Raw genomic sequence first — 144,179 nt, 5'->3', positions numbered from 1 at the left:
GGAAATTAAATGGTCTTTAACCTGCCAGCTTCCCCAATAAGTAGTTCGTTTAATGTGAGCAGATGTGTGGATACAGCAGGTAATTGTCCAGACCATCTGCAGCAAGTGAGTGGGCATGTTGCCTCATATCTTCTGCTTGCCTCAGTTGTCAGTATTTTGTTTTTCCATTTTTGCATTTGTGTATGTCCTTGAACATTTAGTTTGTGGTATTGACGCATAAACAGTCACCATTACGGAAGAGCTATCTTTGGCCTTAACCTATCCAAGTATTATGTATTTATATTGAACTGTGTGCTACATGTGTGAAAGGGAACGTCCAGACAATGACTGGCCCTGATCGTCTGAAGTTCATATGTGGAAACATCTTTATGTATAGTTCTGACTCTTCTGACACCAGTGGAGTCGCCCCCTGCTGGCCTTTAGAGAGAATCCGGGTTAAAGGCATTTCTACATAGCTTCACTTTGGAAACCAAGAGGCTACGTCACTACTAGATATACAATATATGGTTTGATACTGAGAGTTGATCTGCTTGTTCGAGACGGGTCTGTTTATCTTGCAGGATGACATCATTGATGATGTCGACAGTTTTGTGGCAGCAGCAGAAACGCTGAAGGAAAGAGGAGCCTACAAGATCTTCGTCATGGCAACTCATGGCATCCTTTCCTCGGATGCTCCTAGGTTCATAGAGGAGTCGGCTATTGATGAGGCGAGTGGGCACCTTGACACCTTTTCTTCAAAATTAACAGTATTCTGGTGCCATACTTACATCTTATATTTATCTCCACCCCCCAACCAGGTGGTGGTGACAAACACAATACCCCACGAGCTCCAAAAGCTCCAGTGTCCAAAGATCAAAACAGTGGACATCAGCATGATCCTGTCGGAAGCCATCCGCCGCATCCACAACGGAGAGTCCATGTCCTACCTGTTCCGCAACATAGGAGTAGATGACTGACAATACACACACACAAACACACACACACACACTCCCCATTTGCCTTTACAGATTTGATAAGGGTGAATGTTAATCACTGAAATTGCTACACACACACAATTTTCCATTTCTTTCATACAAGTGTATAAATGCTGACCGTTCCTTTGAGTGCAGCTTAACATAGACGATGACTGAACACACACACACACACGTGCACATAAATGACTTCCACTGACTAGTCATGTTCCATAGCTGTTACTGAACACACTGGTCTGAGTCCTCAATGGACTTAGTAGACTTCAGTCTCTCCAATGGCTGCCGTCTCCTGCTGTCAAACATAACTCAGTTTTATTATGTCTTCATCTTTCTTTCTGTCTCTCCATCTTGTCTGTATACACTGTTCTACTTATGTTTCCTTAGAAAGTAGTGTTGGTGTTTAATCTTAATGTTAGAACATGACATGTTTTAGCATTGAATGTCTCTTGAAGTACATTCTCCCTTCCCCGTATTTACACAGCAGCACGCCTCGGAGTCTGAAGCTCAAATGCTGTTATAATTCATACAAGATGTAAAAAACGTAGGCAGTCTGACCACTTGATATAATTTTATGTTGTTTATGTTTCTCGACTGATCTGTAACTGAACACAATGATTAATATCAATCATATCGGGACGTATTTCAAGTTAAAACAACACATTTAATAAACCATTAGCTACAGTTAGACACTTGCTAATGTTAGCGTTCAACCACTTCCTGGCTAAAATTACTGTTAACTATGTATTTACATCCTTCCTATCATGTTGTGTAACAATTTCAAACTGTAATGTTAGCTAGGAAGTGACTAAAAGCTGTGTTTGCCCTTTTCTGATGGAAGCTAATGGGTTATTAATTATGTATTTGTAGCAGTTTGACATTATCGTTCTTGTAACAGTATGTGTTTTCCGACCTGAGCCTGCCGTGTGAATATGGTGAATTACTTGTCGTATCAGAGTGCCAGTGCCTTCTACAGGACATGCTACACACAGGCCTTCAATGCTCCAATACACAACAGAGTCTCAGCTAACATAGCTGATTCATAACGCTCCTGTTTTGTGCAAAAATATGCAGGTTTCCAGCTAATTATTTCACGTAGATTATCGGAGTGCATGTTTAACCCTCCGTCAGTTTTTTATGTGATGTCTGAAAGACCTACTTATATAAGTAGTTTAGACTCCCACCAGGTAGCCATATGTGTGGTTGCTGTAGTATTTAGATGCTAATCAGGTGTCAAAACTAGTAATTGCTTAAGATGAACTGGAAATTTGTTCTCAGACTAGTTAAATGGGCAATACAAACATTTTATGGCAGTGCACTCATGAAATGTGTATTCATGAGTCATCCATGTAACATTGTGTGCCATTGTTCAATGCCTGCTCATATTTTATATTTATTCATGCCACAGATCCGATGTTTCCTTCCGGCCGGAGGGCTCTGCATTGAGGAAACTCCCAAATAAACCATTGCCGAATAAGCATTTCAACATTTCAGTGCAGTTTTACTCCCCGGTTGGAGGGGGACAGTTGTTCTTTATCACTTAAAAATGGGTAAATTCATTCTTATTCATTAGGTCATTATGAGAGAGACTGAAGGTTGCTTACACATTCTACCTGAGTTTCATAAAAAGTTCAAAACTGCAGCTGAAGCTGAAAAAGTAATGTGAAACTTTTTCTGATAAGCAAAACTTGACTGAAGCGGGTCTTTGTCACTTTACCAGATGTGTCCCAAAACTGTTTTGTATTTATTTTCAGCACTTAAAATGAATAAATATGACCTATGAAAGTGAAAATTGTCTCTTCCTAATGTCTTTTTGCTTGATGTTTTTAGTTTTCACAAGAATGCTAACAAACTGATAATAACCATGTTAACGTGCAGATGTTTCAGTCGGTAAATGTTTATCGTGTTCACCATCTTAGTTAAAGAGGGGGTATTATGCTGTTTCACATTTTAAGACTTATATAACGTTACAATGTTGAATGTCCATACTAAACGTGGGTGACGTTTTAAATCTATAGGTAAACTATGTTGGGAGTAATCCCCAGTCTTCTCAGCTCAGTCTGCAGGCTGCTGTGAACACCAGGTTTCAAACTGTTTCTACACGCTGCACTCATCTCATGATGAACATATAAGGACAAGGGAAGGCTGCAGCGTATCATCTGCTCTGGAGAGAGAGTGATCTCTCCAGGACCCTGAGGCGTGCGGGTAAGATTATGGCCGACCCTTTTCACCCTGAAAACAGATTCTTTGAGACCCTTCCCTCAGGCAGAAGACTGCGGTCCATCAGGACCAAAGCCTCCAGACACAGGAAAAGTTTCTTCCTCTCTGCTGCCAGCCTCATCAACAGTGTAAGATCTTGATGAACGTATAATTCAAGTTGAAAATCTTTACTGATGTACATTGTATAATTTGTTGAGAACAAAATGATGTAACAACAGTCAATGGAAACCAAAATCATCAGCCCACTGAGGCTTGGATTCAAAATCACACCCAAAATCAGAGTACAAAATTGAAATCACAGGCTGATCCAACTTACGTGAATGTCATCATGGCAACTCATGATGTGACTCAGTTGTGTGTCCCAACAACATCTGGGCATGCTCCTGATGAGTTGGCGGATGGTGTCTGGGGGGTTTCCTCCCAGACCTGGATCAGGGCTCCTGGACAGTCTGTGGCGGTACTTGGCGGTGTCTGATGCACCAATACATAATGTCCCATAGGTGCTCAATTGGTCAGGTAAACGAGAGGGCCAGTCAATGGCATCAATGCCTTCGTCATCCAGGAACTGCCTACACACTCTGGCCACATGAGGCTGGGCATTGTCCTGCACCAGGAGGAACCCAGGGCCCACTGCACCACCATAAGGTCTAACAATTGCTTGGAGGATTTCATCCCGGTACCTAACAGCAGTCAGGGTACCATTGGCTATGACATGGAGGTCTTTGCGGCCCTCCAAGGAAATGCCGCCCCAGACCATCACTGACCCACCGACAAACCGGTCATGCTGGATGATGTTACAGGCAGCATAACGTTCACCACGGCATCTCCAGACTCTTTCACGTCTGTCACATGTGCTCAGTGTGAACCTGCTCTCATCTGTGAAGAGAACGGGGCGCCAATGGCGGACCTGCCAATTCTGGTGTTCTCTGGCGAAGGCTAATGGAGCTGCACGGTGCTGGGCTGTGAGCACAGGTCCCATTAGAGGATGTCGGGCCCTCATGCCACCCTGATAGTCTGTTACATGAGTTACAAGGACACTAGCAAAACACAAAACTAAAGAAGAATCAGACAGAAAGTATCAGGAGAGGGCATCTGTCTGTGGCCACCACATGCAAAACCATTCCCTTTTGGGGGATGTCTTGCTTTTGCCTCTCCATTGCACCTGTTGTCTCTTTAATTTGCACCACTGCAGGTGAAATTGATTCACAATCACTTGTGCTTCCTAAATGGACAGATTGATATCCCTGAAGTTTAACTGACTTGGTGTTAAAATATGACGATTATACGTAGAATAGGAAAGCCGAGAGGAGATTTAAACTTTTATCGTTCCGTTTTTGTGTTTTTCGAACTGACAAAATGAGTTGTTCTGCAGTAGACTGTTCTAACCGACCTGAACCCAGCGGATCTTTGCAGTTTTTTCGGTAAGTTAGATGTGTGTTCTGTGTGCTCATCAATGGTTTAAAGTAATGAGCTAGCTAAAGTTAGCTACCGTTATGTGTTAAATAGTAGGTTACTGATGGCTAGCAGTTTATTAGAAAACAATGAAGGCAAAACCTAATAAACTTACTTGCTATGTTTCATGATATTATTGTTACTGTGCATGAACTTGAATTAAAATATCCATAACCGTACAATTCAGCTACCAGGTCCGCATCACTGACTACACAAGGTCCAATAGACTATTTACTAAGTACAGTCAATTATACAGTCTAATAATTGTCATCCAGCCTGCCTTATTATTATCGTTTACATTTTAGCAGTATGATTAGTGAGCGTTATACATTAAGAGTCATACAGTTCAACAGGCTCGACTTTCTTCCGCTACCCGTGCTGGGCTGAAATGCAAATGGATTATCTGGAAGAAGGAGGAATATTAACATATTAACATTAACTGCTAATGATGATTTCAAACGTACCTATAATATTGGTTTCAAACGCTACCAGGGATCACTTTAATCGTTTCAAGATGTTCATATTGTAAGTTTTAGTTAAGCTAATCCATGATTTTTTGGCTGATATGCTCGAAATTGAGGAACCAAACCAATGGAGATGTTGCAGACAATAAACACATTTGTTGAAATAACATTATTTTAAAGTATCTATTTTCTTCCTATTTTTAAGCAAGTCTAGTACATTTCGGTAAATATTTTGCTTTCAGGAATGATATTTATAGCGTTAGCTGTTCTGATTATTTTCCAGTAATAAATGTATTTTACCAAATAAGGAGTAATGTTATAGATCAGAAACAAAAAGGAATATCATTAAGGATAATATATTGATAACATCTGAATGCTATCCCTATGTATAGCACTTTACAATTATATATAAGAGCAAGCAGAGGTTTTACATTTAATTGGATTTACTGGTTAAACACACCGTTCACATAGGAAATACTGATAAAATCACATTGCCAGATTCCTTTGCCAGGGACAACGCTATACACGAAAACTAGTGTCTGTTAAACTTCTTTTCTCTTTTTTGAAACCTAGAGGTTCTAAAATTAAATGGAACATCCATAACTCCTTATATTAACAAGCTGAAACAAACTGTTATAAACATTTTTACAGCAGCAACTGTTTTGATACTAGGTATTTAGAGTTTTACTTTAAAACCCTCTTGTAACAAAGCAGTCAGAATTACTTTTTTAAACTTTTTATTTCGCATAGCATACATCCTTTGACAAATCACATGAAGCAGTATTATTGGATTTTCTTCCTTTAGGTGACCATGATGCAGCCAGACTGAGGCAGTGGGTAGTGAACATGAGACGGAAGGACTGGAGACCTGGACCATCATCTCGTCTTTGCAGCACCCATTTTGAAGATCATGCCTTTACCAAGGACGTAAAGGTAAAATAATTTCTGGGATAATTGACAGTGATTTTTATTACATTTGCCATCAGCAACATGTTTTTAGACATGTGAAAGTAACAATTTAGTAACAATTTATATTCTTTATTGGAAATAAAGGAAGAATGGCAAAATATTTTAACAGCCTCTAGAGGACGATAGTGCAAGAAATTTTAGTTCAATTTTAATTTTTTTCTTTATTTCTTTAGGGGAAACGGTGCCTAAAGACAACAGCGGTCCCAACTGTGCTTCCAAGTGGTCTGGTGAGGTCCTTTCTGACAGGGGTTAAACGCAAGATTTTGGTATCTAGAGAAACAGAGGTAAGTCGCCCATCATTTTTATCAGACAGGGAAACAGACAACATCAATCTGACATCTGCTGCCGATTACAAAAATGCCATTGTGACTGATAATGCAAATGGGATTATCCCACCAAGCATTGACATCTGTCAGGCTGACATTGCTGTAACAGTGGATAAAACTAAAAAAGATGACAGTTATTCAGCATCAACTTCTACACATTCAATACCTGTCTGCATTCAAGAGGATCACTGTTACAACCTGGAGTCCCCAAGGTCCCTGAAAAAGAAGAAACAGGCCACAGAAGACATCCTAAAAAAATACAGGAGAAAGCTGAGAGGGCAATGCCAAAAGTCCAGGCGTTTGAAGAAAAAAATCAGCACCTTAAAGGAAGCCACCAAAGAACTCAAGAAGAAGCTAATGATATCAAGTCAATGTGCATCTTTGCTTGAGTCAATTGATGAAGTACCAAAACACATCATGCGGAAGATACTACAGGGGAAAAAGTCAGCCAAGTACTCAGAGGAGCTGAAGCAGTTTGCCACCACACTGCACTTTTACTCCCCAAAGGCATATGAATATGTGCGTGACAACTTTCAAAAAGCTCTACCACACAGTCACACCATCCACACTTGGTACAGCAGCATCTCAGCCGATCCTGGATTTACTGTTGCATCTTTTACTGCGCTAAAAAGTCATTTAGAGGGCAACAGAGAGAATGGAAAAGAAACTATCTGTGCTCTCATGATGGATGAAATATACATCCATAAGATGACAGAATTTTCAGGGGACCAGTTCCATGGCTATGTGGACATAGGCACTGGTGAAATTGACAACACTCGCCACCCAGGCCTTGGTCCTCATGGTTGTGGCTGTCAATGAGTCATGGAAAATTCCCATTGCATACTTTCTCATCACAGGTATGGATGGATCAGAGAAGGCAAACGTTGTTAGGGAGAGCCTTAGCAGGCTTCATGAAGTTGGTGTTAGAGTTGTTTCACTTACTTGTGATGCACCAACAAGCAACTTGGCCATGATAAGGGAACTTGGCGCTGACCTAAATATCAACAACATGAAGCCATACTTTTTGCATCCTCAGGAAAACACACAAAAAGTACATGTTTTCCTGGATCCATGCCACATGCTAAAGCTTCTTTGTAATGCCTTTGCATCTTCCTTGGAATTTGAGACAGAAGATGGAAGTAAGATCAAGTGGAAGTACTTCGAAGCTCTCAATAAACTCCAAGAGAAAGAAGGTCTGCGACTTGGCAACAGACTAAGAATGGCTCATATACAGTGGAGAAAACAAAAAATGAAAGTCCATCTGGCAGCACAGCTCTTCAGCAGCAGTGTGGCAGATGTATGGAGTACTGTGAGCAAAGCTTGAAGTTGGAAGAGTTTAAGGGTTGCACTGCAACTGTGCATTTTGTGCACTCTGTAGATGCAGCTTTTGATGTGCTTAACAGCCGAAATCCCCCCGGAAAAGGTTTCAAAGCCCCGATCAAGCCAACAACTAAAGATCGTGCTGAGTCCATCTTGAAGCAGGCAGAAACTTTGCTCCGTGGGTTGAAGGTCCAGCAGTCCAACAAGATGGTGCCACTTCAAACCACAAAAAAGAAGACTGCCATATATGGCTTCATTGGCAATAAACTTAATTCTGATTCTGACATAACACAGCGTTGCACCTTGTCAGTAAGTCAGCATCAGTGCAGACTTGCTGGTGGAGAGTTTAACATCCCACTCCACACTCATACCCCTTTTTGACTGAGAAACTTTCAGGGCCGGTTTGGAGCCAGTTGTTTGTTGTGTTTTAACAGCGATAGATCAGGCTCTCGGCCAGGAAAACTGGTTCTGGTCCAGAACCAAGAGCCGCTTACGTCAGGGGCGATGGGCAGGGGGCGAGGTTGCCGTGACCAAAAAGACAAACCAAAACATAGTGTCCGCCATTTTTCTACTGTTTAAGGAATTTTAAAAAACGATATTCATCTTGAGTGTGAAGTAAATCATGTAACCTGAGTGAAGATAATATATATTCTGTGTGAAAAGCATGTATTCTGGTAACTGTGTGTTTAAAATCATATGCTTTAAAGCTTAGAATGATTTCTTTTTACTATTTTTTGAAAATCTGTTCTGCCCTATAGTAAGCCTTAACTGTATCGGACTCCTGGGCCCTGTTTCAGGAAGCAGGTTTAGTGAAAACTCAGACTTAGTCGTGTCAGAGTTGAAGGGAACGAGTTCAGCTTAACTCTGAGTCAGTTCAACATACTCTGTGAATCTAACCTGCTCGCTGGCAGGTTAGCGTCTGAGTTTCTGCTCTTCTTTAGCTGAAGTCAGCAGACTGAAGGAAGTGTGCGAGTCCTTTTCTCCAAGAGCCAGTTGACGTCGAAGCGCAAATACTCCACAGAAATCTCCGTCGGGAGAGGGTGATCAGACCACACTTTTATCATTCCCTGATGATTATCTGTTTGAACATTACTGTTTTTCTGCACAATTATCATTTATTTATACAATATTCTCAGTCCTCATATTGCTTATATGACACATTGTGGACATGCTCTTCGTTCTGAACAAATTCTTTGTGTTGCATTTAATTTTTTTTCTTTGTCATTTTGACTTCCAGCATTGCTCTGTTAGAGGAAAAGAAGGTGCAAATTTTATTATGGTAAAAAACTATCAGCAATGTTACTTTGAAGGTGTAAACCTCAATAGGCCTCTCTGGATCGTCCCTCTGTGTGGCAGCTGACAAGTTGTCTTCATCATTTTCCTGTAATGAGAACAATTTTGTGCTCGACATCTAGCCCATTATGGAGGTCTGTTATGGCACAAGGCTCCACCAGACAGATTACACCATCAGCAAGTGGTAGAAGATGAAGATTACACTGTTAAATTATAACTTCACCCAGAAAGGTGCCCCACCCAATTTGAATTTAATGTTTGCAACGGTGTTCAGGCCACATCATAATTTTTCATATATTTAACTCTGAGTCACCTTTACAATAGAATATGATATCTGAAGGACAACTACGAATCTGAAAAAGTAACAGCAGTCAACAAGAAAAATTGCACCACTAGAAGAAAATCAGTGTGCCAGATTGTGTCTAAGATGGATGGGTGAGGGTTACTGAGTCAACACTGGCAAAATGATGAATTTACATACATAATTCATTCTGTTAAATTCAGTTCAGCTAATTAATTTGAAATACTTACCTCTCATGTAGGCGACTGTGTCCTGGGCCGGACCGGGTGGTTGGGTCAGATGAGCTTCCCCAAGAGATGCCCTCAGCAACAGGTCGTCCACTGATCTGACTGAGGGCCATCTCTTCAGCATCTGTGAGTGGTGGTGGTGGTGGACCCCCAGGGCCCTGGATAGGCAGTCCTAACAGTGTCAGACTCCTGAGTGGGAACCAGCCACAAGCAGCTGGGTGTGTCTCTATTAGGGTCCAAAAGAAAAAGAAAAAAACATCCCACTTCTGCCCGCTTCTGACACACTTCTCATTTCTCTATTTTGTGCCTCCTCATCTCCTCGGTCCTCCTGCCTGTGACCCGAAAATTGATCTCAGCGCGCCATCTTGAAGGATGTCTCAATTCCAATTCCATGCATCTCTAGGAGAGAGGATCGAGGAGGCTTGCCAGAGGAGCCATGAGCGAGAAGTTTCTTCGGCAACCATATAAAAGAGACGTGAAACACAGCTGGAATAAACAAACCATGGCGGGAGCAGGACTAAACAAATGTAAGTGTTGCTTTTGTATTCATAAGTTGTCTGAGTTATTAATATGGAGCCTGTAATGTTAGACATTTCTGCAGCAGTCTATCGTTATCACAGTCACCAAAGTGGTTAGCTAGCACCTTCTAATATGCTATATCACTCTGTAGTGGTAAACAAAAACCCAAAAATACATAACTTCAAAATAAAACATTTGGCACACTGGCAGTGTTCTAAAAACAAAAATATTTACATCTGCCAATTCTGGACATCAGCTACCATGTGTGCAGTAGGGCAGTATCCCATAGATATTTTCCCTTCTGCGTGTGCAGACCGTACAAAGTAATACTTTATATCTACGTGTTTGCTTCTCTGTCTGCATACTGCGTTCTTAGATAAAGCTATCGCCCCCTGGTTGTCCTCATATATCTTGACTGGTACATGCTGGTTACTAGCTTCGCAAGTGGATAGTGCCGCCGTTGGCTGTTTCCTACTCTTCCACGATATAACTGGACCATTGTCAGTTAAGCTGAAACAGTATCCAGTTGTGCTCCTCCTATCATTTTTATCGGCTGCCCAATCAGCATCACTATATCCCTCAAGCTGTAGGCTTTCCTCACATTTCTGGTAGTGTAGTTCTTGATCTATAGTACCCTTTAAGTACCTCAGTTGGTGTTTGTTGTCTGTTGCTTTGGCTCTGCTAGGTGTTAGTTTACTAACAACCCAGCTCAGGTCAGGTCTAATACATGTCATAATGTATATCAAACTACCTACTATCTCTCTATATCCTGTTGAGTCAATAACTTCTCCCTCACTTTCAAAGTTTAGCTTTTGCTCACATGGGGTGGATCTCGGTTTGCATTCGAACATTCCAAATTTCAGTAACATCTCTATGTGTCTCTCTTGAGTCATTTTGACCTCACCCTCACTCTGTTTAAAGTCGATACCCCGGAAGCGTTTAAGTGGACCCATATCCTTCATCTTAAACCTTCTCTTCAACATCTTTTTTACATCACTGATTAAGGTGTTGTTACTCGCCGCTATGATTAAGTAATCTACCCATACTAACAGAATCACTTTCTTATTCTCAGATTCTCTGCTGTAGGCACAATGATCAGCATCATTTTGTACAAAACCATTCTCTGAAAGGTGATCATGCAGTAACATGTTCCAGTTATGCCCGGACTGTTTTAAACCATACAATGACTTATTTAGTTTACACACTAAGTTCTCTCCTGCTCTTGACTTGATCTCAAAACCTTCCGGTTGTTCCATATATACCTCACAGTCCATCGGAGCATGGAGGTAAGCAGTCTTCACATCCATTTGGTGTAGGGTAAGACCCTCCTGTACAGCCACTTGCATTAATGCTCGGACAGAGGTCATGTTGACTGTCGGTGAAAAGGTCTTAGGTACATCATAAGCCACTCCGAAGAAATAATCTACATTTTCACTTTCGTCATTATTACACTCAGCTTTACACTGGTACTCCTTTAAGTATTCTGGAGCCTCTCTCTGTCTCGTAGGATACCTCCTTTCTCCCTGTTCTCTCTGAGTATTATCTGTCTGGGTCGGACCTGCCTCAGCAGTTTAGTCAACACTGGACTCTTTACTCTCCTTAGGCTGTCCCTGATCCTGGTTGTCTATCTTCTGTGGTGTATCTCCATAACTCTCCATGACGTCACCCATGTCACAATCTGTCTGAGTCTGGCTATCTGCGCTACCTTTGGTAATGAATTTTACCAGCCCATGTTTTAGGACTTTTCCTGTCTCAGGATAATACACGTTATATGATGGACTATATTTATTATATCCTACAAAGATCCCCTTTTCACACCTAGAATCCAGCTTCTTTTTATCCTGCTTTTATACGTAGCATTCAGAGCCAAATATCTTCATGTTAGATAGGTTAGGTGTTTTTCCTGTGAAAACACGGTAAGGTGTCTGCTCTAGCCGCTTACTGTAGCACCTGTTGCAGATTTGAGCTGCTGTCTGTACAGCGTATGTCCATAATTGCTTTGGGAGGTTACTCTCCAATAGCATGCATCGTGACATCTCGAATAAGGTTCTCCAACCTCTTTCGGCAGTTCCGTTCTGATGAGGTGAGTAGGGTGCACTCGTCTCGTGCCTTATCCCGTTACTCCTAAGTAAAGACTGGAACTCCTGCCCGGTAAACTCTGTTCCGTTATCAGACCTTATGCACTTATATTTCCATATGGAGCTACGTCTGCTATGAATTTTTCTGTAGCTTTTGTCGTGTCACTCTTTGCTTTGATAAAGTATGGAAAAATCATCCAAATGTAATCATCAGTAAATGCTATCGCATACCTGTATCCATCTTTATCTGCTGGTTCTATAGGACCGCATAGGTCTGTGTGTACTAGCTCTAGTACGGTTATAGCTTTGGCGTCTGCTTTGTGTAAACTTGCCCTGTGTGCATATTTCACAGTTTTGATTGGACTTATCATGTTTCCCTTTTATCGACATCCCTTCAACCACCTTTTCTAATTTTGTAGCATCATCAAAATTACAATGACCAAGTATCCTATGCCACGTTTGAATGTCATGACAACCATACATTTTCATCTTCTACTGTGCTAAGGTAATACAGCCTACCATACACATCCATTTTGAACTTACCTTCCTTGTGGACCAGCCAGTTATCACCGTCCCTGAAGCGGACCTCGGCTCCATTGGCTGTCGCTGATTTTACTGAAAAGATAATTTGTGGAAACGATGGGATGTAGAGTGCTTGCTTGAGCCTCGTTTTCACTTGTCGTCCCTCGCTGTCCAGCAAGTAGACTTGCCTCATCTTCGCCATCCCACTCACCTTGGTCCGGTCGGCAAGCTCGATCTTGTGGTCCTCGGGTCTGAAGCTCTTGTCCACTGTTTTGAACTTTGTGGCGTTGTTGATCATGTGTGTTGTGGTGGCGCCGCAGTCGACCATGAGACCCTTCTTGTTTCCTCTTTGTGTAGGGCAGTCACTCAACTTGAAGAAACAGAAAGATGTAGGCTCTGCCTCCGTCTCTCCATCAGCTTTCTTCACATGGTCACGGCCTCGTCCCATTTTCGTTCCTCTCTTCTTGTCTGGTATTCTTCAGGACATGTCCTGGCCATGTGTCCCTTTTTAGTGGATGCGTAACACTCGACAATCAGCCAGGTCCATTTACTTTCCTCTTTCTCTTCCTTGTGACCATGTTGCCCCGCTAGTCTTCATCACGTTGTCTTCTTCTACATTCACGTCACTCTTCCCATATTTTTCAGTACTCTCATAACTTCGCAGTTTTGTTTTAAACTCGCCGAACGTTACAATGTCATTTGTCTGGGTGATGTGCACAACGAATGGCTTGTATGAATCAGGTAGCCCCTTCACTACCATGTCTATCTGAAGCCCATCACTAATATGCTCGTCTGCTCTTCTCAATGACGTGAATATAGTCTCTGCTCGAATAATATAGTCAGTTTCATTGCTAGCCTTATGGAGCGAAGAAATTTCACAATACAAACTCACGACGCGGGGTTTGTCCTTTCCCGCATAGTGTTCGCGAAGAATCTCCAGTGCTCTTCTTCCATCACGTTTCGCGTCCCTCATTACTGTTACGACCCTGGCTCAGGGGAAGCAACATAGAGGAGTCAGAGGCTTTAAATCGATCACAATAATCTTTATTGTACAAAAAAACTATCTTTAAACAAAGGAAAAGGTGGCTGGGGCCATTGTCTGGTCCTGGCTGCTGGTTGAGAGAGGGAGAGGGAGGAGCTTGCTCAGGCCTTTTATAGACAGCTCTCAGGTGCAGGTGATCAGACGTTGATTGTATGGAGACCAGGCAGTGCCACACAGCAACACACAGAAGTATGGAGGTCAGGGAATGCCTCAGACAAATCAAAAAAGTGTTAGTTGGATACATAACATTAGCAATGACAAACTCTTGTTGTCTAGACATTGCACTAGCTCTGCATATGCCTCTCCGTTCTTTGCCTCATCTTCTGCGAGAGCTTCTTCGTCTTCGTCAGATATCTGCGGGTCCTCCAAGATAACTTCTCTGAGGCTACACAACTCCATGTGCGCGAGAAACCTTGTTTCCCAGAGTTCACCAAAGTGGTTAGCTAGCACCTTCTAATATGCTAATATTCACGGGAGAAAATATGACAGACTGCCATCGTCTCTTTGGTCTGGGAACTCACTGACCGTTTATTCTGCGCATGCTCACAATAGCATTCCAGTGCACGCAGGCACACACGTTCTAATATGACATCACTGAGTAGGCTATTTCACATGGCTTTGCCACTCATACTATCAAATATGCTTAACAGAGCCCCTGGGTGGTCACATAAAAATAAAAAATCTAGTTTGTGTGCTCGTTTGACTAAATCGCAAGCATGTTTTACTCATTATGTTTGCTCACTCTAATCAATTCAATTTCATATGATACTATTCAGATTCACTTTTTAATGCATTAAAGTTAAATAATACAAAATCAAATAAACATGATTCAAATTTAGTTTCAAGTGAAACATATTTCTGCCCTGTCCTGGTTTAATGAAACTTTGGGTAGTAAGTAGCCTGTGCGTGCAATTTAAGTAGTTCATACTTGCAAATGTTCAAATGAGCAAACATAAAGAGTTAAACGAGCGCACAAATTTAAAAAAAATAATGATGTGACAACGAGGCTCCATAAAGATGATCAAATGCGTGATCAAACTTTGTGCTCTTTGCGCATTAGTTTAGCGCCGCTGTTCTAAACCGCATTCCTCTTTACCATTTCACCTTCATATCATTGATATTATGTTTTTATCGTTGCATGTAGGCTGCACCCAATTCAACTGCTAACGTCAGATTATATCAACAAGAACATTCTTGTGCATTTAGCACTAATTTGCCGTGTTTCATGTTGTCATAGGACTTGCCAATTATCTGCAAATGTCATTCCAAAAGTAGTATAGTCCTGTGACGAATTTGTGTGTGTGTGTGTGTGTGTGTGTGTGTTAAATAAAAAATAAACATGAATGACATCCGTATATTCTTGTCACATTATGCCACGTTGTGAATCGAATTAAAAGTGAAGTAAGTTGCCATAAACACTGTTCTGCTCATCTGACAGAGATCATAAAAACAGCAGTAGGCTGTAACAACACAGATTATGCAGCTGTGCCACATGTCATATTTAATTGACGTTGCTTTTAAATGACGCCTCTGAAGCGAGGATGTCTCGTGTTGTTAAATGTCTGTTGCCTCGACTCCAAGAGGTGTAACAGAGTGGTAGAAAGCTACCACAGAAAGGGGGGGACACCAGAGCTGCTCCACCTTATGGAGAAAGCAGATAAGCAGGAGGAGAGGTTCCTTCAGTAGAGTCAGGACATGAATGCCTCTCTGATGCAGAGGATGGACAGGATGGAGACTGAGATGCATGCCTTCCTTGGGCTAATGGGCCGCATGGTGGCGGTGATGGAAGCCCAAGGCAGGCCAACATGATTGCCACGGTTAAAATCCATGTTCCATATAAAGCTTGTACATATATATAAAAGTTAGTTTCTAAATAAAAATGGAACAAGAGACCTATCTGTGATTCAGTGCATATTTAATCAATAGAGAAACAAATAATGACAATATTGATTGCTTTAACACAAAGAGAACAGGTTTGCAAAAGTGTGTAGCTTTGAGAAAGAAAAAATGTCACTCGTCCCTTCTGTTGAAGTATGTCATTAATGCAGCTCGGATGTCCGTCCACTCTGGAGCATCATGCTCAGGTCATGCCTGAACAGGAGGCTGAATGTTCACATGCTTGTCTGGGTGCTCCTCGCTGAAGTTATCGCCATGTTCCTACAAATGTTGTGAAGTACACAGCAGGCCAGTGGCATTTACTTGCTGAGCTGCAGCTTGCAGTCATTTCTTTTTAAGAGGCACCACCATCGTCCCTTTTGCCTCCCAAAAGCCATCTCCACGACTGATCTTGCGCTGCTCAGCCTGTAGTTGTAGGTGAGTTGTAGGGGTCAGTCTGTCAGTGTCTGAAACATGAGCCAATCTTACATTGGGTACATTGGGTACATTGGGTCACCGATCAGGTAATGTCCAATGTCACAGCCAGAGATGGTCACTTTGTTTTGCCCCAGCAACTCTCTGTCACTGAGGTCATCCCAAATATGAGAGTGTTTAAGAACTCTGGCGTTGTGTACACTCCCTGGAAAGCCAACACACGTCACAGAACATTCCCTTGCCATCCACAACAGCCTGTAGAACGACAGAATGTCAGCCTTTCTGGTTGTAATAGTCCCTGGGATACTCCTGGTGCTATTATTGGGATTTGGCTTCCAACTATTGCACCAACACTCTTTGGTACTCTCCAACGGTGAATAAAGAAAGTGGCCATCTCCACCAATTTCTCTGCATCAGGAAGTTTAATGTGTACAGGAAGTAGCACTCTGATGACTGTGTTGCAAAATTTCTGGACACAGTTGAACATAGTACTCAGGCCTACCCTAAAAAGATGGCTGATGGTCCGGTACTCACTGCCTGTGGCCAGCTTCCAAATGGCCATCCCAACCCGTTTGGGCACACAAACGGTAATTTGTGTTTCTTCTCCCCATGCCACTCCTGACCCGATCACAGATGTAATTGAAACACAATTGTGTCCAACCAGTGGTGAGATTGTGAATTTGCCCAGACAACAGGCAACCTCCTTGCCATCAGCATCAAGACTATCTATCCAGCCCTGAACTAGAACCTGGTTCGTGTTGGTGGAAAAGGGGTATAGTTGGAGTTAGTAGGTGCATATGTTGGGATTTCAGTGCCTGAGACATTAGTTCCTCAAAAAGTACAAGCAACCTTTGCTGCCTTCCAGCACACAATGACACCTCTCTCTACCAGGGCCTTTTGGCACAAGTACTAGAGAGTCATTTCTCAAAATACTATCGCTCCTGACTCTAGCTGTTGCACTTGGTTCTGGGATACCAGCAACTTGCTCTCCCTTACTTCAGAAAACACAGCAGATATCTCCAGCATAGTACCCCAAAACAGGTAGGAAGAGGCCCCTGTTTCCGTCCAGCCATTCTTCGCAGGGGCCTTACCATAGCAACCACAGTAGCTGGAGTTAGTAGGTGCATGTGTTACTGGGATTCCAGTGCCGAATGCTTTTCTTCCTCAAAATGTACCAAGCAACCTTTGCCGCTTTCCAGCACACAATGATACCTCTCATTACCAGGGCCTTTTTGCACAGGTACTAAAGAGTCTTTTCTCAAGACACCTTAGCTCTTGACTCTAGCCTAATGATTTACTTCCTGAAAAAGTACCAGGGACCTTTGCCATTGTCTGTCTCTATGTCTGTCTGTTTGTCTATGTGTCTGTCTGTTTGTCTATATGCCTGTCTATATGTCTGTCTGACTATATGTCTGTCTATCTGTCTGTCTGTGTGTCTGTATGTCTGTCTGTCTAAATGTCTGTCTTTATATATGTCTGTCTTTCTGTCTGTTGGTTTGCCAATATGTTTTTTTTAACCAAAGTTATCTCGAGACACTTTACAAAAAGAGCAGGTCTAGACCGTACTCTTTGTTATGCCATTTAAAGAGAGGCCCAACATGAATCACCATGAGTAGCACTTAGCAACATTTGGCACATTGGCAAGGAAAAACTTCCTTTTAACAGGCAGAAACCTCGAGCAGAACCAGACTCATGTTGAACAGCCATCTGCCTCGACTGGATGGGCCGAAATATGGGATACAAGGAGATGCAGGATAGAGACAGGCAAAGAGAGCAACAACAACATATGTCCTACATCAACAACAGGTAATACATACTTATGGTTACAATACCAACAATAGTGGTAGGTTAAAGATTAGCAAATAATAAATTAGCAAGAGAAGCATAGTAATGATAACAGGCTTATAATAATGAATTAGCAAGAACAGCATAGTGATGATAAAGGCCGTAGTAATAGTAATTGTAACAGTTGGAGTCAACAGGTCTACTATTAGCATTAGCAGCAACAATAATGATACTATGGGGGAGACTGATGTGAGTAGTTGTTGCAGTCGAGCAGGTCCACAGCTGCAGGTAGTCTGCAGCAACGATCCCCAGGAACCTACAAGACAGGAGAGCACAAGAACTCCCGGGAAGATATATGGTTAGTAACGTTAATGGGACAAGAAGATACAGAGTTAATGAGCTGCATTAATATAAATGAGAGAGAGAAAGAGAGAGAGAGAGGGAGAGAGACACACACAGAGAGACAGAGAGAGAGAGAGGAGCTCGGTGTGCCAGATCCCCCTTGCAGCCTACACCTATAGCAGCATAACTGAGATGGTCCAAGCCTGAGCCAGCCCTAACTATAAACTTTATCAAAGAGGAAGGTTTTAAGTCTACTCTTAAAAGAAGAGAGGATGTCTGCCTCCCGGACCTTGACTGGTTGATTGTTCCAGAGGAGGGGGGCCTGATAATTGAATGCTCTACCTCTCACACTACACTTGGAGACTTTAGGTACCACAAGCAGGCCTGCATCCTAGGAGCGCAATGTTCAAGAGGGGTAATATGGCACTATGAGCTCTTTAAGATATGATGGTGCCTGACCATTAAGAGCTTTGTAATTAAGAAGAAGGATTTTAAATTATATTCTAGATTTTACAGGAAGCCAGTGCAGAGAGGCTAATACAGGAGAGATGTGATCTCTCTTCCTAATTCTTGTCAGCACACATGCTGCAGCATTTTGTACCAGCTGAAGAGTTTTTAGTGACTTATTAGGGCAGCCTGATAATAACAAATTACAATAATCCAGCCTGGAATAACGAATAAATGTACTAGTTTTTCTGCATAATTTTGAGACAAGATGTGTCTGATTTTAGCTATGTTGCGGATGTGAAAGAAGGCTGTCCTTGATATTTGTTTTATGTGGGAGATGAAGGACATATCCTGAACAAATAGAACTCCCAGATTCCTAACAGTAGTTCTGGATGCTAGGCTGATGCCATCTAGGGCAGCTAAATCTTTAGAGAATGAATCTCTAAGGTGTTTGGAGCCCATCACAATAACTTCAGTTTTGTCTAAATCAATGACTCTATACATAGATGGACGACATGACAGCTCCCTGAAAGTGAAGCCAAAACATTTCGAGCGTCCCCTGCTGACTGGCAGCAGTATAGGTCATAAAGCCCGCCTGCTCCAAGGTAACAGGTGGGACATGGGTCAAACTATAAAATGAAAATACACGCCAAAAATGTTTTTCTCAAACATGATTTCTGTCATTATAGTTAGTTCTTATCATGCTGATTTACGTCCAAGTGTTCATTTTTCTGACAAGTTTAGTTTAAATGATGATTCACAGCTCTGGTGACAAATACGGCTCCTGCAGCCAATCAGTTCCGGGTGAGCAGAGTGGAGGACGAACGGCGATAGGAAACGTAACTAAAACAATCACTACAGTCATTGAAGTCTCTATACCTGTGAACGTCGACCTCAGACCAACACAAAGAAGCTGTTCTGCTGTTAAATACGCTGGCAAGTGGGATCCTTGCAGTTTTTCCGGTAAGTTAAGTGTGTGTTTTGGTTAGCGCAAGTGGCTACGGCGGCGCCACCCGCTGATCTCTACTGTGCAGACTCTGGCTCCATATGACATCACCATCGCAAGCTGGCAGCGCCTATCATGGGGGGTATTTTGGCATCCATTTCGTACAATGGGAGCAGATGGAGACGCATCGTCCATCTATGTATACAGTCTTTGGTCTAATTTAAGTAGCAGAAAGTTTCTAGTCATCCAGATCTTAATGTCCTTAAGGCATGCTTCTAGTTTAGATACCTGATTGGTTTCATCTGGCTTCATTGATAGATATAATTGAGTCTCATCTGCAGAACAATGAAAATTAATGGAGTGTTTCCTCATGATATCACCCAGAGGAAGCATATATAAAGTGAAAAGAATCGGTCCGAGCACAGAACCCTGTGGAACTCCATGGCTAACTTGGTGTGCAAAGAGGACACATCATGAACATGAACAAACTGAGATCAATGTGATAAATAAGATTTAAACCAACTTAATGCAGATCCTGTAATGCCAATTAAATGTTCTAGTCTCTGTAACAGGATGTGATGGTCTATCGTGTTGAAAGCAGCACTAAGATCTTACAGGACGAGTACAGAGATAAGTCTGTCTGTCTGTCTGAATCAATAAGTAGATCATTCGAAACTTGCACAAGGGCTGTCTCAGTGCTATGGTGGAATCTAAATCCTGACTGAAAGTCCTTAAATAAACTGTTGTTATGAAGAAAGTCACATAATTGATTAGCAACTGCTTTCTCGAGGATCTTTGAAATAAAAGGAAGGTTATATATAGGTCTATACTTATAGATAGTTATAGTTATATTATGTCTGTCTGTTTATATGTCTCTACTTTTGTCTTTCTGTGTGGTTGTCCATATGTCTATCTATATGTCTGTTTCTCTGTTTGTCTATATGTCTGTCTCCATATCTGTCTGTTTGTCTATGTGTCTGTCTATATGTCTGTGTTTCTGTCTGTCTGGTTGTCAATATGTTTGTCTATAAGTCTGCCTATATGTCTATATGTCTGTCTGTCTGTCTGTCTGTCAATATGTTTGTCTATATGCCTATCTATATGTCTGTCTCTCTGTTTGTCTCAATGTCTGTCTGGTTGTCATAATGTTTGTCTATATGTCTATCTATATGTCTGTTTCTCTGTTTGTCTATATGTCTGTCTGTCTGTCTGTCTGTTTCTCTGTTTGTCTATATGTCTGTCTATATGTCTGTGTTTCTGTCTGTCTGGTTGTCAATATGTTTGTCTACAAGTCTGCCTATATGTCTGTCTGTCTGGTTGTCAATATGTTTGTCTATATGTCTATCTATATGTCTGTCTGTCTCTCTGTCTGTCTACATGTCTGTCAGTCTGTTTGTCAATATGTTTGTCTATATGGGAAACATTCTACTTTCTATATGTCTGTTTGCATGTCTGTACGTTTGTCTATATGTCTGTCTTTCAACATGTCTGTTTTCCTATATGTCTCTGTTTATGTCTCTCTGTCCATATGTCTTTTTGCCTGTCTATTTGTATTTGTTTGACTTTCTATACGTCTGTCTGTTTTTCTATATGTGTGTCTATATGTGTGTCTATATATCTGTATGGTTGTCAATATGTTTATCTACATGTCTGTATCTCTGTTTTCTATATGTCTGTCTTTCTATACGTCTGTATGTCTGTATATCTGTCTGTATCTCTATCTGCCTGTCTATATGTTTGTCCATATGTCTGTCTGTATCTCTATCTGCCTGTCTATATGTTTGTCAATATGTCTGTCTTTATATATGTCTGTCTGTCTATATCCCAGCTAGCAGGGAACGTTCCCATAACATTGGCTGACATTGCCTACAAGTTCTAATTATGTTTGTAGGAAAATGTTTTAATCTAGTATTCAAAAAACGTTTCAAGGATGTTTATCATTTTAAATAATGTTCTCTCTGTCTATATGTTTGTCTGTTTTTGTAAATGTCTGTTTATAAGTCTGTTTGTTTTTGTACATGTCTCTCTATATATCTGTTTGCATGTCTGTACGTTTGTCTATATGTCTATCATTCTACATGTCTGTCTACTGTGTGTTTTTGTATGTGTCTCTGTTTTACTATATGTCTGTCTTTCTACATGTCTGTTTTTGTATATGTCTCTCTTGTCTGTTTTTCTATATGTCTCTCTGTCTATATGTCTGTCTGTTTTTGTACATGTCTGTCTATATATTTGTTTGTGTGTTTGTACGTTTGTCTATATGGTTGTCTTTCTACATGTCTGTTTTTCTATATGTCTCTCTGTCTATATATCTGTTTGCATGTCTGTACTTTTGTCTATATGTCTGTCTTTCTACATGTCTGTTTTCCTATATGTCTCTCTGTCTATATGTCTGTCTGTTTTTGTATATGTCTGTCTACTGTCTGTTTATGTATATGTCTTTCTATATGTCTGTTTGCATGTCTGTACGTTTGTCTATATGTCTGTCTTTCTACATGTCTGTTTTTCTATATGTCTCTCTGTCTATATGTCTCTGTTTTACTATATGTCTGTCTTTCTACATGTCTGTTTTTGTATATGTCTCTCTGTCTGTATGTCTGTCTGTTTGTTTTTGTATATGTCTCTCTGTCTATATGTCTGTCTGTTTTTTAATATTTCTGTCTATATGTCTGTACATTTGTCTATATGTCTGTCTTTCTACATGTCTGTTTTTCTATATGTCTCTCTGTCTATATGTCTGTCTGTTTTTGTATATGTCTGTCTATATGTCTGGTTGCATGTCTGTACGTTTGTCTATATGTTTGTCTTCCTGCATGTCTCTGTTTTTCTATATGTCTCTCTGTCTATGTGTCTGTCTGTTTTTCTATATGTCTCTCTGTCTACAGGTCTTTCTGTTTTTCTATATGTCTGATATGTCTGTCTGCATGTCTGTATGTTTGTCCATATGTCTGTCTTCCTACATGTCTGTTTTCTATATGTCTTTTAGTATCTGACCCCAGATGTGATTTACTTACAAGTGACTCCGGAATAATTTTGTGCAGGAATAGTAAAACAAATGGTATACGCCCCGTCTAAAATGGTGCATATGGTACTATAAACATGCCAATGAGAAGAGGACCATATCTAATGTGTTGATGAGTTAGGAGCCTTTTGGGTTGAAAGAAAAGGGGTCTTCGTCCTAATGTGAACCACTTGGTAAGAGAAACAAACACACACCCCGATCATATATAAGTGCATGTAGAAATGTGCTTCAGGGAGACACTATTTGGCTGAGGGTGTTCTCCCAGGTATTCATGAAGCCTGACTGATGCTGATTTTTTGTAAAAAACCTATGCTTATACAAACAAGTTGGTGTCAATGGAAGTTCTTTTCATCATCTGCGCATCATCGATGTCTGAGAAACAACAAGAAATGTATTTCCCCCCCTTCCAGACTACACAGAGTCGCTTATTGGTGTTCTAAATGACGGATAAGCCCTTGCTCCACCCCTCAAAATTTTAGCAAGGACTCCCAGTTTATACTGGCCATCGGAGGGTGAACATCCGGCCCAGACTCCCCTCAGAGTCAAAGATAAAGCACGCACACAAAGGCCCTTGCAGTATCCTCTCAAATCAACAAGCAAAATAAGTTTATCCTCTAGCAACCTAAATCTTCTCCTTCATTTTGAATAAGACTTTATGCTCTTTGAACAGGTTTTTTATCAGATTTATAAACGTCCTCTATTCGGCTCATAGGTTTTTTTATCAGATTTATAAACGTCCTCTATAAGGCTCATAGGTTTTTTTTATCAGATTTATAAACGTCCTTATAAGGCTCATAGGTTTTTTATCAGATTTATAAACGTCCTTATGAGGCTCATAGGTTTTTATCACTGAAGAGGCAAAAATGTCTCTCCTTATTAATTACTAAATCTCCTTTAACTCATCGTAACTTATATATGACTATATACTTGATAAGATGTCTATTCTATTTATCAATTACACAATAAGCAAATACATTACACAGCCTTCTCTCCCATCTTTTACAATGACATTCCACTCACACACACATACATTCACATTAGGACGAAGACCCCTTTTCTTTCAACCCAAAAGGCTCCTAACTCATCAACACATAAGATATGGTCCTCTTCTCATTGGCATTGTTTATAGTACCACATACATCATTTAGGACAGGGCATATACCATTTGTTTTACTACTCCTGCACAAAAACATTCCAGAGTCACTTGTAAGTAACTCACATCTCAGGTCAGATACTACATATGTCTATATGTCTGTTTGCATGTCTGTACGTTTTTCTATATGGCTGTCTTTCGACATGTCTGTTTTTCTATATGTCTGTTTGTCTATATGTCTGTCTGTTTTTCTATATGTCTCTCTGCCTGGTTGTCAATATGTTTATCTATATGTCTGTCTCTCTGTCTATATGTCTGTCTTTCTATATGTCTCTCTGTCTATATGTCGGTCTGTCTCTCTATATATCTGTTTGCATGTCTGTACGTTTGTCTATATGTCTGTCTTTCTACATGTCTGTCTACTGTGTGTTTTTGTAGATGTCTGTCTATATTTCTGTCTGCATATCTGTTTTTCTATATGTCTCTCTGCCTGTATGTCTGTCTGTTTTTGTATATGTCTGTCTATATATCTGTTTGTGTGTTTGTACGTTTGTCTATATGGCTGTCTTTCTACATGTCTGTTTTTCTATATGTCTCTCTTTCTATATATCTGTTTGCATGTCTGTATGTTTGTCTATATGTCTATCTTTCTACATTTCTGTTTTCCTATATGTCTCTCTGTCTATATGTCTGTCTGTTTTTGTATATGTCTGTGTGTTTATACGTCTGTCTGTTTTTCTATAGGTCTCTCTGTCTATATGTCTGTCTGTTTTTCTATATGTTTGTCGATATGTGTCTATATGTCTGTCTATCTGTCTGTCTGTCTATATGTCTGTATGTCTATATATCTGTCTTTCTATATGTTTGTCTGTTTTTCTCTAGGTCTCTCTGTCTATATGTCTGTTTTTCTATATGTCTCTCTGTCTATATGTCTGTCTGTTTTTCTTTATGTCTGTCTATATGTCTGTTTGCATGTCTGTACGTTTGTCTATATGTCTGTCTTTCTACATGTCTGTTTTTCTGTATGTCTCTCTGTCTATACCGGTATATCTGTCTGGTTGTCAATATGTCTATCTTTTTGTCTGTCTGTCTCCCTGTTTGTCTATATGTCTGTAAATATGTTTGTTTATATGTCTCTCTGTCTATACGTCTGTCTGTTTTTGTATATGTCTGTCTTTCTATGTGTGTCTGTCTGTTTATCTGTCCTTGTGTCTATATGTCTGTCTGTTTGACTATATGTCTGCCTGTCTATATGTCTGTATACATGTCTATATGTCTGTCTATATGTCTGTCTGCATGTCTGTCTGTTTGTCTATAAGTCTGTCTTTCTATATGTCTGTCTTTATGTCTGTCTATGCGTCTATATGTGTGGCCATGTGTCTGTCTGTTTGTCTATATGTCTCTCTGTCTATATGTCTGTCTGTTTTTTAATATTTCTGTCTATATGTCTGTACGTTTGTCTATATGGCTGTCTTTCGACATGTCTGTTTTTCTATATGTCTCTCTGTCTATATGTCTGTCTGTTTTTGTATATGTCTGTCTATATGTCTGGTTGCATGTTTATACGTTTGTCTATATGTCTGTCTTCCTACATGTCTCTGTTTTTCTATATGTCTCTCTGTCTATGTGTCTGTCTGTTTTTCTATATGTCTCTCTGTCTACATGTCTTTCTGTTTTTCTATATGTCTGATATGTCTGTCTGCATGTCTGTATGTTTGTCCATATGTCTGTCTTCCTACATGTCTGTTTTTCTATATGTCTTTTAGTATCTGACCCGAGATGTGATTTACTTACAAGTGACTCCGGAATGTTTTTGTGCAGGAATAGTAAAACAAATGGTATACGCCCCGTCTAAAATGATGCATATGGTACTATAAACATGCCAATGAGAAGAGGACCATATCTAATGTGTTGATGAGTTAGGAGCCTTTTGGGTTGAAAGAAAAGGGGTCTTCGTCCTAATGTGAACCACTTGGTAAGAGAAACAAACACACACCCCGATCATATATAAGTGCATGTAGAAATGTGCTTCGGGGAGACACTATTTGGCTGAGGGTGTTCTCCCAGGTATTCATGAAGCCTGACTGATGCTGATTTTTTGTAAAAAACCTATGCTTATACAAACAAGTTGGTGTCAATGGAAGTTCTTTTCATCATCTGCGCATCATCGATGTCTGAGAAACAACAAGAAATGTATTTCCCCCCCTTCGAGACTACACAGAGTCGCTTATTGGTGTTCTAAATGACAGATCAGCCCTTGCTCCGCCCCTCAAAATTTTAGCAAGGACTCCCAGTTTATACTGGCCATCGGAGGGTGAACATCCGGCCCAGACTCCCCTCAGAGTCAAAGATAAAGCACGCACACAAAGGCCCTTGCAGTATCCTCTCAAATCAACAAGCAAAATAAGTTTATCCTCTAGCAAACTAAATCTTCTCCTTCATTTTGAATAAGACTTTATGCTCTTTGAACAGACAAATTCTCTTCAAAATGCAGCCACACACATACACACAGGCAGAAAGAAAAAGAGAAAGAGAAAGAGAGAGATCATACACCAATCAATCAATCTGCTTATCTTATCAGAATTTGTTTTCCAGCTCTGATGGTGTTTAGCAGGAGATTTTAATTTAATTTTTAATGATCAAATTTATAAAACGTCCTCTATTAGGCTCATAGGTTTTTTTATCAGATTTATAAACGTCCTCTATTCGGCTCATAGGTTTTTTTATCAGATTTATAAACGTCCTCTATAAGGCTCATAGGTTTTTTATCAGATTTATAAACGTCCTTATAAGGCTCATAGGTTTTTTATCAGATTTATAAACGTCCTTATGAGGCTCATAGGTTTTTATCACTGAAGAGGCAAAAATGTCTCTCCTTATTAATTACTAAATCTCCTTTAACTCATCGTAACTTATATATGACTACTTGATAAGATGTCTATTCTATTTATCAATTACACAATAAGCAAATACATTACACAGCCTTCTCTCCCATCTTTTACAATGACATTCCACTCACACACACATACATTCACAGTAGGACGAAGACCCCTTTTCTTTCAACCCAAAAGGCTCCTAACTCATCAACACATAAGATATGGTCTTCTTCTCATTGGCATTGTTTATAGTACCACATACATCATTTAGGACAGGGCATATACCATTTGTTTTACTACTCCTGCACAAAAACATTCCAGAGTCACTTGTAAGTAACTTGTAGTAAAATATGTCTATATGTCTGTTTGCATGTCTATACGTTTGTCTATATGTCTGTCTTTCTACATGTCTGTTTTTCTATTTGTCTCTCTATCTATATGTCTGTCTGTTTTTCTATATGTCTCTCTGCCTGGTTGTCAATATGTTTATCTATACGTCTGTCTCTCTGTCTATATGTCTGTCTTTCTATATGTCTCTCTGTCTATATGTCGGTCTGTCTCTCTATATATCTGTTTGCATGTCTGTACGTTTGTCTATATGTCTGTCTTTCTACATGTCTGTCTACTGTCTGTTTTTGTATATGTCTGTCTATATTTCTGTCTGCATATCTGTTTTTCTATATGTCTCTCTGCCTGTATGTCTGTCTGTTTTTGTATATGTCTGTCTATATATCTATTTGTGTGTTTGTACGTTTGTCTATATGGCTGTCTTTCTACATGTCTGTTTTTCTATATGTCTCTCTTTCTATATATCTGTTTGCATGTCTGTATGTTTGTCTATATGTCTATCTTTCTACATTTCTGTTTTCCTATATGTCTCTCTGTCTATATGTCTGTCTGTTTTTGTATATGTCTGTATGTTTATACGTCTGTCTGTTTTTCTATAGGTCTCTCTGTCTATATGTCTGTCTGTTTTTCTATATGTTTGTCGATATGTGTCTATATGTCTGTCTATCTGTCTGTCTTTCTATATGTCTGTCTGTTTTTCTCTAGGTCTCTCTGTCTATATGTCTGTTTTTCTCTATGTCTCTCTGTCTATATGTCTGTCTGTTTTTCTTTATGTCTGTCTATATGTCTGTTTGCATGTCTGTACGTTTGTCTATATGTCTGTCTTTCTACATGTCTGTTTTTCTGTATGTCTCTCTGTCTATACCGGTATGTCTGTCTGGTTGTAAATATGTCTATCTTTTTGTCTGTCTGTCTCCCTGTTTGTCTATATGTTTGTTTATATGTCTCTCTGTCTATACGTCTGTCTGTTTTTGTATATGTCTGTCTTTCTATGTGTGTCTGTCTGTTTATCTGTCCTTGTGTCTATATGTCTGTCTGTTTGACTATATGTCTGCCTGTCTATATGTCTGTATACATGTCTATATGTCTGTCTATATGTCTGTCTGCATGTCTGTCTGTTTGTCTATAAGTCTGTCTTTATGTCTGTCTATGCGTCTATATGTGTGGCCATGTGTCTGTCTGTTTGTCTATATGTCTCTCTGTCTACATGTCTTTCTGTTTTTCTATATGTCTGATATGTCTGTCTGCATGTCTGTATGTTTGTCCATATGTCTGTCTTCCTACATGTCTGTTTTTCTATATGTCTTTTAGTATCTGACCCGAGATGTGATTTACTTACAAGTGACTCCGGAATGTTTTTGTGCAGGAATAGTAAAACAAATGGTATACGCCCCGTCTAAAATGATGCATATGGTACTATAAACATGCCAATGAGAAGAGGACCATATCTAATGTGTTGATGAGTTAGGAGCCTTTTGGGTTGAAAGAAAAGGGGTCTTCGTCCTAATGTGAACCACTTGGTAAGAGAAACAAACACACACCCCGATCATATATAAGTGCATGTAGAAATGTGCTTCGGGGAGACACTATTTGGCTGAGGGTGTTCTCCCAGGTATTCATGAAGCCTGACTGATGCTGATTTTTTGTAAAAAACCTATGCTTATACAAACAAGTTGGTGTCAATGGAAGTTCTTTTCATCATCTGCGCATCATCGATGTCTGAGAAACAACAAGAAATGTATTTCCCCCCCTTCCAGACTACACAGAGTCGCTTATTGGTGTTCTAAATGACGGATCAGCCCTTACTCCGCCCCTCAAAATTTTAGCAAGGACTCCCAGTTTATACTGGCCATCGGAGGGTGAACATCCGGCCCAGACTCCCCTCAGAGTCAAAGATAAAGCACGCACACAAAGGCCCTTGCAGTATCCTCTCAATCAACAAGCAAAATAAGTTTATCCTCTAGCAAACTAAATCTTCTCCTTCATTTTGAATAAGACTTTATGCTCTTTGAACAGACAAATTCTCTTCAAAATGCAGCCACACACATACACACAGGCAGAAAGAAAAAGAGAAAGAGAAAGAGAGAGACCATACACCAATCAATCAATCTGCTTATCTTATCAGAATTTGTTTTCCAGCTCTGATGGTGTTTAGCAGGAGATTTTAATTTAATTTTTAATGATCAAATTTATCAAACGTCCTCTATTAGGCTCATAGGTTTTTTATCAGATTTATAAACGTCCTCTATTCAGCTCATAGGTTTTTTATCAGATTTATAAACGTCCTCTATAAGGCTCATAGGTTTTTTATCAGATTTATAAACGTCCTTATAAGGCTCATAGGTTTTTTATCAGATTTATAAACGTCCTTATAAGGCTCATAGGTTTTTTATCAGATTTATAAAGGTCCTCTATTAGGCTCATAGGTTTTTTATCAGATTTATAAACGTCCTCTATTCGGCTCATAGGTTTTTTATCAGATTTATAAACGTCCTCTATTCGGCTCATAGGTTTTTTTATCAGATTTATAAACGTCCTCTATAAGGCTCATAGGTTTTTTATCAGATTTATAAACGTCCTTATGAGGCTCATAGGTTTTTATCACTGAAGAGGCAAAAATGTCTCTCCTTATTAATTACTAAATCTCCTTTAACTCATCGTAACTTATATATGACTACTTGATAAGATGTCTATTCTATTTATCAATTACACAATAAGCAAATACATTACACAGCCTTCTCTCCCATCTTTTACAATGACATTCCACTCACACACACATACATTCACATTAGGACGAAGACCCCTTTTCTTTCAACCCAAAAGGCTCCTAACTCATCAACACATAAGATATGGTCCTCTTCTCATTGGCATTGTTTATAGTACCACATACATCATTTAGGACAGGGCAAATACCATTTGTTTTACTACTCCTGCACAAAAACATTCCAGAGTCACTTGTAAGTAACTCACATCTCAGGTCAGATACTACATATGTCTATATGTCTGTTTGCATGTCTATACGTTTGTCTATATGTCTGTCTTTCTACATGTCTGTTTTTCTATTTGTCTCTCTATCTATATGTCTGTCTGTTTTTCTATATGTCTCTCTGCCTGGTTGTCAATATGTTTATCTATATGTCTGTCTCTCTGTCTATATGTCTGTCTTTCTATATGTCTCTCTGTCTATATGTCGGTCTGTCTCTCTATATATCTGTTTGCATGTCTGTACGTTTGTCTATTTGTCTGTCTTTCTACATGTCTGTTTTTCTGTATGTCTCTCTGTCTATACCGGTATGTCTGTCTGGTTGTCAATATGTCTATCTTTTTGTCTGTCTGTCTCCCTGTTTGTCTATATGTCTGTAAATATGTTTGTTTATATGTCTCTCTGTCTATACGTCTGTCTGTTTTTGTATATGTCTGTCTTTCTATGTGTGTCTGTCTGTTTATCTGTCCTTGTGTCTATATGTCTGTCTGTTTGACTATATGTATGTCTGTATGCATGCACCGATCATAAAACACACTTTTTCACCTACCTTTCCATAAAAATTAAAATAAATAATCGTTGTGCGGAGTTGTGCGCGCTGCCACTGCTGTATCCATCATGTACGCTCAACCCTGGGTCAGTTGGCTAAATCATGCGCAATTAAATTAAGTTTTCCAAAATAGTGACAAACAAATATGTGCTGACTGCAAACTACTTGCTGATATTTGGTTACTTTTCCAATGTATTGGTTGAAAATCATGCACTGTTCACGGTAGGACGCATGCAATAAAGCACTCATCTCCTTTCTTTAAATAAAACTACATCGCAAACCCGATGTTTATACTGTATGTCTCTCTATATGTCTGTCTGTCTATACTGTATGTCTCTCTATATGTCTGTTTGTCTATATTTCTGTCTGTTTGTCTCGGTCTGTCTATATGTCTTCCTGTCTGTTTGTCCGTCTTTCTTTGTCTGTCTATATTTCTGTCTTTCTATGTGTTTCTGTCTGTTTGTCTACATGGCTATATGTCTGTTTGTTTGTTTGTCTATATGTCTCTCTGTTTGTCTTTCTGTTTCTCTATAGACTTAGACTTAGACTCAACTTTATTGATCCCTTTGGGATGACTCCCTCTGGGAAATTCAGTCTCCAGCAGCTTATACAGTACAATACAATAGGAAAGAATCAGCACACAGAGGGTAAAAAATAAAGATCAAAATATATATATCTATCAATATATATATATATATATATATATATATATATATAAAAAAGTACAAAATTAGATAACAAAATATATAAAATATGCACTCTTAGAAAATGTACAAGTAAACAGTGGGTAATAGTTCAATTAAACTAAATTAGGTTATTGCACTGTGGTATTAGGTTATTGCACTGTGGTGAGAGATTATTGCACATTGACAGATTTTTATTGCACATATGACCCTTTGAGAAATAAATAAATATTACTATTGAATAAAAGAAGTTAACTACTATTAACTTTGTGAGGTGAATTAGTGGCTACCGCTTGTGAGAGAGTCTGTCCCTGTTACCTCCTCCCCCTAAGTGAGGAGTTGTACAGCCTGATGGCATGAGGGACAAAGGAGTTCTTCAGTCGGTTAGTCCTGCACTTTGGAAGGAGCAGTCTCTCACTGAACAGGCTCCTCTGGTTGCTGATGACGGTGTGCAGAGGGTGGCTGGCATTGTCCATAATGTCCAACAGTTTGTTTAGTGTCCTTGTCTCTGCCACCGTCACCAGAGGGTCCAGCTTCATGCCGATCACAGAGCCGGCTCGCCTGATCAGTTTATCCAGTCTGGATGTGTCCTTCTTGGATGTGCTGCCTCCCCAGCACACTACAGTGTAAAAGAGGACACTGGCAACCACAGACTGGTAAAACATCCGCAGCAGTTTGCTGCAGATGTTAAAAGACCGCAGTCTCCTTAGGAAGTACATCCTGCCTTGTGTCTTCCCGTACAGGTGGCTGGTGTGTGTTGACCAGTCCAGTTTGTTGTCCAGACACAGCCCGAGGTATTTGTAGGAGTCCACACTCTCCACCTCAGCTCCCTCTAGTAGGACTGGTCTCGGCTTCGGTCTGGACCTCCCAAAGTCTATGACCAGCTCCTTTGTCTTAGAGGTGTTGAGCTCTAGGTGGTTTGTGCGGCACCAAGCAGCAAAGTCCCCCACCAGACTCCGATACTCCTCCTCTCTGTCGTCCCTGATGCATCCAACGATGGCTGTGTCATCGGCGTACTTCTGTATGTGACACAGCTCTGAGTTGTGACAGAAGTCCGAGGTGTACAGGGTGAAGAGAAGAGGGGCCAGCACTGTGCCCTGGGGGGCTCCAGTGCTGCTGACCACAGTGTCAGACGTGGTGTCCTTCAGCCTGACGTACTGTGGCCTGTCGGTGAGGTAGTTGGATATCCAGGCCACCAGGTGGGGGTCCACTCCCATCCGGTTCAATTTATCCCGAAGCATAGGGGGGTGAATGGTATTGAAGGCGCTGGAGAAGTCCAAGAAGAGAATCCTCGCTGTGCCTCTCCCCTTATCCAGATGGGAGTGGACTCGGTGTAGTAGGTAGAGGATGGCATCCTCCACACCAACACCTGGCTGGTAGGCGAACTGCAGGCTGTCCTGGGCGTGCTGCACCTGGGGTCTGAGGAGGCTGAGGAAGAGCCGCTCCAACGTCTTCATCAGGTGTGAAGTGAGTGCCACCGGCCGGAAATCATTCAGCTCACTGGGCCGGTTCTTTTTAGGAACCGGGACAATGCAGGATGTCTTCCAGAGGGTGGGCACTCTCCCTAGCTGCAGGCTGAGGTTGAAGATCCATTGTAGTGGTTCCCCCAGTTCTGCAGCGCAGGTCTTCAGAAGTCTTGGACACACCTTGTCCGGGCCTGCTGCTTTCCTGGGTCGGAGCTTCCTCAGCTGTCCTCTGACCTGGTCTGTGGTGATGTGAGGTGGAGATTGTGTTGAGGAGGGGGAGGAGGAGGGAGGTGCTGTGGTGTCTGGGGGGAGGTGTGTTGTGGGAAGAAGGAGAGATGGCTGCAGTGCGGGTGGGGGTGGGGGGGGCATGGGCTGGTTGAACCTGTTGAAAAAGTCATTCAGTTCGTTCGCCCTCTCCACTGTCCCCCCCACGGCTCTGGTCTTTGTGTTGTGACCTGTGATGGTCCTCACACCTTCCCAGACCTCCCTCATGTTGTTCTCCTTCAGCTTCTGCTCCACCTTTCTCCTGTAGCTGTCCTTAGCTTCCCACACACGGTGTTTCACCTCCTGCTGTGCTGCCTTCATGGCCTCCCTGTCTCTGCTCCTGAAGGCAGCCTTCTTCATGTTGAGCACAGCTTTGACTTCCCGCGTTACCCATGGCTTGTTATTAGGGTAACAGCGGACAGTCTTAACAGGGGAGACCACGTCTGCACAGAAGTTCAGGTAATCTGTCAGACAGTGTGTCAGCCCCTCGATGTCCTCATCATGCTGGTTGATCAGCACATCCCAGTCTGTGGTGTTGTAACAGTCTCTCAGGGCACTTTCCATCTCAGGGGACCATCTCCTGCTGGAGCGAGTTGTTACCGGCTGCTTTCGGACCAGGGGGGTGTACAGTGGCTGTAGGTGAACCAGGTTGTGATCAGACTTCCCCAGTGGGGGGAGGGGTGTGACTCTGTATGCATCCCTCACATTAGCATACAGCAGATCAATTGTCCTGTTGTTCCTTGTAGGACAGTCAACAACCTGGTGGAAAACAGCCAAAGTAGAGTCCAAAGTTGTATGGTTGAAGTCCCCAGAAATGATCATGAAAGCCTCGGGGTGCTGTGTCTGCAGCCTCGCTGTGACAGAGTGGATTTTCTCACAGGCAGTGGCTGCGTCCGCTCTCGGAGGGATGTAAACACAGATGGTGATCATGTGACTGAACTCCCTCGGCAGATAATATGGCCGCAAGCTAACAGCTAGCAGCTCGAGGTCCCGGCAACACCACACCGTCTTCACAGAGATATGTCCTGGGTTACACCAGCGGTTGTTCACATACATGATGAGTCCCCCACCTTTGCTTTTCCCGCTCGCTTTCGTGTCTCTGTCAGCTCTCACAGCAGTGAATCCCAGCAGGTCCACGTTAGCATCCGGTACGAGGTGGTTTAGCCATGTCTCCGTGAAGATGAGCAAGCTGCTCTCCCTGTAGATCCGCTGGTTGTTCAGTGCGGACAGCTCGTCGATCTTGTTCGGCAGCGAGTTCACGTTCCCCATGATTACGGAGGGAATCGTCGGTTTGTAGCGCCTCCGGTTGTCCGCTAGCTTAGCCTTTAGCTTAGCCCCGGCTTTGCAGCCCCTGGTTCTCCTCCTCAGCTCCGCCGGGATGGGGTGTCGTGTCCCGGCTCGTCCCTTTGTTCGTAGAGCCAGCATTTCCTCTCTCGAATAAGTGAGAAAACTGGCTCCTGGTCGCATATTAAAGTTAAAAATATCCATGGGATAAATAAAAAAAGCACACAATCTCTTCGCAAGAAGAGCAGAAAGTGAAAAGAGCGATTAAAAGAGTTAAAAGAGCTAAATAACTGAAGAGCTACTGGAGAGGCAGCCGTCTCCCACAGCGCTCAACTACTATTCTATATGTCTGTCTCTCTGTTTGTGAACATGTTGTGTCTACATGTCTACATGTCTATATGTTTGTTTGTTTATATGTTTCTCTGTTTGTCTATATGTCTGCCTGTCTATATGTCTGTATACATGTCTATATGTCTGTCTATATGTCTGTCTGCATGTCTGTCTGTTTGTCTATAAGTCTGTCTTTCTATATGTCTGTCTGCATGTCTGTCTGTTTGTCTATAAGTCTGTCTTTCTATATGTCTGTCTTTATGTCTGTCTATGCGTCTATATGTGTGGCCATGTGTCTGTCTGTTTGTCTATATGTCTCTCTGTCTATATGTCTGTCTGTTTTTTAATATTTCTGTCTATATGTCTGTACGTTTGTCTATATGGCTGTCTTTCGACATGTCTGTTTTTCTATATGTCTGTTTGTCTATATTTCTGTCTGCATATCTGTTTTTCTATACGTCTCTCTGTCTATATGTCTGTCTGTTTTTCTATATGTTTGATATGTCTGTCTGCATGTCTGTACGTTTGTCCATATGTCTGTCTTCCTACATGTCTGTTTTCCTATATGTCTCTCTGTCTATATGTCTGTCTGTTTTTGTATATGTCTGTCTACTGTCTGTTTATGTATATGTCTGTCTATATGTCTGTTTGCATGTCTGTACAATTGTCTATATGTCTGTCTTTCTACATGTCTGTTTTTCTATATGTCTCTGTTTTACTATATGTCTGTTTTTCTATATGTCTCTCTGTCTATATGTCTGTCTGTCTGTTTTTCTATATGTCCCTCTGTCTATATGTCTGTCTGTTTTTGTACATGTCTGTCTATATATTTGTTTGTGTGTTTGTACGTTTGTCTATATGGTTGTCTTTCTACATGTCTGTTTTTCAATATGTCTCTCTTTCTATATATCTGTTTGCATGTCTGTATGTTTGTCTATATGTCTATCTTTCTACATGTCTGTTTTCCTATATGTCTCTCTGTCTATATGTCTGTCTGTTTTTGTATATGTCTGTATGTTTATACGTCATTCTGTTTTTCTATAGGTCTCTCTGTCTATATGTCTGTTTTTCTATATGTTTGTCGATATGTGTCTATATGTCTGTCTATCTGTCTGTCTGTCTATATGTCTGTATGTCTATATATCTGTCTTTCTATATGTTTGTCTGTTTTTCTCTAGGTCTCTCTGTCTATATGTCTGTTTTTCTATACGTCTCTCTGTCTATATGTCTGTCTGTTTTTCTATATGTCTGTTTGCATGTCTGTACGTTTGTCTATATGTCTGTCTTTCTACATGTCTGTTTTTCTGTATGTTTCTCTGTCTATACCGGTATGTCTGTCTGGTTGTCAATATGTCTATCTTTTTGTCTGTCTGTCTCCCTGTTTGTCTATATGTCTGTAAATATGTTTGTTTATATGTCTCTCTGTCTATACGTCTGTCTGTTTTTGTATATGTCTGTCTTTCTATGTGTGTCTGTCTGTTTATCTGTCCTTGTGTCTATATGTCTGTCTGTTTGACTATATGTATGTCTGTATGCATGCACCGATCATAAAACACACTTTTTCACCTACCTTTCCATAAAAATTAAAATAAATAATCGTTGTGCGGAGTTGTGCGCGCTGCCACTGCTGTATCCATCATGTACGCTCAACCCTGGGTCAGTTGGCTAAATCATGTGCAATTAAATTAAGTTTTCCAAAATAGTGACAAATATGTGCTGACTGCAAACTACTTGCTGATATTTGGTTACTTTTCCAATGTATTGGTTGAAAATCATGCACTGTTCACGGTAGGACGCATGCAATAAAGCACTCATCTCCTTTCTTTAAATAAAACTACATCGCAAACCCGATGTTTATACTGTATGTCTCTCTATATGTCTGTCTGTCTATACTGTATGTCTCTCTATATGTCTGTTTGTCTATATTGCTGTCTGTTTGTCTCGGTCTGTCTATATGTCTTCCTGTCTGTTTGTCCGTCTGTCTTTGTCTGTCTATATTTCTGTCTTTCTATGTGTTTCTGTCTGTTTGTCTACATGGCTATATGTCTGTTTGTTTGTTTGTTTGTCTATATGTCTCTCTGTTTGTCTTTCTGTTTCTCTATATGTCTGTCTCTCTGTTTGTGAACATGTTGTGTCTACATGTCTATATGTTTGTTTGTTTATATGTTTCTCTGTTTGTCTATATGTCTGCCTGTCTATATGTCTGTATACATGTCTATATGTCTGTCTATATGTCTGTCTGCATGTCTGTCTGTTTGTCTATAAGTCTGTCTTTCTATATGTCTGTCTTTATGTCTGTCTATGCGTCTATATGTGTGGCTATGTGTCTGTCTGTTTGTCTATATGTCTCTCTGTCTATATGTCTGTCTATATTTTCTGTCTGTTTTTCTATGTCTGTCTGTCCATATCTCTGTCTGTCTGTATGTCTTTCTATTAGTCTGTCTATATGTCTGTCTGTCTATAAGTCTCTCTGTTTGTGTTTGTGTTTCTCTGTATGTCTGTCTGTTTGTCTATATGTCTGCCTGTCTATATGTCTGTATACATGTCTATAAGTCTGTCTTTCTATATGTCTGTCTATGCGTCTATATGTGTGGCTATGTGTCTGTCTGTTTGTCTATATGTCTCTCTGTCTATATGTCTGTCTATATTTTCTGTCTGTTTTTCTATGTCTGTCTGTCCATATGTCTGTCTGTATGTCTTTCTATTTGTCAGTCTATATGTCTGTCTGTCTATAAGTCTCTCTGTTTGTGTTTCTGTTTCTCTGTATGTCTGTCTGTGTGTCTATATGTCTGTCTGTTTGTCTATATGTCTGTCTTTCTATGTGTGTCTGTCTGTTTGTCTGTCCTTGTGTCTATATGTCTGTCTGTTTGACTATATGTATGTCTGTATGCATGCACCGAGCATAAAATGCACTTTTTCACCTATCTTTCCATAAAAATTAAAATAAATAATCGTTGTGCGCGCTGCCACTGCTGTATCCATTATGTACGCTCAACCCTGGGTCAGTTGGCTAATTCATGCGCAATTAAATACAAGTTTTCCAAAATAGTGACAAACAAATATCATCTGACTGCAAACTACTTGCTGAGATTTGGTTACTTTTCCAATGTATTGGAACGCCCTCATCTCCTTTCTTTAAATAAAACTACATCGCGAATCCGCAAAACAAATTCTCTGAATACATTTAACGACTTCATTATTTTAGCTAGGACTTACCTTCATCAATACAAATGCAAACTTAACTATCCCCTTATTGAAAGGGCACTGCTTTGTTTACGTATGCATGTTACGAGGTTCGCGATCAGAAGTTCTATCGTCTCCATGGTGAGCCAGACAAATTTGTTTGGCATCATTTGAGTCATTCGAAAAATGCTCTCGCCGACATCTTTTTCCTAAATTCCCAACTAATAAACTAATAAATGTGTTTTAATATCACTTCATAACTGTTTTCATATCACTTACCTGTCCCGGGAAAGTTAGAGCAGAATTACTATCTACAAAACCTTATCTAAAATTCAATTTGCTCCGAGAAATCGTCGAGTAACAAAAAAACCCAAAACTGTTTCTAAACAGGCCAACAAAAATACCTATCAACAGTTTTTCTTTGCATTCAGTATTTCACATCATAAATAACGTTTTTTTGTATAAAACCCCATTTCAAAGTTGAATAAACATCATTAAATACATAGGCTATAGTAAGTAAGACAATTAAAATGTGTCTTATCTGCAAACTGCTCCAACTCCGGTCAGCAGCTGCTCCTCCCCAGAGGGTCCATCAGAAACGGTTTACTTGTTGCAGTTCCTCCGGGCTTTTCTTCAGTTGAGTTGTCCAAATCCTTGCTTTCCGAGTTTCCATACTTTGCAGCAGTAAGGTTTCCAAACATGTCAAATCCGAGTAAAAAAAAAGGCGAAAAAACGGCCTACCACTGTAACGGGAACTCGATCAAAGACGACGGTTTTTTAATTTTAAGTTTTCAAGATTTCCTCTTCGCAGCAGAGCGGTTTTGCGACAGGTCAACCTCAGGTCAAGTCCGAATGCGAATGAGAGAATATGGCCTGCTAGTTCTGAACCTTGACCTGGTCACACGTCACCTTGTTCCGTTGTCATGACAATTTGTGAAGTAGGCGTTGGTCTCAATTTTAATCGCTTTTTTTGATATTTTTAATGTTTTAGTGTTGGCAATATGACTATTTTTGTATGTCTTGATGCCTGGGCAAAATTGTATCTGAAAAGTCATCCCATTAAGTCTTTGAATTGAATTTATAGTCTATTTATACTGCATTGGTTTATACTGCATTGATTAACTGTATTATTAAATGCTAGACTGTATTGTGTGTACAATAAGTTAAGTGGTGTGTATGATCATTCATTGGCTAAACACTGAGACAGAAACTAATTTATGAAACTATTTATGTTTTTTTTAGTTTTTAAAACCAAAATATTAAATACAATGTGATACATAAATAATTAAGTAAGCCCCCATCATGGTCTTTCATTACTGTTGGCATTTTGTTTTGTTTATTGTGTGAATTTGTCTCTTCTGATCTTAAAGTAGCCTATGTGGTTGATTTGAGACCCTGAAGCTAAAGGTTAACTGTGTGGACTAGATGGCTATGTTTGGGGGTATTTACTCTGCAAAAGCACAGTATCTACTACTATGATGATGATCAACTGGCTACTGCTTCATAACATGTCCTTACATGGTGCATGATGGTTTCTCATAAATGCTGCATGTGTGGAAAAGCTTCTTTGTATAAGTAACTTGGTCATATTTAGATATTTTCTCTCAGTAAGTTGTGAATTGTTATGGCAGCTAATGAGCTAATAGGTATAAACATGTAGAAGTGTTTGATAACTAAAGCTTGCTACCAGCAGACTAGATAATCTAGTATTAAAGGGCAAAATCGTCGATTTTCAACCTCAGTCCTATCATGCTATTATGGGGAGCTAACGCCATTATGGTACAACAAAAATACATTTTCGTTCTGAGCCTTTGGAGGACGTTATCCCCGTTTCTGACAGGAAACAGGGAGTATTTCACTCCAGCGTCTCTCTACCTTTTGCTCTCCTTACACTCCGGAACAACGCAGGTGAACACCATGATGCTCTGTTTTTGTTTTGTTTGTAGATATATTTGGTAGAACTCTAACGGGGGGAGATTCACTAAGGATTGCACGGCTTTTGTGCCCGCTAAAGCTGTGCAAATGAACAATCTGTTAATAATATATATTATTATAATCGGGAGACCAATCAGTCTGGGGCTGTGCGAGGCTCAACCTCAGCACAGGCACATTCTGTCCACATGTCCGGAGCCATTACGCAGGACGGGGATTATTACCTGGACAGCTGCTGTTCGCTCTCCTTTAAAACATAAAGCTGCATTACAGAGAGTAGTCAGTGGCGGTTCAAGACCAGTCTTACTGAGGGGGCCAGATGTTTTGTCAGAGGGGCGGATTCGACCCGAACAAAAGAGACAAAGACAGTGTTCAAGCTTTTAAAAGTTTTATTTCACTATATAAAGTGAAAAACTCAATGATGGAGGTGTAGAAGTGCACCATCATTGTCTTTGGCAGGTTGAACTTCTTCAGCTGCCGCAGGAAGTACATCCTCTGCTGTCCCTTTTTGATGAGGGAGCCGATGTTCAGCTCCCACTTGAGGTCCTGGCTGCTGATGGTCCCCAGGAAGGGGAAAGACTCCACAGTGGAAACAGTCGCTGATGGTGATGGGGGCGGGTGTGGCTGCTGTCTTTCTAAAATCCACAACCATCTCCACTGTCTTCAGAGCATTAAGCTCCAGGTTGTTCTCACCACACCAGGTCACCAGATGGTCAATCTCCCACCTGTAGGCAGACTCATCCCCACCAGAGATGAGTCCAATGAGGGTGGTGTTGTCCGCGAACTTCAGGAACTTGACGGACTGATGACTGGAGGTGCAGCTGTTGGTGTACATGGAGAAGAGCAGAGGTATTTGTTTCAGCAATCATTTTGTCATTATTGTAGACTCTTCGTTCGTACATACAGTACTGTGCAAAAGTTTTAGGCAGGTGTGAAAAAATGCTGTAAACTAAGAATGCTTTCAAAAATATAAATAATTGTTTATTTTTATCAATTTACAAAATGATAAGAGAGCGAACAAAAGAAAAATCTAAATCAAATCAATATTTGGTGTTACTACCCTTTGCTTTCAAACCAGCATCAATTCTTATAGGTACACTTGCACAAAGACAGGGATTTTGTAGGATTATAGTCAGGTGTGTGATCAACCAGTTATACCAAACAGGTGCTAATGATCATCAATTTCACATGTAGGTTGAAACACAGTCATTAACTGAAACAAAAACAGCTGTGTAGGAGGCTTAAAACTGGGTGAGGAACAGCCAAACTCTGCTACCAAGGTGAGGTTGTGGAAGACAGGTTCATGTCACAGGTCATACACCATGGCAAGACTGAGCACAGCAACAAGACACAAGGTAGTTATACTGCATCAGCAAGATCTCTCCCAGACAAAGATTTCAAAGCAGACTGGGGTTTCAAGATGTGCCGTTCAAGCTCTTTTGAAGAAGCACAAAGAAACAGAAGGATTTGAAGAAGCCTACATCCACAGAAGATCTGTGGTTAGTTCTCCAAGATGTTTGGGACAACCTACCAGCCAGAAGAATTGATGCTGTTTTGAAGGCAAAGGGTGGTCACACCAAATATTGATTTGATTTCTCTTCTGTTCATTCACTGCATTTTGTGAATTGATGAAAATTAACTATTGACACTTCAATTTTTGAAAGCATTCTTAGGTTATAGTATTTTTTCACACCTGCCTAAAACTTTTGCACAGTACTGTAATTGTACAATAAAACCTAAAATACACAATTTGAATGTACAGTATCAATCAATATATTACCATAATAAATATAATACAATGAAAGCCATGAAAGTAATATAACAAAATAAGTCAAGGACCCATTGGAACCAGAGTATTGAGCTTTAAGGGGCACTGTAATTTATTCCAAGCATTTGGTGCAAAGAATCTAGATCGGTGTGAACTCTGGGGACACGCAGCAATAACCAGTCCTATGAACGAATGTTATGTTTTGAAACTCTCCATCCAATAAGGGATGACAAATAAAGAGGGCAATTTTTGAAGAAGCCCTTCATTAATAAGTAAAAACAGGCTTGACAGCTTTAGAAAATGTGTTGTATTTTTTGTTTTCAGTCAGCTTCAGTAACATAATTAAGATGTACATGATTTCTGTGGGATATGTTTGAGTGTGCTGAACCTTTTTAACATGAGCAGAAATGTTGCTGAAACACATGAGCCTTCAAATTTCAGAGGTTTATGAATTTATGTAAAGAATTAATTAAAATGTTTTATTTATCATTGACCTGTATAGGTGCCACATACACATTTAAAAAGGTTCCTTCACAGATAAAGGTGGACGGAAGAGTAAATCATGCCTACATGTGTGTTGACTCAGCAGGATAACATGAAACGAGAAAAGTTGACCTACTGGAGAATAAATATTTTTAAGCAATACAGAACGCCTGAAGGCCTCACAGCATTATATTACATTATATTTTGCTTTTTCTTTGCATAAATGATGACATTTTCACTATCAACTGATGCAAAAAAGGCACAAAGTAGTGCATAAAAAAATCAACAAAATGCCTGAAATTAAGTATTTGGCACTTAAATTGAATGAGGCAAGACCCCCAGACCCTCCTCCTATAAAAATTATAATAATAATAAAACCCTTATTTGAAAAGATCTAGGGTATGAAGCAGATATACAGTGTATGCAAAGGAATGACTTTTTTACTGATTTGATAGTCTAATCTGTTGCAAATGCAAGAATTCAAGGTTAGGTGCAGCCGCCTGTAGGATATCACAGCCTTGTAAACCTTCCCCCCAAAACATAATCATATGTACATCTAAGATGCACTTGAAATATGAGAAGATCATACACAAGATCTGAGGATTATATTTTAGGATATTATATTTATATTTAATGAGTGGTTATCCACATTCGTGATTTCACAGGCCTCAAATCTTGTCTGTTTACAGAGAAGTCTCAAACTAGAATCCTCCAAAGACCTTGTGCATTTTTTGTGTGTATTTGAAGAAGTAAGCTACAAGAAGTATAATCAGCAGATGCAGTGTTTCTGAGTTGAAAACTACATGTACTCACATTACTAATATGGATCCATGGTCTAATATGTATTAATTCGGGGTCTCTTGATGTGGAAAAGTTAGGAACCACTGTGGATCTAAAGACTTCTCCCACTTCTGCATGAGCAAAGGCAGGAGTTCCAGTTCACCCATCTATACTGGAATATAGTGTTACTGGTTAAAAGATCAAATTATTGTAGTGATGAGGCATCCACATGCCAGCTTCTTTGTTCTCTAAAGGTTTTGCTACAGGTCAGTTGGCTGCCTTTATAGACTCTGAAGCTCTGCCCATTAGCTTAGGGGAAGTTAAGGGGCCGGGTCACTTGACTGACAGGTGGATATTGCTGGCTGTCTGCTAGACGTCAACACAGACACACAGTCACTGAACTTAACTTCACCTTGTTTGTGGTGTTGGATCCTTTTTTGGGATTTTGTGTCTTCCTGTGTGATTTATTGGACCGTCTGGCCGTGCACGAAATCTGTGCTCCAGCTTTAATTGAGTTAAATGCTAGTATTATTGTATTGATATAATTTTGCACTTAGTGGCAGGTATACTGTAATGGCCATACCTGTTCAGTGTTTATCATACATTTATTTATTCATCTGCCAGTGCATGGAAGTTAGGAGTTGTTGGCTTTACATTACAGTTGGCCGTAGTGAGGAGAAGACCAGTTTATTTTCCCGGTATGTGTGGTTCACTCGCTGTTCTCTCTCCAGGCGAGCGAGTGGATAGGCTAGTAAACACACAAACATCTCAAATAAGAGAACAGTACATCGGAGAGTTCAATCAAGTGTTCTGTCTTGTTTCTTGTTCGACATATTTCATGTTTATTTATTAACGCTGACAGACAGGTATTGGTTCAGACAAATATGGTGGCATCAACTAAAGAACAGAACCAGGCAGAGAAGGAAATCGGTTTCAGACCCGAGACACACTCAAAGGTCGGCTTATACACTGTCAGATTGTCCTGCTCACACTGTTTGGCACTGCTCCATCCATTGTCATTCATCTAACATAACACATGACACCTCTCTCTAATTTCATAAATGTCTTTCATAAGTCAAGCCAAGAGTTAATACTATATAAAAGGACTGAAGTTGGGAATTGACTGTGTAATTGGAGTACAACAGAACAAAGCAGATGAAAAATTCCAGCAACAAAAAAAACTACCACATTTCCTGTAGTGATTTTGTTCACATTTCTAAAACTCTTTCCCATTTTCTTTTCAGTTACACAAAAGTTGCTTTGGTGAGCGCAAGCTTGTACTTGATCTATGCAACAGGTGTCTGTTCTACAGGTTCTATTGGCTCTGGTTGTAAAGTGTTTAAAGATCAGTTTACCAGTGGTTGCAGGACAGAGTTAGACAGTATTCCAGTTAATTTTCCACCCTGAGCATCGGAAAAAAAAGCCACAAATCAAAGTCAAACTCGACCTGCAAGTACGCATAATGGCACCTGGGCACCTCGGACCCTGAGGCACATCAATACAAGGCATTGAGCCAAGAGCATCTCTGAATAGGACACAAGTTTTATATTCGGGCAGGATGAAATGCCCTCAAACAGTGCACATTTTCAAAACGAGTGATGAATGAAGGTGGCCTGTGAAGTTCCTCTGTTTACATTCGATGTTACTGACCAAAACACATTGTATAAGATCTGACAAACATGTTGAATGCATCAAGTTTTTGAGTGCAAAGTTGATTTTAAATTCTTGCAACACAAGGTAAGGTGTTCATGCTCTTCTCCCTCTCAACTAGCATTGCTTTTAACCCCTAAACAAGGCACTAAACCCTCTCACCTGCTCCAGCAAAACTGCTCAGAGGCCACCAGTGGGAAAACAGCTTTGAAGGTGAGCTTAAAGAACGTGAAGCAGGGGAAAGAGCTGATTGCAACTATGAGGAATGATAACAAAACACTTAGAAGCTGTCACGAAGAAAGGCATCAATCTGTCTACAATCTGTAACTAAAGATAAAAGCTGTTGTGCTACAATCAGTCTTCCAACACGGCAGTCTCTCTGTACTGCACTCACTGGCAAACACTCTTTAAACACTGGTAACACTTATTTTGTTTTTTCAATGCAGGCATGATTGATGGACAGACATCAACTGTGATAGTCAGCTACAGCTAACGCACATCTGAAGCCTTTATAAAGGCAGAAGCAGCATGTTAACTAATACAAACAAGGCAAAGTGATCACTTACTGTGTTTAGAGTTTAAACCCAAAGTAACCAGGACTTGATTTGGTGATTAAACAGCAATTGTACAGCTAACATTGGTTTAGAGAGAAAATTGTCATGAAAACACACAAGTGAGTTGCTTATGGCTGATTTTCATTCCTTTAGAAATGCTCGCTATCTCTGGACCCTTGTTGAACAAATACTTGGGAGTCTTTAAAAAATTACCTTACATGAAAATATCAACCGTATACTGTAATGCTCTCCCCCTTGTCCAGTTCAATCATAATTACATTATGAAATATAATCAATCCCCATCCATAATTTAGTTGAGCACTACACAATTTGCTCACATGAGTCACTTAAAATCTTATACCAATTATTTCATAAGGTCAGAGCTCGACTGAGGTTCAGACACTTCAGCTCAAAGCCAGAGGGACTTGTGTATGAGGACAGATTTGTCTACGCTAAATAGTTTTGATAGTAAATATCTGATTTTAAAGGCATGTCATCATATAAATTTATTGTAAACACCGAACCAGAGGGATGTTTGTCTAATCTTATAATTTAGAGCTGCTCTGTCACTCTGTGTCACTGTGACGTGCTTCTATGTACAACATTTTTATAAACCAGAACTGCTTTATTCACATATTAGTGAAGTTATTGTTTTGTGGGTTGATATACAAAATATTTTTAATATTTTACAATATTAAACAACACTAAGACTCTACAGCCACACTAGTGGCTCTATTAAAACTGTACTTCGTTGGTGTTTTGAGTTAAATATCAATGTCAGTGCAACAATGCTCAACATATCAATGTTAACATGCTAGCATGTGTACCATTCCAGTTAAGCTTGGAAGCATGCTAAAATTTTGCTAATTAGCACTAAATACAAATTACAACTGAGGCTAAGTGCAATAACATTAGCTTACTTAAAACTAAAGTATTTGACAAATTAGTTTTGGACTAGAAGATGGTCCTCAACGGAAATGAAAGGATCACAATTTTTGTCATAAAAATGTTAGTCAGTCCGTCCAATGGTTAATGAGTCAATTTAGTAAAGACATTTCACTTGAGACTTGATCAAATTGAGCCGAAAGCTTTGCTTAAATACAGTATAAAACACAGTTCACCACAAGCAGTAACATAGGTTACTTATGTTTTGCTGAAATTTTGATAGATGACATCTCCATACTGCTTTCCACGCAGACATTTGAACAACAACATGGGGATGAAGTTGTAAATCATTTGTGATAATTAAGCAGCCTGATCATTTTTTTCTGATTCAGTGTTTTCAATGTATGTATGCAACATAATCAGAGCTTGCCAGCAAGCTGTATTATCTTGATGAACACATACATGAACTCATAAAAACCACCATGTTGAAGGTCAACACAAGAGCAGAAAATACACCATTTGTCCGTTCTAAACCACAGTCTGACATTTCACTATCTCCATGTAAATATTAACCTTAATGTATTAATTCAACAAATTGTCAATAACAACCATTTGCCCATTCCCTTTAAAGAAATTTGCATTAACCAAATTTAAAAAAACTCTCAAGGACGTTCAACAATGACTCATATTCTATTATTAGTAGATTTTATAATATTTTCATCATCTGACTCAAAGAGCACTTGTTATTTTGAGCAATACCCTTTCTACAGTTGCTTTCAGTGTTTCAAGCACAAGTACTTGTAAGGAATATTTCAAAAATCCATGAAACTTTTCTAATTAATTTGGTCAAAGAAGAAACTTTGTTAAAAATATATTAAAAAAAACAATTTCTATGTGGCTAAACCTGATTCACCTCCAGTGGTTCTTCGGGACCAGTAAGCTAACTGAGCTTTCACGACCACGGCAACACTCTCGAGTACAACCAATATTTGGACTACGTCAGGCATGTATCACTAACTTAAGTTAATTTTCTAAAGTCATAATACTGGCACTTGGACCTTCTACTTTTCTCCTAAAGCAAGACATGTGAAGGGTGTTTACATGCACACAGTTTCCTGAATAATTCTTTAAATTATATTCATATGCAGGTCAAGTTTAACAAACATTTCTCAGAGGCAAAACTGTCCTGCTACGTTAGCATAACAACGCTTTATTAGCTGAGGCAAAAAGGCAAATACTGATCAAAATATCAAGAAAATAATATTGGCATGTTCTCACTTTTTTATTTTTGTGAGAAGTATATTTAACACTTTTAGGAGGTCAGTAGGCAGATTAGCATAAAGGTTAGCTAAAGGACTACAGGAAATATCTGAAGGGCCAACTAGCTAACCTAGATAACTAGCTATTGCCTCGATACTAGCCTGATTGACATACTGGCTGGTCAAAATGGAAGCAAAGAAAGGCCATAATACTTATGTATTACTTATTTTGAAGTTTAACCACTCCCGAATACTGAATAATGAAATTAAAATGCCACTTAATATGTAGCGCTGAAATATTTCAATATTAAAAACATCAGATAGGAAATTTAAGTAGCTATTTTCTCTATTCAAATTCAGTTTGTCAAATCCTAGAAATCCAAGTCATAGGGTTTAGGTTAAAAAAAAAGAATTATAATAAAAAATTAAACATAATGGCTGCTGAGAATTAATTAGGCTTGTAAGAATACATCAGAGCTTGCTCTCCTATCAAGTTACGCCCTGTCAGTCAAACAACTGAAGAAAGAAATGTTCAGATAAATGACATTTTTAAGTGCTTAATATGTTTTGAAACCAAAAAAGTAAATGGAATGGAAAAACTGTGTCACCACAATTAATTCAGTAAGTAAGTAAGTAATCAGTAATTATATTACATATTTAGGTAAACAGTTGCTTTAAATCAAATCAAATTGATATGGCCTTTCATTGCTTTTGTAGAGGTCAACATTATCAGCTGAGTCTAGAAAATAAGCAAGATGAAATGGTTAGAAAAATCAAAAAATGTTAGAGCTAATTTGGAAACTTTTACTATTAAATAATTTATAAACCAGACTGCACCAAGCTATTAAATATTAAGTACACATTTTCAAATGGTTTAATTCCTTTTTTGGTCATGTATTTTTGTGAGACAAGGGATTCTATCAGATATATCGTTAACAGATTTTTCTCTTTTATGTCAATATCTGCCTTACAAATCCAGTCATTGAAAGGAATTTTGGCACTTTGTCTCCAACAGCTTTTGTTTACTTCAAGAGTGAAATCATTTCTAGAGGAGTTATGCCTTACAGAAATATTTGAACAACTGACACTACTAAGTTTTTGAATCTGAATCAACTGAAAGTTTTCCAATGTAGCCTGAGCTCATAATACTATGCAGTGAGTGCAAGTGGAAGCCTCAGCAACCAGGGTATCCAAAATCATTTTTTTGTGAGCTTATGGGTAGATTTCCCCCACACAAACTCAAGACTCTCCTGAGTGCATGTAAACCCACACACACACTGAAGTTAACACCAACAAATATACACAATTTGAAGCTCTAAAAGCACATATTAGACTATTCACACCCTGTTTGCCATTTATATGTCTAGAAAAGAGATGAAACAGACTGAACCTGGACTACTAAATCATTTCATCCTTCTACAGCAGGACATCATCATTCAATCATTGAACTGCCTTACTTTCAGATATTAGACCCACTTAATTGCTTAAGCCTTTTAAACACTTTTAAATACATGTATAGAATATATACAAACAATATGCCACTACAGTTCAGACCTGAAATGCAAGCTTCTGCAGGATTCCTTCCATCGCTTGCAGAGTTAGGCTAGAAAAGACAAACCAAAGGCTGGGGTGGGTGTTCTGCATTTTCGCAGTTTGTGTCATTGATGAGAAATTTGTCGGCCATCTTGTTTCATAGTTTTTATTACTTAACTATCAGCAGGCGGTGGCTATTTCCTTTTCAATGTCTGTTTTTTTTGGTGTTCCACCTCACAATTTCAGTTGAGTTTTGAGGTGAAAAATGAGGTGGCCATTTCTCCTTTTAGTTTTTGATTCAAATGATCAATGCTGTACGGCAGAACAGACACAAGTTAGTCCTCTTTGTGAGAATCCAGTCCAGTCCGAAACAAGAAAGGGAATGGTTCAGCAACCACTTACAGTACAGCGTCAAGCACATGACCTTTGTCCTTTCTTGTTTGTTCTGGTTTATTCTGCATTTATGCCATCTGTAACTCTGTAAAGCACTTTGTGACAAGCCTGTTAATAAAAAAGCGCTTTTTTGAAATCGATAATAGAATCCCGGTATCATACTGTTATTAAAGAGAGGAGAAGCCAAAAGAGATCAGGAACAAATAAAGCACGGGTTGTTGAATGTAGTTTCTGTTTTGATTGCCAAGCCGGTTGCCAGGAAGACACACTGAGGATTGTGGGTATTACAGAAGGAGCATTCTGGGATTGGTTATTTAATGACAGAGCTGTAAGCTGCTGGCAGATGCCAGATGAGAGGTTGCTTCTTTTCTCCATGTATGTCGCCCTGTTGTCCTCTTTTTCATCCTTGTTATTGTTACTTTCCCACTACCTGTCCATGCAGCAAAATGGTTGATCGGAATAAAATACAGCCCAGAATGAAGGCAGAGCTCCTCCTTTTCCAGTCACAGACAGGAGGTAGGAAGTAGCAGCAGTCTAGGAGGGTTTGGAGGTCTTCAGGGCATCCACTTTGGTCTCCAAGTCTGTAATCTGAAGAAACAACAACACAGTGGAGGATGACTAACTACATAATCAACGGATCAATCTCTGTTGTGAAGAAAAGCAATATTTTACTAATATACAGAAGCTTAAAGATATTCTGGTAAAATAAGGTTATGCCAGCTTCATGTTCCTGGACATACTGACAATGGTCAATGTGTCTTCCCAGTGCAAACTGTAATTTTCATAATAATGATCTGTACCATAGACTGCATAAAAAGATGGATGACATGACAGCGCCCTAAAAGTGAAGCCAAAACATTTCAAGTGCCCCCTGCTGACTGGCTCCAGTATAGGTCATAAAGGCCTCCTCCTCCATGTTAACAGGTGGGACATGAGTCAAACTATAAAATCAAAATACACGACAAATACATTTTTCTCAAACATGGTTTCTGTCATTACAGCTAATTATAAGTGTTCATTTTTCAGTTTATTTTTAATTAGTTATTTGATGCTGTCAAAAACAATCACTACAGTCACTGAAGTTTCCATACCTGTAAACATTAACCAAGAAACTGTTCTGCTGTTAAACACGCGGGCAAGCAAGATCCTTGCTGTTTTTTCGGTAAGTTAATTGCGTGTTTTGGTTAGCGGAAGTGGTTACAGCGGCGGCACTTGCCGATCTCTACTGCTCAGACTCTGACTCCCAGTGATGTCACCATCGCAAGATGGCAGCGCCTATCACAGGGGATATTTTGGCATCACTTTCGTACAATGGGAGCAGATGGAGACGCATCGTCCATCTGTATATACAGTCCTTGATCTATACACATGAACCATCTGCAGTTAAATATCAAATTCCATCAGCAGAGATAGAAGTTCTCTTGACCTATGATTAGTCTTGGTACTGTATTAAATGTTTTAGTCTTCAACACACTAATGGATTTACACTATATGGAGGATTTACGTTTAGTATAAAAGTAAAATATTTGCAATGTATAAAAATAATAGGACCAGAAGGGGACCGAAGATGGAGCCTTGGGTAACACCAGAGGTCAGCGGAGCCTCTCAATTGTGACAGTCGCCAGAGACTACTGAAATTTGGGCTAATTAACTAATTCAAATAACAGGTTAAGATGATTGACTACACTTAAGACCAGCTCCAGTCATGTTTTAAGACATAAAATGCTCTGCTTGAAAAAATTAATTGTCTGATATGCTTGTTCTGCAAAATACATTTAATGTAAAAAATCCTCACAAGGCATCTCCTCCTTCTCCCTCATCAAACATTCCTGAATCTGCATAGTCCACGCCCACTATGCACATTTCCAACCGCCCCCTCCATCACAAAAACAAAACACGTCTCTGCCATCGTTTAGTGGCAACTTGTTGAAACTTAGCAAGCTTTAAATGTAGTAATTAGTAGTAGCAATGTTAACGTTAGTAGTCAGTAGTGAGTTTGCAAAAATGACGATGACAGTACCAGCGCCGAAGTGGTTGTGCAACAGCTTATCATGTCTGATATTTACTTTTACAATTGGTGGTAACTTCTGGCCGAAAGAGTCTGTTTGCCATGGCAGTAAACAAACACAAGACTTTCATTTTACCTGCATGATTTCACTTACGTGACTTCCTGCAGCACCCTTTTATAAAATCCAAACCATGATCTTTTTTCTAAACCTAACCAATTAGTTTTGGAGCAAAGACCTAACCTTTCCAAACCTTAACCTTTAGTTGGAGGACACGTTTCCTGCCATTGATACAGGCATTCACGTGTTGGAGGAGTCAGTGGAGAACTGCACTTAATGTGTCACTTCAGACCATCTTGGTCAAGGCAAGTATTTCACAAACCTTATCTTGCAGGTTGTCCGCCTCCTCTTTGTGTGTAGCCTCACTCTCTTCTTGTGCTCGACGCTGAGCTGTCTCCTTCTTCAGATACTCAATCTCTCTACACAAACACAAAAAAACACACCAATTAAAGTTTTGGTGCCATTTACTCCCTCTAAAACGTGTGTAATGTGTCTCTTCTGTCTTACTTCTGCTGGTACTCTTTAATCAGTCTCTTGGCTTTGCTGTATTTCCTCTCTAAGGTTTGGTACTGAGCCTGGGTTTCCTTCAGGTGTTCATCCACTGCCTGAAAACAAACACAGCATCAGTAGCGAAAACAAATCATTTTCAGGGGAGATTATAGAACTATTAGTCAAAAAATACTTTATCCATTCATGACTGATAAATTCATCCTTGTTGATATTTCTTATTTCTCATAAATATCTCTCATAAAATACCTTGCAGAGGGACTGTGCCTCCATCCAGTAGCCCTCCAGTTTCTCCATCCTCTCTTTACTGTCCCGGATGTTTTGTTCCAACTGAGCACGCTCCATCCGCCAACGCAACCTGTCCTGCTCCGCATGAGCCAGCTTTAGGTAAGGGGTGGGAGTGTGGAAGGAGGAATGGGTATGTGGGAGGTAGAGGCAGCATTAAGTCATCGTTCAGCCAGCAAAGGAAATTATTTTATGTTACTGTACATTCTTCTCTGCAGTGTCAGCTGGATGTTGCAGTGTATTTCATTTATGCATGTATAGAAGGACTGAAAGTTAAGTGGTCTCACCTTCCGTTTTAAGAGCTGGATCTCTGCCTGGGTTACTGCATGTTTAATTTGAAGCTATAGACAGAGGCAGACAGACAGTATTAAACAAAGACAAACCATCCATCACCACACCAAACCGAAAACAAAAAGATGTATTAAATAATCAGGATAAAAAGTGATCATGCACCTCCTTGAATTTATGGGCCAGCTTCTCGGGGTCCACCTCCACAGGAGACAGCATGTCTTGGTTTTCGGCCAAATCGAAAACCTCAATGGAGTTTGGGAACACTGGGCTCATCTCCTCCTCCTCATCTGTTGCATATTCACCTGTCTGCAAGAAAACAGCGAGGGATGGGGGAGGAAAATGTTTAATCTATTAATATTTAGAATTTTTTATACATATTGTATGTGTGTGTGTGGTGGTAGAGTGAGCAGAGGTAAAAATAAGTCTATTGTTTTTTTGTCAGGAGTTAGATGAGAAGATTGATACCACTGTCATGTCAGTACAGTCAATATGTAGGTGGAGCAATATGTAGCTGGTAAGCCTCGCTTAGCACAAAAACTGGAAATAGCTAGTCCAACTCAAACAAAGCTTTACAAAAACCTTCTACCAGCACCTGTTAGATGGTATAAAAGGTATACAAAAGTCTACCTTACAGCATGTCTAAAGCTCGCTTAATTTTCTATCTTACATCTAGTTTGTTTAAAGCATGAAAGATAAATGACACGTTGTGGTTAACTGTAGTTTAATTTTATTTAGAAATGGGGTAAGCCACTTTGTGACCTTAAGAAATGCTGTTAGGCAGATTTTGTGACCTTCAGACAGAGCTAGGCTAGCTTTTACACCATCTGAGTCTTGTTTTCTGCTAAGCTAAGCTAAGCTAGCCTATTGCTAACTCTATATTTTCCTGTACAGACGTGACAGTTATATCAAGAAAGCAAATGAACATCTTTCCCAAAATGTGAAACATGATTTTACAAAGAGTAATAGCTAAGTTGAGCCTTAGCCTTAGTCCAATCTTAATGCAAAGTTGGCCAACCGTCTGCTAGCGTTAGCTTCATATTTACTGTACAAATATGAGAATAGTATTCTTTTAAATGTTACTTTCAGATCATGGTAGTACCAATTAGAGTTCAGACTCCCAGTTGAACTACTTTCTCTCTTCATGTGTTGCTTTATAATTTCATTTCGAGGAGTATGGGTCTTACATAATTATATAATGGAAACTAGCCAGAAACAGACCACAGAAGTATGAAGTTACAAATTAAGTGAAAGAAGCAACCTCTTGCCCTCTGAAATCGAACCCAGCCACTGCCTCTAACTGTCTACCACTAAGAGGATTCACACAGTCAATAACAGTCTGCTCATCACTTGTCTTCCCTCTTCTACATTACAAATTACAGAGCTTCATATTCACTTTTGATCACATGCCAAAGGTCAAAGCTACTTAAGCTACTGACCCTTATATATATATTGCATTTTATCATACAGTATCTTCAGCTCTGGTTACACTTCTCTCCTGACACAAAGACAGGCAAGGTCTTTGACTGCATATTTTAAGGCTATACCATACCTGAGTGCATGCTGCGAATACACTGTGAATAATTAATAATATGTTATTATTATGAATTATTGGGGTGAATTATCAAACAGGTTAGTGGGGAAAATTACTGTTCGCATGTTTGAGCTGAAGCCAGATTTTAAAAGTCCCCTATCAGACTCCTAACCCCATAAAATATGATGATGACAACCAACCAACCAAACAAGTGTTTAAAAAATGAATATAACTCTTTAACTGTTTAATTACATTTGTTGACATTTTTACCACACCACATTATGGTCTGTTGTCAGGTATGTAATTCTGGTGATAAAATGTTTAATTGTACTCGATAAAATTTGGTTTTTTGCTCAAAAACATTCAAATGTTCTTAATAAGCTAGAATAATCAGCCCATAACACCCAACATGTATACTATGTGTGTACTTATACAATATAAACTTCTCTTTATGTCCTTATAAACCCCCTAAATTTCCATATAAATTACAAAGAACATGAGCTTGACGTGGGTAGCTAATGGAAGCTAATTGCTACAGTGATAAAGAATAACAGCAACTTTTAGTTATGAAGGTTAATCACAGGAAACAACCTAATTTAAAGTCTAATTATGTTGTGCTGTAATTACGTTAAGAAATTTTACATTCAGCCAATCAATCCCAGAGTTACAAAGAATGAAATGTGTGACTTTAGTAATTAAACAAATTTATAATTGTCATACTGTAATTAGATTTTTTTTGATACATAATTAGATTTTCACTCTGTCTGCTACCCTCTCTGACCACAAGGTGGAGAAGCTGCACTGAGTTTTAAACCACAGGCCACATGGTGGCACACAGACCGACATTTTGTCACTAACACACACACACACACACATACACACATGCACCACAATGCAACACTCCTATCTTCTCTCTTCATTTGTTCATCTTTCTTTCTTTCTTCTTCATCTTGTTTCTGTAGAAATAGTTTGATGTTAGTCTGGGCACATACCTCCTCATCCTCATCCATGTACTGTTTGTATCTCTGCTCCATCATCTCTCTCTGCCACTTCTCCTGTTCCAGAGTCTGCTGGATCAGCTGAGCCACTTCACTCTGCTCCCCGGGCTTCTCCCGACCAATCACAAACCTGGAAGACGTTGAAAATCCATCAGTTACGTTAATCAAACTGGAGACATTCAATCAAAAACCTTAAAAATTCAAAACACACAGCAACTGCAAACCTGAAAATTTCATGGACACAAATCTTAAGCCGGAAAGCATTGAAATGCAAAAAACATAGGAAAAAGTAGGAAAAAAGACACCAAACAAGCTGTAAACATGGAAACATACAGTAAAGTGCAAAAACTTAAGAATTTTGTGTTTGTGTGCATGTGTGTGTGCGTCAGACCTGACAGTGCCGGAGGTGTTGCGGAGGACAGAAGCAGCAAGGCTCTGAGTGACGCCCACCAGGCTGGTCCCATCGACCTCCACAATCAGATCATTAACCTGGATCCTGCACACACGGAGACAAACAGAATAAAATGCATGCGTGAAAATCAACACGAAAGATAAACTCCACCCTCAGCCACAGCTACTGTACCATTTAAGTGTTTTTATAATATTCTGACAGTGAATCCAGAGTTATTTGGGATGTTCGGTCTGTAAACACGTATCCGTAATTGGCTGTTACATATGATTGGGGACAAAAAAAACAAAACTGCTTCTGTCAGTGCAGTGGAGTATGTGGTAAGTTAATCAAACTTAGCAGGAATTACTTACTAGCTTATCATTTAAATCCCCAAATTCCATAATTCCCAGCTGTAGTTGCTCCTTTGTCGGCAAGCCGCTCATTATGTGTTCGAAACATGAGGATTTGTTTATAATGGAGATTTAGGAAAGTAGCTCAAATTAATGTCTCGGAGCTGAGAATTGTAATTTTAACTTTTCATTTATGCCGACTGTCTCAGTTTGATTATGGAGCACAATAGAAAAGATTCCTAGCTGTTTAAATTGGACAGAATAATGTTGGAAAAGTTAAAGATTGAAGTTTAATTACTTAAAAATTGGATGTAATTAATCAATTTTTAAAATACAACTTTTTTTATGGGATCTTTTCTTGGCATAAGCGCTTTAAAGACATCACCATGCTATACAACTGAAGTGCATCTGCAGTAATGGTGGCTTGTCTACTTCCACCTACAGCTGAAATAATCTATACACTTTTCTTTGTGTATATCATGGCCGGGCCTACAACTGTTTTTCATTGTTCAATCCTTTAATGTATAACAAAAACAGAGCTGAATCTTGAATGTACCTTGAACTTGATTCTTGATATGCGAGTTAATCCACGACTGGAAATATTCCCACTATTTATTCCTGTCTTACTAACATATGGTATGAAATACAGTACCCAGCTCGTTTAGGAAATTACTGAGCCTTTGTGAAAACTGGAATTATATATTATATATATGTTGAGGAGGAACAAATGCGTTTGGCCGAGAGCCAAAAACACAAAGTACTGAGAGCTGGTTTTGGTGTTATCAGGAGATTTTTGCCAGGAAACAGATAACAGAGCATGAATGTACTGTACTTATATAGCGACCACTCAAAGCTGCTTTTACACTGCATGTCACATTCACCCATTCACACACACATTCATACACTGATGGCAGAGGCTGCTACGTAAAGTGCCCAACTGTCAATCTGTTATCACGTTCGTCCACCGGGAGCAATTTGGGGTTTAGTGGAGCTGGGGATTGAACCTCCGACCTTCAGATTGAAAGACGACTAACTCTACCACTGAGCCCGGACGCTTAGATTTGTGTGCATGAGCAAAAATAAAATCATGTGTGAGACACTCATACCTGCCGTCTCTCTGCGCAGCTCCGCCTTCAGTGACCGTCTTTACAAAGATTCCCAGCTTCTCCAGACCCATATCAGCTCCTGCGCCCATACCTATGATACTGATACCCAGTCCATCGCTGTCTGAGAGACACACACACACAGACACACACGTAATGTAAGTACTTTGAAAATACTTTACAGTATCTGACTCAGATAAATCTTAAAATATATGTTGACATTTTTCATACTCATATATTATTTTTGTTATTAGATCCCTAAGATATGTAATAAGGTATATTTTTATTCAACTGATGTGAAGTTTTAGATAAAAATCTAAGCAACACATATTTGAACTTTACATACTTTTAAGATATTATATAATATTCTTTAGTTGAATATGGCTTTTCTTGTTTAGTTATTTATCTACTTTTATTTTATCAACATGTTCGAAATAAAGATCACTCAATATTAGTTCATGAGTATATGTCAGGATTTTAACTGTTAAACTCTGCTAGGAGCAGCTACCATGGATGGTTACTAGGTCCAACCCATTACCTCCACAATTACTAGCTGCTAATCAGGCTAATCCGTGCTAAGTTTAATCCTATAAAGAGATAATAGTGTTGCTAGCAGACAGTGAATGTCCACTAACAGCATCTTATCAGTTATTGTGTGCACGCGCTTGAGTGTGTAGTTACATAAGGAGCTTCACTGAGTGACTCTTTATGAGTGTAAAAATGTGTGTGAGTGCGTGTGTGAGTGTTAGTACCTTTCTCCAGCTCTACAGGAAATAGGTCAAGTTTCTCGACTCTTTTCTCTAACTCGTACTCAGCTGATGCTGCCATGGGGTCAACGTCATCGTTACGTCGATCGTAGTCTTCGTTCGAGTAGGTGGTGAAGACCTACACAGGGCACAAAGGTCAAAGGTCAGAGGGCCTACATCTCGCGCTGACAAATACTCTGCTATGGAAACAATTATAGCTCAACAACTGAAGAGCAAAACAATGACCTGAAGGATGCTGAAAAGCTCAATCGAAATGTTGAATTTGCAGATCTGGGTGATACATTTGTTTATATTTAATTGATGTCTTTTTGTCCATTGTGAATATAAAGCTAGTAGTGCAGCATAAGAAAAAAAAGGTATGATGTGATGTGATATATGTTATGTATATTCTGCAGCCATAGGGTTAAAGGTATAAACATTGAAGATATGGAGTACATAGGTGTTTACATCAGGACTTCCTTCTGTCATCATGCAACATACATTCTCAGTGCTGAGCATTCAAATCCCCTTTTTATATGTCTTTGTAAACTGTCACAGCTACACAGTGATGCAGCTCTTCACTGTACATCATTAGCATAAATGTCATTGTAAGCCTGTCACAGTTATCTGTAATTAAGCAGCTCTGTAATTGCTCGAGTGCCATCACTGTTATTGTGCAACACATCAGAACACAGGCAGATTCATAGGCAAAAAGTCTCTATATTATTGTAGCAGCTACATTTTAGAGAGTAGAATTGGAATATTAAATTCTCCACTAGCCAGTCTGCACCAGTGCTGACTCATATCCCACCACCCTCAGTGTAGGAGAATACAGGAAACAGACATAGATATTATTACACATAAATCTGCAGAGTTTTTCTTTCCCTTTCAAAGGACAGAATCACAACATATGTGTTTATATGCTTTCCTTTTTCTTCTTTCCATATGTTTTCCCATCCTTTCTTCCACTCTCTTTCACACCCCTCCCCCCTCTCTAAAAGGTCAGCAGCATCTGTCTCCCCGGTGACCATCTCCGGGATCACGTGGCTTTGTTTCCATGGCAACCACAGGCTTGCCCAGTATGAGTTTGGCACTGGCACTGACCCGCTCTCCTTTCTGTCCCAGTCTGGCAGATATGCTAATGCGTTCGTGTGTGTGAGAGAGAGACAACATACAGATAAAGACTTATAGCCAGAGGCCTGTATGTGTAGGTGGTGCGTGTAAAGGTATTATTTACATTCCCCTGAGTGTAGAATGTGTGTGCATGTGTGACGTACAAACACACACACACACACACACACTGACACAAACAGGGTCAGAGGGTGTGATTGTTAAACTGTTTCCTGTAGTCACATTTCCTTCCTGTTGAGTAACTTTAAAGCTGTGTGTGTACATGAAGCTTCACAATGATCCCTGTGCACATATGAAATTTTATAAAAAAGTACTGTGTAGTTTGTTCTATATGTAAAAGCTCCCAATGTAACTTTTGGGATATGATGCATATACAAATTAAACTGTAAACTACTTTGCTACAAAAATACCAGCACACAATACACAAAGAAACAACAGCCAGCAGGTGGAACAAAATGTAACGGTCAACAGCCCGAGTGACACAACAGCACAATAAACACTTAAATGTCTGCAGACCTTGACATGAACATTTGGAATTGAACAATTTAAATGATTAAAAAAACAATACAACTGAGCAAACATAACACACACAAAAACAGATTGACCATGAATAGCACTGAGTATGACACGTTTTTCCACAGGTATTATCATGTGACTAAAAAAGCACATATGTAAACATCACCAGATTACATATAGGTGTGGGCCCAAGATCAAGTCCCGTACACATGATAAAATCTTTAATATAAAAATCCAAGATATCAGATGTTATGTCTTGGATTTTACAACCAAACAAACCTAGTAATATTGAGCTACCACAATACTGCTCTAAATTTGGTAAACAATGTGAGCTATTTGGGTGACATCATCACAAATCCAAATGTGTACAGATGATGTAAAAACAGAGCTTTTTATAGCTAACTGTACTCTACTCTAAGGCCACTTAAGCTCCTTCAATGCTGTGTTGAGAAATTTTCATGTAAAAATATGCGTTTCAATTTATTGATTCATGAAAGTGAATTTTAATTGCTGAAACTGCGGCCACACAAAAGCTGCATTTGCACAAAATGTACCCAGGACTTTTAGTCCCAGAGGCTACTATTAAAAGGATTAAACGGTTCCAACAGCCAACTGTTTGTTTGTGTCTTCACCATGGTATTAAGAGCTGTGAAAATTAGGCATATTAGTCTGCTGACGTATGTACTATTCTGAATTAAATACTATTCTGAATACTGTGAATCCCGAATTTCCCCCCCGGGGATTAATAAAGTATTTCTGATTCTGGTTCTGAGTACCAGACGAATCAGAGATGTTCAGCGCTGCAAGTCCCACGCTAAAGTCCCTGTACTTTTAGACAGTACAACCCATCTAGCAGGTACATTTTGGGGGTAAAATAAAGTCTATGGAACCTTTTTTAGACCATGATTCCTGCGATGGAAACACAACTATTGTGACACGGTATTCTTCTTGCTTCAGGAACTATTGGAAAAAAATGTCTGTATGTGATTGGCTTGGTAAGGACCAACAAAAACACTGAACCAATATATTGGTGCAACTGGAAAAATCTTCAAATCAACTTAACCTAAAGGCTCTAAATTTACAATCAATCTAAAGGAGAAAAAGCAGCAATTCATCAATTTAATCTGAACACTCACATCAAGGTTACTTTTTATTGCAACAATAATAAGCATTTTAGTTTGGTGGCTTGGCTCTAGTTATAGGACGCTGTGGGACAAATGCTGCATCTTGAATAACAGTCTTGGCATTAACTGACCAAAGCCACCTACTACTAAACTGGATCAAAGCCAAGAGACAGTGCAGTCCTGCAGGAGGCTGGGTGAGCCTTCAACACGCTGTGCCTCTCTGCCCTTATGCTTTTTTTAAACCAATGTTTAAATTACAAACACTCAAACACGTCAAACAGAAATAAGGTCATCACATCTTTAGTCAAAATTGTTGTCCATAAGGATGTTATCAGGAAAACCCCGCTCAACTTATTCTAAAGACTGAATAGATTTTAACGGCCTGATAATTAAACTGACAGATTAATCTGTAAAGCATTGCCATGAACCATAGCAGCAACCAATAACCACATTACACTTCCTAAAAAACAATAAAGCACAAAAGACTACATTAAATAAACACTGTGGTTCTAAAAACAGAAGCTAACACACTGATCACTCGCTGCTAATCCACATGGGCTGGATGGAGCAGGTAACTGGATCAACAAAGGGAAGTGAGTGAGTCTAAAAAGCAACTGTTGTCTTTCAGGCTAAAAACTTAACGAAACACATTGACACAATGCAAATAATCTAAATATTATTCATGATTGTAGTTTCTAAATTTCATATGTAACAAATAATCATAGACCTGAATGAAAAAAAAAATCATTTTAGGAAAATCTACCTTTTCGCTCTAATGCTTTAAGTTAGAAGAACAATAACCCCCAAAAAGGTGTAAATGGAACCAGCAGCTGGTTACGTATGCTTAGCACACACACTGTAAACAGATGTTAACAGCTAGCTTAGCTCTATTCAAAGATATCAAATTCTCCCAACCAAAATATAGTCTGACACTCCTTCATGACTAAATAATCCAGCACCTTTTTAGGGGCATTTTGTATTCTTCAATCAATGAGATATTGTGATGTATCGTGATATGATTGTCTTGCAATATCAATCACAGAATTGCTGTATTGTGATATTATCGTATTATATTGTATCCTGACTTACCCTGTGATTCCCACCCCTAGTTCAGACAGAGCAAAGCAAGCTGTTTCCAGACTTTAAGCTAAGCTAAACCAAGCTAATCTGATGCATATTTACCAAACAGAAGTGACAGTGGTATCAACTATCTCATTATATGCATCGTTTTACATACATTCTAAAATTTGTGATGTAAGTCATGCTTTCATTCACCAATGTGTTTAGCTAAAGTAATTATTCAATAAGGCAATTAGTTTATTGACGGAAAAATTATGTCATCTCATTTAAAAAAAAACAATGGACCGTGATTTAAGTTCCTGTTCTTAAATATGAGGATTTGCTGCTTCTCTTTGATGAACTGTTCATTATAATAAAACTGAATAACTTTTTGTTTCTGACTTTTGGATGGAAAATGAAACAACCTTGGGCTGCAGAATTACATTAATAGAGCTGTTTATGCTGGGGGTGAGAAGAGAACAAACTTTTCTGCATCCTACTTTTCAGCTCACAAAAATACCCAAATCTCCACGTAGGGAATTTATCAATCAGCTTCCCCTACTTTTAGGTACGTGTGTATGTGTGTGTGTTTGTGTGTCTGCATGCGTGTGCGTTTTAAAGGAAAAACAAACACACCCTGCCACATTCCAGCTGCTTTTTGCCAACATACACAGGTAGCTGTGTAAACAACTCAGCACAGACATATCCAGGATACTATAAGTTTTCCACAGCCTGAAATGTATTATTAATTATCATTTACCATTATTCTGTGTTGTACCATTACATAGCTAGTGCTACTTCAAAGCAGACTAGTAAAAACATGGCATGGCTTTTGAAAGATCAAATTTGGAGGTGCTGACATTTCACCTGATGAAGTAACTCATGATATCAGAACCAGTTTTGGAAATTGAATAGCGCTATCCAACATGCCTGAGAATGGTTCTCAGGCTTTTTTCCCTCCAGCAGAACACCTCTATGAACAGACATGTTCTCACACTCTTGTAAAATGCAGTTGTCTGAGATAAATAGCAGAATAAGTACTTATTGCCACTCAAATGCACGTCTGTTTATTTCAACCCCCTGCAATACTGTTAAGCTAAAGAGCAGGAAGTGGTTTATCTGTTTGTTGAAGCATACAAGATGCCGATGCCTCCACACAGGAACGTTCTGAGTGTAGTGGCCACAGCTGTTGAAGCTTCTATGCTTTTGGTTGCAATTACAATTAAGTAACGTGCAGTAACAAGTTAGTATGATGTCAGTAGTATAATATCCAGAATGAGGGGCTTCTGCACACCTACTCATGCTAACATTACGTTTTTAAGCTAGCATGAGTTGACTTATATTTGACTGATTATTTCTCAGTGAATTTACAATAAACCAGGCTAACATAGTGTGATGAGATTAAACTTTATCATTAAGTTTATATGTATGTGTATATATGTATAAGTACGTGTATGTACATGCATATATGTATATTATTCGGTGCAATTATTTTTCTGTATTTACATACTGTGCAATACTCAATGTCAATAGCAAAATGTTACACGCCATGTGTGTATGAAAATAACCTGTAAAATGTAATGTGCATTCTTCTATCTATATCTATATATATATAAGTAAAAGGGTGTAAATAATGTATATATGTATATATATATTCATTTTAATTGTAATATTATCGTTATTTTTTGTTGTTGCTGTTACTATCGTACTGTTATTTTTTGTATATACTATTCATCACTGTTTTCTGAGCTGTGGTAATGTTAATTTCAATAAAGATTAAGTTCAGAAATAAGATCAAGTTAGCTAGCCAGAGCCATTGATATCCATCACAGTTGGACATGTGGTAAAAAAAAAATTCCAGGACTAGGTCTGAAACAATTTTATCCCTGATGTGTTCTGAATTTGTTGTCATCGATCAGTTATAAGATAACATATCCCCAGAATTAGGGGCTTCTGTGCGCTGTACTAGGCTAACTATAGCATTTTAAGCTAACATTACTAATAAGAGGTAGGATGGAGCATTTCACCTGTGTACACTCACATGATTTCTAAATAACTGCAACAACTACCGCTAATGTCATCCCTGCTACTAGAATCCACTTTAGCTAGCCAGAGCTGATCATGTCTATGACAGCATCACGTGTGGAAGAAAAGTTTTGAAAGGCAGGAATGGGTGTCGCATACAAATTTACCTCAGTTTGTTTTCAATTTGTTCTCATTATTCATTTAGTTAGTGTGATATTAGAAGCATAATATCCAGATGAAGGGGCGTCTTTGTGCTTAACTACGCTAACGTTAGATAATATATCAAGCTATATTATTTGTGTGAGAGGGGGTTGAGCGTTAAACCTAAACCTTAATCTACAATAATTTCTTAATGCCTGCGAAACAATTGCTAACCCCAATTTATTTGTACTATTGGCATTGTCACCACTACTAGCCTCAATTGCTCACTAAAAAAATGTTACGATAGCTAGCCAAAACCAATCTTATTATTCAATCTTATTATTTCAAACAAATTTACCTCTAAAGAAATCATTTGCAGGAAGAAGTTTTTTGTTTTTTTTTATTATTCTGAAAGCTTCTGTATATAATCTGTAAAGATATCTGTAAAGATAGAGTTTTGCAACCCAATACCATGCTCATATCCTCATTTCTTTCTTAAACTTTTTTGAAAACTGGTTTCCCCACATCACAGGTCATTCTCTGAATCTCAGTGTAGTCTGATTGTAGTAGTCGAGCAGTTCACTGTGATTGTGTAAGGTTAATGAAAAATAAAGAAAGAGCTGAGGGAGGTAGCTGAAGGCTAAAGCTGTTTTACAGAAGTACCTAGCAAACGACAGAATCATTAGGAAGTCTAGCAACAAATTCATACACTTCATCTCTTATGTCTAAGTGGAAATGAAGCAAGTTCATAGGTTTCAAATAGCCAATAAGCATTCTGTAGGTGTTTGTAAGACAGCTAAGTCAGGCTATGCATGTGGCAGAAATATGATTTTATATGCTGTAGTGTGCCAATCTCAGATGGCTCTGTAACAGTCGACCAGATTTGGACAATTGTGATGCTTTTTGTGTGTTTTTTAATATATTGAACAAAAGGGTTTTCTGAATATAAGAAAAGGCTTTTGCTATTCAGTAGCAGGTGCTGGTTTGACATGATTCCCTAGGCAACAAACAGTAGCATTTAGTAGTAAACTACGCTGCTTCAGACCACAACTCTGCTTTTAGCTGCGCTGTGGTTGAAGAGGTCAGCGGTTAAATGTTTAAAGATCCAAGAAAATGTAAAGAATCCGTTTTTGACCTGACGACTGGCCTGAAAAAAAATATGTTCCTCTTTATGATCTTCCACCGCCAGCAATAGGAGGACATGTTTGAGCATGAAACACAGTCAATATCCATTGAGTAGTCTTTGTCATGTTAAATTCTGCTTAAACATCCAGTTGTTTAATGTCAAGACTGTTATACCCTAATTTCTGTTTATCTCTTCTGTTACACGGTATATCATCATATTATATTAAACTCTATGGTATTCTTTTCCATTGTCTCTCTCACTGAGTTAGTATGTCGTTAATGTCACAGCCTCATCATGCGCGTTAAGACATGTTTCACAATCCACAGAGCTCAACCAGCTGACTGCAGTTGTGAAGGGGGTGGGGGGTTGGGTAGGTTAGAAACAGCACTCCAGTAAAGAAAAGAGCTTCTGTTAAATTAAGATCTATGTTCAACAACACACACGCACACACATGCACACAGTCTGAGCTCAAGTCAGCAGGAAACACTGTGGTGAAATCTAAGAGGAAAATCCCCCAAGCAACCTGCATGCGCGTGTGATTTTGAACAAGGAGGAAGTCAGTCAAATAATTTCTTCAATGTCAATTTAAATAATAAAGTAAACTGAAGAGCACTCACTCACATCATAATGCAGACCTAAATCAAATCCACTCACGATCTTTGTTTAACATATAGGTATCTAATTACCCGATGTAGACTGTCCAGAACTAGCCAAACAACTGAAGCTCAGTATTTCCTAGTCAGTCATCATTAAACCTGCAGTACTTGATTTGACTTGGCAGTAGCTTATCAGTTGTCAAGCTTGTTAGCGAACAATTACCCTATTTGGGGCTGATTTTGTCTCAACAATTGCCTGAGAAAAATGTCTGGTTCAATTGCAGCTTTATGCTCCCCTAAGCATACGGGCGAGTTGCTAATTTGATGCTGGTCAGGTTGTGCACAGTGGGTAGAACAGCAGCCTCATGGGACGGATAAGAGAGAGCCAAAACGGTTAAGTTGTCAACCAGGAAAAACAGTACTGATATCGGCTAGAACACCTCCAAAGATACAAATGCGAACAGGTTTGAGCCTCATCTTGTTATTACACAATACAATATATGTAAAGTTATGACAATTAAGTAATAATCACTAACCTTGATTGGCCCAGTGCTGAACTGAATTTTCCTATTGGGCGGTGGGGGCTCCTCTTCCTCAGGGAGGCCTGGCATCTCAGAGCAGCTAGTCTCCGGCTGATACGCCTCCTCATCTTCCTCGTCCTCCTCGTCGTCTAGCTGGCTACCCCCAGAGTCCTCCTCCCCAAGCCCGCTGTAGGCACTGATATCTACCAGATCCCCTTCCGAATAATCGTCCTTCCTTGAGCCATCATCATCGTTCTCCTCGTCCTCTTCCTCACCCCTCCTCTCAGAGTCCACTTCTTTCTCCTCTGAGGAGGTAGAGGAACCTTGGGGCTCTTTTTCTCCATTTTCCAATGAGGCATGAACCTCGGCCTGCACGAGCCTGGCTCCAGCATCAGAGCCTGCGGTGGGGCCATCCTGTTCATCAGGGGCAGCAACTGTACTTGAGCCTCTGGCTTCAGTAGCTGTTGGCTTGGCGTCCGACTCAGGTTTGACTTCCGATGAGGAAGAGGAGGAAGTATTAGCCACTGAGGATGATGAGGAGTACGAGGAGCTGGAGAGCTCCTCTCTTGACTGTCCTAACCTCTCTTTCTCCTCACTGGCGACCACTCCTCCTGTCGTCCGCTGTATAGAATCTGTCGATTCTGGTACTTCTACTGCCTGGGCACTTACAACTCCTGCGGTCACCTCCTCACAGTCCTCCTTACTCGGAGAGTTCACCTTTCCCTGAGAGAGGGAAACAAAAAGAGATAATTTTATGATATAATCAATTCATAGTTTTTGGCATTTTTGCGTCACCGTCTTTTGGAGGCAAGTGACCATTATTTGAAAAAGAAAGAGAGGAGTGTCCAAAGGGTTAGCATATGCAAGGTTAATAGCAAACACTAGCGCTAGCTTAGTTAGCAAGGTGCACAGCTACTGTGACATTAGCCCTTTTTACATTGCGCTTCCTTTGCTGTTTACACTGACAACAAGAAGCAGCGCAGATGTAATGCCATCCCTTTGCGTGGTTTTACACAGCGTTCCAACGCTGTTCTGTCCATAACACTCAAACAACTTCTATCTCCTGTGTTACTACCTCTGATACCTCCTCAGTGCGTTTCGCCTCCGTGTGTTTTGAATTAAAGACGAGGCGCGATAGAGACATAACAGTCCTCCTTTGAACTGGCAATGTAAAAGGGGCTATTAATTGAGATGCTATTTTTTTGCCAGCAAAAAGAGGCTTGAAACAAAATGTTCTCAGAAAAAAATGATGAACCAACTTCTTGGAGTGCCTTTTAGTACAACTAAACTTGAACAAGGAATTATTTTAGGGCTCCAAGGTACCAACTTGTCAAAAACTTGTCAAATTAACATCATGCTGTACTGAAGAAGACTTAAACCGAGCGATTGAGGCCATCAACAAAATGTTTACCAAGGTAATAAATCAAGTGGGAAGTACAGACATTTTCTCATAAACTTAGATTGTAAATTGGATGTCTTTTGCAACCACTATAGGCACCCCTTATATACTTTTCAAACCTGGAGGCACCATCAACATCTCTTAAAAGATCTATGGTTTATGCACTTTCTTTCAACCAGCTTCCTTTACTTCTTCAGCGGTTTGTGACCTCCCACTGAAATTGAAGCCTTAAAGTCTTCTCACCTTCTTTCCGGCAGTCTCCGCTCTGGCTGGAGGTTTGGGCTTTGGTGCTAGGGCGGGACCTGACCGACGTTGGGGGAGGTAGAGATTGTTTTGCGGTTCGGGCTTTTCGAACACAGCACTGAGCTGGCTCACAGTCGGGCTGACGGCATCACCGGGCCCGACTGCAGCTGCAGCAGCGGGAACAGTTGCGGGAGGGGGAGTCGGAGCAGGGGGGTCGTCTAGCCGGTCTAAAGCCTCTGTGGAGCCATTGAAGCGAGCCACAACATCTAGGCGACTGTCCTGAAAGCCTGACGCCCGCTCCTTCTTAAGCAAGATCCGGTTGGTGGCAGCTTGCTTCTCCTGTATGAGGCAATACTCCGTCTAGTCAGTGAGATGTAGCTAAATCAGAACCCAAAAGTAAGTAATACAAAAAGACTTACCTGTAGAGTACGCTGTTCAAAGATCCTCCTTGTTTCCTGGAGCTTGGAAAAGCCTGCAGAGGAGACCCCACTGTCCCCGCCTGCTTTAGGGTCAAAACGGTTGACCCTCTCGGAGACCGTGGCCCCAAGTTTGAGCAGGGCGCTGTGGTCGACGTTCTCATTGAGGCTGGATGCCCTCGGCAGGGACAGTTTCACCGCCTGGTCTTTGCCTGCCAATGATAGCAAAGTTTACTGGAAAGATAGTTCAATTCCAGTTCCATCAAACATGGGTCTTTTTGGCAGGGCTTGACCATTGCTTGTAACAGTAATGCTAACATTGCACTCATAAAGTTAATGGCTGAAATATTAAAACTCTGAGCAATTTCCCAAAGCCAATAAAGAGCTAAACAGAGCCACCAACTAATAACCTGAAATCCCACAAAATATGTACTTAGCTAATGATATGCTAACTCTTAGGTAGGAGAATTACCAATCATTTTGGCTCCTTCCTCATCATCACCAGGAGACTGCATCTGCATGAACATGTTCTTGATACGGTGAACATTTGATCCATATCTTCGGCCCCTCCCGGTTGGGCGGGGCAAAAGGGCGGGCTTTGAGGCAGGGTCAGAGCCTCCGTTGGCGGCATTGTTTAGGTGGTCAGTGGCCTTCTTGAGCGCTGCCAGCCCTGCCTCATAAGCGTTGCGGTGAGGCGAGGGACTCCGCAGGTTGGAGCTCCCACCACTGCTCCCACTGGAGGCCCCATTGCCCCCAGTGGCCGTTGGGGGCTCAGTCTTCATCATGTTTGGTCAATCAAATACCTCTCAGTGAACAGCAGGTTAGCAGGGATGAGGATGGCAGCATCCTGGAGCTGTTAGACATTCACCTCCTGGATCACACACAGAGAGAAACAGATCATTTATATATTTGTGATCAATAATTTTAAATTAAATGGAATTTTTTTTACCATTTGTGCTTTTATTTCATCAAGACACAAGAAAGCTGACAAAAAACAGAAGTGAGAAATGAACTAGGAATGAACTAGGAGAGGTCAGTGCCTCAAACCCCCGGGACACGAGGCTGTCCAAAGTTACCACATAAAGGTCAGTGTACTTGTCACAAGGATTTCTGCTCAGCCTGTAAAAACCACATATATAATATCTTATATTATATAAGTATAATGTCTTTTGAGGCTCTGGAGGAAGTTTCTCAACTCTAAGAAAATAATCTTGGATTTAGCTTGAAACTTCAAACTTTCATCAGAGAGCCATCGTTACAGCCATAACAAAGACCCTGTTTAGTTGCACTACGGGAAAATATAGGATGCAGTGTTGTTGGAATAAAAGTCATCTAATGCCTTGATTTTTATCATTTAATAAATATGTCTCTTGTAGCTGTGCTAACTTGATGCAGAGCAGATCGCTAGACCTTTCAGCAAAAATGATCAGAACTAACTAACTAACTAACTCCAGCTTCTCAAAAGTGAATGTTTGCTGATTATTATTAGTCTTCTGGGGTTATATGGTAAATATAAACGTAGTTTTTTATTGGTGGCTGTTTATCATTAAATCTGCAGTGTACCAGAAAACAGAGGAAAAAATATTGTTACACTTAATTTTAATTAAAAAATAATATTGTTTTTAATATGACATCAAATAGTGCAAAACTTCTTCACTGTGTTTTTCTTAACACCCACATGGCGCTCCAGGAGCCGTCAAAATAATCCAATTAAAATGATGAGGCACCGTGACCTCACGCGTCACGTGTGTCTTTATGTTGCTGCTCTGAATGCCAAACTTTCTTTGTGACAAAGTCAGTGCATGACTACAGAGAACTCTCCTGGTCCCCAGATAGCAAAATGTTTGCTCATGATTACAATCTAATTAACTGGCTGATTACGTTTGCACCTTGTGCTGTCAGATCTGTGCTAAAGCCGTGTCTGATGTTTTCATCAGCTTCATTTCTAAAACTGAATCTTCTGACAACAACAGCAAAGTTGTGACACACAAAATTATTGCATTGGTTCTCTTTATATAATAAAGATATGATCATAAAAACAATCCCTTCATACAGGGAAAAAAAGAGTTTAAAACAAGTGGATGTGAAAATGTGATCAGATTTTTTGTTTGTTTGTCTGTTTGTTTTTTGACCACAAAACAAATATATAGAGGTCTAAAGGAAATGTTTATTTTATAAGTAAAGTTTGATAGTAAAATGTTTATAAGACAAATCGCAGTAACTAAGGCCACTTTCGCTTTCTCTTTCTGAGCATGTTCTTATGCTAATAAGCTGAATCATCATACTTACAATGTCTATACTTACTTTGTTTTCTTTGCTAGCTTGCCTGGCTTCCAATGATTTGAGGTCATGCTAGCAGTTTTGAAACTAGCTTACAAAACATTCAGACCAGAAAAGCAGAACAAATGCATTAAACAAAAAGCTGTAGGCCTACATTTTGGGGGGGCTACAGCTGAAAACTACCTTAATGTTTGAAGCGAGAGCAAGTAACCACTTAGCTTAGCTAAGCAAAAAGAGCTGAAAAAAACAGCTAGCTAGCCTGGCATGGTTCAAGGATATAACATTACTGCTCCAGGAGACATAACTTGTTAGCAAATGATTAGGCTAAATGATAACAATGGTTACTTATTTAATGTAATTTTTTTTTAATCAATTCTAGTTAGTTTGCCTTTAATAACCATACACTTAATGCAAATATGTAGAAGAACTGAATTAGCATAGCAATAGCCAACAGAGCCAAACAACCAAAACTAAGCACCACCTGCAGAAACACAAACTTCATCGAACAAGAAGTTCACAAGAAGTTCAGAGAGATGCTTCAGTCCCACATCCAAAAGCAGGACACAACATTTTAATAGAACAAAGACCCACTGTTAATGTTAAATTAAAAATAAATGGGTTTGTAACTCAGACAATTACTTAATGTGGACGGGGCCAGAAATACATCTGGCCCCGTCCACATCACACTCAGACTGTGGGATTTGTGTGAAAATTCACAGATGAGGTGTGAAGATTCATACTGACGTTTAAGTTGCACTGTCACAATGATAAATGTAGCCTACTTATTTTGATTAAATGCTCCTCAATACAAAACAAACACAATTGGAAGTATAATACTGTACAGCCTTGCCTTATAGTTTTGTCTTTGTGTGTCTTTGTGTGTATATTTTATATATTTTGTTATCTAATTTTGTACTTTTTTTATATATATATATATATATCGATAGATATATATATTTTGATCTTTATTTTTTACCCTCTGTGTGCTGATTCTTTCCTATTGTATTGTACTGTATAAGCTGCTGGAGACTGAATTTCCCAGAGGGAGTCATCCCAAAGGGATCAATAAAGTTGAGTCTAAGTCTAAGTCTAAGTCTTTGAGCCCAAACAACAGAATACTGAATTCAAATGTGTCCCACTGTCATAAATTGCTTAAGCATTTGGCCTTTGAAAGGGAGTAAACTTTGAACAAGACTAGCTCTGTGAAGCTGTTCTTGAGCACAGCAGTGCTACATGCTAACGCTGCTCCTGCTGTAACATGCGCTCAATGATGCTACCTGGTCAGCAATGCTAATATGCGAATGCTAAGTAGGTATAATTTTTACCATACCACTAAGTTTAGTGTTTTTGATAGCTAACATTTGCTAATTAGCAATAAATATGTACAGCTAAAGCCAACAGGGATTTCATTACTTTTGCTATCATCTGGTCTAAAAGATATCGATAAATTAAGATCTAGCGATGGTGCTAAAAAAAAGGACAACACCAGAATTGTCACAAATCATCCTTAGGGTTAACATAAATATTTGTATCAAAATTCAGAGTAGCTCTTCCAATATTTTTTAGACATTCACTTTCAGGCCCAAAATGGCAAACATCATAGCATGAGAGGAAATCGGCAGTTATTCTAAAAATGACTTGTTTGTCTGCTTGTCTTGTGTTAGCACACACAGATCCATTCATTCATCACAAGAGCTACTAGTGCAAACATTATGCAACAATATGCTGCAACATGCATCTGATCTACATCTGACAACATGTTTGATCATGTTGCTGTTTGTGTGCTGGGTCACATTCTTTTCCATGGCAACACAAACAAGCTCAGTGTTAATAGGAGATTGTATTGTTACAGAATTAAACTGTCTTTAGGTTGTTATAACTTATTAAAAAAAACTAACCTAACTAAAATAAACACTTGTTAACATTTCTGGCAGGAGTTCTTGGGACTGTAAGAGCCATCCTGTGTGTTCATGTCTGGCCGAACACTGAGGATGATGGGACACACACAAACTGCGACCACGTTATGTCTTGTGACACTGTCTTGTCCCACACACTGATCATGTGAACTTAAGTGAGCAAATCCACTTTAAAGCAAATAACCATTACACACGCCGCTAGAAATTTACACACACGTACACACAAATAATACACCTCCTGGCCTTTTTCCTTTTATTGTTAAAAGGAATCTGGTGGCTCCAGGTCTGACTGATAAACAAATGTACACCGCAGACAAAGACAATGTGACTACAGACTCCATAACGCAAACTCAGCATGACAGAAAATGGTGTTCCTTGTAGTTGCAAAAAGAATTTAAAATATAGTGTGCACATTCACTCTCTTTCTTTCCGAGAACAAATGGGTTTTCATTCCTTTGGTTGTCCTGTTCGAGGACTGGGACATTTTTAGGCATGTTAGTTATTTGGTGAGGCATCACTCCCACTTGGCCAAAAATATCAAAACATAAGACATCATTTTGTGTTACAAAAGGAGACGTCGGTTTGTTGGTTGTGTTCCCTGTTGTGATTACTGTCATTGATTTCCTGTGAAATACCTCTATCAATCCCATCTATGCATACTGACTTGCCTATTTTGTAACTAGATTCCAACGTATTGTTTACCAAGAGCTGTCTTCCTTCTCCCACGATTGTTGCACACGCACAATGTTAGTCAGGTCAATACAGTCTAAAATTAAAACATCACAGCACAACCACTGCCTGCCTGCACCAATAATACTCGGCATATTGAGGTAAATGACTATTGACTGATAATCTATTGATGGGAGGCCCCTGAGCAGCCCCTCCCATCACTAAATACAGGCTACACCATACACACAAACAGCCTAGCCTGTGTTTTTCTAAATGACATGTGTTAAGTGTTTGGGTGGTTAGTAGTGCAAATGACCTTATGTCTTGCTCTAGTGTAACACTGAGGACTGGAGCTCGGTGTATTGTGTCACATCTGTCCGTTTGTTTTCGTGCCTTTTCAATAGACACAGTCACTGAGACAGACACGGCAGCCGCTGATGTAGACGCTTCTCTTGGTAATATAATGCCCATTCAGTCATAAGTAATAAGTCCTCAAGTCTCACTGCTTGCACAGCATCTCTGCATCAGTTCTCTGCTCGTCAATGTGCGTCACGCACACAATGTTCAACAGAAGGCACATTATGGCAACTACAATGACTCCATCTATTCACAGCACAATCCCTGCATCTGTAGAGGAGACTCCCGGGCCTGGCCTCGTGCAATGGTTCATTCTGGCAGACACACACTGCGTGCTCCTGCTGCTGCTGGCTAGAGAGAGGCTTTGTTGGCATATACGACAGACATATGCTGCTAGCGCCGAACTTCCTAACAAAAACATAGTCCTTAATGTTGCGTTGCTTCTGAAGGAATATATATCAACCCCAAGTTAAATATAACCGCCACTTCCAATAACAAAGAGCCATATGTTTATTCGGCGCGGATATAATACATTGAGAAGTATTTACTGTAGTTAAAAAGTAAAATTATTTGTGGTGCCCCTGTCGTCGCCGCATGCCACTTCCGTTAAATACACATAGGCGGAAAGTGACGTGCACTACGCTCGCACTATTTAAGATTTAATTTGTATTTAAATTAAACAGGGTTTGTTGATTCAGTAACAAGACGAACTCACCAAAACACATCGGGATGTCCAGGGAAATCTTAGCTCACGTCATTGGAGGTGTTTGCTTCAGCACGTAAGTACGAGAATGAAAAACAGCAGGATTTGTAGGGGAGTTCGGCGAGACGTTCTTTCTGGAGAAGAGAGAACGCAGCTCGGGTATTCCGGATGTATTTTTTCTGCTGTGATTTATCACGTTTTTAAAATCCCGTACATTACAAATCAACTGTTATTGTTGTGTCTGTGTTATAACGTGTCACCGGCCGGTTATGAACCCCGATGCAGACGGACAGCAGGCCCTGCTGGGTGTCTGTCTACTGCGCTGCGTCGCTTCCTTCCTGCAGCCTCTCCTTCACAGACAAACGGCATATTTGAACACAGGTCTAACCACGTAAACTAGGAGATCACTAGAGCGTCTGTCCGCCGCTTACTGTACCTTATGTTCCAGTGTGTTGGAAGCAGCCCGGTCCCCGTTAGGATCTGTACTAAAGACAGTCCATTGTCCTGCTGCTGCTGATTCCTCCTGCGAGCGAACAGACTGAGTGCCTGATTCCCCTCTGCTCCTCCCTCCCTCCCTCTTCTCCTCCTCCGCCTCCTCCCCCCTACCAAACATTTGCCTCCATCCCTCTTCCTCTCTCCTCCGCAGCCCAACTCTCCTGCATCGGCGTCCATTCTTCATCCTTCCTTCTGCTCCTTTTTCTGCCTTTTCTCTATTTTCCAAATAATGTCTTCATGATTTTCTTTATTATCTTCCTCCTTTATACTCTCCGTCAACCCACACCCTTCTCCAGCCTCCTTCATAACTCTTTGTCCCATCAGGTGTTTTAGAAGGTGTTCTCCCCTCTAAAGATGCAGATCAAGATTATTCTAACATTTTACCTCATAGTGATTAATCCGCCTATAAAGTGTAGTAGGCTATGTAATTCATTGCCATTAGGGAAATTCAACAGAAAGGGACAGCCAACTGGTTTGACATACTGTAAACTAACTGGTTACCTGTTTAGGTGGCTGGCTGACTATAACAAATTGCTTTTAGGAGATGACACCTGAGTGTAAGAAGCTTTTCACTTACAGGACGGAGATTCCGCGACCTCTGCTGACCAAAGTCGCGATGTACAACTAAAGTAAGAAAATCACTTAATGTAGTAAAGTTGAATGACAATGGGGCCTTAAACTACTGTAAACATTCCCAAGTGAATCAAAGCTGTACTTGACAAAAATATTGAGTTAGTGTACTTTGTAACACCGCTGCTCAGTTTTACAGACAGGCTCAGACATTTAAAGAGTACGCACATCCTATACAGCAGGGGTATTCAACTAAAATTTAAAGAGGTCCAGTTCGAGAAAATTTCTTGAAGTAAAGGTCCAGAAGATCATGATGGCTAACTATTTAGTGCAGGGGTATTCAACTAAAATTTAAAGAGGTCCAGTTCGAGAAAATTTCTTGAAGTAAAGGTCCAGAAGATCATGATTGCTAACTATTTAGTGTGATATATATCTAAGTAGCCTAGTAGTTGTATCCACATCTGCATGTAATAAATACCTCAGTCAAATCAAATGAATTCAGTACAATTCAAAAACCTTTTGACAATTTTTATTGTCATGTAACACAGAACTGAACATATATGTATGACTGCCAATATGTATAATGTTCTCTCATTTACTAAATAAAAGTAGGGCTGCATTTCAAAATAAGAGCAAATAAAGAAAATGTGAAAATTGTACATGTTCAAATAAAGTGCTTAACTTCAGAAAAATAAAATAAAGGAAGGAAAAGTTTGAATTCCCCCTTTTCTGTTTAACATCTCGACTCAACAGTCTCAACCAATTTTGCAGATAATAAATCTCAACACATTTTTACAATTGAACAGTTGTAGAGGTTCATTTTCTTCCCCTCTTATATTCAACTCTCCCACTTTTTTTGCTCAGTGAGAGAATTGAGCTCTAGCTTGTCTCAAGCGCAGTAGTCTCTATCTCTCCCTTTCTCCGTCTTTTTCTCAACTTTCTCCGGCACAGTCGTCTCTATTTCTCCCTTTCTCCGTTTGTCTCCGTCTTACTCCGTCTTTCTCTGTCTGCGCTGTAAAGTCACAGTGTTTACTGTCTGGAATGCACAGACTTGATTGGCTGAGTAGTATCACGTGGGATGGCTTAACTTGCATGTAATTGGTCTGTACGTTTCATCCACTAAACCACTACCGTAAAGACTACAAAAGCTGCGCCGCTTAAAATAGAAGCGCCCCGTCAGGTTTTGAATCATAATCCTTCTGTTTTTGGCTGTAGGTCTGGGTCCGTATGGGACAGCTTCTGGGTCCGGACCCGGACCACGGTCCGCCAGTTAGTGACCTCTGCTATACAGAAATAAAATTAACATTAAAAAATAAGGTATTTCAAGTAACAAAATTCGAGGCACTCTTAGTTTTGTGTTTTTAGCATATATCATATTGTAAATAGAAATTCATCAATATATGAGCAGTATAGTTTTGCTGCCTGAGCTGAAGCTACTTTAACTACTTTGATTAGAGGCCTACCTATCTATACTTGTTTTGTAATGTCATCTTTGCTCTTATATTTGGACCATGAACACACTTAAATAGAACCCTCTGACAACTTCATAGATCGAATCGCCTCGGTTAACCTGCTAAAAAATTGATAGATGCTGCACAATGTGTGGACTTTTGCTGTCAAATAAATTTGGTGGAGTAAAGAATACATTTTTTAGAGAGCTGGATAAAGTTGAAAATAGAAATACTCAAAGTAGGCCTACAAGTACCTGAAAATGCGCTTAACATACGATACTTGAATAAATGTTCTTATTTTCATCAGAGCAGAGGCCTAAATATCCTGGACATTGTGCTTTAGTCTAGGATTTTTATCTCAGGTTTGTATTTTAGAAATATTCGAACTGTGTCTATCATTTGCTTTCCTCGCACATTTAATTTAACTACCAGACAGTGGAACAACAGATTCTTTTCCTTTGTAATATCACCTATTAATAAACTAGCTGAACTGGTATATGACCAGGGCCACACCTGTTTCTAAGGTCAATTAAAGTAATTATTATTATTAAATACATACTTGTTCCTGCCGTTTGCCACATTTCCTGCTGTGAAGGTGTCGTACTTTTTTAAACAGAGATAAAAATTACGGCTGACTTTATTTTTAAATGATTTAACCGGAAATGTCGTATAGGTAATATTTCTGCCTTGACGCTGGGCTCAGGTGCCTGTTGACGTGTGTGTACATTATTCACGAGTGTTCACTGCCCTCTAGTGGTCACAGGGGGAAATGCAGCAGTAATTTAAAGTAATAGCGAATATGCAGACCTAATTACCGGCACTTGTGGATTAGTTAATCTTCTATAATATACTTATATCACATTTTTCATTAATGTCATTATCACAGTTACCAACAGTCACATGACTTTTGCTTAAATTTATTTATACATTATTTATATAGTGCTACTTGCTATCGACGTTGTCACCAAAACTTCCGGTAATTACATTTCAAAATAAAGTAGCTAAACTGAAAAAAATCCGGAGTTCATTAATGATTCCGAACAAAACTCCACATTTCTCAGTGGGAACACAGCTATACTGATACTGATTATTATTGTTAGTCTTTATTCGTATAAATAGTGGTATTAATAAGTATTGAGGCAATTAGTAAATATTATAAACTATGTTCATCTATTTAATGTATGAGATGTAGTTCGCTAAAAATGTTTTGATTTAGTCCGTTTCCAGCTTCAGTATTAATTAAGGGTTTTCGCTATCAAACATGATGCAAGTAAATTAGCTTTACCATTGCACCATATAAACAAAGTGTATGGCCTGCCAAAGCTCTCACTTTTTCTCACGTTTACCAGCTGTTTTTAATGGTTTTTGCGGATGGCGCAACTCAGCCAAGGTTAGTGTCTTCCATTTTCCACTTTAGGATTTTAAAATTGTCTGTTCTGTTCTGTTCTGAAAAACAAATTTTCATTTCGACATCCAATTTAATCACAGGGTCATTATCCCGAGTGCTGAAATATTATACTAATTTATTTGCCATTTGTCTTTTAATTTTTTCATTAAACTTTGTCATTTTATTCCTGGTTGTAATGGAGATGATGGATGGCTTTGGCCGTAAATTGCAGCAAAAAAATCTGTGCGACAAGTTGTAGCAGACACATGTTGACAGTAGAGGGCAGCAGATATACCTTTATGTGTAGTGGTTATGACGTATTCTCTACATAGAACATTTGACACTGAATTTCAAGAAGGCAAATCTGTTAACAAGATCCCATCGAGAATGTGTGATCCTAAGTTCTGCCCCAGAACACACTCTACCCAAAAACATTTTCATGACTCATGGATTCTGCATGATAACAGTCAAATGATCAGTTATTGCGTAAGATTGTTCATAATGTTCATAATGTTCATATTAAAACATTTAAAATTTGAATGGCAAAATATGTCATATTCTGACTTTTGATTAATATCAAGGATTAAAAAAACACTACACACTAAGTACTATTGTGTGTAGCATGTAAAAATTGTTTCTGTATAATCAAGCAATATCACATGAGAGGGAATAATCACGACAATATTGCTTTTACACAACAGTTATACAAGCGGCAAATAGTACTAAAAAGCAACAATCAACAAAAGATTATTTTTTTCTCTGCCAACTTAACTAGTTCCAAAATCTAACTGAAACTGGACTTTTGTTGGAACCCAAACATTCTCCTGCACTGTGTGTACATGTTGCCAGCTGTTTTATCGTGTATATTTATATGCATGTTTTAATTTATCATCAACCAGTTAAAGAAGAGTCTGCTGTGCAATTGTCCAATCAGATTACTTGGTTGGAACTAACTGTTGTACATGTAAAACAGTATATATTGATATTTCATACTTTCCTCATGCGGGCAACAGTTTTTTGAATTATATATAAAGACAATGCATGATGGGTAATCGTAATCATGACAAGCGTACATGATGGGTTGTGATACGAGCATGGAGGCAGCCTATAGGCTAAGTACGTGCTTCAGCGTGGGCAATTGGGGTAGACATAATTGTAGTCCTCATTAAACAAAAATTTAATAACGAAGCAGAATTCAGGTACTTGTTGAAAATGCTTTAATTCACTCATATTGGCACCCATGCATGACCAAACACAGATGAGAGGCTGGTATAAGTATAGGCACAAACAGAGCTGTCAGTTCTCTGGGTAGAAGTAGGCACATACAGTATAACTGGAGAATAACCCCATGGTGCTTGACATTGTAAGCACTTAGGCTGCACTGTGAACACACTAGGCTTATTCTCAAGAGCTGCAAAGCAGAATCACATGCAATGCAAAAATTCCTCCAAAAGAACTATTCCAGGAAACCCTAACCCTAACCCTAATACAAATTCAAACATTGCACCATCAAGTTTTAACACAGGGGGACTCAAAATCTAAGCAAGAACCAAATGTTAGAAGTCTTTCATTGATAAACATCTCTTCCACTGTCATAAATCTACTTATTAACCAGTCAAACCCTCATGTATACTTTGACGTAAACTATAAGCTCATTCAGATTTCATTTTACTCGTCAACCCAGAACATCAGCCATGTTTGAGAGTCTTCAACCATGAGAAAAATCATCCAATACTCCCTCTCCACCCTTCCCTTCCTCCCAATTTCCTCCATATCTCCACATCTCTGCAGCAACATCAGGCAGGGATGAGCATTCAGCTGCTGACAACGTGTCCCGCCCAGGTCTCGTGTTTGGTTCCCGGGTTGAGGTGGGTTATGGTCACCTCCACTGCCTGGACCTTCTCGTATTTGGGAGGGATGGAGCAGACTTTGTAGCTCACCTCGTCGCCCTCCACTGGCACATACTCGCCCTCAATGCTGGAGGGAGCAGAGAAAGAGATAAAAATAATTGGTCGCCTTGCAAATTTATTGTCCATTTGGCTTACATAACGTTCATTAGCATCAGTTGAAGCCTCTCATGTATTAGCATTACATTTGGGTCACAGTCTACACCGTGCTACTGTGTTTAATGTGTTGGTAGGTGTTAAACTGTAAGTGTGCATGTGTGTAAACACTGCTGACGTCTGTGTTTTAAGCCTGTGGGTGATAACAAAGGCACCGTGGTGAAGGTCATCAGATACTCTGTTGTCCTCCTACACACACCCGCAGCTCTTGCCATTCCTGTGTGTGTGTGTGTGTGTGTGTGTGTGTGTGTGTGTTTCCCTCTACTCCTACACACCCTGACACAGTTTGATGTCAGTGATTAAAACCAATGGCAATGAGGAAAACATAGACTCATCTCCAGGGCGGTTACCACCACCAACCTATCCATTACAGTTATCCTCACAGCACAGACACAAACTCACTCCGAGATGTGGACAAAGATGTCGTTGCCCCCGTTGGATGGCGTGATGAAGCCATGGCCTTTGGAGCGGGAAAAACATTTACACACACCAGAAAACACCGGACCCTCTGATGCACGAGCCGTCCTGCACAGAGAGAGACGCAGATGGAGGGATGCAAAAAGTAGGAAATGGTGGAAGTGTGAGAAAGTGAGGAAGAGTACCTAACACAACACTGTGTCGCTAGTTACTGTAAATAAGGGATGCACCAAGGATGCAGTCAACAATAAAACAATAAAAACGCCTATGCTACATTTATTTATTTTGTTTTTGGCCACTTGGGGGCAGCAGAACACAACAAAGGCCAAAAATATCACTAAACATTCAGCATATACGGAGCAACATTAACATGCGTTTTAAATTGTGTTAGTTAAAGTAAACTAACAAAACTGCTTTTCGCTTAGTTTCCACCCACTCCTAATGGTAGTTTCTCCAGCTAGTCACCAGCTTCTTCTTTCTGATCTTTGCTTCAAACACAGTACTGAAAAGCAGTCTGCAGTACACTTCAGACACATCATACTTACACTCTTTATCCTCCCTGCTGTTACTATGACAGCCAGGGGGCAAAAGGCAGCTGCACTGACAATAATATGCATGAGCTGGCTTTTTAAAAAATGATGGATGATACATTGCTCACCCTTGTTTTGTTAAGGTTTAAAGTCCCTGTTAATGTGCTGACTGCACATAAAGATTTCTGCTTATAAGACGCAATACTGCTCCCAAAGGATAGTGTCTTGCACTGGTTGGAAGTTCCCACACAGGCAGCGTTTTGATTTCACTGTGTGAGCAATTCTGCTGGCTTTAACTACATTAAAGCTTCAGCATAAGAACTTCTACAACAAGCTTCACTATACTGGAAACATGGCTGCTAATACTACACTTGCTTTACTGGCTTAAAAGAATTGTCATCCCAGGTCATGCTACGGTGTGTGTGTTTGTGTGTGTGTCCTCACGCTGAGCAGGTTCTGTTTCTGCGTGTGGGCAGAGGGCTGGGGATGAGGTAGCCTCTCATGGGGGAGGGGGAGCGGTCTCTGTGTCTGCAGGCTGGAGGCTGCAGGGACTCTGATGGGACAAAAACATGGTGTTACAACACTGAATTCCAGCTGCAGCCACAAGCCCTCATCAATGACCCAATACAGCAACAGTCATCAATTTAACACTCAAGACTTTTTGTTAACCTCTGTGTTTAGTTTTCATTATTAGTGGCCAAGTCTGTTGTTCTTGTGCTGATTTTAAATTGCTTACATACACCAGGTTTTCAGATGAAATGATGCATGTATGTGAATAAAGGCTGGGTGATATGGCCTTAAAATAAAGTTTCAGATATTTTCAAACCATACCCAGATCTTTGGTGATGTGAAAAACTACTGGATCTGTAATGTTTTTTCATAAGGGTTCCTTCTTCTCATATAGGATACTATGCTGCTGATTGGGACGCAAAATAAATACGTTTTGTTTCTCCTTCTGAGTTATTATAGACTTTTAACAGACTTCACAGTGGGCAATGGTTTGCTCGAAGTCAAACCCGAATCAGAATCCGACACTGCTAAAACAAACTACTTTAAAACAACCGAGGAGGAATTAACTCAGTCGTTTAGTTTTTATCAGTATTAGCGAACCATTAGTACGAGTGCATGAAACAAGATCTGTGTCTCAATTCAGGGAGGCTGCATCCTTCGAAGGACTTGGTCTGGAGTTATTCGTAGCCTGTTTAAACCGCCAAAGCAGAAGAACAGTCAAAATCAAAGTAGAGGCTGCGATATCGCGACTTTCAGTCTCTATCATGAGCTATGTTTTTATCTTTTCTGGCTGGTGAATGTCCACATTTATAGAACACGCTTTAGATCCACAGATGATATTGTATTAAAATGAGTGGAGCATCCCATTAAGACACTATATGATATAGTACTGTAGAGTTTTCTGCTCTTACCAGGAGACAGTGGAGAGCGTGGAGACCCTGCAGAGGTCGGCGGAGGGGTCACTGGGCCTGAACCCTGAATGGGTTTGGCCTGAGATGACATCATGGAGCAGGTGGAGTCAATGGGTAGGGAGGAAGGAGGGGAAGGATCAGTGAAGGGGGCGCACGACAGAGGATGTTAAACACCTAGAGAGAAGGAGAGGAGGAAGATTTAGTCTTTGAATTGATCGTACTGACGCACAAACAAACTCAACAACAAGCCTGGCTTAATGCAACAACACAAACACACAAAGGTAAGAAAAACTCTGTGCACCCCCTCCGAACTGAATTAGTGACCCGCTGGTGGCTTTCCCAGAACCCTTGTTACCATGACAACGCCAGTTTGAGGACAGGCCAACATGGCTGACCTGACAGGCACAGAAAAGGACAGACCCCCCATTCACCTCAGCCCGGGACTTACATCATCAATCATTACATCACAAGCTCTGTCGACCAATCAGGAAAAGGCAGAGAAGACACTTTCCATTGATTTCAACTTTCCATTACTGCTGTATTGTTCAAAGGGAAGTGTGGAGAAAAAAATGAGGAGAGAGGGCTGTAATAAAGGAAACAATGACAGAGGCATCAGGAGTGAGCTCTTTGTCTTGCATTCATAATTCTCTGTATTTCTGTAGTTCTGCAGATTTTCCAACAACAGGATTAAGACTATAAGGAGGTACCAGGCTGTGAGGTTAAGACAGACTCAAACATGGCCTGAACTTCCAGTAGCTAATAAATGTGCTAACAATAGAAATTCAAAGCTGTTATAAGAAATATCAAATGAATGAGTACCAAGAAAGAGAATGTAACACAAAATCATAGGAAACTACAACAGAGCAAACTCTGCTCTGAGCCAACTCATTTCATGTTTTTGACAGTTTGAAAGAAAGGCAACTAGAAAAAGACAAGATAATATAATGTCAAGATTACACTATGTACAGTCTCGGAAACCCATCGCCAGTAGTCTGACAACGAGAGCCTCTGGGGACAACGGTGAACATGTTGGGCGTGTCCGCTTTAGCCAGCAGTTAGCGATAGACGACTTCCAGTCAAGACTTCCTTTTCCGCATGCTGCATTGTTTACAGTCCAGATAGCAACTTGAGAAGCGAGCGTGTGTTCAGATCAAAAGTTAAGCAAATTTTGCTCGTACAGGTATGTCAGCAAAATAAACACTGTCATTTCATGGTTCATTAAATCCCCTGGAGAAGCGCCCGTTCATCTGTTTCTAGTAGGTCTCTGTTTCACTGTAAATAGTCAGTTACACGGCCTGCTTTTGCTCTCCACACGAACTGTTTGTCCAGCATACGCCGCAGCCTGCTGATATGTGATTGGTCAATATTACTCGACTACAAGCGTACTACAAACGGAAACCAGAACACTTGCCATCCCTACAATTCATGTCCCTGCCTACAGATTCTACATTGCTAAGTAGGATCTGTAAATAGAGATTACCCTTTGGTAAATCCAAATCATCCCTCTAAAGCAGATTCCTGTTACTTCCTAGTGATGGACCAAAACCAGCGAGAAAACATTCCGTCTTGATTAAATGGAAGGCAGATCGAATTATGTTAAGATGGGTTATCTTGCTCTGTGGAATCTGGTTTGTGTTCTGGACAGAGATAAATAAATGCAATGAAAGGAGGAAAACACCATGACGGCAAAGAGAGCAGAACGATGCTTACAGATGCTAACATATCTCAAGACTATCCTTAGATTCATTGATGAGTGCTACTCTTGAGCGTCAATGTGTGTATTTATCCAGCATTCACAACAATACAGCTACGAAAATCTGAGCCTGAATTCATTTTTCCAAGCACAGAGCAGAGTGAGCAGAGCGTCTGATCCATCTTAACTCAATAGACCTGACTTTAATGTAATCTCAGCCTCTCTGGACAGCACGCTTCCTGCTGGAGGAGGGCAGGGTTATTGCTGACGATCTGTACACACAAACACACCCTTTTCAATTGTGCATTTACACTTTAACACAGGTAATAAGGGATCAACTCACACTCTCATGTGGCATTAATTGCTCAACTGATTACAATAAAACAGGAAATACAAACTGTAAACAGGCGTGGAGAAACAATAACGACAGCAGGGAGGGTCTTTAGAAGGAGCACAGAGGAAGTGGAGGAGAATGAGACGGAAAAGTGGCAGATAAGCAGGAGATACTGCAAGAAGGAGGCTCAGTAAACATGATAAGCTGAGAACAGATTTAGCCTGAAGTCTCACTCATTACTGGATGCTGCTTTAAAGGGCCATACTGAGGGCCTGCCATGTTTTGGCCAACTGACTATAACATCCACATCCAACATCCTGCTTTTCAAGGACCAGTTGCTTACATGCAGATTATCCAGGATGGTATGAAAATGAATTTGGGCATACAGAAACTGATTGAGATGACACTGGTGATCTATCACTTTGAAAGTGTCATTATTATTAAAGATGCATGCAGGGAATCATGCAAAAACTATGCTTGGTGGTGCATTCAAGGTTAATGCTGCAAAAAATAGTTCCCAAAGACTGTATAAAATGATGGATATGACAGCTCCCATTTCGAGCGCCCCCTGCTGATTGGCTGCAGTATAGGTCATAAAGCCGGCCTCCTCCATGTTAACAGATGGGACATGATTCAAACTATAAAATCAAAATACACGTCAAATAAATGTTTCTTCTTATTTTTTCTGACAAGTTTATTTTTAATTAGTTATTTGATGCTGTAAAAAGGATGATTGACAGCTCTGTTGACAAATATGGCTCCTGCAGCCGAGGAGGAATGGCGAGAGGAGACATAACTAAAACAATCACTACGGTCATTGAAGTTTCCATATCTGTGAAGGTCTGTTTCAGACCAACACAAGAAGTTGTTCTGCTGTTAAATACGCCGGCATGCGGGAGCCTTGCTCTTTTTCTTTCTTTCTTTTGGTTAGCGGAAATGGCTATGGTGGCTCCACCTGCCGATCTCTTTTGCGCAACTCTGGCTCCAAATGACATCATTTTGTCTTTAGCTGTTTTTACACTGTGGTTCCGCCTCAGCGCCATAACAAAGCTCCGCTGTCGTGCAGTCTATGACATTTTAGATTGGACAAAGCAACGCCGGCGTAAAGCTGCCCCAGTGTGTGTTTTTACATAGGGTTCCGGTATTATGGAAGCAAAACGTGTGCGAGGTGTAAACAAACAGCGCGTGCTTCAAATACACACACACACATGGCACTGTTCCGGCTCAGCTGTTTACACAGACGCCGTTTCACCTCTGTTACTACCTCCAATGCCAGCTCAGAGGTGGATCAACTTCACCATACCATTCCCCCTCCGTGCATTTTACATAGAAGACAGAACTTAACAGAGGCGTAATTATCCTGCCTTGAACTGGCAGTGTATAAGGGGCTTTTGAACACAGTTAAAATTTCCAAGAGTCCAAGGTGCCACCTTCAAATTCTTTGGTTGATCCGGCCAAAAGACCAAAATCAGAAAAGGAATCTGTTCACCATCATTCATCACGTCCTTACAACTAATAATCCCAAAGTAAGGGAATAAGTATAATAATAGTGGACATATTTTTAGCAATTTACTTACAGATTAATCGACTAATGGTTTTAACATTTGGTTAAAAAATGATTATGGGTGAAATCACTAAAAACTCTGCAGCTGGTACAAAATGCTGCAGCACGTGTGCTGACAAGAACTAGGCAGAGAGATCACATCTCTCCTGTATTAGCCTCTCTGCACTGGCTTCCTGTAAAATCTAGAATAGAATTTAAAATCCTTCTTCTTACTTACAAAGCTCTTAATGGTCAGGCACCATCATATCTTAAAGAGCTCATAGTGCCATATTACCCCTCTAGAACATTGCGCTCCCAGGATGCAGGCCTGCTTGTGGTACCTAAAGTCTCTAGGAGTAGTGTTGGAGGTAGAGCCTTCAATTACCAGGCCCCCCTCCTCTGGAACAACCTACCAGTCAGGGTCCGGGAGGCAGACACCCTCTCTTCTTTTAAGAGTAGACTTAAAACTTTCCTCTTTGATAAAGCTTATAGTTAGGGCTGGCTCAGGCTTGGACTAGCCCATAGTTATGCTGCTATAGGTTTAGACTGCCGGGGGGATCTGACACACCAAGCTTCTCTCTCTCTCTGTGTTTCTCTGTCTCTCTCCCTCTCTGTCCCTCTCTCTCTCTCTCTGACTCTCTCTCTCTCTATCTCTCTCTCCCTCTCTCCCTCTCTCTCTCTCTGTCATATTAATGCAGCTCATTAACTCTGTATCTTCTGGTCCCATTAACATTACTAACCACATATCTTCCCAGAAGTTCTTGTGCTCCCTTGTCTTGAAGGTTCCTGGGGATCGTTGCTGCAGACCACCTGCTGCTGTGGACCTGCTCGACTGCAACAACTACTAACATCAGCCTTCCCCATAGTATCATTATTGTTGCTGCTAATGCTAATAGTAGACCTGTTGACTTCAACTGTTACAATTACGATTGCCTCAGCCTTTATCATTACTCTGCTTCTCTCGCTAATTTAATTATTTATTTATTTTGTTAATCTTCACCCTAGTCTACCACTATTATTGGCATTGTAACCATAAGTATGTGTCTGTTGTTGTTCATGTAACAAGGACATATGTTGTTGTTGCTCTCTTTGCCTGTCTCTATCCTGCATCTCCTTCTATCCCATTTTCGGCCCATCCAGTCGAGGCAGATGGCTGTTCAACATGAGTCTGGTTCTGCTCGAGGTTTCTGCCTGTTAAAGGGAAGTTTTTCCTTGCAAATGTGCCGAATATTGCTAAGTGCTACTCATGGTGGATTCATGTTGGGCCTCTCTTTAAATAACATAACAAAGAGTCGGTCTAGACCTGCTCTTTCTGTAAAGTGTCTCGAGATAACTCTGGTTATGATTTGGCGCTATACAAATAAAATTTGATTTGAATTTGATTTGATTTGAAAACAATGACTGTATATATAGATGGACAACGCATCTCCATCTGCTCCCATTGTACGTAATTGATGCCAAAATAGCCCCTGTGATAGGCGCTGCCATCTTGCGATGGCGACGTCATATGGAGCCAGAGACTGCGCAGTAGAGATCGGCGAGTGAAGTGGCCGTAGCCACTTCTGCTAACCCAAACACACACACTTAACTTACCAAAAAACAGCAAGGATCCCGCACGCCAGCGTGTTTAACAGCAGAACAGCTTCTCTGTGTTGGTCTGAGGTTAACGTTCACAGGTATGGAAACTTCAATGACTGTAGTGATTGTTTTAGTTACGTTTCCACTCGCGGATCGTCCTCCGCTCTGCTCACCCGGAACTGATTGGCTGCCAGAGCCTAATTTGTCAACAGAGCTGTCAATCATCATTTTGACAGCATCATATAACTAATTAATAATAAACTTGTCAGAAAAATGAACACTTGGATGTAAATCAGCATGATAAGAACTAACTATAATGACAGAAACCATGTTTGAGAAAAATCGGGCGTGTATTTTGATTTCATAGTTTTACTCATGTCCCACTTGTTAACATGGAGGAGGCGGGCTTTATGACCTATACTGCAGCCAGTCAGCAGGGGGCGCCCAAAATGTTTTGGCTTCACTTTTAGGGAGCTGTCATGTTGTCCATCTTTTTATACAGTCTATGGGTGAAAACAACTCATTGCGACTGTGCAAATGTTTCTTGTATAGATCATTTTGTCCGACAAACTTAAACCCAAAGATATGCAGTTGACATCATTTAAGACCAGAAAAGTAGATTCTCTTCACGTTTGAGTGACTAGAAACAGCTGGTTTTAAAAATGTTTTAAATAATTTATTTTGATCAACGTTATTGTTTAATGCTCTTGACCATAGTCTGATAAACTTCAAACAGAAGCTAAAAATATGAGGTTAGTCAAATAAAACCACCTTTGGGAACAATAAGTCTAGACTCTATTTCCTTCAAAGATAAGACAATGGATTCATTGAGGCAGTTTCAGTGGGAGACTTTTAGATAGAGCAAAAGCTCACAGGATTCTACTTTAAATCTCATCTGGCTGGGAACGCCTTGAGCCTTCCTAGGGGGAGCTGGAAAACATTGCTGGGAGAGGAACATTTGGGCTATTTAATTAGCCTGCTGCCACTGCAACCCGGCCTCCGATAAGCAGAAGTGAATAGATGGATGGACAAGATGGCCATAAGGTATTCTCACGCTATTTTCCAGTTCTTGTTACCAATTATTCAGTGAATAGAAAGACTTGCATACAGGGAATGCCCTTGAGATTGAGATGGAGGACAGATATTCATATTCGTATTCATATTAAAGAGGATTATCCTCTTTCAGTGATAGAGGATAATGAGAAAATAACATTATTTCAGCACATTTAGCAGCAAATCCTGAATAGCCTACCTCTTATTATTACCTTGTTCATCATGGTCAAATTAGCTGGCTTTCTCCTTCCTGCCTGTTGGCAATAATATGACTTTCCTTTGTGTGTGTGTGTGTGCCTGCGTGCGTGCGTCTACTGCAGAAGCAGGAGAGAGGGACGGTGCTGTACCTATGAGGACATTGCGTTCTCCTAATATAACAATTACAGCTGGCTGCCTTTAGAGACGACTAAAAGTGACACATTATTTTATTGTTAATTTACTTTTGTTATACTTTCACCCGCTGCTGCGGCTCAAGACTACAAGTCTGTAAAATGAAAGAATCTGAGAAGAAAGAAGTGAGTTTACCAGACTATAAAGATAAGTATATTATATGGTTTTTCAAAATAAAAGACTCATGGGTTTTTAAAAGAAACTGAGCCATTAGAGGCGTGAAACAGAATGAGTTTGAGAAGCTAAAGATAAGGACAGACTTCGAAAGGAGGTCAGACATGATAAAATGCCTGTGTGTGTGTCTGTGTGTGTTTGTGTGCTTGTAGAAGTTGACACCGACGGTATGCACAGGCCCAACAGACACTCTCACACACTGAACTGTTGCAAGGATTACATATAGCGTTGATGGAAGAGCTTTGGGGACAAATACAGAAATTGAAAACACTTGCAAAATCAACTTCCATGCTTCCAGCCAGAGCGTTTCTGGATTTATTTGGACAGTTTTTGTGATTCTTTCAGCATTAAAGACGGGATCACGGTGTATTAGAGAGAGTAGAAGCACATGAATGTACTAAGTGCAATATGAACAAAATTATCTAAGTATAGGTTAAATCCAACTAAACACTGCTGGGTATTTGAATGTGATATTTTTAAATATATTAGTGCTTTTGCATGTGACTATAAAGATCAGTATATTATATGGTTTTTCAAAATAAAAGACTCATGGGTTTTTAAAAGAAACTGAGCCATTAGAGGCGTGAAACAGAATGAGTTTGAGAAGCTAAAGATAAGGACAGACTTCGAAAGGAGGTCAGACATGATAAAATGCCTGTGTGTGTGTCTGTGTGTGTTTGTGTGCTTGTAGAAGTTGACACCGACGGTATGCACAGGCCCAACAGACACTCTCACACACTGAACTGTTTCAAGGATTACATATAGCGTTGATGGAAGAGCTTTGGGGACAAATACAGAAATTGAAAACACTTGCAAAATCAACTTCCATGCTTCCAGCCAGAGCGTTTCTGGATTTATTTGGACAGTTTTTGTGATTCTTTCAGCATTAAAGACGGGATCACGGTGTATTAGAGAGAGTAGAAGCACATGAATGTACTAAGTGCAATATGAACAAAATTATCTAAGTATAGGTTAAATCCAACTAAACACTGCTGGGTATTTGAATGTGATATTTTTAAATATATTAGTGCTTTTGCATGTGACAACTTTTTTTTCCCCATTTATGAATGTATACAAAATGTACATGAGGAGCAAAAATTCTAAACACCAATGGTAGCAGCTCTATGAGGCTGCACTTAAGCCAAAGTGATTCTTTGAGAAACAGGAAACATGCTGCATACTGATATTAAAGTAATAATCTCGAAAATTTTCATCTAAATAAATGTCTGTTAGGTCACTGTCTATAGCCGAATAAGGTAACACAAGGGTGATTAAACCTATGGCCCACTGATGAATTTGCAGTATTACGGACTGGGTGTCGGTGGCGCCTTTGCGGAAAAAATCACAAGCGGCGCCCAGTTTGTGACGTGTTTTCCATCACCCAGCAGTGATTGGTCTGTCAGAGAAGGTAGGTGGAGCTAAGCGCCGACTTTTCCGGTCTCTGCAAGTGTTGCGAGTAAACAGTGATCGACTATGGCTGAACAAACAGAAAAGATCCGTGACTACAGATACAACTTCAAAAATAAGAGAAAATCCAAAGAAAAAGGAACAAATTCGACGCTCAGATGAAGGCAAACAGTCTTAAAAGGAAAGCGACTGTCAGCGAAGAAAATCAAGAGTTACAACCGGAGCCAACCGTGGACACATGCAACGCTGTTTGGATATCTGGGAAGTGAAGACCCGCAAATACTGTTTATTGCCAAAGAGAACAAAACTGAGATCTTTGAGATTACAACTTTAAACAGGTAATATTTATCAGGGTCACCAACTTGTTTTTTTGGGGGTTTTTTTAAAGATGATTTTTTTGGCTTTTTGCCTTTATTCATAGGACAGCCGAAGAGAGACAGGAAATGTGGGGAGCAGAGAGTGGGGGATGACATGCACCGAATGGATCGGCAGACCGGGAGTCGAAACCTGCGATCAGTGCGACGAGGACTGTAGCCTCTATACATGGGGCGCCTGCTCTACCAACCGAGCCAAACCAGCGCCCCACCAACTTGTTTTAGTGCGTTAGTATGCTAAACACTAAGTAAAGTAAGTAAAGCTGCGTGACTTGCTAAATGGCGACAGGATTGCTCAGGATCTTCTCCGATGTTCCGTCTTTCTGACATCAAAGAAAGTTAGCCATAAAGCTCAATTTACCTATCTTGCTGCTCGATCACGTAGCTTGCATATCTTCTCTACAGGTGCTTTTTTTTTACGTAACAGAGGGAGTGCGCTTTAGAGCTTGGTGGTTCGGTATGTGTTGAGCTCAGGCAGAATGAATTTGGAGTAGGTGATGGAAGAGTACGAGAGAATGCCCAATAGATGTTCACACGTTATTGCGATTAATAATATTATTAATGATCATTAAAATAAAAGTGATTCTTGAGCAAATAAATGGCTTTTTCCCTTTTTATTTTACTGTCCTGCTCACTCGTACTCACAAACAATAGCCGTGCACTTTGTAATTCTCTCGCCCACACTCCACAAGCACACGTGCGACTTAACCTGTGTCCTGTAGAACTTTCCATGATAGTCCAAAACACCTCGCAACCCAGAGACCCTGCTGATACAGCAAATACCAGCTCATCGGGGGGAACACTCAATCACACACACACACACACACGTACATTAGTTCTCAGGCAAACACATTGCACGTGATGAGGCCATTATATGACCACAGTCCATGGACAGGCACATAATACATTTATTGAATCCACATAGAGTCCATTCAATGGTTTAGAGTTTCAGTCCGGCACTTTCTATTATATATTGGATCCATTCATCTGAATCTGTTTTCACACAGAGAGGAGTTTCATTTGTACAGGGAAAGTCCTTGACATCTCAGTCATTGTATGCGCTGCACTTGATTTATGCTGTACAAAGAAGTTAGTGCAGTTTTGAATCAATTAAAAAATAGAAGGACCGGTGTGGTGAGAAGCGACAACGTCAATCAATAAGACCTCAGAACTGGGCTAGTTTTCCACAGAGTTTCGTGTAAACCCCTCTCATGTCATTAAAGTAAATATAAGGCTGGTTTTCTTCCCCCTAAATGTCAAACTCTTCCTTTAATCACACAGAGCCATGCCAAGCTGTGAACACTATTTCCACTGTGGTATTAAAGAAGCGGATAGCAGCGACGCCCCATACTTTTGTCTTTCTGCTTGCTAGCAGACTCTGGCAATGTTGATTGGTGTTCTCCACACAAACAAGCTGATTGTTGCACGGGCTAACTATAGAGTTTCATAGACCACGAGGTAGTCCTTATTTTAAGGCATTAGTCGACAACTCAACATATTTTTTGGGACATAAGAAAATGGCTTGAAAATCACGCCTGACAGAGAATGTAATCAGTAACATTGTGCTACATTACAGGAATATATAAAACTGTAATACTAAAAAAAAAAAAAATACATTTCAGAGTGCATATGCTAAGCGAGCCTCCTGTTTACGACAATGCTAACAGCTAATTCTGTTATGACTGCTGTCGGAAAAAACCAGCAGGGAGATGGAACATTCATTTCAACAAAGTTTAACATCGTCCCTCCCCTGCTTCGGCCCTCTTAAGTGTCATTGGGAGATGTATGGTTTATGCTGTTCCACTTTTGAAGACATATATATAATGTTACAATGTTGGATGTCCAGACTTAAAGTGGGTGTTTCAAATCTGTAGGTAAAAGTATGTTGGAGTATTCCCCAGGCTGCTGTGAACGCCAGGTTTCACACTGTTTTTTCTACATACTCCTCAGCAGGAGGAGAGCTGGCCAATCAGAAGAAAGTGGGCTTGTAGGGGCGGGGTTTCTTAAAGGGACAGAGCTGACTAAGTTGTTTCAGGAAGAGGCTGTATGAGGGCCTGCAGAGAGCACCAGTGTGAGAAAAATGTGAATTTTTTTAACTGTAAATTATGCTAAGCGACTCCACAGTTATCACAGAGCGAAAGCTGATGCTTAAAATTAGCTTTAAGGCTAACTAACTAGCTACAGGAATGAGGAATGTTTGTGAGACATCGTGGCAGTGTTGCACAAAGAAGAACAGGTGCTTTATTCAGATAGTACAGAAAAGAATACTGACAGCCCTTTTCACTACTGTAACTTGAAACAGATGGAACGCTAGTACCTTACTGTGACCACAGCATATCCTCTTACTTTTTTTTTTTACAGACTCACTTCCCCCTAAAAAAAAAAAGTTCCCGACTACTGGCCTACTTCACCCACAAAACCACCTTTTTCAACACCCACAACTTTTTTCTGTCACAAAAAACTTTGTTGTAATCAGAGCTCAACTCGTGTGCTACAGATATTTCCACATCTTCTCTAACTAAATCCCTGTATTTTCCTTACAGATATATTTGATTGCTTGCAGTAAACGTAGTGAGCATCTTTAAGTCGCCGCTGAAGCAAATCAGACGTTTTCTCCTGCTGGGTATCGCATTTGCTGTGCTTATTCTCCCATAGGAATTGGCCTGCAGATCAATGGTACCTCAACCTCCAAACTTTCTCTTCATTGAGCACCTCAAAAATTAGACTCTTTAAATCCCTCTTGAGAACTTAAAACTGTGTGTATTTTTAAAATGATTTCTCTTGAGGGTTGTCTGACTTTAAGCTTGTGTTTTTCTTCCTATTTTTGTTTGACTCCATTATACAGTATAGTTCTTGAAATCCTGTGTTACAGGAAGTCCTGTTACCTCCCATCCTGCAGAGAGCTTGCTGCTGCTGCATGAGGGGCAGAAAGACAAACAAGAGTCAGAGGATAGGAGAGAAAGGAAGTGTGCAGAAAGTTTGACAGATTTCAGAAAGCTTTTATGGCAACAAGTGACCAGTTAAGAGCGGCAGCTGACCATGAATACTATCTAACTGTATTTTAGCCAATAAGCACGTAAGAAGAACACCTTAAACTGAAATGGTCACACAGATACAGATGAGTGCACTGTCTGCATTTTTAAAATGAAGTGCCAAACACAGAGTGAGCAGAACAGCATGACCGTAACTTTTCACACTGTCATCCAGATCTGTCTCTTTCTGTCTAGCACTTTTTATTCTCTATCCTCAGTCACTCTGAGAAGCTCTCTCACAAGTTCACTCAGTTCCTTGTACAACCTTGAGAAAAACAGAGGTGCCAACAAGGCCGAGATGACCCAAAGGCAACACAAGGAACACAGATGTAAGAGAGTGAGATGAAGGTTTTCTGTAGTCACGTAACTGCAGGGCAACAATTTACCAAAGATAAAAAAGTCTGTCCTTTTAATCCAAATCCAGGTTAAATTATTCTGATTTACGTATTTCCTAAAAGTGCATTGGGCCATAAGAAATAAAAGTTACAAGGAAAAGATTGACATTTTTATGAATGTATTAATAACAGCCAATTAGATTGGAGTATTTAACATATGCGTCAAAGTACACGCCCACTTCACACTACAAAGAATTGTTTGAGCTACCTTTGAGGAAAGTATATGCCCTCTGGAATGGAGGAAAAAGTTAGTGCCACTGAGGGGCAAAAACTTGAAATTGAGGAAACTGTTGACAAAAAAGGTCAAACTTTGTCATTTTGTCAATATTGGAGCGGTTTCTCTCTTAGGCCAACTACTCACATTGTCGTGTGCATATTCCCTTAGAAAATTCAAAGGTTTACTCCTAAACCAACTGGACATGTTGAAGTTCTTGAAGTCGTTTCACCCGTCATCTGAAAGGCGCAACTTCTTCAAGAACTTCAACCAAGTCCAGTTGCCTTTGGATTAAATCTTTGAATTATCATGACCTGGATGAGAGAGAACCTTCAGTCTCCCTCACTGCCGTGTTTCGGCTGAGTCGTGCTGCGTTCAGGAGCGCTCAGAAACGTGAGTGATCAGACACGCTATACATATTTTTAAAAAATCGATCTCGGGATTTATTAATCGATACTGGGTCAATCAAAAAAAAAAAAAGTACTTCTAAACCCAGCCTTAACCACTTCTGCTACTACTTGATTCAATATTGGAATTATACCTGCTTATCATCAACACCTTAGCATTGTGAGCATGTAGTATGCTTTTTAAGTAGGGGTGGGAATTCCAGGGTAACTCATGATATGCGATACGTGGCCCAGGATTACGATAATATCACAATACAGCGATTCTGCGATAACTGATATATTGCAAGACAACCATATGATGACAAATCACGATATCTGATTACCGTATTCTTTGTCATAAACGCTACAGCGAGGAGGTAGTGACGCGGTGAGTCAATATTGCAGGGAAATCTGTTAAGAACGGCATATATTTGTAAATAAAAATATTGATAATTGGTGTCAGCCTATCGATAATTGTGTTGCACGAGTCAGGATGAAGATATATTGCCGTATTGACAGCTTGTTCCACCCCTACTTTTAACAGGCCTGAGGATCACTGCACAGATTCGTGCATGATATAATCTGGTGCCCCCGGGCCACTCTTTGAGCCTGTAATAGTTACTTTCAATGAAAGGAAGGATTACGCAACTCTAACATTAAGTCACATTCAAAGAAGGAAAGGCAAAAAGAAAAGGATAAAGAAATCTGGAAGGGTTCATGCAAATGGACATGACACCAGTGCTCCTCATTTAAGTCCAGACAAGGAAGCTGTTGGTGTTAATGGTTTCTACATTCAGCCTCCATGAACGTGTGCGTGATCAAAATACGTGACAAACTGCTTTGACGCACATCGGGGGGTGAGTCATCAAATTGTAGGATCAGGACCATCTCTTGCTGTCACACGCTATCACATTTGGCCTTGTATGCATGTACAGGACCACACACACACACACCCACCCACACTGACTTCCATCCACACAGAGAGCTCAGTATAATGGTGTGTCTCCGGTTAAGGTTAATGCTTTGTGCCTTCAGTGTTCCACACTGGCTGCATAATGTCTGAAGCAGCCTCTCTCATTCTTTGTGTCAGCGCATACGAGTCCTTCATAACCCGCCTGGAGCTGTTAACAACCCCCCTCCACTCCGTGTTTTTCACCTGCACAACAACAGAGACGCCACAATGACCGGGCCGCCATCAGCTTAAAAGGCTTAAAGGCAAAAATCAAAGCAGCATGAGTCAAGCTCTAACTTATGTTTATGTTTTTCTTTTCCTTTCAATCTCATTATTACTTGACGCTTTGAAGTTATTGTTAAATTAAGATTTCCAGTGTTTTAAGAACTCAACCTATGTGTTCTATGGATGAGGATGATTCACTTCATACATAAATAATCAAAAGGTACTTCATTTGAACCCATGATTTATTCATACGGTGCTTCTTCCAGGAGCCGAAGTGTTGACTTTGATCAAACATTTGCTTTGCTCATCTTATTTTATTAACCTTTGATTTCATGGAAATAAAAACTCCTTTTAACCAACTTGAAACAAAGAATAATATTTAATTAATGTTGGCAGGCACAAAGATAAGCTCTGCCTTTTGTCTCAGAGGTGATTTTCATGCTGTTTATCAAAGAGTCTAACTGGATAATTCTGGGTTGGTTTTTCATAATCCTCTTCAGAAAAATGATCGGTGCAGACGTGGAGCTGTCTCAGTGTTGTGCGTGGAGTGTCGGTGTTTACATTCAGCAGAGCTAGCCACCACTATCTAAGACCCTGTTCACATTTGGTATTAACATGTGGATGGCCTTAACGACGAGTGTGAACTCTCCCGGGACGGATTGAGGACGCACTCAGATCTGATCACACAGGCCACATATGGAGGTGGTCTATGACGCATTCATCCACATATGCCTGGCAGCGTGTATGCACATGTCCTGGGCCACATTAAGCACCCCCCACTCTCTCTGTATCCACGGCAACGATCATTCCTGTCTGATTTAACATTTCTCCACTGTCTCTAAAAAAATGTCACCCCAAGCATTAAGCATCTAAGGCATTTATCGCTCGACAGAACTCGGTGTAATCTATAAGGTAACCAGGACACTCTTTGTTTGAACAGTCCAGAAAAAAACACGCATCAACTGTGATATCTTCATAAAAGTGTAATTTAATTTCTGTCTGTGCTCGTCGTGACACTTTCTGACCCAAACAGCTGACACACGTCATAATACACTTCACGGCATTGGTAGGAAAACAATATCCTCTATTCCCATCTTGAACGGCACTTTGTTGTTTCCATAATATTGTACTTTCTTTCATGTGTTGTCTCGTCTACAAACCGCTGACCCAAACAGCTGATCCGTTTGCAGGCCGTTGTGCAGAGTAAGACATAGTGCCGAGGGAAAGGGCTGTCTGACACCAAGGTGAAGTGGTGACGAAATAATAAAATACAGCATACACTTAAAATGAAATTTTGTTTATATGTAGGACTCTTTTCAGTGGCTTAAGTACGTGCTACTCTTGACCCCTTCTGCAGTGATGCTAAGCTTAGCTTCCGTGTAGGAACTCCGGCTAGCTTCTCCTAACCGGGGCTGTGCAGACTGTTATCTTCTGTGGATAGTTGGCTACACTTACTATTGATGAGTACCTCATACAACCGCACTTAATAAAATCCTTGCCGTATCCTGATGGAGTATTAGAGCAAACAAATGTTGATCATTCCGTTAGTATACACCTGTCCTTGTTTACAATGCCAGTAAAGCCCATGCTAGTCTTGTATTTAAGTTACCTGGTCAGTCATTTCAACCTGGATTCCAACAAAAGAAATGTGAGATATAAAATGATACTATATGTTCTGCTATTTTTGCTGTACTCTAAAGCGAATGTGGCGCAGTATAGTTCACTTCTTCTGCTGTCTCCTTTCCCCTGGCCTCTTCCTGTCCTCCCCTCGTTAGCAAGGTCTGACCCTCCCCTCAGGGTGTCAAACCCACACTTGGTGATCGCCCCTTCCTGACACAGCAGGAAAAAGGAAACAGCAAGGTTTCATCCTCTGCAATAAAAAGAAAATTGTAAAAGCTTTCGCTGCTGGGGGTGTGATTTGGTTGTTTCTCTTAAAGCCTCGATGTATTTCTTTCACATTTTTCTGACAGCATGAATATTTTAAGGTAAACTTGACATTCCTGGTGACACTATCTCAGATGTTTTCAGCAGACTTTCCTGTGTCCTATAAGAAGGGGATAAATGAGGGAAAGAAAGGACTGATAAACATCAACAAAAGGAATTAAAAACAGAGAGAAACAATGACAAAGAGGAAAAGAGAGATACGCTCCCTTCTTCCGTTACTCAATGGTGCGCTTGTTACAGCAGCATCAAACACAGCTTCCTATCAGGCGCTGGATCCAGCTGAGTTTAAGATAACAATGGCTCCTCTCTTCTCCTCAGCATTGTGTTATCCAAAACTGACACAAGATACTAATGTTCCCAGTTGGACATTAACAGAGCAGATAAGCCTAATTTATAGTAAAGAACCGAGGAGTTAAAACACACTTTTCCTGCAACAACATTAACATTTCCTGCAGTACATGGGTTGTGAAATCACTGCCTGTAACTCCTGTGAGGACTCATGTCAAGTCTGGGCCAGGCTGACCTGTTACATCCTCACTGTGCTGGTGGGAGTAATGGACTGAGAAACAAGCATCCAGCAGTTCAATGAGTATCTGAAATGATAAATGGTCAATAAGGACACAAATAACAAAGTGTTACACGACTTATGCACAAAATAAAAGCACATTAAGCCTCGCCGGAGAAATAGTTCCTAGTGTTCACTCAAATTTGCAAGAAGATTCAGAAAAACATTAAGTCACCACCAATAACAGTAGTTATACTGTATGTATACAACAGTAAATACTGTATATAATCTTAGTTTTCTGATCCAGTTTGCTGTCCATTGTTAATTCTGGATCACTGTTTCATGCCTAAGATGGGCATTAAAAGTTCCCAGAAATGACGACAATCAAACTGTAAGAAAGAATAATTGTATTCAAAGTAGACTGCACAACTACATTAAGCCATTCTCATACAGGCTGTGTGACCTGTACTGCACCTGCTGCAGACAGAAAAACAGGAAGCAAGCAATGCCCACACAACCCATATTATCAATGAAACCTGATCTCGCGTGTGTCCTGCCTAGTCTTGTGCGGTACCATCACTCGTCTCAGATCAACTTTACTCTGATATGTTTACATACTGCTGTGCAGAAAAACACCTCTTTCCCACAGCGAAATACAAGACCTCTGCTGATAGCTCCCTGCATCATGATGTTGGTTACCTAGCTCTTAGTCGGTGTAAGAGCACAGTGGTATCTAAGTGTTCACTCCGCAAACTAGCAAACCGGGCAAAGGCAGCTATAAGTACCGCAAGATTGGAAGCTAACAGCAGCTAAACTTACTAAAGCTATCTGTTGATCAGGAGCTATTCTCAACAAAAATGTCAGTCAGTGGAACATGGACGACAGAGACACTGCGCTTCAGCGGCGTCAGTCTCGTCTTTTTAACCGTAGTTTCGCCACAGGAAGTATATTGGTTAGTTTGGAAGTTACGCTTGAGTAGTTAAAATGAACCTTACGTCTCTGTGGTGCAACCAAACAATGACACAACTTAAGTAACAAACTAACGTTTCAACGTATGGTTTAGTGTGGACTTTACACCCTAACTTAAGACACAACTTAGACATAGCTATTGCATCTGGCCACTGGTGCTTACAGCTCTCTTGGCAAGGCTTCAGGGGCCACAAGCTGAGGTGCAACTTATTTTAAACCTGAAAAATCGTGATATAGGATTTTGGCCACATCGCCCAGCCCTATTTTGAGCAACACTAATTTCCTAATCATAATGTAGATAAGAGACACATTTTCTTTAACTAGAGTGAAGGATTAAGAGAGAAGCAGCAACACTTCTACTGGAAAAACCTAAATAGATGTCTACATCTATTTTATATGATCCTATTTGTGTTGTCAGAATAACAGCAGTTTTAGCTCTTAAATTCATACACAGTTGCACTGCGGGCTCTCTCAAGATGCAATTTCTCGCTGCATAATCAATGCCAGCACTAAAGAAAAAATAACTCTTTAAGCTGTTAAATCTTTATCAGTAATGCACTCAGTTTGTTAAAAGATATAGATCAGAGAAGACTCCAATCTGCTCCCATTTCTCCTTTGTGTACATGCACAGGTCGGGTATATGCAGCCATGATGGTTGATGTTGATCATGCTTGAAAAAGAAGCCAACACTGTCACTGAGGATGTGCAGAGTCTATTTTCAGAGCAAAGCCAGCATCCATGTAACATGCAAAGTTGGAGGATTATCACTTTACAATTCTGGTTCAACAGAGTAGGATGTTAAGCGATTGAGTGACACAGAGGTAAGAACAGAGATGGCTCCAGGAGCCATTCCAGTCATTCTTCAGTGTGAGTGGAATTTGCCCTTTAGGCAGGCAGAATGTAACTTAACACATCTATAAATCCACACACACATGCATTATCTTTGTGCACACACAAACACACAGTTCACAGAGGTGAAAGAATGCAGATAGTTAAAATTCCTTTCCTTTATTGTGTTTCATCCTCCTGCTTTATCTACTATACATATTTTAGGTCCAAACTGCCAACAGATTTTTCCTGTCGAGTGGTTTCACCTTCTGCACAGACAAACGCTTCATCGCCGTCCAACAGTTAAAGTGCTTTTGTCAATTGTTGCTTTTAAAGCTGAAATAATTAATCCTGTTATGTAAGATGTAATGTTGTTATGTTAATGTAAGACATTCAATATTTACAGCTTCTCCAAGGTTTACGATTCTTTGCTTTCATTTGATTTCTACAACTGTAATTTAAATATATGACAAAATAAGTAACTCTGATTAGAAGTTATGATGATCATTCTACAGCTTTGTATGACATTTAATTTACAATAATCATAAGATTAATCAAGGATGAAAAGTTTGTTGACTAGCAGCCCTAGTTGCTTTGGAACGCCTTTAGTCCATACAAAAGGAAGCTACAGCTAGCAGTCGCCTAGCTTATTGTAGCTTAGCATTAAGACTGGAAACCCTCTGTGGCAGCGACGAAAATCGAGCTGGTGAATATTTATATGGTCTAATTTTGTTCAATACATGCCACAATACAGAAGGTGCATTAACCCTTACCCGATTAAAATAGACCTCACTATAACATTATTGTGGCTGAAGGGGAACACGTTCCTGCAGCGTGGTTCAGATATCTCATTGAAGGTTTTTCCAGAGGAGAGTAGGCAGACGTAGTAGCATTTTTCCCTCTTTGGATTTGGAGTGAGGTGTTCAAGTGCACAGTAGTAAACAAACTTTTGGCCATGTAGTGTTTTTAATAAAGCACATGACCCCTGCTTTTTATAACCTACTTTTCTTTGGCTTTAATAAATCTCTTGTCCACTTGTTTGTGCTCAAACTTCTTTCCCAATTCAATAGCTCTCACCCACCCATTCTTCACCTCTCTTTCTCCCTCTCATTATCTTTGCTTTATTGCCTACAGCCACAGTCACAGGGGACTATTACAGCAGATCATATTGCACAAGATGTTAGTCCTTCACAACAAGCTCCATCTCCTGGCTGTATAGCTGTAAAAGGCACAGCAATAAAACCCTTAGTAAGTCTTTGAGGTGGCAGAGTTAACAACAATGATTTATGACAGAGGTCACACATATGAGGACTGTAAAGATTGTGTGCCTTTGGCCTTGTAATGACGTCAAGAGCTCACCCGACTATTTGCAAAGTCATTAAGTCTGGATGAAGATATGTCATGTAGTTCATTAGAATCATAAAATTGGATGCAATACTCACATTACTCGTCAAAAAAAGAAGGAAAATGCATATCACGTTTTAATGGTTGAAGGGTGCAGCTACAACAATAGCTTCAAGCAGATGTAATTTAAATAGGCCTTGAAACTCAAATACTGGTCAGGATTAAAGTAAAAAAAAAAAAAAAGTAGTAAAGTTGAACCTGGCTGAATTTGTGGTGCAATGTAACACATTCTGTATTCCTTGTAACAAAGAATTGTAACCTGATCACAGTCTTCCTGCTCTTTAACTCCCAATCACCCCTGTGATGAAAGATAAAATAGTTATTGACTAAGGCACCAAGACTTCACCCATTAATTTATAAACTTCGGCAGTTGCCATCTTGTTTTTTTAGGAGCTAGAAGTGACCATATTTGGGCAAGAGGGTTGAGTTGGAGAGGAGGCTAATTCACCAGCTGACGCAGAGGACGGTTAACGAGCTACGCTAACGAGCCAGGTGTGGTGAGTGCAGACAGTGAAGCCATGTTCACACGTACACGGATGTTTTTCAAAACGTAGCCTTTTCTCTGCGTTTTGGCCTTTTGTCCACACACAAACAGTGTTTTAGGTCACTGAAAAAGGATATTTTGTAAAACTCCGGCCAGGGTGAAGACTTTTAGAAACGCAGTTTCCACAGAGTTGTGTAGATGGGGGAAACGCAGTTTTTGGCTCCTGATGTCAGGCTGTGTGCCGTCTTCTCCTTCGTGAGGCGTCACACATGAGGACAGAAATGACAGTCGTGACAAAAACTGTGCTAACAGGACTTTTTACATGTTTACATATATGTACGTTTACTCGTCCACTATATTGAGCAGCCCGCCAGGTAGTCTTGTGTTTTTTCAGACTTTTGATTGGACGCGATTTTCTTTTTCTTCTTTGCATGACTGGGTTATATCACTGCCTGTTGGTGTGGCATTCTCATGACAGCATTTCTGTTGTGTTTTTGTGTTTTGGTTTGGATGGGGATTTTTTTTTATAACCGTGTTTGTGTGGAGGGGGTTTTTGGAAACGAAGGAGAGTAAAACTCTGTTTTGAAAAATACCCGTGTACATCTAGACTGCGTGAGGCCTGAGACCTGGTGATATATAAAATAAACTATACTAGTATGTTACTCACCAAACAACTGTATCACAGGACAGCATGTTAGTAACCGCACAGCAAGCCATTTTATTTCTCCGATATGTCTTTTTCTATGGATTTGGTCATGTATGAATTGTAAAGGCTGTGTACAGAGATTTTTAATGCCTTTAAATCATTTATGTAACCAAACTTCATTTTGACTGAGCTAAAAATCTTTCAACACAATGTCAAGCTTTCTTCTTTTGAGAAGTTGTGTGAATAAGAAGAATACTGCACTACACCAAGGTCACTTATGCTTATTCACTTGTCCACACACTGATGCGTGTCACCTCTTAACAAGCTAAAACGTGTAGTAATACAGATGCGGGTTCTTTACAATGACTTAGTTCAGCCTCAGTAAGTTCTGTGTAAAAAAGAACAAGAGTAGTCTGATAAATATCAATCCTGTAAGTTAGTTTTTTTGCTAATCTGTGTGCAGATCGGAGGAGAAATGGGGAACCTAAACCTTTACCACTAACCACATCCTGCCTTAAACTGTGTCATGATGCCTCATCACTGCCATAACTTCTTAACAAAAATGGGACTTAACTTAACTAGACACACACAACATCCAAACACGCACACACAAGCAACACGTCAGCTGATGTTTTTTGTTTCAATCAATAACAGACCTGAACAAGGGCTCAAAAACAAAGGCCTCTAGATTTGCTCTCATGTGTGATTAATGCGCACTCTCTCACACACACACACACACACACACACACACACACACACACACACACACACACACACACACACACACAACCATCCTATAATGAGCTGCTGATGGATACTAGCATCATCCTACAGCTCTTAAGCGCCCACATCTTCCTGCACTTCATTAATTCAGAATGAGAGGTTTGTGTTGAGAGCAAACCTTTTCAAGTCTCTGAATGAAAGCTTCTTCTGTTCTTCTGTCTTTCTCACACACACGCACAACATGGACTCAGACTTGTGTGAAGAGGTAATTGGATGAAACACAGTATACACACATACACAAACGCTTTTTCTTTCTGTTGTTGGCTGGTGTCCCCTTGCTTACTTGTTTGCCCCCACCTCCCAAGGAAATGAACGCGCTAGGAAAACTCCGCATTCTAAAAACTCCAAATCCGTAATGGAAAGGAAGTGTAGGAACATACGGACTTGAACGCCACATATAATTTGAAAAGAAAAAAACAATTAGCGCGACAGCAACCTTTCCACTTTTACCAAAAAACATACTTACAAACGTTATCTTAAGAAAATATTTTAGTTAATGTAACTTATCCTACAACTTGTCAGCTAGCTTATGACACATATGAACTCACCCAACGAGTTTACCGTGAGGCGTTCACTTAGTAAACACACTTTGTTGTTTGTGAGTGTTTAAGCATCACTCACCTTGCTTCCTCCAACTTCTCGTCTGAAGGATGCTCTCAAGCCGAAGAAAATGCATCCAACAAGACAAAAATTAAACTTCGAGTGTAGTTTAGTTGAGTAAGTTATTTTAGTACCTCCGCTGACAGGTTCAGATTGAAAGAGTGAAAGCAGAGTAAATATTTGCTCCCCTCTCTCTCTCGCCTATGTGTTTCTGAATGGGCGTGACAGCTTTCGCAGTGATGTCACCTGTGAGCTCTTTACCGTAACAGACGCTACAATGCGACAACAAAAACACGCAGCGTACCGTAAATAAAAACAACACGCAAAGTTCAGTTTAGAAATAGTCTGTCAATTAAGGATGATTGATTATTTTTCTCCGTTGATGTGGCTCACTTCTCGAATGACAGTGTAAAGTCGTCTGATAAATATGTTCATTTGACCTCTTTACATGACAACAACCTGATTCACAACCATATCTCTGCACCTTTGCACTCTCTATTGCACCATTGTCTATTGTCTCCTGTCTATAAGTGTTGTTGTATTTTCTTTAAATAATATATATATCTATTTATAATCTGTAAAATATATTTGCATCAGACCTATCCATAGGTCTGTATATAGTTTTAGATTCTGTTTTTAGTGTCTAAGTGTCTGTGTTACCTTGTCTAAGCAGTCCTTGTTTCTAAGTTCGAGAGAAAGGAAAACCCAGAGTCAAATACCTTGTATGTGTCCACATACCGATCTTGATTGATACAAATGTTGTTAATTTTGCACAACAGAAAGAGCATTTCTCCTTCAACAATGACAAAGCCATGTCGCCAACACTTTGACAAGTTATGTCTTTGTGATCCAGATAGATTATTTTTTCTCCTTAGTTTAACATTTTAACTCTCCAAAATATCTTGCAATTCGTTCATTTTGGAAGTAATCACATACAGATTAGTCCATTTCACCCTAATCTGCCCATAAGCATTGATTTGCATCGAAGTGTCTACTTGATGAATTGATTAATTTTATTGTTAGGTGTGACAATGCACCCAACATAATCAGATACACAACAGGTCACTTAACATAAAAAAAACTAAAGTGATTTTCTCCTTTACAAAGTGGAAAGTATAGTTGAAATTTGAAAATATTGGCTAAGACTGTTTGGAAATTAGGAGATTTTAGGGGCAATGACTTATTCATTGACACGTAACTTTATTTTGACACGTGAATTAAAGTCATAGCCTTGCAGGTTAACTTTCGTGTACATCATGTATGAATGGTTTTGGGAAATGAATCCTTAATGCTGGGTGCCTTAAAATGGTTTGGAGAAATGTGCCAAAGCAAGTGAGAAAAACTAAATAATGGCAGTTGGATTTATTTTCTTAGGGATTGTTATAAAAGCCAATTTCTGCCAAGATTGGAAAAAATGAAAATGATAATGAAAGAAAGGGGGAAAAAACCCTGTGATCTAAAAAAACAAAAAAACAATTAGCTGCACAATGAGATACACATTTGTATTATTCTAGTGTCACACAGAATGGGCAAAAAACGTATTTAATGGGAAAATGACCATGTTTAAATGGAGGACCTTCTTACATTCAGCAGAGGGAGACAAAACTACATTTAAATTTAAGATGAAAGAAAATGAATCTGGATTTCTGTTCACCTACTTCTGTGTATGTGTCTTATTACTCAGAAACTGATTCATTACCTATTGCTCAAACAGTGCAGCTGTTTAATGTATAGTAACTAGTATTCAAATCAGTTTAGTGTTAAGTAAGTGTAAATGTTAATCCAGACTGAGCTAAAATCAGGAAAATCTTAATCTATCCTTAATATTTGAATCATCCTCATCGACCAAATCTATAAAAAACTTTCAGATGTACCACAAATTAGAGACTTCAATTTTATTTAAGTGTTCAACATCATTTGTTGAAGCATCAAATTTGCATCTTTGGGGTATCCAACATATCATAGTACTTCGTCTCTCTGGGGCAGCCATACAGTGGAACACAGGAGGTTTCAATTTTGAGCCCAATAGGATAATCGACCTCTTCTGAACTATCCTTCAGCCTCGTCACGTTCCTCTCTTTTGCCTTCAACAAGAGCATCCATTAAGTAACAACACATTGTGGAATGTTGAGAACAATACACAGACAGGAAATGTAAATTAAGTAATTTTTTAACCATATTTTTTAGCAGTAAAGCCCTCATCGAAGACAAAACAAAGCCACTACATGTACTAAAAATACCTATAATGTGTTATATAGTTTATAATCTGTGTTGCGCTAAATGTTTTAGGTGGTAAGAACACAACGTATTTTAAGGGGTACTCCAGTTGTAAACATTAAGTTGTACAATGTCCTCTCCTGCTGATGAGGTAATATCCCTAACGATGTCATCAGGGCTATTTCTTGGACATTGCACACTGTTTTTTAAGACAAAGCCCAACAATGGGAGTCTGGAGAAACAACATTGGCAATCACTAGTACTGATGGATTATACTTGCATTATGGGAAGTGTAGGATCTTTTGTTTCTGCAGCTGGACTCGGTACTAAAAGTCAGGATGTTTCTTCCTCTGCTGCCTTGCTTTTGGACGATTCTTAGTTTAAAACCTTTCTTTTTAAAGTCCCCCAACAAGTGACAGTGCATTAATAAAATAAATGGGTTTCCCTCTAAGTGAAACACTTTGAAATATGGCATAATGTGAATGAAAACAAGGCTCAGCTTTATGACAATGTAATTTGACAATCCCAAAGAAAATGTTACAACGATGTAAAATAGTCATACAGCAGGGGAAGTCACATTGACTCAGCCTTTACAATCAATCAAAGGAGACAAGTTTATTGCAAATTTACTTAACAGTTACCAGCGTGGGGCTGGCGAACTTAGAAATGTTTAACAATGAATGAACATTTTCCACACAGTAACCCTTTACCTTTTTCAGTGCTGTCACGTATAAAACCTAAGACCTGCTCGCTGACACATTAGATCAGGTTTGAAATTTATAATGAAGTGCAGCAGAACGCAACAAAACAAAAAACTACATGTTACTCACTGACATACTGGGTGAACTTTACTCATTTGTCTACTACTGAAGGATCAGACCAACATTTGGCACTTGCTGGGTGCTCATTTCTTACCCTGTGTGCACATGAACATGCACAGACATACACACCTGCATGCACAAGGTGTACGCCCTGTATTTGGGGACATTACTTCCTTTATCTTAACTCATCTATAGCTGGCATAAAATCTAATCTGGGCCATATTTCTAAAATCTGGACAAACAAATATACATTTCTCTACATTAGCAGCAATTTTACAGCCATAGAGCAGACGGACAAAGGCTGCAGCCGATTTAAAACCTCTGAAATCAGGACCCGAGCAACTGCCCTTTAGTCTGGTGTGAATTATACATGGGTATCATTTGGAAACAACGTACAAAAGCCATTTTTCTAAGAGTTATTATGGCAGTCCTACGTAAGACTTTGAAACAGTACTTCAGAAAATGTGATGTGTCTTGAAGCTTTTGTGTTGTAAGAACTGAGAAACATACAATAACATGCCCATGTGTTGTTGTACTGATGTCACAAGTATAGTTTCAAGTATTGCACACAGCAAATCAGATAGTATCGGGAAAAGGGAAGAATCCCTTTAAAAAAAACTCAGTTTGCTACTAAATATATCACCCACCTACATTGTGTCTCAAGTTTCCCTGCGTATAACCTGCTGTATTCTACCCCAGTAGCCTATAGTTATAGCTAGATTCACAGTCCAAATCACATTTAACTTGTTCCTTAGTCTCTATTTTACAAAGTGGAATTGACTCTGGAATCAGTCTATACTCGTAAAAAGGGAACAGGATGGGTTATCTTCCAACTACGGACAGCATAGAATAGACATACATAGAGAGAAATTTATATATTAGCTTAGTATATATAATATACAAACAGTGTACATAGTCTCTGTGTCAGTGGTGGACAGGATGAAGGGAGACTGAAATATAGGCAGGGTTGAACCTTTAGTCTCTGTAGGGTTCCCAGTGTGCGTATGGGTGTGTGTGTTTTATATCCCCTTCACACCAAAACTATGACCTGTGTTTGCCGTCTTGGATCAACAAGGTGTATCTGAAACAGGTCCTCCTCTTTGCTCCACTGTGTGGGTTGAAAGCAGGTCTCACACTGCTCAGCTTTGGTAGGACTGGGTAAACACAGGTTGCTATTGTAACTATATGGTAATGTAGTATATATGGGATGGTGTGGTGACTGGTTGATTAAAAGAACTACAGCGGCATAACTCGTGTGAACAGTGCCAAACGTGTACTGAATCGGATATAGTTTTCTAGTATGTGAACGGTCAAACAGAGGGTGAACCTGAGTCCTGTGTCGTACACAGGCGGTGGAAAGCAGTATAATATGGAGACTGTGAGTGTGCGTGTACATCTTGGTGTGTACAGGGGAAGACTGATGAGAAACAGAAGGTGCACACCTGAAAGAAAAAAAGAAGGGAGAAAATCAGATGCCCATTAATCGATGGAAAAAAGACCATTAGCTACAAAATATTTTCCTGTTAGCACAGCTCCCACCCACCATGATGTGTCACATTGTTCTGCTGTACTGTATGCCCGTCTTGGAGGCGATGTTGGACCAGGGCAGCAGAGAGCGCAGCAGGGACTGGGCCTGTCGGTAGAGCCTCTGAGGGATGGAACAGGGGCTCAGGCTGGCCAGGGTGGAACCGATGTGCTGGATATAGTCAGTGGAACAGGCAGTTAAGGAAATCCAATTGATAGGTCTGTGTGATTGCCTTAAAATACACATATCTGAGTATAAACTCTCTGTAATCAAGATAGAATAAAATACATCATTAGGCATAAAGTCTTCAAAAGTAGTATGGGAGGCAGAGCTATCATTTATCAGAGTCCCCTACTGTTGATTCATCTACCAGTCCATGAGGCAGACACCCTCTCTACTTTTCAGAGTAGGCTTTAGGGCCTGTGTCCACTAACAGAGGTTTTTGTGCTGGCAGCGCCTATTTTCTGTACAAAGCCAATGCAGTTCAGTGTTTTCAGCACTCAGCGTCCTAAGCACAAAAAACTCCCTCAGCAATAGCCGTTTTTTGTAGCTGCGCTCTCAGTTGAAAATAGTTCAACTTCTGGAACATTGCATGCTCATCAGTCATATCTACCTAACCGACCAATCAAAATCAAGAAGGGGAGGGTATTCCAATATCAACTTTGTCAATAAATAGCAGAAGAGAAGGTAATCCTTTCGTTTTCAAGGATGCAAAAATCGTTTCCAGGTCTAGTGCTGCTGCTAATGCCTTGGATTGCTTTCCATTGTGTTTATGTTTTATTTGTTCTGTCAATAAAAGGAAATATTAAGGATAAGGTGACTTCCAAGGGAAGTGGAAGTGCTGCCAGAAAACTTTCATAACCTAGCAACAGTAAGCGCTGGTGAAAAGGGCTCTGAAATTGAGGTTGTGGGTGCTGCCAGTGCAAAAAGTGCCGTTAGTGGACACAGGCCCTAAAATATTATTTTTTTGATCAAGCTTACAGTTTGGGCTGGCTCAGGCTCGTCCCTTAGCCCTTGGTTATGCTGCTATAGGCTAAGACGGCTGTAAGACACGATACACATCGCTCCCGTCTCCTCTTCTCTGTCTATCTAGATGCATTCATCCCCTACTAATGCACGTTACCAACTTTGTATCTTCCACAGTGCGTTTGTGCTCTCTTGTCTGGCAGGTTCCTGTGGGTTGTTGTTGCAGATCAACTTCTGCATTATCATTATAATTTATACTTCATTTCCATTTTGGTATAGCTGATATTGCAGTTATTAGACTTATCTATAATATTGTCATAGCTGTAATAGTTTTTTGTTGTTGCTGTCTTTCTCTGCCTCTATCTATCGCACAACCCAGCCAGTAGCGGCAGACTTCTGTCCACCTATGGGTCATGTTCTGCTTAAAGTGTCTGCCTGTTAAAGGAAGTTATCCTAGCTGATGTCTGCAAGTGCCTGCTCATGCTGAATTAACTTAGGTGTCTGTTAATAACATAATAACATAATAAGGGGATCTAGACCAGCTCTATATGTAAAGAGTGTCAAGTGTAATAGTAAAAAACAAGTATAAACTGTCCACTAAACAATAGTCTTCTTTTCCTGCTTCCACAAAAGGATATAATATTGTCCAGGGTGGATGCCCCCCATTGATGTAGAGCACATATGTGAATCCGTCTTTGAGGACGCCTCGTATGGAGTAGTAGTAGGGCAGGTAGTGGTGCTGCCTGAAGTCCCTGTTCTCATAGAAGTGGATGGCAGTGTTGTTGGTGGTGAGCACGTGCAGGTAGATTGCCTTGCAATGGTCCTGGGCTGTCGTTGAGATGTGCTCCTTCAAACTGTCCAGCAGTAGGGAGCCTGAGTGGTGGAAAGGACAGAGAGCTTAGTCAGTGTGAGGGAGTCAACACACCTGCAACAAACTACACTAAATGCTGTGACTCAGCTGCTGGAGTGTTATACAAGGAGTGAGTGCAAATGCAGCGGGTGTCAAGTTTGATTTGAAGTCATCTTAAATAGTGCTGATGAATTTGAATTTCAAATCTCATGCTTTTAAAACACTGGATGAAACCATGGTGTACAATCCATCGTCAGCTGTTGTGTGCTTTCACATTTAAATTCAGAGTGAGGAGTCGATGAAGACCTGATAGTGTTGCCTAGCATTGAACAAGTGCATTGTAAAATGTTAATTGACTAAAATCAATTCATCTTATATCATTGGTGTAAAGAGATATTTGTCATCAACATTAGCCTTGTTTTAGACTTAGATATTTGGCAAAAGGGCTCCATAAGAAGTATGCTGAATTGGCAATTACCTGTTCTTTTTTGCAGTGCATCCATTGACATACAGACAACTATCATTGAAAACTTGAGGCGATGATTCTCAGACAAGTTCTACAGTTTTTCTATGATTTCTGTGCAGATTAATGGATGTGTTTTCATGACTGACCTCCGAGATTAGGTTACCCAGTTAGTCACTATTTGATTTTGATATTTTAATTTGAAAACAATGTGTATCATGTTGCTGTGTGTAGTTTTGCCTGAGCTGTCACTGAGAGAGTATAATTTGTTATTCAAATTGTTGCAATCAGGTGCTCAAGGTGTTTAAAATGCTATGGGTTCTTTGTCATTGCCTTAAAGAGCTGTGGATCACAGCCGCTGCTGCTGCAGCAACTGTTGTGTTTATAAGTGGGCCAAACTACAATAACCAGTTTCAATTGTTTTTAGAACACCGGCATACACCGCTCTCCTTTATCTGTATAGTCATATCTACGTGTGTGCGTGTGTGTGTGTGTGTGTGTGAGAGAGAGAGAGAGAGAGAGTTAGAGAAAGAGAAAGAGAGAGAGAGAGGAGCAGTACCTATGCCATGTTTCCTGAACTCTTTAACCACTCCCAGGCTGAGGATGTAGGCTACCTGTGTGTCCACAGGGAAACTGGAGGCCAGGATGTCTCCATCCTAATACACAATCACATACACACACAAAGAAATAAAATAAGAAAATTACACAAAAGACTCATCATTCTCAATCCACATAAGAGTTTTCGGTAAAACCCACATTTGATTCAGTATTGGATTGAAAGTATAACTTTATCTCGCAGTTAAGTCATTTGGTGTCACTGAACATGCTCTGTTTGCTCCCTCTGGAAGCTGCACTTTACAACTTTGCATAGGCAAATCATCCTCTGGGAAGGTACATTCGTAAATGCAAAAACTCATTCAAAAAGGGAAATCATGTTTGATAGCAGGTGCATCATCAACTGAACAAACAGCTTATAAAAACTAGAGTGAGAAGAGTAGATTTCTGATTAACACATTCTTGCGGACCTTTCCAGCAAAGTCCTACCACCCCTTAATACAGACTTCCATAGAATGATCTGAAACCATTAGTGTTGGACATTGAAAAATCGAATCAATTAGATGACTCAAAGTGCACATTTGAATGCAGGAACATTGTGCAAAAAAAGGAAATGACTAATTACTTAGTTGTTGCTCTTTTTTCAACAATTTCGTTCTCAACACCTTGTTAACCCTTACTTCTTCTTGTGTAATGACAGAGTCGAACTCAGTCAAGGGCATCTGGTTCATCTAATTAGCAGACTAAAAACAGATTCTACTATGTCTATGTGTTCCACTTAAAACATTTTGAAAAGGCAGCTGAGTGAGAGAGGATACACTGAACTAAAAACACACTCAAAGACTTCAAAGAATATACTGCATTAAAGCTTTGCGGCTGTATGAGAGGTATGAACACAGTACCTCTTTGTGTACTTTGGTCCGGCCTTTGATCTCGGCCACAATCATTCCCACGATGCCTCCTCTGAAGGTGGCAGCGAGGGAGAAGAACTTCTTGTTGGAGGTTATGTCCTGATACCATGAGTCCGGGTACCTGCAGTCAAGAGTCGGAGAGGTAAGAATTCATGCATGGGGATGTATGAGTTTGTCATACAGTCCTAAAAGAGTCTATGTATTACTTACTACACAAGTCAAACATGATCAGCAATAAATCAAAGCAAAGCATGCACAATACATTTCAGATAGAAAATAGTATTCAAAGTATTGGATTTGCTTTAGTCTCTTTAGAATAGTTATTATAAATATTACAGCTGATCCTGACCCTTACTCTTCTTCCTAATGCAATTTTATTGAATCACTTAATACAGGATTCATTCTGCGGAGGAAGCCTGTAGTAAGTTGTGTTATATTGCTGTTTCCAAATTGTTTTACGCAAGCATACATTTGGGCCACCAAATTAAAAGGGCTTGGCAGCGCATGAGGAAATCTGTCACATCTATTAAGTATCAAGATGTTACATACTTTAATTCCCAGTGGGCAGAACTCATTGTGAATGCACCAAAATGCAATTTATATTTCTGCTACAGTCAAATTATCATGAATAAGTGCTTATCTATGGTGTTGAGAGTTGAGAAATGTTCTAAAAGTTTGTATCTTTATGTATTGGTATGATTCTTACTCGATTGGGAACCAATCACCACAGAGCAGCTTGACACTCTCTATGTCATCGTGGCAGAGGAAGCGGAGCTGGACTTCACTGAGAGCTGTGGGAGGCACCACGTCACTCATTCACACCTGCAGGGACCAACAGACAGGTTTGGTGAGTCAAAGAGTCAGTTACTCTGACCTGCAAATTAGGAGATCATGCTAAACAAACTTTGTTCCTTCTTCACTACAGTTACAACAGTCCTAACAACAGTTACAAGTGTCATTCATACCCAAAAGAATAATATGTAGATAAAGCTTCAAACATCTAAATGCTCACAGCTGAGATTATTATTACAACCAAAGAAAGGCCTATCTATAAATTTTTGCCATCGATTGTTCTTAACTTTTGGTTAAAAGTGACAGTGATGAATTAACTTAAGACAAGATCTTGCTGAGCAGAACAGGCATTACCACAGCAGTGGCTACTCTGCTCTTTAGAGTTTTAGCTGCACAAAAAATTGCCTACTGACATCATAACAAAACCAGATACACATCTATGGAGACCATGTCATTTGATCGATTATTGTTGGCTAGATTACCAATATACACAGAAGCAAAATGAGAAATCAAATTATCCACCTTACTGTGGATTTTCATACAAATATCTTCTTGTATTCTCATCGGTAAATGTTGTTGGACTCTGTGAATGCTAACACAAACAACACCGCTTATCTCTGTAAGTTTTACAAAATTTCAACGTGCTGTTGAAATGGCAAAATAATATCTACCGCCCTAAGACAACACGTGAAATCGCAGTGAATTTGTAAAGCAGTGAAACAACTGCCTTTCTCCTATTTAGCATACAAGCTAACCTAAGCTACCGCTAGCTAACGTTGTTGCTAAGCTAACGTACCTTGTTTCAACACCTGGACCGGAGGAAAGTCGAGGACAATTGTAATCCTTTGGGTATCAATCGATACAGTGTACTACTCCGGACACAGCATGATACAACACCAGTTTATTCCCGACTCGCAAGACCGTTTCATCACTGTGTCAACGCTACACAGGCTGCTAAGCTACCTAGAACTCTCCCTGCTTAGATAACGGCTGGATGTTTACTTCCTGTTTGTGGCAGCGATACGACTGACGTCACTCTAACGCGCTTTCTTCTACTGGTTACTCGGCTGGTGTCAAACATATCAGTGCTTTACCGCCGCCTACTGGACTGCAGTGTGGTCTCGAAAATATTAAAAACACTTAATTCTGCTTTTTAAGAAAACAATGTTTACATTATGATTGGGTTCGGAAACACTGAGGGCTCAATGACATGTTTAGAAAACCTTATAACAATGCATATTTTTTATTATTATGGAATCATTGTCAGCTACTCTACTATGATTTCTACATTCAATAAAATATAAAATAAAAAAGTGTATGAATTACTGCTAAAGAGGCAGTGCCTAAACGAAAAAGAATATTACAATAGTCATCTACAAAAGTAGGCAGGAAGTAATGGTGGCAGTTAAATTGTCAGTAGTATTAGTCAGTTATAAAGTAGTAAAAACTTCTAGAGCACAAGATTATGAATTATTAAGAAAAAAAAATATTGCTCCTGATTTATGATCTTCATATAAGCCTAGTAAAAATGAGCATGAGCTACTCTGTTACTTCAGAATATACAAGTGAATTTCTTGAGACGACATATCTTAGTACTAGGATTTAATTATGTTCACTTTATGGCAGCAAATGTTTTTTTATTGTAAGATATTACATCTTGGCAGAAAAACCATGTAAAATGCAAAAACATTCCATTACAGATTGCCCATTCTTGCCACCTGTTGCCTTCTCAATGCTTCTGCAAACACTGCAGGTAAAATTAGCCTCTAGTGACCATCTGGACTATCTAGGTCAAGAGGTGAGTGTGCTTTGACTCGTTCAAATAAAAAACAGTAGTAAAATAAATGAAATTTAAATCTGATGCCTTTTATATTATATTCAAATGTGTTTCCCTAGAGACACATTTACAGGATCAGCTCTGATACAAAAGCAAAGAAAATTGTCTTTAAATTATTGAGAATATTTCCATTTTGAATTTTAGTATTTTTGTTTTAAAAAAGTAATTTCTAATACATACTGTAATCTATTGTTCACACTGTTTCCATGTTAATCCTTACTGTAATACAAATCCATCAAACCACCTATATGGTCTGATCTAATTTCTAACCACAGGAACTACTTCTCTAAAATTGGTAACCTTTAAGATTCCAGTGGTAGTTTTTATCTTATTCTTACTATTACAACAAAGTTTACATATTAACTAAAATGTTATCTACAGCTGATGCAAAGAGGAACAGTGAGGTCTCACAAAGAGGAGGAATATGACGCTTCAGTTACACTTTATATATGGAGGGTACTAATTAAATACTTTTTTAATGAACAGATTTGTGATTAACCAGCATGCAGCAAACTAATTTATCAGGTCTACTGGTCTTGTAACCAACTACTAACTAACAGAGTTGAGTACTTAAAGAAACTAAATCATATCAGTGGTCTAACAGTGGAAATCCTCTGTATTTCTACTGCATTCTAAACAGACAGACAAATTGTAGCTGACATGAAACATCAGACCATCATCACTGTCAGTTTTGCTGCAGAGCAAAAGACCTTACATGACTACCATGTAACATCACCTAAAACCCTGGACGCCATCCACAACACACCTCCTCTCCCACACCTCCCAGGCCGGATAAAGTCACATGCACTTGCAGGTAAAAAAAAAACAAACTCTGCTGAGATGTTTTAGATAAACCTCCGGGGAATCATCACAAGGAAACCTCTGTGTTCTGCTGACAACAGGCGTCCTCGTTTACCACACAGACGAAGGTAGATATGCACCTCAGACTCTTTTTAAACAGCAGATACTATGCTTTATTTCTTTCTTTACATGCTTTCACTTACATTACCACAGTTTTTAGTTCCACTTTTGCTGACAAAATCAAACTCACATAAACAGTGTATGTAAGATTACAGTAACAAAGGTTACCACTCAACAGCTGCTGCTTTCAATGCTCTTTTTTTTTTTTTTTCAACCTTTGCCACCTTTATCACTTCCAAAACAATGTAACCAGGGTAACAGAATAAATGATTCTCCCCATGGATTAATATTTTACTCACCGATAAAACATGAATTGAGCCTCTGCAAAAAGCAGCACATATACGTTGTTGAGCTGCAGTTAGATAAAGTGTAGCAGGGATCATGTTGTCATGCGTCCAGGGCTGCAGGTGTCTACCTCCCACAGTATAGCTTAGACAACAAGAGACCTTCAGGCTCCTTTTAAAAGTAGGATAAACACCATTTCAACAGAAGTTATTAACTACGATAGCTAATTTACATCTGAATTGTTATTATTCTTTGTCATATATGTGACCTCTTTGGCCCAGGATGCGTTTGGTGTGCGCGCTGGGTCTCTTTGTGGCCCTGCTGCATCTGTCCAGCTCTCTGCTGCTGGGAGCCTTCAACATCAAGTCATTCGGACAGAAGAAAGCCTCCAATACGACTCTGATGAACCTCATCAGCACGGTTAGAAACTTAATATTGCTAATTTATTGCATTTCATCGTTTCCCACATTTGAAATATGAAAACAATTTATTTTGCAGGAGAGTGACTAAAACTAACAAAAGGTTTAGCCAATATTTTACCTCCCTCACATTGCTATGATGTTGGAGGATTTTAGTAATTAACTTCCATGAAATAGTTTCAATTATAGACCCCGTGTGCCAGGCTCCTACATTTCCCATAATCCCCCTCCAATGAGCTTCATAGCCTATTGCACTCTTTTATGTTTTACTTTATGTGTATACCACTTCACTACCCAGAACAGTGTAAAACACAGATATGTAATATTGTTAGAAGAAGAGAAATATGTGTCTTTGTGTTTCAGATTGTCCATCGCTATGACATCATTCTGATCCAGGAGGTCAGAGACAGCGACCTATCAGCAACCAAAAAACTCATGGAGCATGTTAACAAGTTAGACTCACTACACACCTTATATAGTGAATACACAGTGTTACTACACACAATGTGGTTGTAAAACAGGTAGACAGCTCAAAAGCTTACATAATGATATGATGTTATAAGAGATAAAAAATGATGCTCCTCATCTTTATGTCTCATAAATGTGTGTGTGTGTGTGTTTTCCTAGAGGTTCTCCTGAGTTCCGGTACAGCCACATCGTCAGTGAGCCTCTGGGTCGCAGCACCTATAAGGAGAGATATCTCTTCCTCTACAGGTACACAAAAAGGAATAAACAAAGCCATTACAATAATAAAACTTCTAGTAAAGAAGATTAACTTCCTTCAGCCCTGCAGCATCTTTGTGTCTGTTCACTAGAGGATCCCGAATTGAGGTAAAAGTAGCCGTGAACATTGTTAAATAATCAGCTACAATATACTGTGTAGTCACATTTATATAACCACAAGTAATACAACAGAATGGGCCTCATGGGCCTTCGTGTTAGTTATTCAAAGCTCCTATGAGGAACTGTCTTTACTTATCTTGTTCTGTACATGTGTAAGCAGTGTTTTTTAACACAAAATCTCATCCGACTTTCTTTAAATATCCAAACGTTTCACTCGCTGTGAACCTTTGCCATGTAGACGTCTCAGTTGAACTTGAAATCAAAATGCATCTAAAATGTTCACATGACTCATTCAAAGTGTCACACATGCACATTGTGCACAAATACTGTGTTCGTTTGTATCTTGAATTTATATATCTGCAAAAAAATGTTGGTCAGTACAAAAAACATTTTGGTCCAGCTTTGTTGAGAAATACAGTAATGCTATTGTAGTTATAAGTACATGTATTTTCTTTCCATACGATGCATGTTGAGTATGTGACACATCTGCACACCGCTTTCATTCTCTCACATATTCAACATTAGTCTGTCTGCCCTCTAGTGGCCATAAGAAGGAACAGGGTTGATACAAACCAAGTAGCTCATGAGTAACAATGTTTTTATGTATATGCTGTAACTTACCGTATAAACTGTTCTACAAAAAATCTACAAAAGTGAATTGTCTTTCCTGTTCAGGGAGCAGACTGTGTCCGTGGTTAAAAACTTCACCTACGATGACGGCTGTGAGTCCTGTGGGACCGACACCTTCATGAGAGAGCCTTTTGTCGTCATGTTCTCCTCCAACATCCCAGGTAGGCTGTGGATGAGATCGCTGAGATATCATGTTCACGAGAATGATGAATGACCAATGACCTTTGACCACCAAAATATTAGCAGTTCACACCTGAGTCCAAGAAGAAGTTTGTGCCAAATATGAAGACATTCCCTTCGGGTGTTCCTGAGATGTTATGTTAATAAGAATGGATCGGGAATAATGGCCGAAAAGGTTTTTCTTCTAGGATATGATAGCTGTGTCTCAATTCGGAGGTCGCGGCCGACGGAGGAGTCATTCGTAGCCTGTGTACGCAAATGCTGAACTGAAAAGTGACAGTCTGGTATAGGGAGGATTTCCTGTTTGCGTCAGAAGCTGTTCCCACCCTTAAAGTTATAATCTTGAAGATCTAATTTTTGTTCTATTTGGTGGCACCTTATGGCAATAAAAGGAACTTGCAAACGCATACGTCCAGATAAGAAAATGTTGATGGTTGGATCCATTTGTTACGGTTGTAACTCTTGATTTTCCTCGCTGACGGTCACTTTCCTTTTTAGACTGTTTGTTTCTTTTTCTTTGGATTTTCACTTATTTTTGAAGTTATATCTGTAGTCATTGGTCATTTATCTGTTTGTTCAGCCATAGAAGTTTACTGTTTACTCACAACACTTGCAGAGACCGGAAAAGCAGCGGCTTAGCTCCGCCTACCCTCTCTGGCAGACCAACCACTGCTGGGTGCCGCTTGTGATTTTTCTGCGAAAGTCACCACAGACACCCAGTCCTTAATAATACTATATACTGCAAATGCAAAGGCTTTCATCAGTGGGCCATAGGCTCAATCACCATTGTGTTACCTCATTTGGCGATAGTGACTAAACAGACATTTATTTAAATGAAAATCTTCGAGATTACATCTTAAATGTTGCGTCACCAAACACTAGCGGGCTTACTAGCTACTAACTAACATCACATAACTTAACCTATTACTTTAAAGATAATTTGAAGTTTCAAGGCTCCTTTCTTCATTTTTAACATTCGTATCGCTAGCTATTTGACTGACTTGAAACCAAAAACGTTTACATTGAAAGTGTATTGCCCTGCCGCTTAAGAGTCCGCCATCTCGTTTGAATTGGTGCACAGTGAATCTTGGGATACGTTGGACCTGATGGATCCTTCGTGGCAAAAGGGAAAAAGAGGACGCATTTGTTGGCCGCGTCTAAAGGAGCCTTTGAAATGGGAAAGCTTTCGACATGCTGCTGTGATGCAACCAGCCTCCAGCCCCTGAATTGGGACACAGCTCATGGTGTCACAATGAAGTTGACCTTTAACCTTAGATTAAAAATGTCAGCACTTCATCCTCATTCTATTAGTTATGGCCATAAACATCTTTTGACAGTTTTCAGTGACCTTTGACCTTGTTACTTTTGTATTACCTACCCTAGAGGACCCATGGCGCCCAAATAGGGTTTCCATGTCATAAATCTTGACTTGTTTCCTCTCCTTTAAGCATCCTCTTCTCATTCCCTCTCTCCTCCCCTCCTCCTGTCTTCTAGCTGTGCAGAACTTTGTTCTGATCCCACAGCACACCTCTCCAGACTCCGCTTTGGAGGAGACGGACGCTCTGTATGATGTGGTGTCAGATGTCCGCACCCGCTGGAACACCAATGTGAATCCTCTATTCAACTCTTCAAACCCAGCCACACGCAATATTAAATCTTTATTGCCATAACGATTAAGAAGGGATGCAGATGATGGTTATTTTGGTGAAACATGTGGTGGTTGAACCGTTCTCCTCTCCCTGCAGGACATTGTTCTGCTTGGTGACTTCAACACAGGCTGCAATTATGTATCAGGCTCCGACTGGCAGCAGATCCGCCTCTTCACCGATAAGAGTTTCCACTGGCTGATCACGGATGAGGCTGACACTACTGTAACACACACTAACTGCCCTTACGACAGGTATACACATACATAAACATGCAGACACTTGCATGCACACACACACACTCACACCGACACTTAATTCCAACCCTCTTACTGTATTTGCAGGATCGTGGTCACCTCTGACATGATGAAGGGAGTGGTGCACGGCAGCGCTCAGGTCTACGACTTCATGATGGACATGGATCTCAGCCACAGTCTGGTAAAAACAGCTTTAGCTTCACTGCTTCTGTAAAACAAGTCACTTCAGCTGCAAAGTACAAACATTATGAATTTATAAAGATATTATTTTTCTTATCTTATCTGGAACACTTCTGTTACATTAATGCTAAGTTAGTGAGCAATCAGACTAATGCAACGGTTACATTGTACAAAATTCAGGATAATCAAGGATAGTAGACATGGAACATGATTACATGTGTGGTGAAGATATTCAAACACGATAACTGTAATTTCTCCCACAAAGACTGGAAATAATTGTGGCTCTGTACAATGGTAACAAAGTCTGTCTACCAGCAGCTGTTAAATTTACAAAGAAAATCTTATATGTAGTTTGTCTTCAGTTAAGAAAAGACAATTCAGTGTTCTGCAAAGGGTTACAGTATGTGCTGTGCTACTTGTTGCCTCGGAGAAGTGGCCTGGAGGAGACTCAATTAACTTATTGGTTCCAGCCGATTAAATAGTTCTGCTTCTAATTGAACTTAAAATTTCAATTTTATTTCAACCTATCTTGGTTTTATTTGCAGACAATTTTTAATAATATACCTTAGCAAGAAAGCGAAACCATAACTGTATGCTTTGGAAAAGGGGTCAGCAGTAACACTTATTATAAGCCTGACATTGCCAGACCATTTCACAGTCTGCAACCTCTCTTCTCTTCATTTTCAAATATCAAAGGGATGTTATCAATAGATGCAGACAAAACATCTCTGGACACTATTAAATAGACATACAACCACAGCAAACTAAACATGTGACGTAGCTGAAGCCTGCTAGGCCAGGGAGAAAATTCTACAATCCAACTACGTTGCCCTCAAGTTCATCATAGAGAGTGGGGGATGACATGCACGCACCAAACCCAAAATCTGGACTGTAGCCTCGGTACATGGGGCGCCTGCTCTACAAACTGAGCGAAACCAGCACCCCTTACCATTTGTAATTTAAGTGAACTACTGCCAAGTTGGATTAATTCTGATGCAATAGTGGCGTCTGAAAGTTAAACATCAGCAGCAACAATCTCAGTTGTTTACAAAAAGACCTCAATGATGCTCTTCTGTACTGTTAGCGATTAAACCTGCCCTCTATTTGATCAGTGGTTCTGATTGGACTAACCTGAATCTGGACAGTAATACATCTGTCTGAATGGAAGGAGGATAAGATAAATCTGTCAGAAAAAATAACAGAAGAGATAACACATTTGTCCGTCTACCAGGATAACTTCTTTTTAGCTCTTACCAGTCTAGTGTTGGACAGCAAAACCAGTCAGTGCTGGTTTTCCTTTCCAGTTAAGCAAAATCAGCACGTAACTGGATAAAGTCCTTTAGTGATGCTGGTAAAATTGGTATTTTGATGGCCTATTGAGTTTTACAGTGCATGATTTACATATTGCTTACTGTTGTTGTCTCTCTGTCTTTCAGGCGTTGGCTGTCAGTGATCATTTCCCTGTGGAGGTGAAGCTTACGTCTGCGGTCTAAATCTCAACTCTCCCAACCCTCCACAGACCTCAATGTTCAATCTGAATTATGATTATTCATAGGGTAAACTCTCGCCAGCCACGGTAACCGTGAATAACCAGAATAAACAAAAATATGTAAATAAGTGTTTCATTGCAAACTTGCTTCTTGGAACGGTCATGTCTAAGAGTCTCAAACTGAAGGTAAGGTGCAAAAAAAAGCCTCTTGTATTCAGAACCACTTTCTACCTAAAGAAAAGTGCAATTACTATTTACGGTAACTGAGACATGTTTCTAAAATAACAATTCAATTTTTTTTAAGGCAACATCAGGTCGGTCACTTTGTATTGTATTAGGTGGCAAAAATGTTGGCACATAAAACTTAAGATATCTGCCAATCATTTTACCTAGGTAAGAAAAAGCAAAAAAAAACAAAACAAAAGCAAATATGGTGAATTGTTTTTATTTATTTCTGGGGTAAAACAAAGTCACAAAAAATGAATAATATAGCAACTTTGACCCCTAACTTATTTTCTTTTATTACACCAATCACTCCACTAACCACATAGACACTTCATAAGCAGAACATTTGTGCTTTTGCAACTCTGGGGTTATGAGTTATGATCATCAGACATAACAGTGGCGCAGCATAGTTATCTCAAGATAAAGTCAGAAGTAAGTCGAGATCTCAAGAAAACAACCTGAAATTACTCATTTTCACGGGAAAACGGTAAACAAAATATATGCATGCATGTCCGCTTAGGGCTTCCGTACAAAAGCACCAAAGCTGATTTTGATAAGTTGCTAAGGTTCTTCAAGAAGGCTAAGCACTTTAAAGTGTGAAGACATGTCTGTGACAACAAATGACTTTTCTTTAAAGGAGGGGTGATCCTCAGAAGTTAAAGATGGTAAAGTATAGTGTATTACTAAAGCTTTTCAAAAACATAAGTTTGACACATGGCTTCAAAAGTGTTTATTTGATCCAACATTAGTTTCAAACATTTCCCAGCTTGATAGCTTACATTAACCTAGCATTATTTTAAAAGTAAAGCTCGTGTCATCAGATACCTATTTTACTTTGTGGTGATTTCAGGTTAAATTAAAACATATCTGTAACCTTGTGTAGCATCATGTAATAACTCATTGGTTATCCTACCACCTTATATGATATATTATAAAACAAGCTAAATAAGCTCTTAACTTACAAATCTTATATCATATATGTTGGCAGTATGTACATACAGTATTTCAGACTCCTTACAGATTTAAAACAAGAGATATATTTAAACAGCGGCAGAGAAAGCTGACTAACTCAACAGTTTTTAGCGTTAGCATTAGCTTATGTTAGCTAGCTACATCTGATATCTTTTAGCAACAGTTGACATGTAAACAGACAAAATCCACATGTTTTGCTAGGAAACATGCTTTTGTATAATTATTTGACTGTTGTTTGTTATTAAAAAAAAAAACAGGGCTATTTTTGGATGTCAAATTTGCCACTGCTATATTAAACTTCATATGAACAGGACAAAACAACAGTTGGGGTTGGGCTTAGAGCATGGTCTTTATAAGTAGTTTACTTTCCTTAAAATAGGTGGAAAGTAAACAAAATTTTAACTTACTGATTTTAATTTAAGAACTTAAACATTTGACATATAAAACATTTATTTGTCACTGGATCATTAGCGTCAATCATTTGTTCTCTTTTTACTGAGTAAACACAGTTATAAAGAGGAGTTTCAGAAAGCTTTATTAAATTATTTTAGCACCATCAACACCCATAAAGACATTTAACTGAAGGCAACAAGTGACAAAGCATCCCTCTAATATGTGTGTATGTGTTAGTCATTTTAAATGTGTCCCTCTTTCTTCTAGCCCTTTCTCTTTTTAAGCATCTCAATGTACATGCGGAGCGACTTCTGAATGGAGTCCTTGGTGATGAAGGTGACAAAATTCTGGATGTCAGCTTCTCTTTTGGACACGAGCTTTTCAATGGTTGGCTTCCTCATCATGGACTTGGTGATTTGTCTGGCGTGGTCTGTAAAGTGAAGAGATAAAGAATTAGCTTACTGGTTCCATCAAGATCTCCCCTGGCCTTTAAATCAGTGACTTGACTCAGTAAAATATTGAACTAAATATTTGTTATCTTATTCCCTGCATTTTGAGCAATGACAGAACTAAAAATGATGTCAGACGATTCTTTTGATTCTATTATATTTACTGATTTCTTCTACTAGGACAGAGTTTTATTAAATTAACACAATTCAACTTGAGCACACTCCTACATCACTACAGCAGGGTGGAGACACCTAACAAACTTCTACCTCTAGAGGACAGCCCAAACAAAAGTCATGCTTGACTTAAAGTACACATGACTTAAAATGACTTTTACTGCCCTTACATTGATATTGGTATATGTCATTGATTGGTGAAGTATCTGTGTGGGTTATGGTATGCTACAACATAAACCTCCTATTTCAGAATCAGAATGAGTTTTATTGGCCAAGCATGTGGGCACATACAAGGAATTTGACTTCTTTACTCTCAATGTACAGGTGTTAAAGGTATTTTTAAGGTGTTTAAGAAATTGCAGTGTACCTGGAATAGCCAACCACTTCTTCATGGTCTGTGCGGCTGTGGTGAGGACCTGGTCTTCGGGGACCAGCTGGTCTACCATTCCTATGTTCAGCGCCTCTGACGGGTTGTAGAGCAAACCCAGCTCCAAGGCCATCTCTGCGTGTCTGTGACCCACTGTGTTGGCGAGAGTGTCCTTAAACCTGCAGACAGCAGCATGATTTGCTTGTTAAACAGTACAAAAGATCAGCAGAGATGTTTGATTTACTGTACATATTCACGCTATCATCATCATGCTACAGCTGGAGTCATGCTAAGGAGTCCTTACCAGAAAGGAGCTACAATGCCGAGCTGCGTCTCATTAAGGCCGATGCTGTAACGAGGGTTGTCTGCCATTATTCTGTAATCACACGTCAGAGACATCAGACAGCCACCTGCAGGACTGGAGCCCTGCGAGAGAAGTGATGGGGAAGTCAAAATACTGTAAAAGCTCATCACTTCTAGAGCAGAAGAAAAACCAGGCCTAAGCTATACAAGGCCTGGTTTAATCTCTGATGATTTAATCAAGCAGTTGTAAATATCTAAATGTTTGCCATTCAGTGGGATCGTTTCTCCAAGAAAAACAGGCAAGAAGTGTCAGTAAAACAGACCAGCAATAATGAATTTTTCTCTTGGGTAACAAAATCATCCATTGACCTGCTGATATGTTGTTCTTTTAGCTAGCTACAGTGCATATCAGGGCTGCACGGTGTTGGAAAAAACTGACATTGTGATAACTTTTTGATCCGCGATATTTGTTACTATAAAAAAAAAAAAAAAGGGAATAATACCAGATTAACGCAGTGTTTTCATGTCCGTATGAACAATTAACAATCATACTTTATTTTTTGGGACTTTTAAGTCTATTTTTTTCTAACAAAACAAAACCCCCTCTCACTTTTACCACACTGGTTCAGCGACTCCGACACCCGCATGAAATATTAGAGAGCTCAGGTGGAGCGACACGTTTCTTTATAAAATCAAGACATTTGGACTTGTGGGCTTCAGTTGTGCTACTTATACAGTATGTCATTACACCATGTCATAATTTCTATCTGTGTTCAAATATATTTTTACAGTAACATTTTGAAACAAAAGGTCAGCGTCTCCTACTTCCTGTCCGCATACGCGACCTCACGCTGTGTGTGTGCTGATATAGCCATTAAAAGTAAACACTTCGCGGCACTTCCGCTCCATGAACAGTCTGTTAATTCGGGCACAGTGTTAACAGGCAACAGGATGAGGTGCCTTTTACAACGGAAATACACTCACTGAAAAGCCACCTCTCGTAATGGAGTGTCTGCCTCGGTCATCCCACCAATATGATCTGTGATGGCAGTGGCATCGCTGGTTTGTTTACAGTTTACAGGCAGCTCAGCGGTCAGTTCACTCTGCGCTCTAGTGAAGAGCTGAGGTCCGGTCCAAAAAGGTGGTTTAACAAACCCTCAGTCTAACCCCGGACTGTGGTTTGACTTACCCTGAGTAGGTTCAGCCGGAGTTAAGTGAGTGCACGCTGACTATGAAAAGCCAGCATTAATGGAGCCCCGATTCACCATGGCAATGGTACACAAAAAGAGGTCCTCCTACGTCACACCAGTGGAGCTCAAAATCCTCATACGGACGTTCAGCGAATACGAGCATGTTTTTAGAAAAATAAAGTAACACGGCTGCAGCTGCAAGAGAGAGAAGCGGCGTGGGAAGAAACTCGAGAAGCTCGAGTAAATGCGCAAGTTTGAACTGGTCTATTTATTTAATATTTAATCACAACTGAAAGAGAAGCTACAATTTATATTAATTTAGGAGCAATCCAGAGGGAGAACAACGTACATGGAAACAGTTAAAAACAAAATACCAGAACATCTTACAAAGGTGCGGCTCAGGCAGAACAGGCTCATGGCTGAACCTAACTTCAATCATATTTTAAATATTAAACAAATTAAATATAATTCAGTGGCTGTTTTAATGTGCATTAGCTTGTGCATGATGTCTTGCACTCAGTCTCTATGCAGGCATGGTTTTATACGTACATTGATTGCAGCTATAGTGACCATGTTGGAGCTGTAGAGTTTCAGCCACATTTCCTGAACTGCTTTCCAGAACACTCCACAGCGCTCTGGACTCTTCCCGTACATCTCCATGATGTCAAGACCGGCTGAGAACACTCTTGGCTGGCTCTGGATAGAAGCAACACACAAAAACACACAGGGGGAAAAAATTAAACATTCTTTATCAATTAAGAATATTTCCTTCCATGTTTATCAAGCATGTAATGCACTTTTAACTACTATGTCAGACAAACAGAAAGCCAAAAAACACATCTTAAACCTCCTGCAGACTCTGTGCTTTAAAGGAATAGGTTTTACTGTACCGATGTGAGGATGAGGCCTCGGCAGCTCTTATCCATCTCAAGCTTCTCCACGGCGATGCAGAACTCAGTAAGGAAATCTAAACTGAGGCTGTTGACAGGCGGACTCTGCATGTGCAGCACTGCCACACCTACAGAGACAGACATGCGGATGTGTGAAAGGGGGCTTTAAATAACAAAAAGAGACAGAAAGAAAAAAAGAGAAGGAGGTGGGCAATTCTTTACCTGTGCTTTGGTCAAAGTCCACTTTAACCACAGGCACGGAGGAGTTGTTCCTCTGCTGTGCGACGAGAACAGGAGACACACGCACAGTGCCATGACTGCAGGAGGACCAGTGGGACAGAAGACCTACACACACACAAATGAAATGTTATGCTAATTAGAAAATCCAAACCAAAATAAAATACATTTAGTTAAAACGATCTCAACATTATAAACAGGTATTTCTAACACATCTATAATCTGTATAGTGCAACAACACTGTATGTTGTATGTGTCTTGTTATATGTCTTGTCCTTGTCTGTTTGTGTTTATCCAACTTTTATTAATTACACTTACGTGTGCAATGTGTAAACATACAATAACGTTATCCTCAAGTGACCCATATTTACACAAGTGTACAAGAGTAATCGTTAATAGCACTTTTTTAAAAGATCACATGATCACGTGTACTCAAGAGCAGGTTTAACCCCACATTTTGTTCATTCTTTCAAAATAATTGACACAAGTGTACAACAGTCTTATACTTCTTACATATAAATAACAAGTAGAAGACTGGCCAGAATGAAAACAAAGAGAAATCTTAACAGTAGCAGGGATTAAATTATCCTGCTGGTAGATAAGCAGAGAAAACCAATAAGAAGTCAATAGCATTTTTTATTTTTGACATACTGTGATAATAATCGGAAGCTAGCTGTAGGTGAAATCGGTGAAATAAAGTCCAGCAGTGTACTGTAACCTTTGTCCCAGTTTCTGCAGCTAACACAGAGTTTACACAGCTAACAGCCGGATTGCTTAAGAAACTCCATTAGAAGGATTGTTAAATAATGATGCAAGCAACCAAATCGCCTCTTTACAATAATGTGGCAACTCTCACACATGAAAACATACTTGAAAAGCCGCTCCTGCTCCTCAATGCAGCTCTCAATGCCATCTTGCCTTACTAGTTTCCGTGCTGGTCAGCGGGTTAAGAGCAGTTCTTCTTCTACTTTACATTTGTTTGTTTTTTTGTGTGCATATGTGCCCGTGGCTTATCGGCAGCGCTATAGAAGCACTACCGCCACCTTCTGGCTGGGAGTGAGTACTGACCGTCGGGACGTTAGATGTATACAGTATACAGTATAAGGTAGTTAAACAGAAAGTAGTGGGCTATCTGAGCAGGATAAACATTTATACACTGTTTTGTGTAAAATATATAACTGGACTGAGAGCAGGGCCGTGCACAGACATTTTTGGGGGCAGGGGCACAAGCAAAAATCAGGGCGCTTGCCCCACATGTTGATAACATAAGAACTGTTTAAATTTTACTGTAGTCCTACTGACCTACTTATACAGGTTTTTTTTAATGGATACCAAAAACTAAGTGTTATTTTGGTTGATGTCATATTTAAAACAGAGCCTACTGATTGATATCATTCACTGTAACCGAACTGGGGTGGGGCTTGGTGATGTGTGCTTTTCATGACAAGTCAAGACATGTTGAAGTACCTCCTAAATTGATAAGGCATATTTTTCGTGGATACTACTTTACATTTCCGTCTCTATATTTGATAGAATTAAAAAACAACAACAACAATTTGCCAGTTTGGGATCAATAGTTCATAGTATAGTACTATCTATCTATCTATATTTTTTCAAGGGCACTTTTTGACTCTGGGGGCACAACGGCAGGGGCTCAAGCCCCCTTGGGTCCTGTCTATGCATGTGCCTGACTGAGAGAAATGAGAGAGGGAAACTATTCCCTTAAACCTTCACATGCTTGCTGTTATAAAAATTATAAATTAGACAAAATTCCACATTTGTACATTTTTCTTCTTCGTGGCTTACAATGTGTGCTTATGTGTGTCTGAGGTGAATAAAAAGTGGTTCTGATGAAACAATATTTCATTTTTCAGTGTTTTCGCTGCCAGTTACATCTGCAGCTATCCAGCTATCTGCAGTTACTACCATTGGCTTTTATTGTTTTGGAGCATAAACTCGTCCATAGAAAAGACACAGTTTACAGACAGTAATGAGACATAGTTCAAAAATCTATTGAACAAACTGTTTGTACTTATTGTTCTGTTAGTTACTCTTCAAAACTTTTCATTTTCCAAAATTGTGTAAAATAGTGAACAAAAAATTAGTACTTTTACTGTCGATACTTAAGGTAGATTTTTTTTAATTGTACTTGGTGAAAGGCAAGTTGAAAAAAAACAACAAATTGATTTGACAATATGCACATATCGATTCATAGAAAGCGCCAAAACAGGTAAACAGATTTAGTGTACATGGTGGAGTAGACAACTAAAGAAGAGAGAGAGAGAGAGAGAGAAAGAGAGAAAGTGATAAGAGAGAGGAGCGAGTGAGAGAGAAGATTTGTCTTTGGTGTAAGTCAGGGCCAAAGCAACAGTGTGTGAAGGCAGGCGACAGATACAACAGGAACCGAAGCTCCTCTAAAGCAGTAAGTTTATTTTACCTTAAGCTAAGTCATGTTTAACTTAAGGTCATGTTTTTATGTTAGTGTATGTATGTGAGCGTAATTTTGAATAACTCTTATAAATAATATATATAGGTACACTAAAGGAGTGTTTTGTGGGTGGATGCACAATGATTTGTTTTATTTTTTCATATATTTTCATTGCTATTGTTGGTTTCAGTGTAAATGACAAATGAACCAAAACAGATGAGTTAAGTTTAGTTAAGATGTTTTCCTACAGTAAAAAAAAGTTTGATCTATAAGGGATTTGAAACTAACGTGTATATTCTTTATGCATCTAAACTGCATGTATGTCTTTACATACATGAAAGTATACAGTTTATATAATGTATGTATGGTTTTTTGTAAATGTGTTTATTTTAATTGTTTTTCTTTTGTTCTGACCAGACAGCACCTATCACCCTCGCCAACCCCTTCAATTCCAGCTGTGATCGAGCGTCATAGGAAATCATTGCTGTGCGTCACCTCTTCGCCCTGTAACCTGGGGAACATACACCTCTCTCCTCTTCTTACACTTTCCCTCCAACCTCACCCGGAGGCATTATGGATTTTATTGAGTTGGGAGACATGGGCAGTGGCTGCAAAGATGACAACTGTGGCTTTTCATCGAGCTTCCTGGACGACTGCCCCAACCAAGAGTGCCAGTGGGAGGAGCCTGACTTTGGCTTTGTTGAGTTAGGTGGGTAAAAAGAAAACCACCATTAGATCTTTTCCACTTTCCTTTGATATTTAATGAAGGCTTATTTACTTTCTTGCCAGATTTAGATGAGAAGATCAACTCCCCTGTCTGTACCGTAGATATGAAGCTGCTATCAGCAGCTGCTTAGCTTAGCTTAGCATTAAAGGGCTATAAAAGATTTTTTTAAACTCAGCTCAGTACTCGTAAGTAATAGGGTGCAACAACTTTGAGTTTGAAGTTAAGGTTTTCTTACGGTCTAATTTTCTTGGTATCACATGGAAAAAAATAGGCAAGATGCCATATCTCTTGATGATGCTGCAATGTAGTCATGTCTTAGTCGCGCCTGCAAGCCACAGGAACATTTTTTTGTATGTGACACAAAGTAATTCTTGACCTTACAGATGTGCTATTAGGATTTTTTCACCCTTGTGACAGAGCTAGCTAGGTGGTTCCCCTTTTTCCAGTTTTGTGCTAAGCTAACATGCTGCTGGCTACAGTTTTATTCTTACCGTGCAAATATGAGCGGTAGCAATCTTCTCATCCAACTCTCAGCAAAAAAGCAAGCAACTGCACTAGCTTAAATGTAACACTTTCCCTTAAAATTTAATTGTTAGCTTTTCTCGTAAAATGCACTATGCAGAATAAAAACGTCTAAATATTTCATTCTTAATATTTATTCATGACTATCTGTACTGTACTGAGGTAAATATTAAGTATTTCTGATAAAACATCAATATTTGATGTTCCAGTGTGTGTCACTGTCATTTATGTTCCGCTGCTGCTCCTCGGCCTTCTGGGAAATATTCTAACAATTCTGGTGGTTTGGCTCCGACCTCACATGAGAAGCTCTACCTACCTCTACCTGAGCAGCATGGCTGTCAGTGACCTGATGATACTCCTGCTGCTGCCTCTGGATTTGTTTAAGGTACACGCACTCACAGACACAAGCTCATAGTGTCCTTATTTATGCATGCATGTCATGGTCTTAAACAGGTGGGTTGGACCAGATAGTTGTAGATGTTAACAGATAGATGTTTTGGATTAAGGTACTGTCACAGCATGTATATCAGACCACTGAGCTGAATGAAGAAGCTGTTTGCGTCCATCTAAGAATTGTTTTCCAATATTGGTTTTTACAACCCTCTGTTGCCTTCCCCTCAGGGGAGTCCCTGCTACCAAATTACGTTTTCTTCCAAGGGTCCTGTCACAGAGGATCATTATCTCTGCACTATCCCAATGAAAGATCAAATTATATGTGTGAGTGAATGAACAATATTTAAGGTTCAGGAGTTCAAGAGTAAAATCTGCAATTCTTTGTTTGTATTTGAGTTTACCTGTCAGTAACTGATGTACAGGTCCTGTCAATATGATTTTCAGGTGGTTCTGAGGCTGTGGTAATGGTTTCTATGGAGAGTTATTTTATGTACCAAATCAAACCAATCCTTTGCTACATCGCTTTAAGTCACTTTATTAAAGGTCAAAGTTGTAAGTTGACCAACTAACACTGCAATCCAAAGAGCTAAATTGTCATTGTGACTAAAAGAGGTGTAAGCTAGGCAGCCATGCTAGTTTTAGCCTATGCTTGTACTTTGGCCCACACTACACCTAGTGTGAATGTTCACTGTCATACTAAACTTGAATATTAATGTTGGCAAATATATGATTATTCTTTCTCTTTAGATGAGGCAAGAATATAATGGGTTCTTGGCAAGATCTACGGTCTTACTGTATAATATTACTTCTTTATGAAAAACGTTATTACCATAGACTGTATATAAGAAGAGGACATCGCAAAACCGACTTCACCCTGTGGTTTGTGGACTACTGTTTTCATGCTCTGAGTTTGGCTTTTTTTTTAGTCAGGAGTGACTATAGCTGTGTCTCAATTCAGGGGCCGCAGACTGAAATGGTCTACAGAGGATTTCCTGTTTGCATCACCAGCTGTTTCTGCCTTTACCCTTGTGTCACAAAGCGCTGCTCATGTCACCTAGCAACAGGTAGCTAAGGAAAGATACTTTAAAGTTTTTTAAGGCCCCTTCAGTTTTCTTATTACATTTATATCGCGAGCTATTTGATTGAGTTGAAACCAAAAACTTTTACATTTAAAAGTGTATTCCTCTGCCGCTTGACAGTCCACCATCTCGTTTGAATTGGAGTGCGATAAATCTTGGGATACGTTGGGCCACGAAGGATTCATCAGGTTCATCCTTCGTGGCCCTGGGAAAGTAAGGCGTATTTGTCTGGTGCATCTGAAGGAGCCTTTGAGAAGGACTGACAGGTCACCGTGGAAGCTACTTGTCAGTCACAGGTAGCCCTAACAATAAAACACACCCTGCTTTATGGTCAATTTTCCTCTAAATAGAACCAAATTAATAAATTAAATATCACCCTGTACTGAAAAAGAATTTAAATTAAGACCATAAACTCATACTAAAAATGTTTAATGGTGTAAAAACTCCACCTGAGTGAATCAGACTTCTTTTTGGAACTGGTCGTCCTATTGGCCATTAGAGAAACTGTGTAAGACACTCCTGCGTTGGCTTCATTTTTGAAAAGTCTACATCCACTTGTTATTTACAGTCTATGGATTTTAAACCAAATGAATCACTTGCTGTGCTGTGCTGTCATGAGGTGGAATAAAGGTGAAAATAAAGAGGACGTAAGGGTAAATATTTTCTGTCTCTCTCAGCTCTGGAGACCCAGACCCTGGCCATTTGGAGACCTTGCCTGTAAGCTCACTATGTTCATGTCAGAGTGCTGCACCTTCTGCACAATCCTCCACATCACCTTCCTCTCCCTTGAGCGGTACCTGGCTGTCTGCTGGCCAATAACAGCCAAAACCCTGGTTACACGCCGGAGAACCAGGGCTCTGATTAGCTGCCTGTGGCTGGGCGCGGCCGTCAGTGCGGCACCAGTGTTGGTCATGGTAGGAGTAGAGGAAATTGGGGGAGAGGAGCCTGGGCTTGGTGGATGGAGGGAGGACAGAGGGTGGACAGGACAGGAAAGAGAGAAAGTAGGATTTATGATAGGTGGTAGGGAAACAGGAAGTGAAGAAGCGGTCTCGATGGATGGAGAGTTAGAGGGAATAAAGTGGGGAGAAAGTATTGGTGAGTTAAAATGGTTTGGAGAGAAAGAAGAGAGAAAACTGGAAACAGGGGAGGAGGGGAGGAAACAAGGAGAGGAAGCAGAAACAAGAGATGAGGGAGGAGGTAAAGAAGAAGTTCAGGGACAGCACCGTAATAAGTTGAAAAGGGACGATAGAAGAGAAATGGAAGAAAGTGTTGATAGAAGTCATGGATTCCCTGACAACAGAGAGTGCCGCTGCACGGACTACGCTCTCTCATCTGGTCTGTTGTCGGCCATGATGGTTCTCTCCAACTTGTACTTCCTGGTCCCCTTCTGCATCCTGGGACTGGTTTACAGCCTCATTGGACGGACACTTTGGCTCCGTCCACAAAGTAGCCGCAGAGACCAGAGTCACCGGCACACTGTCAAAATGCTGGGTGAGAAACACACTCACAAACCACATAGAAACTAGTGTTAACACAGAGATTAGTAACTAAATATATACACTAACCACACATACTACATACAAACGTGTAAATATACATCTAAAAATGACTAACACCTAAGTTTAACATGTTTGCCTCTTAAACTTTTATGAAACTTTGACGTTAAGTTAGCTGTCTGGAAGCTAAAAATACTACAGTGACTTACAGTTACTTTAGTCTTTACTTGATTTCAATTATAAATTCCATTATTTTCCGAACTTCAGTTTCCAGGACTTTTCTCGTAGTTTCGCCATCATATTTGGCATAGTAGAAAGAGCTAGATGTTCATTATGTTAGTATGTATGTTTCCCATAGGGAATCCTTGGCTAACCAGGAGAATATTTGGGATTGCCATGCTAGTCTTCAGAAAATGTATAATTATCCATTGTGGCTATTCACCTCTACAAATGAATTTGGAGGGCGTTCCACTGTCAAAACATCTCGGCCCAACCAGTTTTAAGAAAACCAACCATCACCATATACACAAGGTGGCCGTTTTCCTGTGACGTCACGCTCAGGGTAGCAAACTCAAATGCTGTTATGCCGTAGGCTATGGCTTTATTCAAGGTTGTAAGTTGTATAACTGTAGGGTACCTAACAAAAGTTGAATTTCATTACTTCTCAATAAATGAGTAACTCATGGTAAAAAATCATGAGGGAAGTCATATCTCAAAGTAAACCTACATATTTGATAACCCATTAGCCACTGTTAGACAGCAGCTAATGCTAGCATTCTCTTCACTTCCAAGATACAACATAAGCTAGTTAGGACATTAGCTAGTTATTTGTTTCAAGCTAATGTTTTGTTAGCTAGGAATGTAAACCTTCCTATTATATTGTGTACAACAACTAAAGAGCAATATAAGCTTTCAGCCACTTCCAAGCAAACAGTAACATTATCCAATTAATGGCTGGATGCTAACGCTAGCTGTTGCTGTTGTTTCACTGTAGCCATTGGGTTATCCAATATCGTGTTTTTTTCTTGAAATATGTCCTCAGAATTTTCACTGGATTTTTTTAGTTGCTGATCAAACTGGAAGCAGAAGTACAATTCACCCTAAGCATGACATCAGAGGAAAATGGCCCCCGTTTGAATACGGTCAATCGGGGCAATGATTCTAATGTCCTACCCTTGTGTTTTACTCCCTACCCTGCCCCTTTTCTACTCACCCTCTACAGGAGTTATTGTCTTGGCGTTTGTCCTCTGCTGGCTGCCCTTCCATGTGGGTCGGACCATTTTCTTTCTCTCTCACAGCACCAGTACTGACGGACAGGAAGCATACACTGACCAAAAGGCAGACTTAGAGATTAACACAGAAACGTCAACGGGCACACAATCTGAGGATATGAGCATGGGCCTAAACTTATATTCCCATGTTACTTCACACACAAGACATAAACACATAAACGCTAGCTTGCATGTACACAATCTGGAGCCTAACGTTGATACGGAAACACACAATAACACAGACAGAATTACACATATTACACAGGTATCAAATACACATTCTAGTTTTCTAACTGACACGAGCACCAGCACACACTCCTACAGGCCGAGCTTTCCAGATGTACACACACTCACAAAAACATTACCTGCCACACCTACTGACCGTTACAATGACACACCCTTCAACAATACGCACACACACCCAGACACATATTATTTTCTATACTATCTGTCTCAGTATTTCAACCTGGTGTCCTCTGTGCTCTTCTACCTCAGTGCTGCTATCAATCCTTTACTCTACAACCTGATGTCTGCCCGATACAGACACGCTGTTCACAGCCTCATACAAAAACACTCTCACACACAGTCTCACCGTCGGCGCACACTCACAGGACAGATCTCCACGACCACTTTGTAAGGGCAACTACCGCAAGCGCAGAAATAGAGGCACAAGCTGCATGTAAATAAAACATGTCGTTTCCATTTGGTCCTCAGATTGTGCCTTTGAAGCACAGAAGCCATTTAAACAGACACAGGTGTAACAAATAACTATATTAACTGCCGGTTTCCACTGAGGTGTCCTAATGCTAAGGTCCCAGGCTGACACTTAATGTAGCAGAGCTCCTGTGCTTATTTTGATATAGCTATCCATGCTAGCTTAAAGGAATTCATATGGCTACAGGGTAGGAAGCTCAAATGAAGTTATCATAAGGATAATATTTTACTGCTGTGTTCCAGGTTGCAAGTTACATAGGAATAATAACGTATAATAAAAATTGGCCACCGTAACAAAGTAACAGGAACATGCGCTCTAGAATCAGTTGCCCCTTGATTGGACAGTTGAGCCTCCTCATATTGGAAGCTCAATGGACAACATGGGACGAGCTGACTGGCTGGTTAGCTGAGACGTAAAGACACAGTCAAAATTGGTGCCTGTAACTCGTAGCTTGTAACTTCAGGGTCACGCATGCACATAGAAATTTGTGTGTCTGTACCTCGGACGTTGTGAAGGACACATACACAAATAGTTTTTACAATTTTTTTTATAAACATTTGCAATTTTTTCTCTGTGTACACAAAATATTTCTTCACCTGCAAAACTTATGTACAAATTTACTGTTATTTAATTTTGTTTGTGGACAATTTTTTACGCATTCACAAATTTAAAAAATGGTGAAATACTGCAGAGCCTATATCAGCATACGTAATGCCTACTACAAAGTAAAATTCAATGAGCTTGTCCCTACTGGTCGATGCGCTAGGAGCAGATGTGCGGATATATAGTAGATATATTGCTCAGAAGGAGAGGGAGACAAAAAGTATTGCAAAGTAACGCAAAAGTATCCCCCAAAATAATACTCGCCATGACCCCTCGGGAGCTCTGTTAAGTGCAACTGCTGGCTGTAAAAATTGTTTTTATTTTGTAAGCTCAAAATTTTTTCGGCCATTATTTGCCTCCATAAATGTCCGCACTTTGTTATTTTAGCTCAATAAGAATCTTATGTCTGAATAAAGCAGGGCTTATTAAACTCAACAATGTGTATTGTAAATGATGTATTCTTCACAATATCTATCTTTAAAGGGCAGATATTTTATGTGTACTAATATTGGTAACATTTCCTCCTCAAAACATGTTTGCACATTCACAGACGCACACACACACACATACACACACACACACACAGACTAGGGCTATCACTCTGATTCATGTGGTTTCAGGAAACTGATATGTTTAGATGTAATTTATATCACATTATGTTTCTTTATGTGTCATGAGTCTCATATAAATGCCTTTATTTGATTCACAATTTAGGTTTTATCACCTCTGTGAAGGAGGTTATGTTTTCCCAATTTTAGTCTCTCTGTCTGTCGGCAGGAAACACTTTAGAATGGATTTCCTGAAGTTTGGTGGACGGGTCTGCCTCGGGCTTGTGGACAAGTTATTTGATTGTGTTCATGACGCTGGCTATTTCTGACGTGCGATAAGGTTTTTTTTAAGGATTTAAATATAAATGAAGGACATAGGACCTGATTTCAAACCAGCATGATACACTTTCAATCTGTAGTTAGGGCAGCCGTATAGTTTCATAAATCAATATTTCATGAATCGTGTCACATAGTTTTGTTCGACAACATTGCTCATATTTTACTCACTGTACGACTGTTATAACTGCACACTTTGCAAAATGCAAGGATCTTCCATATTTGTTTCATGTTTTATTTGTATTTGACACAATTTGCCAAGTATTGTATCATAAAAAATTACTGTCTCTGTTCCTTTCTAGTTATGATTATTTGTTTTTGTATTATAGACTTGATTGCTATGCATTAAATATAAATTGTCGCCTCGCCTCATGTCTTTTGTCAAACGTTGTGCTTGTACACATTGTAAACTCTTATGCTGACAGCCATCAAAATAATATCAGCATTACAACACTGACGCATCACAATGTTTGAGGTCTGTAGACAGATGGTCTATAGACACAGGTGCAGGTAATTTTTTAATACTGTCCAATACCGTCCGTACAATTTTCTGAGTGTGTTGATTTTGTAGGTTTTGTCAAAACCTCATAGCAGAATACTTAAGCTATTACTGGTTCAGACATCAGTTCCATTGCCAGCAAGTTTCTCGACCAGGTTGCTCGATTTTACGTTTAACAAAGTTCACAACTTCATTACTTGAGTCAAAGTATAGATACTCCTGGTCAAATATTACTCCAATACAAGTGAAAGTTGCTCTGTCAAGAATACGTGGGTAAATCGTCATCCTCCTCTGGTGTAGCCATCATTAGCATCACTAAATGAACTGCATAATCTGAGTGACGTTTGCTCTTCATTCAACCATGGAGACGCGCGAGGTACAGGTACACTGTAGCAAATTAGTGTAATTACTACTACTGGCAGCTACAATTGCCAGCAGTGAACTGTTACACGAACTGTTACAGAGTACCTGCTGTGATCTACAAAAACAGTTTACTACGGTCCATTTAAATGGTAAATGGACTGTACTTAAAGAGTGCTTTTCTAGTCTTCCGGCCACTCAAAGCGGCTTTTACACTACATGTCACATTCACACACTGATGGCAAAGGCCTAAGTGCCAATCAGATATGCCCCTTCATACCCAATGGCTATGCCACCGGGAGCAACTTGGGGTTCAGTGTGTTGCCCAAGGACACTTCGACATGTGACTGTAGCAATCAGGGAACGAACCCCCAACCTTCCTCGATGACTCTACCACTGAGCCACAGCCGTTAAAAAATACAGTACAGTACGGTGCTGTATTAGATATAAGCACTACAGTTTATCACCGTTTACCGTTACCTTAACATGACGACATGAACGTCTGGTTGCAGTGGGGGCTATTCTTTGTAAAAGTGAGGTCCTGTGTGGAAAAGTCCATCTGGATTCACAGCTCTTGCTGGACCAGCTTTTGGACAACACCTTGCCCTGGTTGGCCGTTGTTGTGCCTTAAATGTAATAACAGAGAAAGCAATTGACGTCTTGAAAGATTCAAAAGAAAGATTTAAAATTGTGTCCTCGCAGCAGCAAAGTGGTGTATGCTAGATAAGGTTAGCCTAAAAACATTAGCATGCATGCTGGCTACATGTGGTTAAGAGTAAGGCCAAGCTTTTATTTTGACGTTGTTAAGCTTATATAATCTGGGCAAAAATTAATCAACAGAATGCAGATTCAACATAAACTCACATATATGATTTGTTGTCATTGGCACGTAACCTTTTTTGGAGCCAGAAGTGAATGAGTGGGTGGACACATACTGCTGTCTCTATGCGGGTTGATGTGGAAGCGACTTGTCAATCACAGATTTATCTAAAATATACCCAGCTTTATCATGCTGTATTGAAGAAGACTTGAAACTAGCGTTTGAGACCAAGACTCACCCTCCCATTAAGACTTTCCCATCTCCCCCTCTGCTCCAGACCACTGCTGCCCTGCATCAGTTCTCTACAAGGTCTTTCAGCTTCTCAAATATCATTGACTGCGCCATCTTTGCCTGATGAGATTGTCCCGCAGAAGCCTTTGGTTCTGTTGGATTCTTTTGTATCTTTCAACATCAAACACAAAAAGTTAACCAAATTACTCAGGGGCAGAAAAGGATTCAATTCCTGAATCCCAGCCTCAACCCCCCAAGGTTCACTCTGAGAATTAATCAAATGCCCCACCTTAGCGTTGTAACTTCCACAACAGCTGCAAATAACTTGCCGAATGGCCTGTGAGCAGCATCCTTGGTTAAACATTTCTCTTCCAGGAGTTATTCATTACCTCCTTTTCCAGGAAAGCTCTGTTGATGACCAAGGCCCCAGTATTTTGTAGCGACGGTAATTTAAGCGCTTCTCAAGCAGCTTTGGATGATATTCTCCCCAAAAGATCGAACCAATTTGATCCTTCTTCCTTTCTATTACCTGTAATCTAAGACCCTGATCACACCTGGCATCAACATGTGGTTTTCGTGATCGGATCACAAGTGGACAGCCTTAACTACAGGTGTGAACACACCCAGGACGGATTGAAGACGCATTCAGATCCGATCACTTGGGCCACATACGCAGGTGGTCTGGGACGCATTTATCCACATACGTTGTGTGAACACACATGCATCCTGGGCCACAGTAAGCACCACCCACTCTCCCCGTATAAGTAAACTGGGCCCTACAGCTCAGGCTTGCACGCTTTGCATCAGTGATGTTGACGTCACACCACACAGGACTCTGAGAACTGCAGTGATCCAGCCTTGGGTCTTCACTTTTCTTGTATGTGGGAAACATGCTGTTTGGGACAGATCAGGATCTCACCTCAGAAAATTATCCCATTAATCCCTGGCCTAGCAATTACTGTAGACATGTGGTTCTGAACGTTTATTTTCACTCAGATTTTTCTGGATACTCTATGACACACACAACTCTAATATCATATATGCACTTTTGCTATTTGAAGCCGAGTTTCCAGGGCCTTTAAGTGTTTGACAGGTTGACATCATTGTTAAAAGGTCTCATCTATTGGAACAGGTAAATGTGCCCTATTTTTTCCCCTGCTCACTGTTGTCGCAAGGAGCTAACTTTGTCAACATGCAAAAAACAAGCTAGACAAGTTAGCAGCAGCCACAAATAAACCAGTATTTGGAGTTAAAGAAAGGCACTCAAAGGTTTAAGCAGCAAATGTTCAGCTCAGAGCCAAAGCTGTGAACCCACTGAAATGCTCCCAATTTAAAGTGATCGTACAGGATGTAAGAGAAGCCTGTACGGACAGCATAAGCAACATGGAGGAGCACTTGTTTCTGGATGGCACCCTGCCACCGCTCCCTGTCTGCCTGCTGTGGAGGCTCGCTACCCACTGAGGAGGAATTAGAAAGTCATTAAGGAACACAGATAGCAGGATGGCACAGTCGCAACCAACTCCTACTTTTCATATTCAGATTCTCTCTTTATGTGATTCTTTTCTTTTATTAAATCCTGCCTTTGAGATCATTCTCATGAGTGCAAATAAAGAGATGAAAAATGAACAACAAACTTTGCAAATTAGCGCTAAATGTTGTTTCCCCAAACTTGCCTTGGGGTGCCAGAGAGGAGTGTGTTCACAAATCCTTTATGTAAAAACAAAGATGCAAACAGCTTTGGCTAGCGCTCAGCGCAACTGCAGAATTTATTCTGCCACAACACAAAATGAACCTCTTACACATGTTCAATTAGCATTTCAATTTTATCACACACTGCAAAACTATACACTTTAAACATTACATTTTTACTGACAACATTTTAGGATACTCTTAACCCTCACACCCGCTTACATGTGTGTAGTTTTAAGGACTATTAAGCTACCTTTACGTAAAAACAAAGAGGCAGACAGGTTTAGCTAGCGACTAAAAGTAGTAAACTCAAAGATATTCATTTAAAGCTCCTGTGAGGAGTTTTTATCTGGTTGTGAAACAGAATCATTCTGATTACTCTATATGACCTACAAAAGCAAACAATCAGCGACAAGATTGATTATTTCTATATAGTTATTTTTAATCCCTGAAACTGCTGGCAGGGGGTAGGTGTCAGACGAAGCGATTAACTGCACACTGCCTTTGTTTACATTTTCCAGGGCAATAATTTAAAGTGAGTGATACATATGACTGTTAAAGAAAGCAAGATAATATGTTTTGTTAGAAAACACCACTTAAGCATGAACAGGGCAAAATTAGCAAAGAGATAAGAGGTACGGCTTTGTCCACAGGGGGCGCCAAAATCAACATAACCCAAAAGTTCCTCACAGGAGCTTTAATAAATGTCTGTTAAGTCGCTGTCTATTGCTAAATGTGGTAACATAATGGTAATTGAGCCTATGGCCCACTGATGAAAGCCTTTGCATTTGCAGTATTACAGACTGGCTGTCTGTGGCAACTTTCGTGAAAAAAAAATCACAAGCGGCGCCCAGTTAGTGACGTGTTTTCCATCACCCAGCAGTGGTTGGTCTGCCAGAGAGGGTAGCTTTTATTGCCAAAATGTGCTACCAAATAGAACGAAACTGAGAACAATATTTTCACTTTAAGTACAGTACTCAAGTAAATTCACTTTGTTACTGTCTACCTTTGCATTTAATTTGTTAATAGTTAAGTCATTTTACCATTAAGGACCAAGCACGCCCATGAGAGTGAATAACTTATCAAAACAGTTTGGATTAAGACTCGTACTGTGTAGATTCAGGTAAAAATTGACCCCTGTGGCCAGTAAAGGGGAGTGGATTTCTTCTTCTTCTTCTTTCTATTTTGTAACTTTTACTGCTTCCTCACAACCTTTATAAATTCTTATCCTATTGGTGTTACCACTAACAGTGTTTTGCTGGGCTAAAATGAAGAGTATAACCTCGCAAAAAGAGCAACACAACGCAATAAATACTGCTGCAATAAGAAAAGTGAGGGAGACGGCTCGGCGAATAATTGCAGACAGACTTAATATGCAGCCTACTTATTGTTTCACTGATATTTTTCATAGGTTAAATAAACATTCGGATCACTAAAAAGGCTACAGTGAGACTGTGGATGTACTATCAGTAGGCAAGTTTAAATAACAGTAGATGTTTGGAGAAGGAATCAACATAACTGTACAATGCATTAAATGTTGATAGCCTGTTCCATGAGGTGTGTAAAGCCCCTCTGACCTACAGACCGTGAAAAGAATGATGCAACAAGGGAAGTTCAAAATAGACTATTTATCAGAGTGGTTATCAGCCTGTAATAAAACGCACTCTGACCCTGATGGACTTGATAAGACTTCATTTTATACATCTTGTATAAAAGTAGGGTTAACTGACAGTACAAGAATACCTTGCTATTCTCCATTTTCCCTACAGTCAAAGGATGTACTAGATGTTCGCAGCCACCAGATGGAGCTGTGATCCAGAAAGCTGAAAGATTCAGTTGAACTCGTCCAGCTCCTGATTTAATAGAGGCAAGCAAAAAAAAACTTGAAAAAAAACTTGAAATCCTCATTAAGATTTGGCTTGAAATGTTTTAAGTGATATATTTTTTAAAGTCTGAGGTATATTTAAACATTCATATCTCATTTTCTTTCAACTGATCTAACTGCTCCGAGGACTGATTATGTGACACGTACACATCAAGCGCCTCTAACGTCATTACATTGTAGTATAACTGTTTTCTTTTTCTGCTTTTTGTTGCTTATCAGTTAAGCAAATGTTGTTTATAATTATGGTTGTCAATAGATAAACCTTATTTGTTGATGTCCCTATGGATATCACAGGTTACACTTAACTTGGAAAAACATGAATACATTTTATTGTTGTACCTTTCTATCGTCAATGGGTTCCTCAGACTATAGTAAATAGTAAAGGTCTTGCATTAAGTCTGGAAGAAAGACTACTTACATTGCGATTACACTGGGTTGTGCATCCATCCCAAACAGGTAGATGCGTTTTCTGTAGTCTGCCACATATACAAAGACAGGTCTCACTCCATTTTCAGGTAACCCCATTTCAGCTTCCAAATGAATAGAATGCCCTTTTTAATGTTCACAGTCAATCAGTTGTGTATGAACGGAAAAATGTCATTTATGGTGATGAACGCAGAGACAGTTATCCAACTCCACAGTTCTATATAGCTTTACAGCCTCTATCAGCTTTTTGCTTTAATATTCTTGTGTGCTTACGGCGATCTCCTATTTAGCATCATCAGGCAGCTATGTTTGGTGAAAAAAAGCTCTGCTAAACCCACTTAGAACTATCTGCCCATCATCACACCACAGGCAAAGTTAGCTGTTAGCTTGTAATGCCTGTGGCTACCTGACATTTGTGTTAAGAGTAGGAGGAAAACTAAACCCCAGGCAGAGTTTCAGATCTATCTTTCAGTGTTTAGTTTTCATTTCCTGTTTTAATTTGGCTCCTTCTTCTCACTTGTTGCTGAACTTCCTGCCTATGTGCCGCCTGTATGATTGTGTGTCCCGCCCTTATTGATTTCACCTGTTCCTTGATTTCTCTCACCTGTGCCTGATTACCCTCTCCAACTGTTAGCCTTTTGCTTTCCCTTTTGTGTTGCAATTTATCCTTCTTTAACTCTGCTACTGGGTCTCTCTCTGTATTACTCTCCAATCTGACAAAAAAAGTATGTGAATGATAACTTCATCTGACAATAATAGGACGTTGCTGGAGCCGATCCCAAGCTCAAGTCATTGGGCGGGAGGCGTGGTACACCCTGGAACGGTCAAATCTCTTAATTATGATTGACCTATTCTCAATCATGTTTCCAGAAGGCTGTATGTGACATATAAACATGTATATTTATCACTTGCAGGTAGTTGTAGTTTTGTTTTTCAATGAACTAAGACAACATCTGAACCGACGTCTGTCAACAACGGGTTACATCACTCATGCAACTACAACTAAAAGTACTGCAATCACTCTTACATAAGCTTGTACCTGAGAACCTTTTCAACACGGTGCTCAGCAGCACAGAAACTACAATTATGGAGTGATTTTTTAAATACAGGGTGCATGTGTATAGATTGATAGATTGCATACAGTGCTTCCACTAGAAAGTATTTTAAGAGCCTCTTCATTTTGTTCCATTCATTATTGAACGTGTCATGATGAGCCTCTCTAATGTTACGAGTGTACAGAACCTTTTATCTGCAGAAATCTCCCAACCTCCTCCTTATCACTCCCTGAACGTCTCTCCACATCTTCCTCTCTTTATTGTTGATACATATTTAAATGTACATGATAAATGTACAACATAAACATAAACATGGCCATGCACCATATAATTATCAAATGCATAAAACCTTCCTCCTCCCAACCAGCATTTATGATTATGACCCGGTAAATATAATCAATTTAGAGCTGGTCTGGGCTTGCGTTTTTCATTAATAATAATGACAATGACACAATATAGTGCAGATGTTGACAAACCATCTTTCAATAGTCATCAGGCTGAACTAAAGGCAGTTAGCATGGG

At 39.8% G+C, this 144,179-nt stretch overlaps 9 protein-coding genes and 1 pseudogene across 11 annotated transcripts in view; 6 read left to right on the top strand and 4 right to left on the bottom strand.

The window, feature by feature from the left end:
- Positions 1–2,750, top strand: part of LOC138602858 (phosphoribosyl pyrophosphate synthase-associated protein 2) — a 14,328-nt gene extending 11,578 nt beyond the window's left edge. Inside the window, exons 10-11 of the mRNA XM_069674457.1 lie at positions 561–707; positions 798–2,750. Of these exons, the coding sequence (XP_069530558.1) occupies positions 561–707; positions 798–956 (306 nt within the window). The 3' untranslated portion in view covers positions 957–2,750. The remainder of the gene's footprint in view (positions 1–560; positions 708–797) is intronic.
- A 12,646-nt stretch (positions 2,751–15,396) lies between these two features.
- On the top strand, positions 15,397–21,410 carry LOC138603201 (uncharacterized). Its single transcript, XM_069674905.1, has 5 exons — positions 15,397–15,496; positions 16,491–16,598; positions 17,284–17,461; positions 20,564–20,969; positions 21,360–21,410. Exons 1-5 carry the CDS (start codon positions 15,397–15,399, stop codon positions 21,408–21,410), a joined length of 843 nt encoding a protein of 280 aa, XP_069531006.1.
- Positions 21,411–21,871: 461 nt separating this feature from the next.
- Positions 21,872–28,821, top strand: LOC138603200 (ATP synthase subunit a-like). Its single transcript, XM_069674904.1, is given in 8 exon segments — positions 21,872–22,010; positions 22,233–22,349; positions 23,883–24,063; positions 24,391–24,414; positions 24,529–24,657; positions 24,910–25,010; positions 25,127–25,240; positions 28,628–28,821. Coding segments are annotated over 8 exon segments (999 nt in total).
- A 5,693-nt stretch (positions 28,822–34,514) lies between these two features.
- Positions 34,515–41,650, top strand: LOC138603199 (ATP synthase subunit a-like; annotated as a pseudogene).
- Positions 41,651–43,384: 1,734 nt separating this feature from the next.
- LOC138602613 (neurabin-2-like) lies at positions 43,385–73,869 on the bottom strand. 3 transcript variants are annotated; one of them, XM_069674097.1, is made up of 16 exons: positions 73,777–73,869; positions 73,353–73,690; positions 67,888–68,286; positions 67,419–67,627; positions 67,000–67,338; positions 65,373–66,080; positions 57,125–57,257; positions 56,376–56,496; positions 54,920–55,024; positions 54,523–54,658; positions 52,162–52,305; positions 51,996–52,049; positions 51,673–51,804; positions 51,424–51,521; positions 51,239–51,335; positions 43,385–49,438 (listed from the first exon to the last, which is right to left on the bottom strand). In XM_069674097.1, exons 3-16 carry the CDS (start codon positions 68,198–68,200, stop codon positions 49,385–49,387), a joined length of 2,643 nt encoding a protein of 880 aa, XP_069530198.1. In that variant the 5' UTR covers positions 68,201–68,286; positions 73,353–73,690; positions 73,777–73,869; the 3' UTR covers positions 43,385–49,384. The 3 variants fall into 3 exon arrangements, with proteins under 3 accessions (XP_069530198.1, XP_069530197.1, XP_069530199.1); XM_069674096.1 differs by lacking the exon at positions 73,353–73,690; XM_069674098.1 differs by lacking the exons at positions 67,000–67,338; positions 73,353–73,690.
- A 4,582-nt stretch (positions 73,870–78,451) lies between these two features.
- carhsp1 (calcium regulated heat stable protein 1) lies at positions 78,452–103,782 on the bottom strand. Its single transcript, XM_069674408.1, has 5 exons — positions 103,609–103,782; positions 81,675–81,848; positions 80,698–80,806; positions 79,709–79,831; positions 78,452–79,220 (listed from the first exon to the last, which is right to left on the bottom strand). The coding sequence occupies exons 2-5, from the start codon at positions 81,766–81,768 to the stop codon at positions 79,058–79,060; spliced, it is 489 nt and encodes a 162-aa protein (XP_069530509.1). The 5' UTR covers positions 81,769–81,848; positions 103,609–103,782; the 3' UTR covers positions 78,452–79,057.
- Positions 103,783–106,281: 2,499 nt separating this feature from the next.
- On the bottom strand, positions 106,282–113,670 carry naa60 (N-alpha-acetyltransferase 60, NatF catalytic subunit). The gene is made up of 7 exons (XM_069674258.1): positions 113,484–113,670; positions 112,602–112,717; positions 111,887–112,016; positions 110,989–111,085; positions 109,755–109,989; positions 108,169–108,334; positions 106,282–108,067 (listed from the first exon to the last, which is right to left on the bottom strand). Exons 2-6 carry the CDS (start codon positions 112,709–112,711, stop codon positions 108,178–108,180), a joined length of 729 nt encoding a protein of 242 aa, XP_069530359.1. The 5' UTR covers positions 112,712–112,717; positions 113,484–113,670; the 3' UTR covers positions 106,282–108,067; positions 108,169–108,177.
- A 2,336-nt stretch (positions 113,671–116,006) lies between these two features.
- dnase1 (deoxyribonuclease I) lies at positions 116,007–121,378 on the top strand. The gene is made up of 8 exons (XM_069674737.1): positions 116,007–116,150; positions 116,513–116,601; positions 116,777–116,863; positions 117,668–117,783; positions 119,297–119,409; positions 119,548–119,702; positions 119,793–119,886; positions 121,322–121,378. The coding sequence occupies exons 1-8, from the start codon at positions 116,013–116,015 to the stop codon at positions 121,376–121,378; spliced, it is 849 nt and encodes a 282-aa protein (XP_069530838.1). The 5' UTR covers positions 116,007–116,012.
- Positions 121,379–121,803: 425 nt separating this feature from the next.
- On the bottom strand, positions 121,804–127,531 carry eci1 (enoyl-CoA delta isomerase 1). The gene is made up of 7 exons (XM_069674520.1): positions 127,445–127,531; positions 126,560–126,682; positions 126,338–126,465; positions 125,997–126,143; positions 124,259–124,380; positions 123,955–124,133; positions 121,804–123,394 (listed from the first exon to the last, which is right to left on the bottom strand). The coding sequence occupies exons 1-7, from the start codon at positions 127,485–127,487 to the stop codon at positions 123,228–123,230; spliced, it is 909 nt and encodes a 302-aa protein (XP_069530621.1). The 5' UTR covers positions 127,488–127,531; the 3' UTR covers positions 121,804–123,227.
- A 2,044-nt stretch (positions 127,532–129,575) lies between these two features.
- On the top strand, positions 129,576–135,127 carry LOC138603198 (growth hormone secretagogue receptor type 1-like). Its single transcript, XM_069674903.1, has 5 exons — positions 129,576–129,711; positions 130,461–130,636; positions 132,401–133,214; positions 134,442–134,583; positions 134,986–135,127. The coding sequence occupies exons 1-5, from the start codon at positions 129,576–129,578 to the stop codon at positions 135,125–135,127; spliced, it is 1,410 nt and encodes a 469-aa protein (XP_069531004.1).
- Positions 135,128–144,179: the final 9,052 nt, after the last annotated feature.

The sequence above is a fragment of the Semicossyphus pulcher genome, unplaced genomic scaffold (assembly GCF_022749685.1).
Source record: "Semicossyphus pulcher isolate SPU_LCO1_2020_fin unplaced genomic scaffold, fSemPul1.0.p SCAF_23, whole genome shotgun sequence".
Classification (NCBI taxonomy): domain Eukaryota; kingdom Metazoa; phylum Chordata; class Actinopteri; order Labriformes; family Labridae; genus Semicossyphus; species Semicossyphus pulcher.
This window is presented reverse-complemented; position numbering and strand designations above follow the sequence as displayed.

What these genes read in the sequence shown, in the direction of transcription:
- dnase1 (XM_069674737.1), top strand. Translation starts at nt 116,013, where the DNA reads ATGCGTTTGGTGTGCGCGCTGGGTCTCTTTGTGGCCCTGCTGCATCTG. An exon ending in GTTCTCCTCCAACATCCCAG is followed by an intron (nt 117,784 to 119,296) that starts GTAGGCTGTGGA and finishes CCTGTCTTCTAG; the next exon opens with CTGTGCAGAACTTTGTTCTG. An exon ending in ACTAACTGCCCTTACGACAG is followed by an intron (nt 119,703 to 119,792) that starts GTATACACATAC and finishes CTGTATTTGCAG; the next exon opens with GATCGTGGTCACCTCTGACA.
- eci1 (XM_069674520.1), bottom strand. Translation starts at nt 127,487, where the DNA reads ATGGCATTGAGAGCTGCATTGAGGAGCAGGAGCGGCTTTTCAA. An exon ending in GAGCAGGAGCGGCTTTTCAA is followed by an intron (nt 126,683 to 127,444) that starts GTATGTTTTCAT and finishes GTGTGTGTGTAG; the next exon opens with GTCTTCTGTCCCACTGGTCC. An exon ending in GGCATTGTAGCTCCTTTCTG is followed by an intron (nt 124,134 to 124,258) that starts GTAAGGACTCCT and finishes TGCTGTCTGCAG; the next exon opens with GTTTAAGGACACTCTCGCCA.
- LOC138603201 (XM_069674905.1), top strand. Translation starts at nt 15,397, where the DNA reads ATGAATGCCTCTCTGATGCAGAGGATGGACAGGATGGAGACTGAGATG. An exon ending in GGCGGTGATGGAAGCCCAAG is followed by an intron (nt 15,497 to 16,490) that starts GCAGGCCAACAT and finishes TTCTGGACACAG; the next exon opens with TTGAACATAGTACTCAGGCC. An exon ending in GTGTGTCTGTATGTCTGTCT is followed by an intron (nt 17,462 to 20,563) that starts GTCTAAATGTCT and finishes TTTGTCTATAAG; the next exon opens with TCTGCCTATATGTCTATATG.
- carhsp1 (XM_069674408.1), bottom strand. Translation starts at nt 81,768, where the DNA reads ATGATGTCATCTCAGGCCAAACCCATTCAGGGTTCAGGCCCAGTGACC. An exon ending in ACGCTCTCCACTGTCTCCTG is followed by an intron (nt 80,807 to 81,674) that starts GTAAGAGCAGAA and finishes TTGTCCCATCAG; the next exon opens with AGTCCCTGCAGCCTCCAGCC. An exon ending in ATCTTTGTCCACATCTCGGA is followed by an intron (nt 79,221 to 79,708) that starts GTGAGTTTGTGT and finishes TGCTCCCTCCAG; the next exon opens with CATTGAGGGCGAGTATGTGC.
- naa60 (XM_069674258.1), bottom strand. Translation starts at nt 112,711, where the DNA reads ATGAGTGACGTGGTGCCTCCCACAGCTCTCAGTGAAGTCCAGCTCCGC. An exon ending in GGTGATTGGTTCCCAATCGA is followed by an intron (nt 112,017 to 112,601) that starts GTAAGAATCATA and finishes TCTTGACTGCAG; the next exon opens with GTACCCGGACTCATGGTATC. An exon ending in GGACCAAAGTACACAAAGAG is followed by an intron (nt 111,086 to 111,886) that starts GTACTGTGTTCA and finishes ATTGTGTATTAG; the next exon opens with GATGGAGACATCCTGGCCTC.
- LOC138602613 (XM_069674097.1), bottom strand. Translation starts at nt 68,200, where the DNA reads ATGATGAAGACTGAGCCCCCAACGGCCACTGGGGGCAATGGGGCCTCC. An exon ending in CGGAGACTGCCGGAAAGAAG is followed by an intron (nt 66,081 to 66,999) that starts GTGAGAAGACTT and finishes TCCCTCTCTCAG; the next exon opens with GGAAAGGTGAACTCTCCGAG. An exon ending in AGGCACAGTCCCTCTGCAAG is followed by an intron (nt 51,522 to 51,672) that starts GTATTTTATGAG and finishes GTTTGTTTTCAG; the next exon opens with GCAGTGGATGAACACCTGAA.
- LOC138603198 (XM_069674903.1), top strand. Translation starts at nt 129,576, where the DNA reads ATGGATTTTATTGAGTTGGGAGACATGGGCAGTGGCTGCAAAGATGAC. An exon ending in TGCCTCTGGATTTGTTTAAG is followed by an intron (nt 130,637 to 132,400) that starts GTACACGCACTC and finishes TGTCTCTCTCAG; the next exon opens with CTCTGGAGACCCAGACCCTG. An exon ending in GCACACTGTCAAAATGCTGG is followed by an intron (nt 133,215 to 134,441) that starts GTGAGAAACACA and finishes CACCCTCTACAG; the next exon opens with GAGTTATTGTCTTGGCGTTT.